Raw genomic sequence first — 144,179 nt, 5'->3', positions numbered from 1 at the left:
AATCCCTTCCTGTTCTTTAGCTTCTGCTTGACTCCCTCTAACGTGACTGTTACACTATTGCATTCAGGCTGCACGATAAAAGGGATGAAGTGCATTGTGTCGGATAGAGCACGGCTGTAAATCCCTGCCAATTTGAAGTCGACACAGATTGAATTCTATCATGGCTCTTCTTCAGATGGCTTGCCGACTACCTTTTACATTTGCCAGGGATGAGACGCGATGTAGTTTAAGTAACTAAAGTGAAAAGGTGCACGGTATTGTCTTAGGGCATTAGGGGCTGAGGTTTGGGTCTGTAGGACCCAGAAATGCACGTGAATGCAATGAGGGAGCCCATCTCCTCACTAGACAGCAAAGTGACAGCAAAGTCTGATACAATCCCCCTGTGTCTGAAGTATTGCTGCACATCCCCTCACTGTTCCTGTGTGGGTTGCAGGGGGGAGTGGTGTTAGTGAAGGTTTTCAGGTGAAGATGTTAATCTAGGTCATAATCTAACCCAGTTCCTGTTTTCTTGCATAGCCCCACAAATAAACACAGAATTGGGCATTAAACGCATCAGTGGCATAGAATCATAGAATCATAGAATAGTTCGGGTTGGAAAGGACCTCAAGATCATCCAGTTCCAACCCCCCTGCCATGGACAGGGACACCTCACACTAAACCATCCAACACAAGGCTTCATCCAACCTGGCCTTGAACACTGCCAGTGATGGAGCACTCACAACCTCCCTGGGCAACCCATTCCAGTGCCTCACCACCCTAACAGGAAAGAATTTCCTCCTTAGATCCAATCTAAACTTCCCCTGTTTAAGTTTTAACCCGTTACCCCTTGTCCTGTCACTACAGTCCCTGACGAAGAGTCCCTCCCCAGGTCCCTATAGGCCCCCTTCAGATACAGGAAGGCTGCTATGAGGTCCCCACGCAGCCTTCTCTTCTCCAGGCTGAACAGCCCCAACTTCCTCAGCCTGTCTTCATACGGGAGGGGCTCCAGTCCCCTGATCATCCTCGTGGCCTCCTCTGGACTTGTTCCAGCAGTTCCATGTCCTTTTTATGTTGAGGACACCAGAACTGCACACAATACTGAGGAGATGGTAAATCAGGGATGAGGACTGCCTGAGGGTCTCCTGTGCTGGCTTTGTGACAGTGACTTTGCTGTGTGAGAAACCTCCTGAGATAGGACTCAGGCCAACATCTTCCTGATTTTGGGCATCTTGGGACTACAAAACGTCCCCACAACCTGACCTGTCCTCCTCCAAACCTGGGGGCAGCAATGTTCATCCCTGCTGGTGGGGATGGAGGGTTTCCAGGGGTCTGAGGACTTCTTCAATGGCATCACTTATCCTATGCCGTCCATGGCCAATACCAGGCTCTCAAAGCTCGCACACCAAGCAGCAGGAGTGAGGAGGGGTGTGATACCAGGACACCGAAGTCTCAGGGCTTTTCTTTCTCACTTGGACACATTTTCTCTTCCCCATGTGTCGGTTTCTAGCATCCAGAGGATGACTTGCTGCAATGTGCATAGAAATACTGTGTTTTAAAACTACCCATGTGGTGTCACAAAGATGGCATCCCTTGTGACACCCAGTGTCACTCTTTTCCCTTCCCTTGAAGCTTGTTGTCCCACAAGGTTTTGTTTCCTGATCCACCATCTTCTCTTTCCGCTGCTTTCCTCACCATCCCTGTGCTGAGCTATTGATTTTTTGCCTTGCTCATTTTGTAGATTTGGGGAAGGGGGAGGGACATCTCAAGGGATGAATTGGCCATATGTCTCTGCCTTGGCTTCTGCATCCCTTACTCGAGGTCTCCATTGCATCCTTGTCCCTATTGCAATTTTTCTGCCAGATGCCATTTTTACCCTCCTCACATGTCCCAGGAGAGTGGTTATTTATGGCTGGTGGAACAAAACCAAATGAGACAAGCTGGTTTCCAGCCTCCAGGAGGATATCCATCAGTGGGGGCTTTAGAGAAAGCCTTTTGTTTAATGATGGGATCATTCATGTTCTCTTCAGTCTCTGGCCCCTTCTGGCCTCCCCTTGCATCATATCAGTGAGAAGGCCAGGAGATACTTCATCCTCTGTTAGTGACTGATGGTTTACTCAAACCATTTCTACATGTTCTGTTCCTATTCCTGCTGGTGCAAACCCTTCTTCATTGCTAAGAATACTTAATACTTGGAAGGAGAGAGCAAAGGGTCGTCCACTTCGCTTTCAGTTTGGGAATGGTGAATACCACTCTACAAATATGTTTGCAAAAGGACACAAGGTCTCCCTGATTTCTATCGTTCCCCTCCTATATACTCAGGATTTGCTTTTGCTAAAAAGCAAAATTAAGACCCTGAAGGTTTCACTGAAGGAGCATGAGAATATTTAGCAAATCCTTCCTATTTACTCTGTTTCTGTTAGAGCGCATGCCTCAAACAGGGTTTTTTTTATTCCCAGAACCCAGACAGCACTGTCTGGAAACACATCCTGAAGTAGACTGAAGTTTGTCCTCTGTGGCTCTGCCCCTGGTACAGCATCTACCAGGGAGAACGTGCAGCTAAAAACCATCTTTAAGTAGGTCCCTGCACAGAACTGAATCCAAGACCTCTCACTCTCGTGCAGGCCTTGTTTATTAGGGTCTGGTGGTTAGGAGGGAGAGGAACAGGTATTTCCTTGTCTGCACTTTTCACAGCCGGAAAAATGACCCATGCTGGATGGAGCAAGGACATTCGGTTTCTCCGAGGCACTGACATCTACGTGGTGATATGAGGCACCAGAGTTGGAAAAGCACTGCTTTAGTGGGGGGAAAAGCCTGTGAGCTCAGACTGTGCAATAACTCCCCTGGCCCTGAGCCCCAGGAACCCTTTTCCAGCTCTGCTTTGCATTTTGTGAATTGTTTCTAGAAATGACCCGTTTTCATGGGCATGTCGCTGCGTGATGGATGGCTGAGGACCATCGGGGAGGATATCTGTCTCCACTGCGGCTCTGTGAGTCAGCTACCCCATGTCTGCCTGATACTTTTCTGCCTTAAAAGCCTTAATATTCTCCACTCAGCTCACCTTCCTGCTCTTTCCTGGTCTCCAGATCCATTAGTCTGTCTGGGCTGGTACCCATTAAACTGCTGAACATGGGCTACTCGGAGCAATCTTATCAGTGCTGCAGCTATTAAAGGCAAAAATAGTAAGAAACCCAGTCACCAGTGCGGGCAGTCTGGCACTTGGATTAAGAGAGAAGTTTTGTGAGGGCTTGTTGTTGGTTATGGAGAAGCACAGAAGCTGCTGTGGGCAATATTTCATTGCCATAACAGTGATGATGAATCGTTTGCTAATGAGAAATAGCAGTATTCCTGGATCCTACTGTCACTGGAAACCTTGACTTTCCAGTGCAAATGGTCTCTTTGCCACCTCCAGAATACAGGGAGGCTTGTGGAGTTGAGGGAATACTGCTACCTTACACCCACAAGTGGGGAAACTGAGGCACAGGGTATGAAAACTGCTCAGGCAGTCTGTGATACAAGCATCGCCTAAGGCAAGTAGATCCACACATATGCTGGGAAGATCATCCTTGTCTGAGATGCATTTTATACTGGCACATGTTTGTCTTATTGTCCTGTACAATTTACAAGGATTTCCAGGGTGTTTGTCCTGCTGCTGATAATGGTATTGAAAGAAAAACCCCAAAGCCCTGAACCCTTGGGACCACTTCTTTGTTAGTGCCCTGGCTGGGATGTGTTATACTCAGAGGAGGTTTGGGGTCTGTTTGGGATGGATTGACCACAGCCAGGGCATATCAGCTGCTCGTGCTGCCTGCCCTACTTTGCACAGTCAGCACAACTCTTGTTTCACAGTGTCAATGAGGTTGCAGGCAGGAACTAGATGGAGAGGTCTTGGTTTCATGTGCCTTAAACAAGAAAATGATACCGAGCCCACCATGATTAGGGGGATGCTTGTACAGCTCAGCACAAGCAGAGCCCAGCGAGGTTTCCTGGGCTGAGGGCACTGATACTGGAATTGCAAGTGATGGGAAGGCAGCGTGGAATCAGCCTTTTATGCTCAATTTTCACCCATGTCCTGAAGCTTACACTCAAGATCCAGCTCGATAGGTTGAGCCCTGAGTCTTCTGTGCCACCTTACTGCTGTTTGGATGCAGATTTATCTTAGATTAGAAGCCACCTTTTCTTAACTGTATTTCTGTGCTTACTTGCTGGGATCATCTGTTGGAGAGAAACCTTTCAGAAAGGGATATCTTTATGTTGTGTGAAAGAGAGAATCTTGGTTCATGTCCCTCTGAAGGCAAGAAAAGCAGTTTTAAAATCCTAACTCCACCTCTGGATAAAGTACAAAGACAACTATCCTGGAGCGCAGCTCTTTTACCAACTTCTGCCTCTGGAAATTGCTTTCTCAGGTCAGTTTGCTCTCAGTTCATCAAGTAAAGTGTGGAAAAGTGGCCAAGGGTTTTATTGGCACATCTAAGTCATAAAGAAAACAAGAGAATTAGAGAAACTATTCACCCTTTTAACTCATGCTGGCCAAACATTTAAATGTGCACTTGGCCTTTAGCTGGGAGTGCTTTACCAATACGCTAATGGAGTGTTGAAATGAAGATGTTGGACAATAGGCGTGCTCCTGGCTTCAAAAGCTCCCAGGTAAGAATTTGCTCACTTGGTGACATCCCATCCATCAGAGGTGCTGAGGGTTTTGTCACAGTTCCCAGGAACAAGACAAACGGTCTCATAAATCAGAAAAGTTGGAGCCAAGGCATGGGATCTGGCTGCGTTTATTGTAAAACCAGGGGTCACACGCTGAAAAACTCTGGTTTCTGCTGCCTCAGGTTAATTTAAGGCAGTTAATTCTCATTTTGGAGGGGAAGAAATCTGTTCAGTGGATTGAAGGGACTGGGGAATTTCCCCCCCTGCTGTTTGGCGTGTGCACATGATTTAGTTATTTCACACTTGGCCTTTGGGAATTACTGGTATAAATCCCTTTGCGTATGGAAATGCATAACCCTTGAAGCCTGAGATACCAGTTTCCCTGGCTGCCCAGATGGTGGGTGAGTTACCCCTTGGCTGGCTGGATACCTTCTTTCACAGCGTATAGCCATAGCCCTAAGAGACTCTTACTGGAAAGGATGCTAATTGCTGTAATTGTTTAGCTCTTATTGTTTTTAAGCATAGGGCTCTTTTGGTATTCAGCGTTTTCCATAAACCCCTGCAAAGGGGCTGCTTACAGCTAATGGGCTGCTAAAAGCCCTCCCCACCAGTCAGAAAAAGAGTTTTGGAAGATGCTCGAAGGGCTGTGGGATCAGATGTGTTTAGCGAACCCGGGACTGGATTTCCAGGTGCTTAAACCCCACCATTAAAGCAAATTCTCAGGCGCGACCAGTCCGAATCCAGCATGAAAATTAGCTGGTAGCTGGGAAGCCTTAATGAAGGCTGGAAGTCTGCCTAAAAGGGCTCCTGTTTGGTGAGTGGGTCTGGGGCTTTTAATTGCTGCTCATTCAAGACCTTTGGAGAGTTTGCATTTGAATGCATGTGAGACCTGGGAACTTTCCTGTGGAACAGAAGTCGTCACATTTTTCGGATTCAGAGCAGCCCAGGGTTTCATCCAGCCCATTTGTAATCCCTTCATTTAGATGGAATGAAGCGTTTCCTTCTGATAAGGTCAAGGCATGAAAATATGAATATATTAAAATACGTGTCAAAATGAAGGTAATCAAAAGGAGAACTGGAGCAAACACTGTTGAGATAGTTCACTCATTCCCCCCCATCCCACTATAAATCTCAGTGCTGTGGACATATCCTTACGAAATGTTTTTATGGGAAAACTCTGCTTTGCTACTAGATAGCTACCCTGACCAAAATAAATAATAAAATTTTGATCAATTCTTGATCAAAACCCCTAACACTACCATCAATCCCAGCCCTGCATCCAGGCTCACTGGCTGAGGATGCTCTGGCACTGCTGTTGCTGCTGGTGTGACTTAGAGGTCTCTGGTGAGCTTAAGGTTTGTGCTGGGGGATGCACATGGAGATACTGAGATCTGATCCCTAATGTTCCCCTGGCATCTCCAGAAGGATCTACTGGCATCCTTAGACACCATCCCTGCATTTGTGTTTGCTGTCCTCTCCCCTGCAGGGCAAGAAAGTCATTCAAGATGAAGGAATGGAATTGCAAATTAACACTGAAAATTGATCCAGGCTATAATCATCTTATAGTATTTTAATTGTGGGTCTCTCCCTGCTGATTCCATGGCAGTCAATCATTCCCTGTGGAGTCAGCCACCTCTTCTTTTTCCACTTTGCCCCTCTTGGTTTGCATTCAATCTATAAGCATTTCCTAGCAGAACATGAACACTGTGTCCTGTTTCATGTGTGCTCCCAAGCTGCTGTTTCCCCATCAGCACCAGCGTTTCCGTTTTCCACCATGGAGGGGGATCCGTAAAACTTGACTCATGAAGGGAAAGAGATGGTGGATAGGTGAAGGGAAAGATGGATGCCCCCTTCCCTGAAAAACAAAGAAATATGGGCAGCAAGTGAAAGAGATTGAAAGCAGCTATCAATCGGGCACTGCTCCAGCTTTAAGAGCTGTTGAAACAACATAATAAAAGGCAATAAACGAGGGATTTATGACCTACCTGCTGGAAATAGCTTGCTGCATCTATTGTGTGGGGTGAACACAGTGTGCAAGGCTGGGGGGGGGATTGGTGCCTGCCTGCCTGTTGCGCACGTGTGGCCGAGCACATGCCCATGGCGCTGCCATCCAGTTTTTCACCCTCCTCTGAACCCCTGCACTGATGGGGTTTGGCATTCTGTGTCTTAAAGACTTGGTTTTGTTCAGTTTTTTGTGTCTTAAAGACTTGGTTTCGTACAGTTTGACTCAAAAGCCCAAGACAATTTGTTGCGATCGATGGCAGCAGGCTGGAATTTTAAGGGCCAGGTATTTTACCACTGGGGCTGGACCCTCGAGCTAAATCTTGAAGGCAGAGAAGGGGAAAACGTACAATCCTGCCTACGGCGGCGTTGGGAAAGGCTTGTAAACTGCTGGCATGTATTTAAATTGCAGGAAAATCACAGGGGGAGAATAAATCTACAAAACCAAAACCAAACCAAGAAGAAGAAAGCGTGCGACTGAACATGGAGATTCCCAGTGACTTCTTCAAGGCTGAGATTGCCCTTTTATATGGGAAACAACCACCCGTCCTGCCCAAAACCCACAGAGGGCTGCAGACATTAGCACATAAGCATAGTCAGGCAGCATGTGTCTGGTGCAGGATCTGGGCTGTTGTGCCAGTGGTTCGAGGACCACTGACATAGGAGACCTACAGCGTAGGGGATACAAAGGGATTCAATGGCTGGAAGATGGTCCTTTGGGCATGGGGAATGAGCATCCACCCTAGAAGCACACTTGTGAGTGAAAGCATCCTGTCTTTCCCAGTCCTGAATGTGGAGCTGGGTGCTGCTCTGCTTCATTTTACAGCCCTGATGCAAAGTCTTCCCTTGGCATTAGTTTTCCTCTCTTTCTTTGAGTTGTAACCTCCTGCCTGTCATTCCAGCTTTCCGGCCAGGAGTTACACACTTTTGTTTTGCAAAGCACAGTAAATCTTAATGGTGACATGAGAAGCTCTGGCATATCTGATGCTGTTTGTTCTTTTGGAGGAAGGTGGGGAGAAAAGCGAGCGGGGTTGAGAAGGGTAAATCAATCCACTTTAGAAACAGAGAGATGCAGCATGGCACAATGCCGTAATCCAATGGAGCCAGCGTGTGCCGGAGAGACAGATCTGGGGCAGAGAGAGGAGGGGTTGCAGTAATCCTCCATCCCTCTGAAATCCCCAGCATGGAACAAAGCTCTTGTTAGCACATAAGGATGGGGGAGTGGTAGCAATAAGCTGAATAAACACCCTTAAATTCAGCTGTAATAAAGTGATGGGAACCTGCACTGGAGCGCTTCCATAAACACTTGGGGACAAGGTTGTTCTAATTATAAAAGCCCAATCAAAGGGACCAGCAGGCATGAAACTGTGGATTAATTCAGTTGCTTGAATGTTTGTGGCAGAGTGGCAGTAACTTCCTTCTCCGTCACACTGTCCTGAAAGGTTTTGGATGCTCTTTATCTGGCCATGCTTTGGACTCCTGCTAACAAAAGGAGAAAGGAGCACAAAGACCAGAAGGAGAAATGGTTTCAGTGTGCTTGCCCTGTGCAAGGTTATGGACTATGCGCATCCATTCCCCTCCGTTTCACTCCTTCCTACCTCAAAATAGTTCCTATCTCCATAAATGCAGTGAAAGGGAAAGAAGAGTTAAATTTTTGAGAGCTGAAAACTACCAGGAAAGGATCTGGAGCCCTCAAAAGGAAAACCCAGCAATTTCCCTGCATTGCAAATTCAAGGGTCAGGTCCTCCCTAAGCCATGTCTCTGTTGGAAAGTATTTAAGATTGATTAATAATAGCGCATGCCTTCTGCTCTGATTGTTGTAATTTTAGGTTTGGTTTTCTAAACCTTCTCTTGCAGACTTGAAATGTTAAAAGCTTCCTTCTTCATAAGAAGCATAAAGAAATGGCATGATGGCAGTGGTTAGAAACTACAAGAACATCCCCCTTTTCTCCCCTGATTATGAGAGTTTCAAAAAGATCCTCAGATCTGTCAGTAGTCTTTGAAAAGATGCTTTAGAAATAGGAGTGAGGAGCTGATTCAGACCTGTTGATACCTAATGTTTGGAGAAAGCCCTGCTGATGGCTATTGGAAAACATCCTCCTTGTTCTCCTGGAGGAGTTTCCCACCAGGTCATAGAATAGTTAGGGTTGGAAAGGACCTTAAGATCATCCAGTTCCAGCCCCCCTGCCATAGGCAGGGACACCTCACACTAAACCATCTCACCCAAGGCTTCGTCCAACCTGGCCTTGAACACTGCCAGGGATGGAGCACTCACAACCTCCCTGGGTAACCCATTCCAGTGCCTCACCACCCTCACAGGAAAGAATTTCCTCCTTAGATCCAATCTAAACTTCCCCTGTTTAGGTTTTAACCCGTTACCCCTTGTCCTGTCACTACAGTCCCTGACGAAGAGTCCCTCCCCAGCATCCCTATAGGCCCCATTCAGCTACTGGAAGGCTGCTGTGAGGTCCATCTTTCTGCTTCCAGTTTCCCTCAGTGTTTCCTCCTCTGGGGACTTCTCTCCTTTCAATCTTCCACTTCACATGCAAACCCAAACCCAAACCCATCTCCTGTCCCAACCATTTCTCCCAGCCCAATTTTGAGGCAAGAATGCGGAATTAATAGGAATGCTTTACAAACAGGCATTCAGAGGGGAGAATGTGCCTATTTATCTCTTAATACAGTGCCTTAAAAAAAGAGTCTTTCTTTAATTGCATTTGGAATCTATTCTAACGATTTACCCAGGAGAGTGTTAGAGATGTCAAGGCTTTTTCATTAGTAATATATCCCCAAACAGAATCTTTGTTAGGATAGGTTAAGGCAGTAAATAGACCATTAATTTACAGGAACATAATTAGTAGCTTGCAGTTAGTCATGAAAATAGTCGGATTTCTTTTGGCGTTATTCAATGGCAAGATTTAAAACAAATAGACAAGCAGCAGGTCAAAAACCACCCAGGCCAAAAAGCAGCAAAAGGTATTGATTGAAGTTGCAACAATAACCTTAACTCTGCTCCAGTGCCCCAAGCAAGAGAATTTATGCAAGCAAAATACATTCTCCAAGTGGTAAATAATGAACACAGAAAACAGTACCTATTTTGAGCAAATATCAATACATGGCTGTAAAATAGCTTGTTGTAAGGGCTGTGCGTATCCCACATATAAATTCGCCAGTGGTATAGCATAGAACCATAGAGTAGTTAGGACTGGAAAGGACCTTAAGATCATCTTGGTCCTATCCCTTGCCATGGGCAGGGATGCCCCTACTAGACCATGTTGCCCAAGGCTTTATCCAGCCTGGCCTTGAACACTGCCAGGGATGGAGCATTTATATGAGGCACTTCTTTTCCTAAGGGATTGTTGGTAATATTCAGATTTAATGGAAGTATTTGATTAGTTATTATTTATATAATTGACATGTTTCTGTTTGACACCTTGTCATCATTTTGGTGAGAGGAACTGAAATCAAACAATTTGTATGGTCAAGGTCCTTTACTTTAGATTCTCAGAAATAGGGAAAAGAAAGTTCTAATACTAAAATACTTCTCAATTCAAAGTTACCTTTTATTATTCTTAATTTTAGATTACTAACATGAAAAAAAAAAACACAAAACCTTCATTTGACTTCAGACTGAGTGAAAAACTCATTTGATGAAGGTTTTTTATATCTCCTTAGCAGACAGGTTGGTTTCACACGGTTCAGAAATAGGCTTTGCGCCAATTGTAGCTTTTTGGGGCATATTACTGCAACTGGCAAAGCACAAAGGAATTTTCAGGGGTCAGGAGCTGTGCTCATAGGACAGTGCCTATAAATCACAGGCATTGCTCAACAGGTGAAATAACAATGTATATCAGACAGCGGTTAATGTTGCACTTCTAAATGATAGTGAATGATCAAACTAAAATAAAAGGAACAGTAATAAGGTTATTGTGTGCTGGACCAAGAAGAGCAAAGTTCAGCTGCATCATGAGATGAATGGATTATTGCTTCCCAAACCAGACCTTTTTGTAGCAGCTGAAGTAGAAACAGAACAAATAAAGTCTCGTTGAAAAGAAGGTAACAAAAGCCATTTAATTTCTTATATTAACTCCTCTTACTTGTTTGTTACTGCTGGTAATGTCGAGGTGCTGTAGAGGCGAGTAGGAAATACTGAGGTTTCTTTATGGGAGTTTTGCCAGGAACATTCTCTTTTACATAGATAAATTATGGGGGTTTCTCAAAGTTGGAAAAAAATCTGCCAGAACAATTCCTAGAAAAAATGTCCGGGGAAACTAAATATTCATAGAAATAGAATAACTTCCCCATTATTTTCTTGAATTGCTCTTTCAATGACATTTAAGAGGAGCCCAAACTTAATCTTTGCTTGTTAAGGCTTGTAACTTCACACTTTGCTATTGAATGAGACCAAAAGCATAACATCGGAACTGGGGAAACTGAGGCAGCGAGTGATTTCTTGTTAGCTGAAGGCTGCAGAAGGAGACAGCACTATCAGAGCTCCAGGTCCCTGATGGCATCATCTGCCAATGACTCCCTATGGGACCAGAGACCCCCAGGCAGCATCCCTCGATGGAGATAGGGGGATGCGAATTCTGGCTCTGCTTTCCTGCCTTTGTTACCTCTAATCCAGACAGGTTGACAGCAGGACAGACTCCTACTGGGACAGTGCCACAGCTTGACCCTGCAGATGGTAAGGATCTTGCAAAGCGTCTGTGTTGTAAAGCTCTGCTGCAGGGTGGAGAATTTTAATAAGGACAGGAAAAAATAGCGAGAGACAGGGAGAAAGGGATACATTGCACAGAACCTGACCTTATTTCCTCAGAGTGTGCGACTAAATCACACAGCTAAAAATAGGTAAGTGATTTGCTTTGATGCTGTAGGATTTTGCTGACACCACTTTTGTTACACATATAAATATAGAGATTTAATATAATATTTCCCTTACTGCAGTGTCTTCTATTAAGGCAGCGCTGAAGTCCCGGGAGTTGCTCGCTCCGTCAGCTGCTTTAAGCTGTGAGCTACAAGCACAGGCTTCTTGGCTCTGCAACTAAAATGCTGCTGGCCTTAGGGACTGTAGTGATAGGACAAGGGGTAACGGGTTCAAACTTAAACAGGGGAAGTTTAGATTGGATATAAAGATGAAATTCTTTGTTGTAAAGGTGGTGAGGCACTGGAATGGGTTACCCAGGGAGGTTGTGAGTGCTCCATCCCTGGCAGTGTTCAAGGCCAGGTTGGACAGAGCCTTGGGTGAGATGGTTTAGTGTGAGGTGTCCCTGCCTATGGCAGGGGGGTTGGAACTGGATGATCTTGAGGTCCTTTCCAACCCTAACTATTCTATGATTCTAAATGTCCTCCAGGAGGGATGTTTGGCGTCCAGCATTGTCCATTCCTGGTTCTCAGTCACTCCAAAACCAGTGGGAAATTCCAGAGTTATTTGTTAGGAGTGACTGCTTTGGGAAGTTTTGGTCCTGGTCTCCTGCATCTTTATAATGGGGAGAACAAAACCAGTCTGCTTCAAGGGGGGTCTCAGACATGGGGACAGCAGTGAAATGCCCAGGGTGAGCACTAATGAGGGGAGATTTAGGTTGGCTCTTCTCTGTGAGGGTGCTGATGTGCTGGCACAGGGTGCCCAGAGGAACTGTGGCTGCCCTATCCCTGGCAGTGCTCAAGGCCAGGTTGGACACAGGGGCTTGGAGCAAGCTGCTCCAGTGGAAAGGGTCCCTGCCCGTGGCAGGGGTTGGAACTGGATAAGGTTTAGACTCATAAAATCATAGAATAGTTCGGGTTGGAAAGGACCTCAAGATCACCCAGTTCCAACCCCCCTGCCATGGGCAGGGACACCTCACACCAAACCATCTCACCCAAGGCTTCATCCAACCTGGCCTTGAACACTGCCAGGGATGGAGCACTCACAGCCTCCCTGGGCAACCCATTCCAGTGCCTCAACACCCTAACAGGAAAGAACTTCCTCGTCATGTCCAATCTAAAATTGAAAGGGTCCCTTCAACCCAAACCATTCTGGTATGAGTAAGAGGAAGTCAGTCACCAGTGGTGCACCCCAGCGGCTGGTGCTGGGGCCAGCTTTGTTTCACATCATCAGTGGCCATGACAATGACACAGAGAACACCTCAGGAAAGATGCAGGCAATACAACACTGTAAGGAGTGGTGGACAGCAGATGGTTGTGGCACCATTCAGAGGGACCTTGACAGCCTGGAGAAACAAAGGCCTGGACTCTGCTGTGAGCCCCTTGTAGGGTTTTAGCTGGCTCTGCCCATATCTGAATGTGTTTTCCCTTCTGTGACCAAGCTGCAAGTGTTGGCTCTGCAGCATCTGAGGCTTGAAGTGTGCAAATGGAGAGAATTATTGAATATCAAACATTTATTCTGTTGCATAAACCTCTTGTCTTTGTTTCCTGAGGAGCCTATGAACGCATGCCTCCAGACAGGACTGTCCAGGAGCAGGAGAAAAGAGATGGGATCTGCTTGAAGTCAGAGCTGAGCGTATCACCAGTGCCCATCTTCTTCACTTCCCTCCATGCTTTCCCTTTCGTTCATTCCCCACTTTTCCTTTTATTAAATAAACTTTCCACTTGCACACAGAGGAGCCAGACTCTGGGTGGATGCCAAGGGTTGGCTTTAGATGGGGAAACTGAGGAAATAACCGTGCTCTGAGGATGCTGGTTTCCCAGGCTCGACGCAGGAATACCCGAGGGGATGCTGCTGCTCTCCCACATCTCCTCCTGACTCCTCACCTTTGGGAAAGAGCAGCGCATGCTGGGGTGAGCGGTGCTCCTTGCAGAGAGCAGTGTAAACACAGCTCCAGCTGGGAGATGGCACAGAGGGGACATAACCCCGCTCCTGACAGCTTCCGTTGTGCTGAAACAATTCCTTGCGCTGGACCGAGTTTATCTCCCAGTCATTGGATTTACACCCGGGATCCCCTCAGCCTGGCAAATCTGCCACCGCAGCACCGGGGTAGCGCTTATCCCTGTCCCTTTGCACTGCTGGGGGTTCTCCCTGCACTGCTCCGCCCGGACGCGACTCTGCCCGTGCTCTGTCTGTTTGGCTCAGGGGGACTCTTAGCAACCATCAAACGTGCAATTAACCCCCCCTCTCCTACTTCAAGCTGCCTCATCAGGCTCCCCAGCGATGCAAACCTTACAGCTGCCGTGTGTGCTGTTTCCAGCCCGCAGCTGCAAGGAAAAACCAGTGCTTAAAACCAGAGCTCTTCCCTCCTGGCTGCATCCAGCTTGTGCCCACCATGTGCCGCGGGAGAAGATGCCTCTTGCATCCCCTCCTCTGCCACCAGCATCCCCATCGCTGTTCCAGCGAGCATCTCGCTGCATCCTGGTGCTGAGCAGTTACGAAAGCACTACATTAATTTTCTTAGAGCCTTTCGGTCAAGCAGCTGAAAGCCTTTTAGAGACTTTAATTGAGCCTCGGAGTTAATGAAGCCTCACTAACGTGCCTGCCGGATAAAGGAGCGCTGATTATCCCCTGTTTTACAGAGGTTGTGCGGAACCTGGGTGGGTTGGGTTAAGGTTGTTTTCCCCTTCAAAACAAATCATGAAGCGCAAAATGGCCTGTCTTCTCCAGAGCAATATTTCCAGAGGGTTTATGGAATATAGCTCTCCCCAGCCCATGATTTCCTAAGGAAATTGCAAGCAAACTTTGGGATTGAAATTAATCTTCAGCCTCTGCAGGAATCTGTCCTGCAAACAAGCATCTACCTCCGTGGAAAGCAGCAGCATCCCAAGAGGAGGGATGTCTGTGCTCAGAGGGTCCTGGCCAGCCTCTCAGAGCTGCCAAGTCCAAATAGGACTAAAAAGACTTCCAAAACCATGTAGTAAACTGATGGAACCTTGTCCAGAAGATGCATGTAGGTGAGGGCCTGATCCTGTAAAGTGTCACAGTGGTGGTGAAGATCCCTTCTCCCTTCACCATCTACATGTAATATCCCAGTACCTATAGCCAGGCCCATGTTTATCTGCCCAGTTGGAGCCCTGGTCAGATACAAACTCCCTGTGTTTTTCTGCTCCCTGGGGCTTTGCTGACAAAATTCCTCTTTCCAGTCCTGCAGCCCTTGTGCCCACATCTGCTATGCGTGGGGTAATGGGAATTGCAGCTGCCCAGCATCTTTTAGGTGGGAGCCCATTGTAGATGTGAGCTACAAGCAGAGGCTTCTTGGCTCTGCGATAAAAATGCTGCTGGCCTTTGGGAAAACGCATGAGAAATGTCCTCCAGGAGGGATATTTGGCATCCAGCATTGTCCATTCCTGGTTCTCAGTCACTCCAAAGCCAGTGGGAAATTCCAGGGTTATTTGTTAGGAGTGACTGCTTTGGGAAGTTTTGGTCCTGGTCTCCTGCATCTTTATAATGAGGAAGACAAAACCAGTCTGCCTCTGGGGGTGTTGAACATGGGGACAGCAGTGAAATGCCCAGGGTAAGCACTAAAGAGGGGAGATTTAGGTTGGATCTAAGGCAGAAGCTCTTCCCTGTGAGGGTGCTGAGGCGCTGGCACAGGGTGACCAGAGAAGCTGTGGCTGCCCCATCCCTGGCAGTGCTCAAGGCCAGGTTGGACACAGGGGCTTGGAGCAAGCTGCTCTAGCAGAAGGTGTCCCTGCCTGTGGCAGGGGGTTGGAACTGGATGAGCTTTAATGTCCCTTCAACCCAAACTATGTATTTACATCCATGTAAATATATATCTATTTCATATATATTAAATAGATATTATAGATATAAAATATAATGTATATATTATGCGTATATATAAAATCAAGGCCCATGATGCTGTCCCATCGCCCCAGGAGCTGCATCCCCCCTTCCCTCAGCGTACCCCCCCTTTACTGAGCCGAGTCCGAGGGGGGAGTCCGGCTGCCGCTGCCCGCGGCGCTGTGCCCTCGGGCCCCGCTGTGAGCAGCGCGCGGCAGGGGGCGCACCAGCTCCACGGGAGCGACGGAAGCGGGGTCCCCGCACCAGGGCCTCTGCGGTACCCGGGTTCGAGTCCCCCCGAGGCCAGCGGAGGTCGGGGTGTCCTTATCCCGGAGGAGATGCTCGGTGTCCTGAGCCGGACAGCGCTGCTGGGGGCTATTCCCGCTAAATGTGTGCTCTGGGAAACCATCCCTGCGCTGTCAGCCAGCATCCTGCTGCGGAAACAGGAAAACCTCCTGGAGCAAGCGTTAAACTCCAGAGTCCAGCACATTCCAACCCCCCAAAAAACCTTATTTGCCCTTGTTTTCCTCCTGTCTATGCAGCATCTGCACACAGGATCACTGCGTGCATCTGGGAATGCCTTTCCTTTTTTCCCTGTTTTCTGGTGCTGTTACACACTGTTCAATCTTCAACTTCAGAAGAGCTGCAGGGAATTTGCCAGGACCCCTGCCGCAGGGATTGCACTGCAGCTAAATATAGAAACGGGATTTTGGATGGAACACAGCCTTGGGTGCACTTTGGCACAAGTCTCAGTGTTTTCCTCGCAGCGCTGGCTCTGTGTGGAGTAGAATATTCCCAGGAATAGATGTGGATGGCACTTGGGGCTCGTGTTTTGAGGCGCGCAGGGTAAGTTTGCACATCAGTGTGCGAGGAGTTCGCAAGTAGAATGGAGCTGAGCACTGATTTTATGTCCTGTGAAATTCCCAGGGCTTGTTTAATTCCAAAATAGAATAAAACTCTTCTCTGTTATTCTTTATTTTTTTTCTCCATAAAACCAGAATAATCTGGAGAGAAATATTTGCATTTAGGACGATTATCAGCAGCGCTGAACTGCTTCGGCTTTGGTAGCTGACAAGCTCGCTCTGACACTTCCATCTTGACTTTTAGAGTCTTTTACAAGTGCTAACGTGTTAAGAGTCCAGAAAAGAAAGCCAAAGTAAATGGCAAAGTAGAACTGTATGAAAGCAACGCAGGGTAAGTGGGATTGTCAGACTCCTGTCAGCCACTTTGCATTCACTGAAGAGCATCAACTGCCTCAAAAAGCTTCTGTGGAGCAACTTTTGACCCAGCTGTGCTCAGATTTTCATTTGTGATGGGAAGAGCAGCAGGCACGTGTCCTTTTCAGGTCACGATGAATTGTAATTTATAATCTAACTTCTAAATTGAGGTATATTTATAAGTTAATATTCACATATAAACGTGAATGTACTTATAGATTAATTTATAGCTTAATTCTCTCAGCTGCTCAGTGATGCTTTAACAGCCAGCATGCCTGTGGGGTATCCTGCAGGGCAGTTCTGTGGCTTCATTGACTTCAATGAAGACAGCAATGCTGGATCAAGTGGAGAAGTGGGGAGCAAGCGGGTGCAAGGGGGATGTGGGGATACTCTGAGGCTTCATTGTGTAAAGTAAGGAGTTAGAGGAGCCCATGCTCAGCCCTGGTTCTTTCCTCCAGGTACATCGCGTGTCTCATGGCAGGTACAGTGATGCCATTAGGCAAATAAGTCGGTCTGAGACATGCAGATAAGGCTGCAAAGGGGCTGTCTGAGCCTTCCCAAGGAGCTGCTCTTTGAAGGAGTTTTGAGGCACTGGTGCTGCTGGCAAGAGATATGAAGGACCTTGAAAATCAACCAAATGAAGTCCTGTCCCCTCATACCCATAAGCTTAATTTTATCAAGAAAGTTTCTTGTGCCTGAGGGCAGTAATAACCATTCCCTGCAGGATGCACATCATAGAATGACAGAGTGGTTTGGGTTGGAAGGGACCTTAAAGCTCCTGCAGTTCCAACCCCCTGCCATGGGCAGGGACACCTTCCATTGGAGCAGCTTGCTCCAAGCCCCTGTGTCTAACCTGGCCTTGAACACTGCCAGGGATGGGGCAGCCACAGCTTCTTTGGGCACCCTGTGCCTCAGCACCCTCACAGGGAAGAGCTTCTGCCTTAAATCCAACCTAAATCTCCCCTCTGTCAGTTTAAATTCTGTGATTCTATGATTCCTTTTTCACTAAATTCTCTGCTTTTCACCTCACAATGCCGTTAATTCACAGGGAGGCTGCCGCTGGCTCCCTGGGGAGGGCTGATGGGGACCTCAATGCCATCACCAGCAGCCACCCCACTGATCGCATGGCGACGTCCCTGGGACTGCAACTGCCTCCTCAATCCTCATTTCTCTGCTTTCTCTTCCGTACTTCTTGTGCTCAAAAAGCCTGTGACCCAGCTGAACTCACCGGGGCTTTGATACTGAGAAACCTGGAACTGAGCACTTCACCCATCCCCTGAGTTTCCCGAGTAGGGAAAATGAGCTCAAACTGACTAAAACTGCCAAGGATTCGTGTGTTGCAAGCTGCAAATGAGGAGGCAGGATGAGGAGGGAGCAGCTAAAATCTGGGCTGAGAAGGGAGGCTGGGGTTTGCTGAGCTTCTGTGGCACGAAGACGACTTCCTGCAGTGACTCAGCCTGCCAAGAACTTTTTCGCTTGCGTGCCTTGGTTTTCACATTGCTGTGCTTTTCCTAAGCTCCTTCACAGCCAACAGGACCAAGGAAACGGGAGGGCTGTGCTGGTTTCAGGCTTCCTCAGAATTAATTGAGCACTCCTGAAATAAGCTACAGGCTTGGTAGTGTATTTTCAGCTCTTCCAGGATAAGTAACATGGGGCCTGATTAGGAGGAATGGCTGAGAAAGGCTCAGCGTTTCTGGTGCGAAATGCAGGCTCCCAGGTCCAAAGCTTGGAGGGGGCTCTTCCTGATTCAAAGACTTCTTTTGTTGGAAGAGGTTTCCTGCGTCGAGGGTTATATTTGTGTTAAAGGAGAAGAGAGAAGGAGGGAGCAGAACAGGCAAGAAGCTCTGGAGGGAGATGTTCACTTGGCGCATGAGAACCTGCTTCAGATCCTTGGTCTTAATTAGAGGAGGGGAAATGAATCTGGATCTCTCACAACCCAGCGTACCCCACTTTATCACAATACACTGGGTTGGGAGCATGGATAACCCTCCCTTAAGTGTTACAAGAAAATTAAAACAGTCTCATTATGTTCCACACTGGAAATAAATATTGTTATTAATAATAATATTATTACTTTATGCATCTCTCACAAGAGAAACAGTTTCCTTCCAACTGTAGTCCAAGGCTTCTTTTGCTGGGGAAAGATGGGGAATCTCAGGGTCATCCCAGCCTCAGCTCGTGATGTTTTCCTGTTCCCTTGAGCCTGTTGTGGTCTGTGCTTGGTGCTGGGTCCTTCATCTCAGCCCACGCTGCAGGACAGGCTGAGCTGCTCACACATTCCCTTTGCTTCCACGGCTAGAAAGAGCCCCTAAACGTCCTTGACCTACCTCGAGCAGGGGGTTATGAGGCATAATTAATTTCAGTTTCAAACGAGCTTTGAGTTCCCAAGGAGAAAAATGTTCAAGAAATGCAAATCATGATTAATCATTATTATTATTATTCCTATAAATCCCCACTTCAGCTTGGCTGGAAAACAGAGGTTATTTAGCGATGCCTATGAAGGTAGGGAGGATTGAGCGGCCTGACTCTCCCTTTAGCCCATGGGGCTGCAGTCAGCCTGTGGAGTTACACCCGCTTAGCATCAGTGCCTGTGGGAAGAGAATCAGACCCCACAGTCGCTTTGCTCTGTGCTAATGGATAGCACTAAATTGCTGCTAGTGTATCTCCCTGAAGCATGCAAGAGACAGTTCAGAACTCGCTGTTCCTCCCTGTCTCCCTTGTGGAGGGCTTGGAAGGTTTAATTCAATCATATTCCTAAATGGAAAATAACAGAGCAATGAGGAAAAAACACCACAGGATGTCTGTGGAAAGAAGTTTGTCTTCGGCGAGTTTTGATCTGGATCCTAAAAGAGAGAGACAAACCCCTGTGATTGACACCCTTGTTCCGCACAAGGTGCCTTGGAGGAAGCTTTCAGAGCTAAAGGTTTCCTTTGCTGGAGGGGGTGCGGGGAAAGTCCAGGTTTCACAGCTTTTTGTTCTGTTTTGTTTGTGCTTTCCTCTCTGCTGTGTAAAGATGTGAGACCCTCTGAAGTTTTCTTTCCTTGCAGAGAGCAGCCCACCTCAGCAGCAAAACAAGGATTAACAAATCAGTGCTCTTCTCTCTCCTGACCGCTGACTCCCCTCTCAGAAAGATGCTCCTACCCCAGAGAAAGACGCTCCCTTCCCCTGGGACACCCCAAAGCACCCAAAGCCTGCTCAGCCCCCCTTGAGGGGTGTATGAGCCTGGAATGTGAAGGAAGGATGAGTCCAGATCACTCTCCCGAGGTCTCAAGGAGCCCTCATGCTGCATCCCTGGATGCTTCTCCTCACTCCTGCACCCTGGGATACTCCTCCAAACACCAGCTTTGTGCAGGTGCTGAGAGATTTTTATTGCTATTCCCCCACATGTCTGCTTGAAACCACAGGCACTTTGCCTTTTGTTATAAATCAGAGATGTCTCGTTTCAGTGATGACAACACTTCCCTGGCTGGGTACATCGCACTTTGCTAAATACCCTGTCTCTGGCTGGAGTTTTCACCTTGGGATGGTTTTATTCCATTCCATTACATGTTATAGCAGGAGCAGTAGAAACCTTCCTTTTCCCTTGCCACCAAGCACTGGCTCCGAGGGGGAGAAGGGAGGGATGCTTAGCTGGAAGCTCACCCTGTTCATATATCAGGGAGCAAACGCCGCCGACAAACAGCGAGATTCATTTTGGTGCCAGGCGACCATAAATTTATTTGCTTGTTAATGCAGCTTCTCCCAGTTCATGTTTTCCCTAACTAGGAGCATCAAAATGTCAACCTGTCCTCAGGGGTATATCAGCCTCCTGAACTGAAGTCAGTAACGAGATTAGAGTCCATGCTGTTCAGAAGTGCTGTCTCTCTCCTGCGTGTGCTCTCTCAGTCACTTGCACTCACTTTGGTATTATCTGGGCTTTTTTCCTCCCACTGATGTATTTTTTCCCTTCCTCTCAATTCTTCTTCTCCTCAGCTCCCAATGAAACAAACGTGAGCTGACACACACACAGAGTGTCACCTCCCTTGTCCCCATTTGTCATCTCTCCCCTGCTCCTTCTGCAGGCTGCCCAGCTGGGGGACAAGGATGGCTCCTGTTTGGCTCATGCTCTCCATGGAGTATCTGGCTTTCCCCTGGTGAACCCCTTCAATAAGATATAAGAAATAAGACAAAGGGATGCTTGAAATGGAGTAAATATGGAGACATTCAAGCCCAGGCTGAGTGTGTTTCTGAGCAACGTGATCTAGTCGAAGGTGTCCCTGCTCATTGCTGGGGTTTGGACTGGATGACCCTTGAAGGTCCCTTCCAACCCAAACTATTCTATGATTCTATGCAAATATCTGGTAGCTGGGAGAAGGGCAGGTCTGTGGCTGGAGGGAGATGCAGGGAGAAGAAGACATCCCCACCCAAATGGATGCAGTCTGTGGTACTTTAACATCATGAGCACTGGGAGGAGGTCTGGATGGAGAGACTGTTCACAAAGAGAACAATCAGCCACTGTGATGGATTCCCTATTTTAAGATTCATCTGGATGCTAGGCTATCTAGTCTAGGTCATGATTTGCTAAGAAAGGTTGTACCAGATGATCTTTGAGGTCCATTCCAACCTGGCGTTCTACTATATCTATACCTTAACATTTGCAGTATTCACTCTTCCTCAGTATCTACAAAGTCACCTTGGGTACATCTGCTGAGACAGATTCAGTAAGCAACCAGCAAACCAGTGCCCTTTGGAGGCATTGCCCTTTGCAGACAGTGGGGACACAGACTCCAGGCCCTGAACATGGGACTCAGGAATAGAATGTAGCTAAGAAGTTATTAAACTCTTCTAGAAGCAGAACCACAAAAACATTCTTTTTCCTAAGAATTTATTTTCCTGACTTTTTAATAAAATCTTTGACCTTCCAGGATGAAGGAATGAAAGTTTTTTTCCCCTTAGAAATCTAAAAATAGCTTGACATTTTTCATGGAAGAAGGTGTCTTCCATCCAGATCTCATTTGGTCTCATACCTGCGAAGCACACTCATACCACTAATTCTTTGCTTTTCTATGCATGAAATTCCCCATGAAATGAGGGAATTAGGAAATTAACTGTCTCGAGAACTCAGCTTGACTTGGCTCACTCTAATAAGATGAAGGCACACGGTAGGCACCTACATATGTATTTAAAGACTATCTGTACAGTGCAGCTGGGCTCAGACCTGAAGAACTCTTATGCTGCATCTCTTACTTCTCTAACTCCTCCCTGAGCAGCAGATCTGATGAAAGAGGACATGTATCACAAGAACTCCTCTTTGTAAACCCAAATCTCGGGCTTGGAAAAGCGGCACAGCCCAGGCATTAGCATATTAGAGCAGGATCCAGCATTCCCCACTGACTGTGCTCTGGAGATTGAGGTTTGGTGTCTGGTCCCAAGGCAATACATGGCTGTTATAGCTCCTCACCAAGTGGAAGCTGAATTTGCTGCTGCATTAGGATTTCTGGCCTCTTTTCAAGCTCTACCAGTGATGCGCATTGTCCTGGATGAGCCTTTAGCATTTCCCCATGCCTTTGTTTCCTCTTGCTCCTCCCTGTCTGTTGAAGCTGTAATCTCCCCTGGACAGATGGGATCTCTGCCCAACACCTGGCAAAAGCCGGCCCTTAATTCCCAATCTTGTCCCACTATCCCATATTGTTTTCCTTCCTTTTGAATCTCCAAAAGATCCTGACCCCAGTGGGGTATCCCACCCCATCCTGCCTTCCTTAAACACGGCTGGTGCCTCTGGCCACCACACACCATCCCCTTCCTAATCCCTGGGCTTGCCAGCTCTAAAGTCAATATCATTTGAAGAGGTGACATTAAAGTAACCTTGGCAACAGTGCGTATATATTCAATGGTGATTTTGGCCATCACCATCACCTTAGGAGCATCGTCTGCCTTTCTTCAAGTTTATAACTGGAAACTACGTAAGACACAAGAAAGGTCTTCTGCACTGAGGTTTGGAGGGAGGAGGATAAAGAAAACAGATGCTGCATCTAAGCTGGGATTTCCCTGAGTAAATAAATTACAAAATTACATTAAAGCATCTTTTTTAGTTGCATATAAAAGCTAGGAAATGAATGTCTCCTCCATAATTGCTGCAGAGGGCTTAAACCAGCCATTTCTATTTGCAGTTACTTATTTCAATAAACTTTTATTTATTTCCATTTGAGTCAATGTTCCTGTTCATGAATACTTTGAGGGATTCAGAGCACTGTCCAAAACTAATGCTGATTTTCACTAGGGGAAAACCACATTCCCCCTCAGTCTAGACTGATATCCCTCCCTCCATGCCCATGGGAAAGCAGCAAGATGACTATAATAAACATTTTCAGATGCAATTGCTTTAGCTCAAGCACAGAATTAACTCTCTGATAGCTTTTAAGGAAACAAGTGAACAAGCAAACAAAATCCCCATCTCTTTCCATAGGACGTTATCCGAGTTGTCCTTTCTCCCCTCTTTTCTAGTGAAAACATGTCATTTGTGGATGTAGCCATACGCTCTGTGTTTCAATTGAACCCAGGTCATGCGGCTTACTTAACTAAATTAAGGAATGGAGGAAATCACTTGAACGCCTTGTTCTTAAAGCTCAAAGCCAGGAAATGAGAAGGCCTCACTGCTCATTTTAGTTCTTATCAATAAGAACTTGCTCTTTCAGAGTTTTCAGAGGGAAAGAGTTTGGCCTGGCAAGGAATCAGCTCAGTCAGGGATGTGAGGGAGACCCAGTTTAGATTCCTGCTGTGAATCACGCGGGGGATATTACCTAGCTGCCCTTATCCTAAAAAGTTTCTGCTGAGGTTTGAGCTGTAATTCCACTTTGAGAACATTCAGTCTGAAACCTGAAACATGTCTGCAGAAAAAGCTCAGTTTAATACATTTCTCAATAAATAAAAGTAATTACAGACTGACCTACTTGATGATTCAGGCTGTGCTGTGAAATGCTGGACCCGTGAACTTAGTGCTTCCCTTCAGACTTGTTATACAAACACCACTTAATGCAGGAAACTTCCCCTACCCATGACAACCCCTTTTCTCCCTTCCTTGTTTTAAATCATTACTGCTGGGGGTTGAGTTGAATTGGATCTAAATGCCCCTTCAGAGCCCCAGTGATGATTCAGAGTTAGGAAAAGTCTATTTTGCTAAACTGCCTTATCCCATGGGAGGCACTTCAGTACCGAGAAGCTAAATGTATGATTCAATTCCCATCAGCCAGCTGAGCTGCATAACTGACTCTGCCTAGTTTTAGCCCATTGCCACTACAGAGCAGCTCTTGTTAGCTCTAGCCACCTTCTCAGCTTTCCTTGTCAATTAAGCTAATGCATTTCACTTTGCAAGAGAGCAGGATTACCAGCAAGCAACTATCTCATGGAGGATGGTAACTTGATGGCTTCAAAGAATATACCCCAATTTTGTGGCTTTTGATGGAAGGTTGATTGGTTTTGTGTGGTGGAGACCCGGTTTTGGGCTTGGGAAGTGCAACTTGCTCAGGAGCAATCGGATGGGAAAGTGTTGAGCGATGGGGCTCCGTGTCTCCATCAGTGGGGAGCTATTCTGTGTGCTTTTGGGGTTTTTTTTAAGGAGATGGTGCACAACTGCTCCTGCTTTTGCTGGCTGTGGTGAGGCTGAGGCTCACTGCCTGCTGCCAGGGAGTGGAGGGGTGCAGGAGGAGCAGGGGCTGCTGGAGTGAGCTTGGTCCATATGTCCGCAGGCATCCTGGAGACCGGTGCAATATGGAGCAGTTCAGTGTTTGATGAATGTTGTCATTAGTGTTCGTGGCACTTACGGGCTTCCATTTATCCTGAGCAATAGTGATTTATGTGCGGGGCATATATCCAGGTAAAAAGTAGTTTAAAAACTAGGGAAAGGCCTCTCAAAGAGCTTTAGCCTCTTCCCCTCCTCTCCTTCCCCATAAACTAATCACTTCTCTCCTCACCTCCCCAATTCTGCAACAGCAGTTCCTCCATTTGAGAAGACATTTTATCCCTAAAAAAGTGGCTTTTAAAGGTTGCTGGTATTTCTCCTTTTCCTCAGCCTGCTTCTCCATCTTTCCACCCTGCTAAAGATGCATCTTTCAAAGCTGCTCATGCCAGGGTGATGGTGCCAGGCTGTGCTTGCAAAGGGAAATGCCCATCAGAATGAGCTCAGAAACCTCACTGACACAGCCTGGCACAGGAGGGAAAAAGAAGTGAGGAGCAGGTCTGATTGTTTGGTAAAAGCCCAGGATTTCAGTCCTCCATAGCCCCAGTTAGGTATTCGTTGAGCAAAAAGAAAACTCAAACCACTAGATTCGTTATGACACTAGGAAAAGTTGGCTTACCTACTTTTATTATATAGGAATAACATTTTGAAGAGGCAAACTGATAAATGCCAGGCATTCAAAACCAAAGTCCTTATTGAACCCAAGTGCCTCCCCCCCCCCCCCCCCCCCCCGCCTTCTTTATGTTCCATTTTAAGAAAAATGGACCATTTTTGTCCTGATTTGGATGGGGAAGCTGATCTCAATCTTTCTTAGAATGGGAGCTCGGCTTTCTGATGAGCTCTGCCTGCGTATGGACTCCCCAGTCAGCAGTTTAATGCCATTGCATTCATTTACACCAGTGTAAATCAGGAGTAATTGTCCTGAAATCAATGTCACCATGATTGACCAGATTTTCGGAAGAGCTCGGCTCCCAGCGAAGCCCCTGCCACACATGGCCAGATGTATTTATTTATTTCATTTAAAGAGCTCTGTGGATACCTAGCCCCTGTGAAATTGGGCGCTGAGCGACAATATTGAATGCTGATTGCAGCTTGTCAGAAAATGAGGGAGGGGAGAAAAAGCAATATTTGCAAAATGCTTTGAAAAAGAGAGGTTTTTTTTTTTTTCTTCTTTGCCTTTTTAAGGAGTATTCTGTTTTCCCCAGTCAACTTCCATCCTCCTCCCCCTTTCCAAGATCGTGTGCGCACTTCCTGCTTGCTATTCCTGATTCTCTCTAACTGGGAGATTGCATCTCAGCACAAAATGTGTGTGAGACCCCACGGACTGAGGAGGCTGCAGGAAAAGGAGAATCATAGAGTTGTAGAATAGTAAGGGTTGGAAAGGACCCTAAGATCATCCAGTTCCAATCCCCTGCCATGGGCAGGGACACCTCACACTAGACCAGGTCACCCAAGGCTCTGTCCAACCTGGCCTTGAACACTGCCAGGGATGGAGCCTTCACAGCTTCTTTGGGCAACCTGTGCCAGCGCCTCAGCACCCTCACAGTAAGGAAAGGTGATGTGTTGCCCCATAGTGCTACTAGGATAACAGTTGTGAACCTTTCTGCCTAGCCCAAGGTTGGATGAAGTCTTGAGACACACTAGTGTATTGCTCCCTTAAAGGTTTTGAGCTTGTTTTCCTCAAAGCAGTCATCAGGGGTCGCTCTGTGCCAGAAGAAGGTTGGGGATGGACCCTGAGATCAACATGGTCATGTTCCAACCGCAGGGCCGGGGGAAGGAAGACCTTTAAGGTCTTACAACCCAAACCATTCTATGATTCTATGTGCTTTGCCCAAATGTGCCATGGTTGGATTCCCTTTCGCAGCTTTAAATCATCCTTAGGTGTTGCCCTTGAAGCTTGCTCCACACCAAGCAACAAGAGGATGAGCTTGGGGACAGCCACCAAAGGGAGATGTGGGGCAGGACCCATCAGTTTGGCCTCCTGCTTCCAGAGTGCTCTTTACTGCAAGCTGGCCTTGCTGCCGCCTCACTTGCCAGTGCTGTGGCATTCCCATGCTGGCTGCATGAAGCAGCATCTTGCTTATAGCTTTGTGTGTGCAGAAGGACTGAGGGGCTGCCCTGAGTGAGAAAGGTAATAACTGCTTCTTTGCTCCCTTGCTATTTCCCCCCTCTCCCTTTCTCTTTGGCTTGTGAATGGATGGTAAACACCTCCGCGATTCAGGTTTTCTGGGTGAGGACATGCAGCGAGCAGGCGGGGGAACGGGGCCGAGGGCAGCATCCTCCAGGAAGGAGGCCGATGTGTGTGTGTGTGTGTTGAACCACATGTTCTCATTTTGATTCACATTGAATATGAAAGGCAAGCAGAAACCCAATTAGTAACCTCTGAACTAGCCCCGTGTTATCTCTGGGAACACATGCCATCTGCCAACTCCTCCGCCACCCCACGGCCCTCTCCCTCTTCCCAGCTAAATGAAACAGGTTTCTGGGCTGGAGACACCACACAGGGACCAATGTTTAATAAAACAAACCATAACCACCTCCCAGGAGCCCAGTTCTGCCCCCAGCCCGTGGTTATCTGCAGCCTCCTCTCTTCTCCTCAGTCTTTACACTTTGCTTCCTCATCCTACTTTCAGCTTCCTTACCCCTGTAAGGGTTGAGAGTAACTCAGCACCAGTGAGGAGATCTGACTGCTGATGGCTGGGCTGACAAGGCTCAGGTCATGCCATGGGCAGCTCTCAGCACTTTGCTGTATGCTGTGGTCAGAGAAAGCTGCCTCCAGACACAAAGAGGGAGATTTCAAGGGAGAATGAAGCAAGAAAACCCGTGTAGTTCTGGCATCCGAGCTTGAAGGATCTGGGCACTGCTGTGATGAAACCCAGTGACAAGGGACAGGCAGAGTTGGTCACAAACACGCTGCTGACATGAACTGGCAAGAGAAGGCTTTTTCACCAGTGCTGACCTTGCTTTTGGGGTGCGTGCTGTCACCGGGCTGTTTGCATGGATGATATTCTGTATAGCACAAATACGGCAGCCGTTATAGGTGTCTGTGTGCAGGTTGTCCTCCCTGGTGTGACATGGTAAAAAAGGGAGAAGGTGGAAACAACACAACCTGGCTGCAGTGACCTGGGTGCTGCAAATGTCTGGAGGTCCCCACCAGCCCCTGGTTGAGCTCCAGGTTTGCATCCTGCTCTTAGACGCCCAGCGCGTGGATGGAGCAGTTGGTGGCATCAACAGCTCATCCACCCCTGGGAGGAGAGCGAGAACAAGAAGGCTTCTTCCACCATGCTGCCTGCTGGGACACTGGGAAGGACACACAGCCCAGTGCATCCCTTCCCACGGATGGCCGAGGTTTGGCCGTGCTGCCTTTCTTCCCAACAGCCTGGATAATTGTGTGTTTACAGTCAAATTGACAGATGGGAGTTTCAGTGTTTCACAGAGGCAGATGGTATCAGAGGAGGGTGGGAAAAGTCTGGCAAGGAAATGCCAACCGGCTCTCCTTGTGCCAAAGCTGTAACATATGCCTGCCTTATGCAGAGCAACCCCGTTTTCCTCCAGAAAAGTTCAGGGAAATAGAGCTGTGAATCAATAACCCGGGTCTCCTGTCAAATACTGCACGTGCCGATGGTCTCTGTCTTTCCCAGCTAAAGAGAAGCCTCTATGTGAGCACAGGAAAGGGAAAGGCATTTCAAATCTGGCCCCTGGCCCCGGCTTGTGCACTGGGACCAGGCGGAGTCGCAATGGTGTTGACCCCTTGATAGGTTTGGGATGGCTAATGGCAGTCCTTGAAGTCTTTTTGTCTCTCTTTCGTCCTTTTGCTTGTGACCCCAGCTCTGGAGCAAGGATCCTGAATCCCTCAGGTGTAGGTTTTTCCTGTAACAAGTGGGGAAGAGAAAAGAGGGAAAGTTGCCTCTGCATGGAGTCAGCTTCAGAGCATTGGGAGTTGGCTGCTTAAAGGAGAGAGAAAGCAGGATTGCTTGTGATGGGGTTTGGGGTCCTGCTCCTGTACCCTCCTGCTGTTGCTGAAGGGGTTGGGCTGTGTCAAGGAGCCCATGAACACACTGCATTTGTAGCTATAGCCTCTACTCAATTTGTACACCTATAGATTTCCTTCTTTACTCCCCAAGTGGCCACTACCATCCCCTCTTCTTCCTCCTGTCCTTACCCTTGTAAGGTGAAAATCCCCATGTCCTCTGGCAGAGGTTCAGGGATGCTTTTCCATTCCATATTATGCACTAGCTTATATGAGGGATGACAGCTTAAGTACCAGTGTAGCCATTTCCAGGTCATGGTTGGAGCTAAGCATCACGCAAAGGACATTTTGCATAGCATCCTTCAAATCCGAATTGTTGGGCCCACCTTGCCACCAAAAAGGTAGTAAAGGAAGTTAGAAACCTTACTGGGGGTATAGACATCAACCTCAGCTCCTTAAAGCCACAAAGGAAGATTCATGAGCCCTGAATGACCAGGACTGGGTTTTAAATCTCCTCTGAAAGCTGTTTTTCTCCACTGTGGCTGCTGGCTGAGAGACTCCAGGTTTTCAGGATCTTTCCAGGTTTTCAATATCTTCTTCAAAGCCCCTGATATTAAGTTGTCAACAAGGAGGCTGTCAATGAGGAGGACTCCACGTTTATGAGGAAGAATGGTAGATTTGGGAATTATCAGGCTGCTCAAACAGAAGGTAGATCATAGAAAGAGGTGGATATTTCTCTATTAGGGATATTTCTCTATTAGGGACAGACCAGACTCCCCAGCAGTCATGGCTGCATACAGGGGGAATGATGGGCACGATAAGTGCCAGGGCTTCCAGCCTGATCCTGCATCATGCAGGGGAAGCAGAATGAGGTGCTGGGTTCTCTGAGTGCCTACCAAGTCCAAGGGGGAGATGGTGTCTCTACGGCCGGTACTGAAGCTTTTCAAGGCAGTCACAGATAGTTTAAGCTTAATGCTGAATCCTTCAATGGGGAGTTCAAGGATGCATGGTGTAGAAGGAAAATTGAGGCGAGTTAAGTGATAGCTGCCAAGGAAGGGGAGCCAGCAGCTGGGTAATCAAAGAGTTAAGGCATTGCATCTCCATTGGGACCATTCCCTATAGGCTGTGCTGAAAGCCTGGGGTTTATTACCCAGCTTCTAGGATGCTGCCAAGTTTCTGCATCCCATGTAGGTGACAGGCATTTGAAACAGAGAAAAATGGCCAACCTGAGCCTGCCCCTTCCTCTCACAAAGTACAATTAATGGCAGTGAGATGAATCTCCTCTGCTGATGCATCACATGCAGCGAGGAGGCTGAGATCCTTTCTGTCACAGATCTGGACCACAGATCTAATGCAGGATGTGCAGAGGTCCTGAGTGCTGGTAGCTTTGGAGGTGGGAGGCGAGCAGCATGAGGATGCTGTTGCGGGTTTGCTCTTCCTTTCTTTCCCTCTTCCCCATTTCTATTTGGAGGAGTTCACGTGGGAGCGCCAGCCCTTGGGTTGGGGACACAGTGTTCTTGGATGCTGCGAACATCCAAGTTTTGATACATATATATATATATATATAGTTTTTATATATGTCTAAAGAAGCAAACTCTTTACCAATGCATCTCAAAAAGTGGTTCAGAAATACAGTATGCAAACACAGCCTCCAGTGTAAGACTCACAGTTACAGCAGCAGTTTTTAGAACACAAAATCCAGACAAGCTACTGCATGAAATGCTAAGAAACTGAAGCACAGTGATCTCTGGGGAGCAGCCAAGTGTCCTTGTCCTTTCTTCGCATGGGGAGGCAGGTCTTGCAAGCAATGACAAGCTGAAACCTCATTTCCAAGCCTCTAGTTGCGGACATGGGGTTTTAACAAAGAGCGAGCATCAGGATCCCCTCTGCGGAGGGAAGCAAAGCTCAGCCCGTTCCTGCAGAGTCCCCCTTGGCGCAGGATGGGACGGAGGGTGGGATTCATCACCATGGACAGCCTAAAACGCTGTTACGGCTTTCAATAGAGCATCTCAAACAAACAGATGCTGGTCTCTCTGAGGGGCAGCAACCCTGCAGCATCACCTGCTGCCCGTGCTCCTACCTTACAGCAAATTCCCTCAGGCATTTTAGCTGCCCTTAGGCACTAATCACAGCTTCTGAGACTCGAAGCTGTTGTACAGTGCCTGGCAGTGCAGGCAAGCAGTGCTTATTCTGCACAGAAGGAGCTGGGGCTCTAAAGAGCAAGGATACAGGCAGGAGCAGGGTGGGGTTGGAGGAGATCAGGAGGTCTTTAGATCACACTCAAGTTATAAGGCCACATTCATCCTTGACGAAACTCTGCTGCAGTCAGTGCTGAATAACACCCTTGACTGATGGCCATTCTCAGTGGTGGGGAGATGGAAATCTCTCTGCTAAATAGCTATAGCCCAATCACTTCTGCCTCCCTGGCTGCTTTTGGCATCCTTTCCTTACAACAGCTCCAGTGTGGGCATCATGCTGGGCCAACTGGGAAGGGTGACTGCCCAGAAACAGTGATGCTTGTTCACATTAGTTATTAGAGCAGCAGCAGCCCTAACTTTGCTGGGGATGCCATGTGCATCCCATGCTGGAGCAGCATGGGTGGGAAGCCCAGAGGCAGAAGCCCCCAGTGCCAGTGGCTGTGGGTGCCAGGGCACGTCCCCATGGGGCAGCAAGTGTCTCTGCTCAGCTTATGGGTCCAAAGCCCTGTTCCCCCACAGCCCCAGTGATGGATCTGTCAGTCTGATCTGCTGCTACCCCTTCTGTTGTCTGTCCTTTCACCTCCATTTCACCTCTGGCTTTGCCTCCCCCTTTATTCTGCTTTCATTATCTTTATCTTGTAAGGCCCTATTACCTGTTTTTATCCACAAAAGGCATCTAATCTCTGTCAGCACCTGATGTTTGACTGGACGTGGATAGAACACAACAGCTCTATTTTTGTTATATCTTATTTTAATGTGAGATTTTAAACCGCTCTTCAGCTCTTGGGATCCCTCTTGCTCCTTCTTTAACTTTCCAGCGATGCTTTTGCAACTCCTTTCTTGCAGGATGAGGATGAAGGACCAGATTGTCTATGTACTGATCACATTCCTGTCTGTTGGTCCGAGTAAGTGTCAGCCCTCTGAGTCTGGGTTAGCTAAGCAAGGGGCTGCAGAGGTGGCTAAGCACATTACATCTGGAGGGAGGAGATGGCGAGGGATAGAGCACTGTCTAAAACTAGTAGTCCTTGCTACTCAGTGACCTTGGAGAAGGCACATGCATTTCTCCTTCAGTGCTTTGGGAACAGGAACAGTGTCTCATTACCTACGTACATATAAATACATCATTTAGCACAGTGGTGGGCGTCTTTACTGCTATTATAGTAACAACCTGTCTCCCCACCTCCTATCTCCATCTGAGAAGCAAGAAGTGTTTCTCTGTCTGGGTATGAGTAGCGGGATGGGGTTTGCTGCTGGATTTTGGTCTGATAAAGGACTCAGATTTCCCCTGCCTTTAGCAGAGACATCCCTAATGTATAACCCAGGGAAAAGGGACCTCCTGCTCATGTCTTGTTCCTAGCACCAAGTGGTTCCTCAGTTTCCCCGTGTATAAAATTATATTGATCTGCTATCAAAGTTGTTCAGGACAGATTGACCTTGGGTCTTCAGAGCTGCTCCATAGGACCCAAGCAACTGCCCTCTCTACTTCTGACCCCACAGGGAATGCAGCAAAGTGAGAATGGGACCAAAAGATGCTGGAGCCCCTGTTCATGGCTGCAGCTGCAGCAGCTGCCAGGAAACCAGGCGGGAGTAAATCTGCCACCACCGGAGGTGAAGGGTGCATGAGAGAAGAATGCTATTGCTCCTTCCCCAGAAATGGTGAAGAAAGGGAAGACATGGAAAATGCATTTAGTGATTCCCAACAGCTGGAAGTGGAGTTCTGTACAGCATACAGCACGGGGGCTGTGAAGGAGAGTGGAGAGAGGAGATAGAAAGGATCTGAAATCAGTGGGGTGACTGAGCCTGATTTGATTGACCAGGAAACCTTTCCCTGGACTGAATGCACCGGCTCTGACAAACAGAAACGCTGCCCTGATGCATGTAGGACTGAGAGGTCCATCTGTTGGGAGTGCTGGAAACACCAAGATGCAGGAAGAGTGAGCAAAGAGGGAAGGAAGGACAAATACGTGAGCTGAGGAGGTGGGCAGGCAGGCCCTGCTGTGAAGGAAGGTTAAAGTCATATTGATCTGTACAAGGAAAACATATTCTCGCTGCTTCTCGTCCTCTTTTCAGATGATCCTGCATCAAATAAAAAGAAGAGCTGTTTTCCAAGCCTGGCTTTAAAGATCTTTCCAATGATATAGCAGATAAACAGCCGCTTGCTGACAGTGAAGGTGCCAAAGTGATTTTGTGATGATATACGCTGGGCTGGGAGGGAGGAGAGAGAGGAGAGGTTGCTGAACACGATAAAATGTGGAGGAAGGTGACGGGCAGGGCTGAACCAAGGACATCAGGCTGGTGGGAGATGTGGCAGCTCAGAGCAAGGCGAGCACTGGGTGGATGAGTGGTTGGGGAGGGAATGGTCAGTGTCAGGGCTTGGATCTGGATTAAAGAGGGGATAGGCATTCAGGCTGCTGTGCCTTTGAAAGGTTAGTTATTTAGGAGCTTCCTGAGTAGTCATCAGGCACCCTTAAAAATAACCAGGACCCCAGTGCATTGCTGTTGGCCTGGTTCCCATCACATATTGGAAGAAGACTGATTATTTGGCTGGAAGTTCACCCCTGAGGAGGCAAAATCGCATTGTTATTCATGGCTCTGCTGCTTTTCAGGCACTTGTCATCCAGCCAGAGGGGGAATCAACGCAAGAGGTGTGTGGGCACCTGCTCACAGTGATGGAGGACAGTAGCAACACTGCCCATACCCCATGGGGAGTGGAGTAGATGCTCCTCTGAAGACAAGAGTTGCTTTAACATCACTCCAATCCCAGTCTCTGGGAATAGAAGATGCTTCTGATGGAGCCTGGAGCATCATGGCTCAACACCAAATCAAGCAGCCCATCAGAAATCCAGCTGCATGATGTCGCCCAGACGATGGCTTTCATTTAGCTGGTTTCTAACTGCAGCTCAGTGTCAAACAGACAAGGGAAAGTGTCAGGAAAAGGAAAAACTTTCAGCAGAAAAGTGGAAGAAGGTGGAATGATTCCAAAGTAAAGTGCAAGAGCTCAGGCAATGACAAAGTTTAAAGAACATTTGTGGTCCAAGATTTAGGGTCACTGCTAAAGAATTAAAAGCATTCATGAAAGCTCCTCTGAAGAGAGAGAGTGACCTCTCTGCTCTACACTTCTGGCTGGTTCTCCAAGGAAATCCCAGTCCTGTGGAGATTACAGAAGTATTCAAAGCTCTGTCCCAGAGAGAAAACAGGGTTTTTACTCAGCTCCGGTCCAAGCCAGGATCCTCAGCTGAGCACAAACATCTTCATTTTAGGAACAGACACAAAGCATGTTCCAAACCTTGTACGACCTGCAGTTTTGGAGTGTTTTATTCCTTGTGTAATACGCAAGTGCTGGGTGTAGGGGAAATAGGACAGGCACAGGTCTGAATCCCCATCCCATGACCAGAGGACAGGGCTGCACCTCTACAGTGTGGCTTGTTCCCAGGACTGGTGTGGTATGAAATGAAGTTGTGAGAAGCACATTAGGAGCAAAGGACGGGGTTTCTGTGGGGTCCTGCACTCCATCATAAGCCCTACATTTTCCTAATCCATTTAGGCTATTCCCTTCCGCATCCCTTGCCTCAGCACTCCCAGGTGTTTGATGGAGCTGTGTGCTTCTCCCCATACAGCACTGAGCTATTTCCATGAAAGGCTGTGTATAACTGTGAAGTATTATTATTGCACACCTTTTGGAAAGTGCCTTGAGACGGCTTGGAATGATAAGGTGTTATAAGGCGGAGAAGTTGTGCAGAGATAAATTCACTGTGAAATGTGTTTTGCTAGAGACATTTATGTAGCATATCATCTTATCAAGGAACTTTGCCCAAGAAACAAATTCTCATGCCTGTATAAAGAGACTATAATTGAACTGTTGACTCACAGTTGTGGGAAAAGACAAAGTGGGGGGAAATTTCCAGGGCCTTTAGGACCCCAAGGAGGAATATAATTAAGAAAGACATAATTGGAAACCTGAAGCAAGCCCATCCACTGCAAGTGAGTGCTGCAGCAGCAAGCCAGAAGAGCTGGGCTGAGGCTAAGTTACAAGGCAGATGGCTGAGGATTTGTAGGTCAGTAGCTCTTGGATCTGCTGGGCCATGATGTGGTCAGGGTACCATATGCATGAAGGGCAAATAAGATGGGATAGCCAAGCAAGCCATGCACTCTGCTTACCTCGGATCCCTCACAAACAGGACAAACTCATGCAGTTTTCACATGTTCTCAACAAGACAGTGAGTCCCAGGCTCCTCTGGGACATGGGGCCAGTATAAGCTTTGCTTATTTGAGATTACACAGCCAAGAAGGAAGCAAAGTTCATGAGCAATACTTAATGGACTTTAACTCTGTCCTTATTTTGGGTTAGCCCATGCTTGGTCCTGCCATCTTTTGCAATAGATACGGTTTATAAACTGATTTTCCTCCTTGATGATGATCCTTATGAGCCTCATATTTTTTTCCCTGTCATTGGGATAAAGAAATCTTGAAAGGAATTATAAGAATTCAGGTGGGAAAACCTTCTGTTTATCTAACTCCCAGCTTATGGTTTAATGGTTAAGGCATAGCCTTCAGATGGAGGAAGTGCTATGCTGTGGATTGCTTACACTGGGCTTCTTGTGGTTGGTACCCGAGCTCACCAGGTTAGCCATCAGCAAACCACTGTGATCAGTTGTACCACTGCACCCTAAGCCAGAAGAGGTGGCAGAGAAGATGTGTTTCCTGCTCAGCTGAGGCCGTGCACCAGTGTTGCAGCAGCTGATGTCTATTTTCCTTAAACTCTACAGACAGCGTCTTCAGAACTTAATTTGATTTTGATTGATTTTTTGAAACTTGAAACACTTCTAAACTAATTTTCAGTATATTACTCTTGTCAACTCTTAAAGATTTTGTCAGGAAGAATTTGCTGAACAGACACAGTAATTTCGTTGCTCATTTTGGCAGATCACCCCCAAAGAGGAAAGTGGGGAGGAGGGGGTGTTATTACAGCTGCAGTTATTAGAATATACACTGCAATTACTCGGCTCCGATTTATGGGGTATTTCAGAGCGGTTTTGGAGAGCAGCCACTAGGAGCTCCAGGTGTATGTGTGTGTGAGAAGCTAAAACCTCACCATTGGGTTGTCATTCCACTCAGCTTTGAGGGGAGTCCACTTCAAAGGTTGGGTTCTAAGATCAAACTTCAGGTCCATCTCACTCTGGCTGCATCACCAGGCAGTAGGAGAGCAGCACTGTCTAGGTCTAAGCTCTGCGCAAGGGCTAAGGAAAAGAGCTTGTAACACTGCAACACCGCTATCTGGGGACTCCTGAAAATGTCATCCTCACTGCTGCTAACCAAGTGTGAAATGCTACCAAGTGACTTAGTTGTTTCCCCACGTGTGGATGGCAACACGGACAAGAAGTCAAGGTGAAATGGGACACAGTCTATAGGGAGAAATGAGGAAGAGGTTGTTACATGGGAAATCTTTCCACTATAAAAATGCTGAGTGATGTCATATTCAATGAGGTAAATTAACACGGTTTTGAGGGTCTGGGTTAGTTTTCTGGTAGATTAAAGAGCTGAGCTGGCTCATTGTACAGTCTTGTGAGCTCCAGAGCTAAACCAAGGCATGTGCACAGCCAGGACAGAGAAAGGATGTCCAGAACAGCACGCAAAGGGGGTTATGACCATTTGGTTTTGATGCCAATGAGTTGTTTGTGCAGCTCAACTTTCTTTATGAACCCTGTCCGTGGAGAAGCATCAGAGACATCACCTTACTGAAAGGCAGCCGCTTCTGGGGTAGAACCCGACAGCTCTCTACCCACGGGCCATTTGTACAACCAGGAGATGTAAAACATCTCACTGCTGTCCCTGACAGGATAATTAGGTTTTCTTTCACCCTTTCTATATATGGATGTTCTCCTCTGTTTATAAGCTTAATTGCACAGCAGAGACAGAGGCAAAAACCTGATACATCCAGTGACCTCCATGACATGGGCTGCATTAGTACGTGTGTGCTCTGCTCTGTGGTGGTTGCTGGTAACTCACATTGTCTCCTGTGTCTAGTGCACCATAGGAGCTGTATCTCTTAGGCTCTTTTAGGATGGTGATATTAAAAATCCATCACTGAGAAGCTAGAGAGGAACAGCATTGGGGATATAAACCAGCATGGTCATTGCAGGCACGGGTATTACATGAAGTGAGGATTGTAACTCAGTGCTGGAACTCTGGGTGGGCACAAGCGGTGGCTGTGTTGCAGCAATCCCCGTTTGACAGAGCACTAAATGAAGGTGGCTTTTCAGGGATGCTTATTCCCCCTGGATGTCTCAGTGCAACCTTTACATCCTCCAGCCTGTTGCTTTTTGAGCTGGGAGGTTTAACTCTTAACCTTATGTCTCTTGTGCTTTCCAGATTACCCTCCCCAGCAGGTGTCTAGGGAGATATTTGTGTTACAGAAATGGTCACAATCTCTCCAACCACTAAGCTCATGTTTTTTTATCATCAACAGCCTTGTTGCCTCCTGCCTGCCATTGTTTTGCTTTATTCTCTCTCAGTGAAAGACTTTTCAATCACACACTCGTATACACTGATTGGCTTGGACCATTCATGCAAACTGGAATCTGGAAAATTGCAGTGTCCTTTTCCTATTAAAAACAAAGGAAAATGAAAGACTTCTCTTTCTTTGCCTTTTTCCCTTTTGAAATATCAAATGGGATGGGGAAGATGCACAGTAAGGGGCTTCCTACCATCTGGGCTGGAAGATCGGCTCAGTGCTGCTGTCTTCACTCTTCCATCACTTGCATTTCTCATCAATTACCATGGAGCTGGTCGATATCGAAATGAAAGTGCCAGGGATTGACAGCAGAGTCACTGGATAGTGTTCTGTATGAATGACATTTCCCCATTTTCATACAATCATAGAATTGGACTGGTTTGGGTTGGAAGGGACCTTAAAGCTCCTCCAGTTCCAGCCCCCTACCACGGGCATGGACCCCTTCCACTGGAGCAGCTTGCTCCAAGCCCCTGTGTCCAACCTGGCCTTGAGCACTGCCAGGGATGGGGCAGCCACAGCTTTTCTGAGCAGGGAGAATGAGTTGGGTTCTGGGGTAGGCAGGGAGGCATGGAAGCTGGGAAGAGATGCATACTAAGATGTTTGCCTTATCAGAGAACTTCATGGAACATGCAATGTAACAAACTACCCCAGGTATCACTGATGTGCTCTTGTGGACACATTGTGCTGCTAACAGAGTATTTCTCCTAGCAGTTTGCAAGCCCTCTAGTGGGGTTTGCTGATTTGTGTTACTTGAAAGCTGTCACAACCAGCCAGAGCAGATAAATCTATGTCAATAGATTGGGCATTGTGAGTTGAGTTAGTAAACACAGGTATTTAAAGTGCATCTGTGCTCGTGTAGGTTCATTTTTACTGCATAAAGGGTGAAGGCACCGTGCCTGTCTGTAGTTTTACATCTTGCAGTTTGTTGACTCCCTAATTTCTTCCCCAAGGGACACATAGACCCTGCATAGCAGATGTGAGCTCTGTCGCAACAGACGTGATCTCTGTAGTTACCACTCATGGATCCATTAGCAAAAATAATGGAGGGGCTTCCAGGATTCCCAAACTCCAGACTGAAAACCACCGGACACAGATTTATAGGGACATCACTCTCCTGTGGCAGTGTCTTCACAGAGAGGTGAAATGGGGGGAATTACGGGGCCAAGGGCAGCTCTGAAGCAGCAAGGCTCCGCCTCTCGTGGGCATGTCCAGGTGGGCTTTGCAGTGATGGTCCCACAGCTTAGCATAATTTGGACCCTAAAGCTACAGAACATACAGTTGCTTCCTATATGCTGCTTCCCCAACAAAGGGAACTGAAATTTAAGTGGAATATTTTCAGGACAGAAGCTGGAATTTCTTTTTCTCTAAACCCATCTTTACAGAGCAAGGCCAAGATGTTCCCATTAAAAAACCATAAACATTTAAAATCTGTTTGAAATTAAAAAAATTACATATAAAATGTGCAGGGCTGTCAGAAACAAAGGTACAAAAGCATTTGTCAGGCTTTTCCTAACAACACAAACCCAACTGCAGCAAGAACACCGGCCTCATTCAGCCTTGCTTTCCACACCGAGTGCACTGCCAATACATAGTTTCTGACTCAGCTGTTTTCAACGCTCCTACAAGGCACTGGTTCCTAACGTTTCATCTATTTCATTGGGAAGTCAGAACTTCAATCCAGTAATGTTGATCCTTAGAAACCAACCAGCAGACCCCTCTGTGCTCAGTGCTCTATGAAGTGAGACCAGAACTCCAGCCCCAGTTAAACAATTCAATGCCAGTTCTCAACTCCCCCCGTGTCTTTGCAGAGCTGAGCCATCTCGCTGCTCTTAGCAGGGGCACCAAATGACATACACCTATCTTGCCCATATTAAATGACAGCTCATGACCCAAATATCTGTTATTAGTCCCTTACCTGCTGCTTATTACCTGGTGCTATTGGCAATGGAAGGAAGGGATTTTGTTTTAAACACAAGGATATTTTCATCCTTGGCATTATTATGCTGACCTCACCGGAGCTGGAGCCACTTGGAACTTGTGCTGCTTTGAAGCTGATGGTTTGCTTGGCCTCCCTCCTGCCTGCTCATCCTGTGTCCCCAGTGAGGGCTCCTCCAGCATATGCTACTTCCCAGCAGGATGCCTGCACAATGTAATTATTCCAAGCCTTCTCCTCCAGTGCTTAGTTTTCCATTGTTCTTTATTTTGCTTCCAAGGGCCCACTTCCTCTCTGTTTTGTTTTGTTTTCTCTTCTCAAGACATCGGGTGTATAAAATGATTCCATCTCATCCCTAGGCTGCATTTGAAGGATATTGCCTATTTGCAGAATTCTCAGCTGTGTTTATGCTCCAGGCACCAAACTTCTCTTTCCCTTGGAAAAGAGGGAGCAAATCCTCCCTTTGCCTCCTGCCCTGCAGAGCCTCTGGCTCAGGGACACATTGTTCTAAATAACCATTAACCTCCAAAATGTGGTTCACTTTCTATTGCAGTGACAGATCCTTCTCTCCATCATTTCTGCACTCTTATCTGTGTTCCTGCTTGTTACAAACACACCTATACACAAGTCCTTGTGAGTGTGCACTGATGAGGGCAAACAAGTTCACTGTGAGAGGGGAGGTGCTTTGTGGGCCACAGAAAGTAAGAACATGTTGATTGTGGCCACCAGACTGCTCCCAGTCAAAGTCCTTGTCCCATTGGAATGGGAGAGGATGGAAATATATAACCTCTCCGGGCAGACCGCATGTAGGCAAAAAGCTGCAGGTTGGCTCTCTATGATTCAAAGGGTGAGATAAATTGTTTAAGGATATCTGGAACTGTTATTTCAGGGATCTATGAGGGTCTATGGGAAAGTCTCTGCTACTGGAACATCCTGCACATGAATTTCTGTTACCCAGACGTGTGTAGTTTAGTTGCTGTTCTCCTTCCCTAGGGAAACCTGCACTGTCCCTGCCCCTACAGAGCATCAGTACCTATTGGGTTTAGCTACTATATTTGTCCATGGACATGGATGTGTCCCAGTGGATGTGAGGGTGCTTTGTTCCCTGGCTGACTGTTGATGAGAGACGTGGCGCATGTGGCTTTCCACTGTTGCATCAGTACACAGTGAAGAGTGCGAATCCCTCAGGATCACACCAGAGCAAGAAGACCCAGTTCCAACTGGGTGTTTATCTGAGGTTAAACCAACCCATACTGGTGGATGCTGGATCAGTTAACTGGTAGCCTGGAAGGTCATCAGGAGCTAAGTGACCTTCCCCTCTGCTCCCTGGGATACCCGCAGGCTCTGGAGCAAACCTATCCCCTGTGTTCGTTTGCTCCCTGAGGATGGCAGGCAGCCATCACAGCGCTCCAAGCAGATCCCAGCCGCTCACATTAATTCTCTCTCACATCTTGAGAGGCGTATGACAGCAGCAAACCCTCTGAGTGAATCCTAGCCCTCTATTAATTCACTTCCAGGTCCAGCTCTCTAATCTGCTGTCATCTGAAAGTGATACTAATGCCAGGTTTCCATATCCAGCATCCTGCTGTGTCTCCCACTGCAGTCAGAGTCACGCTGGGAGAGATCAGCTCTGCTTGAGGAGGGTAAACCAAGTGCTTGATTTCAAACAGCATCAAGTCAAGATATATGTGGTGGGGGAAAAGGGAGGAAGCAAAGGAATGAATGGTGAGGAACATATTCCCTTGAAGGGGTGAGTGGAGAAGAACACATATGGGCTTATTTCTATCTATCCCCAGTCTGTCCATCTTTGCTGCGCACACTTCACCGCTCCAGTTGTCACAGTTCTCTCTTGCAAGACCAGTTTCCCTGCCCCACTTGAACCTAATTAGGCTCTTTGCACTGCAAAGATAGTCTAATAACCCCAACCTATAGGACTGTCCCTATGCTGAGGAGTAAGGATGAGGCTGCTTGCTGCAAAGCTTAGTGTGTTATCACCGGCCAAGCCAGTTTCGTGCTCAAATGCCCACAATGCTGCAAGGCACAGGACTTGCCCGGGAGGTGTAAGGTCCAGTTCACCATGAAAGCAACAGGTAGTGGATGGGTTAGGGTGGGTTCTCCAGCTCTTTCCTTATTTAACAGCTTCTGTCAACCAAACCTCCTTCCCGTTCATCATGTACTGCCCATCCAGGCAAGGGGGAGGAAGGTGAATGCTTATTTAATTCGGCACTGCAAGAAAAGGATAAAGATACCTCAACTCAGACATGATGTTTCCTTCAGAAGGTTCCTGAAATATTTTACTGGCCAGCAATGCTGTGATATTTTTGTGAAGGTCAGTAAAAAATACTTAAGAAAGCCAAGGAAAAACATCTGTAACGAGCAACAGTCACTTCTAAAAAGAGCAGGAAGGAGCTTTCAACAGATCCGGAGTGATTTGTACTAATGCCTGCTTTGGGCTGTTTTTTCCCCCATGTGTTTTATTTATTGTGTATCTGAGGTACCTTCTGAAACCTAATTTCCTGAGGTATTTTTCCCAGCACTTTCGGAGAATCAAGCTCTTGAAGGGGATTGGGAAATCTCAGTATAATATCCTCCAAACCCTCTTGTCATTTCTGACAGTGCTGGCTGCAGACAAGCAAGGTGAAGCACTGAGTCAGGAACAAGACTTGTGCTCCCAAAGGGTCTGTCAAACAAAGACTGCAGATCTCTGCTGAGTGGATGTGGAACAACTCCTTCCCTTTGCCATGACTTGGCAATTCCCAGCACAACTGAATGGGAAATGTGGCTGTGTGTGAGCTTCAGTGGACGGCTCATCTTACACCAAGGTCCGAGGGCTTGGTGTAAGCCGTTGGCAGAAGGATGCTGTGCGGGGTCTGGGCAGCAAGAGGGGCTGAGGTTAAGTCTTCAGCTCCTCATGGATGTGGACATGGCATGTAACTTCCTTTACATTCATCCATATTTCAGGAGAAAATGGGAACCTGCAGGATAAGAGCAATAAAAAAAAACAAACAGTGGGGAGATAATATCTTACCTGTCCAGAGTCATCATAGAGGAATTCGGTGGAGGAGCTGAACCCCATGGCAGGGGAGTTGGAACTGGATGATCCTTAAGGTGCTTTCCAACCCAAACCAGTTCTATGCTGCCTGTGACTTCAATTCCTGAAGTGCTCCGGACCTGAGCCTGCCAGCACCCATTCCTAGAGGGAACCTCCTGCAATCCTCCATGAGAGCAGTCTGCAGTGTGGAAACTGCCTGTCCCTGCTGGATGTTTATGGCAGCATGGCTCTCTCCACTGGCTGGTACCTTATGCTGTGCCATTTCATTTGCCCTACGTTCCTTTTGCTAAATGCTAGGAAATCAGTACTTACCAAGTGCTGGCCCAGAATTTATTTGACTTTAATTTCCCTCTATGACCCCGTCTGCTAATCTCTATTGCACAGATAAAGAGAGGTAACCCAGGCACCATTACCCGTGATGTGGAGAGTTTTCTGCAATTCAATTATAATCTCTTTTTTTCCCCTTGAGCAATAAAATCTCTCTGTCTCTCTCTCTTTCCCTTCCTTTAAACTGGTTCTCATAATTCTCCCTCTCCTGCTCTCAAGATGAGGTTAGGCACTTCTCTGATGTCTTCTTGGCTGGCGTGTTTGTGGAAGTCAAAGCAGTTAGCATGGGAGCAGAAGGTTCAGCAACGTGCACGTGTTGTTTAATGCATTGCTGGGAAATGGGCAGGTGAGACACATGAAGTGAATGGAATCGATTAGCACATGGAAAGGATGCTCAGTTCTGCACAGACATCTCTTTCTGGGTGGTTTTCAACCTTTCTTCCCCTAGAAATGCCAGCATGATGAGTAGCAAAGTTGCTGCTGAATTGATGGTTTAATTTGACTTCTTTTTCCTCTTGCCTTTAGAGGCATTTTGAGGAAAGCATCCATTTGCAACCATGCTGCCCTTGCGAAAGGCTGTGCTCATTTGTCTGCAGCTTCTTTGGAAGGTGAGTAATTCTCAATGTATTTTTCTTGGGCACCACTTAGCCTGGAAAGAAGATCTTTCATGTAAGCTTGTAACCTTTAGGACAGCAATGCTCTCAATGCATCATCAATACATATATTGTCTTTCTCACATGGTGATTATTTGCAATTGTGTAACAACTTTGATTTCAAAGTTTGGGCCCCAGGAAAAAGTATTTCCCTATTTCTTCCTTTTTTGATTACAAAGTTTCTAAGTTTTTTTCACTTTTTTTATAAGTTTCTTTTTTTTTTTTTTTTTTTTTTTTTGGTCATTTATTGGTTTAATTTGACTTAAATTTAAACCATAAAGGGCAGAAGATGAGCAACAATGACAAAAGTAGATCGCTGAGTAATAGTGAAGCTGGCCTTAGAAAGGACATCAAAATAACTGACTTCTGGATTTTATTACTAATAAGAACAGTCGTTGTTAGAACAGATCATCAGTACTGGAGATAGCAACTAGACCTCCATAGAACAGCCTGCTTAAGTCTCTATTTATGATGAAAAATGCTCTGCCCATTAGCAAACATTGATTTCACCCAAACTCAACAAGGCAATTAATGACTGACTGGAGGTGGGGTCAAACCCATATCCCCGGGTTCAAGCTAAGTCTCTCAGAAGTCCATCTGAATGGCTGCTGCATGTCTCAGTTGCACATTATAGGGGTCTGGGTCAAAGGCCAGTCTCTATGTGACTCCAGACTTGTGGAAATATAGTCTGGATCCAGCAAGTCCTATTGCATACGTAAGAAGACAGATGGTGGTTGAGCTTGCCTTCTTCTGGTAAGATGAAATGATTTATCTCTAAGTTAACTCTATTAAAACCCCCTTTGAGGGCAGTCTGAAACACAGGCACCCTGTCAGTGACCACTTACAGAGACCAGGCTGTTTGTATTTTCCAATGGGTATGCCTAGTAATAAAATGCATGTGTATTTCTGCAGCTGTCCTACAAGTCTGCTTTTTAAAGCAGCAACTCCTTACTGTACACAGCACAAAACACCCATAAATTGATCCCTATCCTCTCAGCATTTCATCCGATTTCATTGTAGGGTTAACTTCTTTGCCACAAGATTGGCCTATAGTATTTATTTCTTCAGTGTTACTATGAGGTTTTCCTCAGCACAAGCAACAAAACAACGACTTGCTGTGCATTCTCAGGGTATTTTAATGGTCCTATCTCCATATCTGTTACAGTTTACAATAGAGAAGAGCTCTGACTGGCATATGGTTGTCAGCCAAGAGAAAACTACGCGACTAGGAAGCAGATCAATGTTGACATTGTGGAGGCACCTCTGGAAAGAATTAATCGAGTCTGATCTTTGCACACCCTCTCAGTATGGATTTTCACTAGACATGGTGCTGTTCCCACACAAAGAATGTCCAAGGTGCTCTCCTCAAGGTCAACCCATTGAAGTTGATGAACGCTACATAGATTGCAGGCTTCTTTGAGCACAGACCTTGTTTGTCTCAGTACTGCAGTAGCATCTTCCACTGGAGCTACGGCATCTCGGCAGGCCACTGGTACTTAGACTAGGTGTGGAAGTTTAAAAGAGCCTTTGAATGTATGGGAAGTGGCTGTGTGGAAGGAGAAGGATTGGGGTTTGAACTTGCGAATAAATCATAGAATCATAGAATAGTTTGGGTTGGAAAGCACCTTAAGATCACCCAGTTCCAACCACCTGCCATGGGCAGGGATGCTTCACACTAGACCATGTTACTCAAGGCTCCACCCAACCTGGCCTTGAACACTGCCAGGGATGGAGCATTCACCACTTCTTTGGCCAACCCTTTCAGTGACTCAGCACCCTCACAGTAAAGAACTTCTTCCTTATATCCAATCTGAACTTCCCCTGTTTCAGTTTCAACCCATCACCCTTTGTCCTATTGCTACAGTCTCCTAGGAACAATGAATTCTTCTTTTAATCAGGGGATGAAGGGAAACACCGGGTTCAACTGTAATTCAGGTCCAAGAGGTAAACTTGAACACCCAGTAGATAACCTGAGCTAAGATCAAGGTTGCCCTCATCTCCTCAGCTGGTTAATTCAGGCTAGCCATGCTGTTCCATGACTTGTCAACATTTATTTTGGCTGGTAGCACAGATATGTGTATGTCTGCAGCTCCATTGCTCCTAAAGGTAAAATCAAGATCTTCATTAGTGTTTGTTATTAGTAGCTGTTAGTTGTAATGGAGCTTAATGATATGTCCACAGTGGAGCACAGAACAGTCATATTCCTTAGGCAGAACTTAAACCACTCTAAAAGGGGAAGGCACAATGTATCATATTTTACATATGTTGTATTTCAAGACAATACCAGAATAAGCATCACGGGCTTGGGATGTAAGAGGTAATCTTATTAATTAACAAAACTAAAACTATCTAGTAAACAGGTTCTGAATTTGTTATAAATAATTAGTCACCACAACATTTTCTTAATGGTCTATTAAATGACTTGGGGTGGAAATCTCAGCAGCTGACATGTGAATATCTAAAACAAAACCCTCTCTTTTCCAAATAAATAATAGTCTAATTAATATCGAAAAGAACAGCCTGCTTTCACTATTTCTTGTGTCTTTAAGAACAGAAGAGGCTTATAAAAGAAACCTATCCAGCATGTGCTGATTGCTGCCAGAAACCAGTTCTTCAAGAACTGTCACTGAGAGTCATTAATTATCTGCAGGTCCCATTTGCTCTGAATCAGTGGCAAACTTTGTGAGGTTTGGGATGGTTTTAATTAATGTGTGAATATGAGATGTAATATGCTTCTTGTTTGAACAATTGTCCTGGCACAACCCTGGAATTAAAGGATTGTGGGAAAAAAAGAAAGTAAATGGGATGTTGAACCCATCTGAGGGAGGAACATGGGAGTTGTGTGGGCTCACACCATGCTCCCCTGCTCCTACAGCCTGAATCTCATGCTGGGACTGCACACACAGCTACACAATGCAGAGGCTTGCTGAGGACACCACGCAGATAGACAAGGACAGCTTCTCTTTTAGATGAGTGGATACGAAGATGCAATGCACATTTTTGTGAACTAATGAGATGAGTAGCTTCCATTTCAAATCTAGTCAAGATGTTTAGAGTTTTTTCCTTTGTTATTTTAACACGAGCTGCTTCTTCTCCCTTTTTCCTTTTCCTTTTTTTTCCTTTTTGCTTTACGCTTTTCTCCTTTTTCTGTTTCCCTTTTCCTTTTTCTATTTTCCTTTTTTCTCTTTTCCTTTTTCTATTTTCCTTTTTCTCTTTTCCTTTTTCTTTTTTCCTTTTTCTCTTTTCCCTTTCTTTTTTTAATGCTTCACTGACATAATTAAACCCTAAATGCATTGGACCAGTGAGAAGGACAACCAGAAAATCAAAGTAACATAGACCAGGCTACTTCCACTGTACAGACTGAATAAACAGTCCAAGGACACGTGCCTATGAACAGATCTCTCAGTGGTGATTTTATACTCCAAGCTCTGTCCTAATACAGCTACCTGGCCTTCAGATGGAAGTTATCTTATTTCTGGCCAGTTCAAGCAGACATAAAGGAATTTGGGTCTTCCATGTCACTGGTTTTAATGGGTGGGGTATCTTATCTCTCTCAAACAAGGCATATACTGCTGTTCCAAGCAGAATTTGCTCTGTATTTAACAGGCATAAGCTGCACAGTGGAACAGACAGCAAGTGCTGAGCAGTGCTTAGCATTTAGAGAGACAGATCAGGAGGGTGTTGAGTCCATCAGAGCTGTTCTTTTACACTGGCGCAGCTATGCTGTCAGGGAAGCAGGTTTTTAATTCAGAGTTCCTTTGCCTTCATGGTGAGGAAAGGAAAACCGTGTTTGGGTGTTTGCCTTTGATTTCACAAGGACCACGCTTTCACTCATAATTTCACTCCAAAGAGTAATATTGCTCTGCTCCAGTAGGATGCTGGCTCCTATTTAACTTTCAGACCTTGTCTTCAGCTGCCACATTCTCATGAATATACTGGTGCCATCTGAATGCTCACGAATAAGGGATAACATGACTATGCATAGCAGATGAGTCAAAAACCCAGAGCTTTTGCTTATGGTATTTTTTGTTGTTACATTCGCACCCTGCCAGCTGTTGATCTTTCTAATGTGCCGTTTAGCAGTCAGGCTTTGTTCCCTCTTGCTTAATGAACTATGTGAGAAATCACAGGCCAGCGGCTGGTTTTAAAGCTAGTAGTGATGGTCCGTAAAGAAGAAATCCCCTGGACCACTAGAGCTGGAGACCTAGCAGCGTGGTTGCCAAAGATGATAGAGAGAAAAAGGTGATGGAACAGTTCTTGTTTCACCCTTGATGTACTTATACCTCTTGGATATCAGTGTTGAAGTTAAATCATGAGAGTTATTGCACATGCTGTGGGACTGAAAAGGATTTGTGGTCTTGTAAAACAGATCACTCTTCCCCCAGAAAACCTTGTATCCCAGTAAACATCACCTAATGGTGAGCATATGGCAGAGCACAAGCACATGGACGTGCTCTCCACACGCTCTTGTAGATGATCCTTAACTATAGTGCCTGATGAACACGGCTTCGGGTCCAGGAAAGGTGTTTTAGGTTTGAAAACCACCTTGCTTACTGATGTCTTGGAGAACGGGCAGTGTGAGCTGCCTTCAGCCCTGCATGCAAACGTGCCCATGAGGGGATTCATGGAAAGTCAACATGAGTCTGTACCATTACCTGCAGGGAGTGCTCACTGAGTAGGGGTGGCTGGGTATGTGCTGGATGATGTCTTTCCCTCTGGTAGGCAGCTACAGCTTTGCAGCAGCCGGCAGCTTGCTGCCAGCAGACTGCCTCATTCTCATTCAAGAGCTGAAGCCGAGGATGCTGCCAGCTCACTCCTGTTGCAGGGGCTTCAGGAAGAGATGCGTTTCCCCTGAAGCCCTTTCTCAAACATGTTAGCCCTCTGTTTTGTGGAGCCAGCTCGCTCCATCCTCTGCCTCCTGCTTCTTCTTTTGTTGGCTTTGGGATTTCTTGTGGACCCTCCGCTCCCCCTTCCAAGCACCTCTTGGTTATTAAAATGCAGCTCAGGATAGTTCACTTTGCCTGGTACATTATCATTCCTCGTTAGAGACCCCTCCAGGGCCTGTGATATGCCTGCACCGACTTTATAATTACAAAGTCAATTTCTAAACAGACATTTGCAAATAAGTCAATTTAAATACCGAGATTTGCAAACAATAATTAAGCAGTAGCTTCTTTTTTAATATCTCTATATATAATTAATGCCCATGGGCTTTCCATTTTACCTTGCGACTGTGTAGCTTGCAATTGTTTGTTGAGCTGAACCATTCTCAGAAAGCAAATCAAATCACTGATGGGTTTTAAAGCTGTTTTAAGAGAACACCCTACCTCCCCCTACCTCATTCCATCCCAGCTCCATGAGCCATTTCCTAGGCAGTCCCCAGTCCACCCAGCAGCTATAGAGAGCAGCTGAGCTGGGTTTTTTTCCCCTTCAGCATAAGGACGGTGACCTGATCTGCCAAAATCTATTCAACACCACAACAGACTGGAGAAGACTGTGTTAAAGAAGCTGAGCAATAAAAGTAGTCTGCAAGAATGAGGGGAAATGCGTTCTGGGAGAGGAGATGAGCATAGTCTATCTGGGGTTTCCTCCAGGGATATGCAGTGAGAGGGCTCACGCTGTGAGCAGTGTTAAGAGAGGAGCAAATGGGTCCAGGAGAAGGAGGAATCTCTCCTTTCCTTTGAGACAGGTCCTCACATTATTCCATGTCACTGTGTCGTGAGACCATGGGAAGATGAGGCATGAATAGCTGAACTCAGACATGGAAGAGTGAAACAGAGGGTTGCATTTCCCGTTAGGAGGCTCCCTGGTTTCCATCCTGATGCTCTCCATAGTGGCTGCAGCAATGTCCCTTGGTAAGCCTTGTTATTTCCAAGCCTATTCCCAGCTCTCAAGAGCAAGCTTACCCATTCTTCCCACTCCCTCTTTTCTCTGGATCTCCTCTGTGTCTCTATGTGTTTTTTAATCTATCTAATGCCCTTGATAAGATCTCAGCTTCTCTCTGGCCCTCATTGATTTCTTGTTTTCCCTACAGCACGATGCTGCTGCATCTGCGGACAGAGCTTCCCTCACAAGCAACTTGGATATTCTACAGCCCAGCCCATCCAGGTCTCTCTTCTAAGCTTCTATCCTCTCATGCCACTTGATCTACGTTGCTTTCAGCTTTGTTTTGCCACAGATTGCTTTTCACAGCCTGCCTTTCTTCCAGTCCTCACATCAGGAGATTTTTCGCTTTGTCTTCTCTCCATCCCACTTGATCCTGTGCTGATGATTTCCTGCCCTGTCCTCTCAGAGTTGTCTCAACAGGTAATAGGTGTGTGGTCATAGCACCATGATTCCTCAGGGGAATTTTGGATAGCAACAGACCTCCACATAGTCCTGCCTAGGAAACAGTAAGAAAAGGCTTAGAAAGAGTGAAAACGCTTTGCATGTGTGTTGTGGTGCATTAAAGATGGATTGCACTTGTGCTCGGTGATTTCAAAGGGCTTACTCATTATTTTTGTGTTGGTTCCACATTTTTGAGCGTGTTCATATCTTAGCTCATCAGAGTTTATCCAGCTGGGGCCAAAAATATCCCTGGCATAATGAGTTCGTTCATCCAAGCCCAAAACCTTCATTTCCCAATTCAAATACATATCCACCATCAGCGTATTTGAAGAGAATGTGGTCCTCGGTATCATTTTGGGTGACGTTGCTGAATTCAGGCTTCCTTGCACCCTGGCACTCTGCATCCAATGGCTATAAATAAGAGCAACAATTATACATCCTTTCTTTTCCCTTTTTATGGGTGTGCAAGGACAATAACTTAAAGCACTTGCTGCTATTCAGCACAAAAACAAATAACAGAACATCTTCAGCTGTGATGCATTTCAACAGCATAACTTAGACATGACACTGTTGTATTAAGTTATAAATATCTATCACTTGACAATGCCAGGGAAAAGGAGTATTAAGAGAAAAGGAAAAAAAAAAGCCCAAACCCTGACTTGTGGTTGCTATAGCAATTAACAATGGGCGTCCTTCTTCGGGAGCCAGAGATGCTGATGCAGCTAAAAGAAACGTTTGTGTATGGCCATGGTGGGGACGGTGACAGATTAGGGAGTAGTGGCCTTGAGCCTTGGTGTAATCCAATTCTAAATAAATCATAAATCTAAGTGCAGACTGGCAAGCTGGAGGGAATATCAATGTGAGGAGGGTGAGAGCAGGGTAGTTTTAGTTTTGGATAGGGGCAGAGGTGAGGAGGGAGGAATAGTAGGATGGGTGTGCAAATCCAGATGGAGAGGGCTGTGAGGCGTATTTTTTGGCAAAGGACACAGCTAGCCTACAATCACAGCCTCTCACTGGTCCCTTATGGGATTCCTTCCTGTAGGAGCACTTGTATCCTCTAAGCACCATGGTCCTCTTCGTTTCAGGGCTGATTATAAGCCTTAAAGCTAAAGGAAGGAGAAGAGATGTGTTAAGGGAGTTCATAGGTTCCTTTCCATCATGGGATGTAGCCTGTGTAACCCATCACCTTTCACCTTAGGCCAGTCTAAGCTGCTACCAGGTTTGTGAGTCCTCTGGGCCCAGGCCTTGATGGAATCATGCCAGGATCCCCATGGGAGCTCTTGCTGTCACACAACGCAGAGCAGGACCACACACTTTGTGCTTACTGTGGGGCTAAAGAAAAACCTCTGTCCTGTGGAAAATATAACAAACAAGGCTAACAGTGATCCCGTGTCTTCAATCCCGACATGTGGATTCAGCCTTGGTATGGAGTGGAAAATAAAAATGAAGACAGCTCAGTCAACAGCATGTCTCAGAAATTAATGAGCCCCTTTGCCTCCAACACCTGATAATTACATCTTTCAATTAGATGAACTCTCTCCCTGTCCAAGTTCTTATAAATTAACTTCAAGTGATACATCTTCGTGGGCTGCCAAAGCTTCCTTATGCCAAAATCTGTGCAAGCTTCCAGGTCCTTGCAATGATGGAGAATTATAGGCCCAGATGAAACTAGAGGATTTAGTCCAGCCCAGCTCCTAGGTTGCTGCCACAAGCAGAGTCCATGGCTCTGGCTCAGCACCTCGTCTCCCTGTGAAATGAAGGAGAACAAAAGAGTTTAGAAGCCAGCGTGGGAATGACATGTATGGAGATGTTTAAGTCTCATCATTTGCTTGGGCTTCTCACTGCAAAGTCTGGGACTTCTTTGACTCAAAACACAGCTTTTCCGTGCCTGCTTAAAGATGAGGACCTTCAGCAAGTGGTGGAGTGATGGACTCCACTTTCAGGGGGGGAATTTGTGCCATTATAGACAAATGGTTATAGCAAAAAAGACACTTGCTAGGGAGGAGAGACCCCTGTCACTGTGCTGAGGCCTATTTCCATACTCTGCAATTACAGCTTGGGTACAGAGGTGCACTGAGTTATGTGTTCAATTTTGTGATGAGATCACGTGTGCTCAGAGGTGGGGAAGACAGATGAGTTTCCCTCTCCTCCTCCACTCAGACGTGTCCTACAGTATTTCTAAGGCTCCCAGTACCTGTTTCATCACTTTCAGCCTGGAGAAAGTCCATGCATAAAGTGGGTTCTCTTGGTCTAATTCACTTTGCTGCACGCACAAAGACATGCTGAGTGCAGGGAGAGGGACCGCAGATAGAGATCCCACCCCAGCAGGCTGAATGTTACAAACCCAGACAACTGCTCCTTTCTCTCTCTGCTCTCACCTTTCCTTAAGTAACCGAGTGCAATCAGTGCAGTCTAAAGCCGGGTTTTCATAACCTAGCAATAAATCCAACCAGCTTTCCTCAAGCACAGCAGGCAGGTGATACAATCACCTAATTCAGCCCCGACTCACTGGCCAATGGCTAGGAGCACTGAGGATGTATTCCCTCTCAAACGCACCCAGGCTTTTATTCCTGCTTGTGCAGATGCACGCCATTTCAGTTAAGGCAATTAGCAGTGACCAAGGGCAACTGCAAAGCTCCAATTAAGCCAGCACAAAAGCTAACATGATCTACAGCGTCGTGGAGCAGGTTGGAACATGTATCCCTGACAGCAGCTATCTGCCAGATTAAAGGGTTTATACATTCTCTGTTGTCCCCTTCCAGACCTGCAATCTCTCCTCTTTCAATTGCCCAAATGCTAATCTCCAGTCTTTGTATCTTCTCATTAATTTACCCCATGATAGGGGCCTCAGGGGAAGATCCTAGCTTTTCTCCTGTCTTTCTGTCCTATTTAAACTGTAGCCTGCAGCCACAGTGCCACAGTGCCACTGTGCCCTATTCCCCTTCATTTCCTTAGGGATAACCTCTGAGTGTGATTTAGGCTTTGGTGACCTTTTCTTAGCTGTGACTGGTGCGCGTTTGCTGTTTGCTCTGGCAGGCTGTGACAGAAAGGAATGGGAACAGGCTGCAGAAGAGCAGTCAGGGAGGAAACTGGTCCTTTGCTCAGGCACAGTGATTTCCTGCTGGGATGATTTGGGATGGGTCCTACTTTAGGGGATGTGTGTGTGGAAGGGGCTGCCTTAAGCCCTCCAGTAGAGATCCATGACTGTGGGGGGAGAAGGGATTGCTCTTGGTAAGATGTGCTCTGGGTTTCTACACCTGTGAAAAGTGGGAAGCTCCTTTGCCTGGAGCCTGAGCCTGGGATTGCTTTCAGATGGTAGTTGAGATTCTGCTAGTAAATATACAACACATATGTGTATGTTGAGCTCGACCATTTAGGGTTGAGAGACATAGTGGGGATAGGTACCAGCAGTGTCTGAGCTCTGACTTTGACTAGTATTGTCTCAGACCACCTGGATGTAGGCAAGGCACTCCCAGCTCCTTCTCAGTGATTTGACCCATGTGTTTGGACTCCATCCCATCCATACTTCATATCTGGCAGCTCTGAAACACTCCAGACAAGCTGTTGCTTGCAGCTTAAAAAACGCTTGTATTGGGATTTGTCATTAGCAGGACATTGCGTCAAAGCAAGGGCAGAGACTGGCACAGATTTCCTCTTTCAAGCAGAGACTGTGGAAGGAGGGAGAGCTAATGACAGGGAACCTGTCTGAGGAAGGGGGAAGACTATGGGGACATGACTGCACCTGGGTGTCACAGCCATTGGTTCACATCTGGCAGAGACTGGTAATGAGTTACAGTGATTGGCCCCTGGCAGCAGTTCAGTGGCCTGAGCTAAATGGTCAGGTCAGATCCTGATGCAGTTTCACTTTGGTTCTTACTTGGACCCCTACTTATATAGCAAAAGCCACTACTACATTTAGTGCTAACTGGTGTCCTCCTTAGCAGCTAAGGCTGAAAAGCCACTTGTTGAACAGGCCCAAGCAGTGAACTCATTTCCTTAAAGGTGGGTGCTCCAATTCAGGGTTGATAGGCAGCTGGGGTAAGGCATTTGCCACCTGCTTGGAGGATATGTAGGAATTTCAAGGCTAGAGCCCAGAAACCCTCCACATATTCTCTTAAAAAGAACATCCTTTTTTTTAGGTATGGTTGTGAAAGGAGAAAATTAGAGCATGTATTTAACGCAGAGAAATGCCCTTCTGTAGCTTTTGCACCTTTTAGCTGTGCTTAGCTTTCCCTTACTGTACCAGGTTCTCTTGTGTGTTAGCACTGAGGATAAAACCCATGAAATCCCTTTCTTGATGTTTTTACTTTGTCCCAAATAACGCAGACAAAGCGGCTGTCACGAGCTGCTAGAATGGAAATTAATTTTAAAAGCATCATCATTTATCATTTTTATAGTAAAAAAAAAAAAAAAAAGAGAAAAGAGCAACTACTGAGATTGGAGCAATTGTAGCAGCAGCTTCCTGCACAGGAATTGGCAGAAGGTACTCGCAAAAGGGTAATGATATTAAAGCACTCAAAGAAATTCCAGGCAAAAACCCCAAGGCTCTACTGCAAGTAAACTGCACTGGAGCTTTTACTTGTGGTGTGGGACTTGCCTCTCACAGTTTGAACCACCCAGAAATCAGCATTGACAATATGGCAGGGGGGTTGGAAGGTGGTCTTCAGGTCCTTTCCAACCCGAACTATGATTCTATGATGGCTATATGATCTATTTTGGGAGTCAACTGAAAGAGACAGGTATGTTTAGAGGGCAACTCTCTGTATCAACATGTGGTGTCTGAAATAGATGGAATGGGTATTTTCTTTCATGAGAGGCGGAAGGATGGTTTCTACAGAAATGCTTTGATTTGCAACATTAGTAATGGTAGTATTGATGTTATTGGTAAATGCAGCTATTCCTGATTGAAATAGGGATCAATTCAAGAGCAATGTGGGTCCAACCTAACAAGTGTGTCAAAGACATACCAGAGGCTCCAGCTGGGCATGGTTTAGACAACATAACCGTGAGGTGGAAGAACAAACACCCACCAACATATGTGCACTGTCTGCAGGGATTAGGAGCAGCCCATGGGTCACTTTGTTCTGCCACAAGTGGCCACTGGCAGAGACGATGCTGTGAGTTGGAGCTGTTTTATCTCTCACTTAGCCAGGAGCCTCATTTCATGTCTGATCTAGACTGCCATTCTAGAGGAGCTCATTAAATGGAGCATAACACATCTTCTTCTTCCTTTACTTGCTTACTCTTTTCCCCCTGTGTGGAACGAGTTAAAGGCCCCTCATTTCTCATCCATTCTTTCTATTAGAATCTTATCTCATTCCAGTCCTCCCCCTCCTCTCACACACTCCTCCTTTCCTCACACACATCTACTTGCTCCCTCCAGGAAGCCAGCTAATTATTTCCTGAATGCCCCCAGTGTTATTTTGCCTTGAGAACCTCTCCTGCTGGGACTTCTCACACGCTTATGATTCTCTGTGTGACAAAAGGTTTCTCAGTTTAGCTTTGAATGGGTATTTCTTTAATTTCGACATTTAGTCCTTTTGCCTCATCATCTGCACTTGGGCTGAGAATAGAAACTTCACTTGACATTATCTAAACCATTATCAATTAAATCCCTTCTTAACTGCCCTTTTTTTTGCCTTAAGCTGTGTAAGTTTGGGGGTTTTTCCTCTCCTTCTTCATTCCTGCATACCTTTCATTTGTAGATAAAGCCCTTAGCCCTTCTGAATTAACTTTCTAAATGCAACACACTTCTGGGGTTTCTTTTTTCCTTATTTTTTATTTATTTTTTTTAAATACCGCTGCATTGATCAGACAAGAACACAAGATTCCAGTTTATTCCACACCTGAACTTTGAACTTGTGCAGACATCAGTATATTTGCTGTGTGTAATAGAGGTTCTCCAGTTGGGCACGGAGGTTGTGCTGGCGCTGAGTCAGCAGGAGAGTAGCATCAGTCAACAGATGAGTCCTGTGGCTCTAAGTTACCTACAGGCACACATGGAGTGTTGAATCTGTACAGAGGCAAAGAAACCCAGCAGCGCTATGCTCCTCTGTACAGAGAAATCAAAGCAGGCACTTGTCCATAGCCCCTGTGCTAGAGCAGTTTTGACCCGGACTGGTGAATGATGATGCAGGAGTTTACCCAGATAATTTCAGATGGTTTTTCATGTATTCTCTGGGATGCTGTGACTGCATCAGAGGTTATATGAAGATAACAAAGAAAAGCAAAGATATATCCAGTATGCCTTCACTCACTATTCAGCAGCCTGTACCACCACTGCACTAACATCAAGATTACTCCTCTCTACATGAAAGAGAGGAGTAATAACACACATTACATATTACATATATATATTACATCTATATATTACATCTGTATATAGCACAGAATGTGAGGGATGTAATTGTCTAAGTAAGACCAAATATGATCCTGCACAGTGGACTGTAGTGGGGAATGCTTGGTGTAATCATGAAACATGGGCCAGCCAGTCATGACAGCTATAGCTCCAACATAGCACATCCCAGTTCACAGTGAAAGCATCCAGCTCATAGTGCAGAGCTGGTGTGGGTGGAGGAATGCCAGAGGTAATGCAGATTGAGTGATTAAGATCATAAATGCCTCTAGCAAGGTGTCTCTAAGGGGAAAATATTGGGGGTGAAACAGTGACAAAAATACACAGAAACCAGGATCTATTAATTCTTACGGAACAATCTGTCTCTTTGACCTTTTGTAGGGTATTTTCCCCCCACTGGAATAGAACCCATGCAGAATTACAGTCCTATGAGTAAAAGACATCCAGGTCACATTGTTCTGACCCACACATGCTTGTGACAAGTGGACGCATGCCAAGTTAAAAGCAGAAGCTACTGAGATTTAACCTAATCATAATAATTCTGCAACAGTTCATAACCAAACACAGAGAGGTTCGAAAGTACCAGGAATTTATGACCTGGAACTTCTTTAAACATGAACCAGCCCCACATTTGTAGAACCAAAGGAGTTGAGAAAATGCAGGTAAGCAGCTGAAATCCAAACCTGCTGCTCTCTGGAAGTTTGTCTTTTGGAGATGGCACGAGAAGGAACATTAATCGGTTGCTATTTCACCTCTTTTCTTTGTTGTATCAGCTGCTAATTCAAGGCCTGTGGCCATGTCATAACCACTTTTATCGAGCTGCTTCAAACCCAAGTCCCAGTGAACCCTTTTGTCATTCAAGCAATGAAGGAGGCTGCCTCCCAGCTCGGCAAAGGCTGCTCAATGTAGCCTCAGAGCACCCTGAAATCTATCAGCGCTAATTAGGGCCTGTTTAAAGGCTCCCAGGCTGCCTTTACTGGTTTGAAATGCATAGTGGCATGTGAAAGCCCTTATGCTTGGCTCCTGACAGGAGCAAAAGCAAACAACAGGCCCTGCTGTGACCTCCATTTATGAGACTCATTTACTGCACTGAAGGCATCAACGTCTTGGAAATCAAAAGGGCAAATTAGTTTTGAACTCCGGCTGGTTAAGATGGACTTCTCACTGGGACAGTGCTCCTGCCCACCTGGCTAAATGTTCCCTTAATCTTGGTATCTGTGGAGTTTCTTCAGGGAGGTTGGGTAGATGGTAGATGGAAGTTTGGATCTGGGAGTAGGGAGGTAGCACACTGCAGCACTTCTCCAGTTGCCCCTGGTCTCTGACACCAGGTAGGTGCCAGCTGCCAGGTAACTAAACCACACAGCACTTTGTGTAACTAGTATTAATAGTTTTCTTTAAGTAAAAGCAGAATCTTGTGCTCTGACCCACCATTGCACTGCCTTTTTCATCACAATGCGAGAGCTCCGTCCAGTGATGCTGTAAGCGATGTGTTCCATGCCTCCTCCCATGATGCATGCTCATCCCCATAAACCCAGCTTATCGCTGTCCTTAGGGGAAGAAGGGTTCTCTAATTCATCCCTCTTCTCAGCTGCACAGGAGCCCAAGACCATCTGTCTATTTTCAGTCAAGTCTACCCAAATTCCCTGCCCAGTAGGCATGAAACCACCAGAGGATCCTTTCCTCCCAAAGTTCAGCCCAGCCATAATTGCTCCCCATGTAAGCCAGCTATTGGAAAATGTGGGTGGAGAATTGGGAGCTTTAGCAAACAAAACTGACAGCATCTTGCCCAGGAATAATAATATGTTTAATTTGTCACCCGTGGGATCTTTTAGTCCTTATGGCAGAAATACCAGCGAAATTCTTCCTCTTCCCCATCTGCCCCACTGCCATCCGTTCTTTTCTCTGCCTTTCTCTCTTAATCTTCCTGAGACTCAAGTGCCTATCTCATTAGGAGATATTTATATTTTCCATTCCACTGGCATATGGTTCTGTGAGCCTTCTCCAGTCTTTCAAGGGGAATCTGAGTTTATTGAATGCTTCTATCCTCTTGCAGCTCTGTGTCTGAATCCCAGCATTGGATGCTATGAGGTCCTGCCTATCCCCTGGGACCTCTATCCTGGGGACCCACAGTTCACTCCAGCAGTGCCAATGGGGAGAGGCAGTGAAGACATTAGGACATTTAGTGTAGCTCATCCTTTCTCTTGCTTACCAGCAAGCTGGTGGCTGGACAGCCCCATATCTGCTTGAGAAAAAAAGCGGGTATTTACCATTAATAAAGGTAGCCAAATATAGCCATACTTGACCTGGAAGGGAATATGGGAAGGAAGGGTACCAAGAGGAACCAGAAGCTGAAAGATAAGCAGAGCAGAAAGGTTTTCCTCTTTGATACCGCAGTGTGAATGTTTTAAGCTATTACTCGTCTTTAATTCCACCTGAAACAGCACAGCACTGCTACATCCAGAGATGCTCTGGGGCTGTGCAGCAATGTCACCCTCAGTTTGTGGCTAAGAGGCGAGGGAACCTCACCCAGACCTCACAGTAAATGAATGTAATGTACCAAATCTGTTAGAAACCCAGACTTCCCAGTTTCCAGAATGGTCAAGCAGCTCTTTTATTGCCTGGCCAAAGGGACCACAAGCTGTGAGACCCCTGAGCTCTCTTTGTCCTCCTAGGGTTTGATATGGACAATGGCAGTGATGCTATGTAATCATGGTCACAACTAGGACTACCTGTACCAGGTATCAGATTGAATCCAGACCCCTCTAGACCACTCTGAACTCCTGCTTTTCAGCAGCTGGCAGAAGCACCCTGGAAGGTGGTGATGCTGTTTCTAAGGTTGTACACAGGACAGAAAGAGCTCAGGTTTTGGAGAAGACTCTTGCCACTGAGAATCAGAGCACGGAAGCTGATGAGATGAATTGATTTCATATCTGTGAATAACATCTCTGTAAATACTACCAGATGCTCCCATAAACCCTGCTGACATGGCAGCGAGGTTAGGGGATCTACCTCTCCCCATCACTTCTGTTCCTAGCCTAAGTCCAGAGGCCAAACCAAACCTTGGGTCCCCCCATGCTCTTTCAGGCCCCTCTCAGCTCACAGGCAGGATCATTGCTGTTGCACACATGTGGTAGCATCACCAGCAAGCTCTGTTGTGCACACATGATGAATTATAACACAGACCCCAAACTGCCTCCCGCAAGCTATCCGCTCCTGCATCAAGACCTGACCTAAGCCATGAGGGAAGCAGGAGTGAAGCAGATGGCAGCCTGGCAGAGTGATTAAAGCCCTGGATAACTGTTGTAATGAATTGCCACCCAGCAGATTAAATATTGCAATAGTCAGCCCTATTCTATACTGTCAGTAATCCCAGCCTTATTTACAACACTGGGGAAATGCCGTGCTCTTCCCTCTGCTGCACTTTGTCAGTGCAGGCTGAATTACAAGTCAGGATGGAAAAGAGACCTGTGGGTTTGGTCTGTCACCCAGAGTAGGAGTCGCTGGGTACCACAGCTTAGGTAAACACCTTGCAGGAGGAACCAGTGAAGGAGATGGGCAATAGCTGAGCTTCTGACTCATAGGGATATATGTGTGTCCTGTTCAGATTTAGACCTGAACACAGGTATATACATAGCTCTTGTTCCCCTCTTCCCTTTCACCCCATTCAATACCTCCAGCTAACCCTTCATGTGCAAGACCTGCTTCGCAAGTGCAAAATCAAAACTTTCCCTTGCTGTCCCCCTTCTCTCACCCCTTTGCTCTTTACTGGGATATTGGCAGAGAAGCTGACTTGGATTTGCTCTGTTAACAGAACTCCTGTCAGTATATTTTATACAGTTGCAGGTTTAACAAGCACAAGAGGAGCTCTGTGAGCACTGGTGCCAAACACTGCTACATCCATCACCCATATGGTGGAGGCTACGCCAGAGTTGTGGTGCTTTCTCTTGTGTCACTTCTACTTCTTTCAAGCATTCCCACCTGCAGGGCTGGCAACCACCTTTCCATCTTTTCCCAGTGCCTTGGAGGATGCTGGGGAGGAGGTGAATGTGTTGCTTCTATCAGGAGGTGAGCAAGTCCTCGCTGTGCTCTGCTTCTATTTGCAGGCAGTTACCTGCTTGCCTCATCCCTGTAGAGGGATAAGGAGTTTTGAAGACGCAAGAACCACTGAGTTACGGTTTCTTGGTGTCTAATAAGGCATAAGCTCCAGCTGAAGCTTTCAGGCCTTTTAACAGACTGCTGTTGCTGAGGAATCTCTAAGCAAGGCTTGACATAGGTGTAATGGGCTTTGAAGGTATCCTTTAGCCTGGAATCTGGGGAGAAACTTTACCTTAGGGCATCTTGCTGGCAGAACTCAGTGTCTAAAAGCAGAAGTGGCTGGAAGTGAAAAACAGAACCAGGATTTTCATCCAGGATTTCTTAGAGAGAAATATGTGCTGTTCTCTGTGAGGTTCATACAGAAGGAGTACAGCCTGTCCAGATTTACACATGCAGAGGGACAAGCACGTAATCCAGGTCTTGTTCACCTGTGTTACCCAGGAGGGTCTGGTGAGCACATTGGGGTTTCTGGCTGATCCCCAGACCCACCAAGGCTACAGCACCTCTTCCAATGGACCAAGACCTGGAGAAAAGGCCATGCAGCATCCCTTCCTTTGGGATTATTTTTAGAGCAACCTTCCCAACTAAATGCTTCTCAAACCTGATGCTTTTCTTCAAAACCTCCGGGTGCCAACAAAAGCATTGGGAGTTTTTTGGCTGCGAGCAAGCCCAGAAAGCCTAGATGGTTGTTTTGAGACCAGCTGTGCTGCTTTTCCATTCACTCATAACTGTTGTGAACAGTGAGACCGGCTGCAGAATACAGGAACCAGTGTCCATTCCCTGCACTTCAGCTGCATGTCCAGCAAAACCTTGGGAATATTTCCATGCCGTGGTTATTTATATTTGCCACTGGTTCTGAACTTGTGTGTGTTGCTGCTAATACCCCATTCCTAAACTGTACTTTACATGGGCATCATTTGCATTGTTGAACAGCTGTTAACCTCTCTCAACTGCTTGCCTACCATATTGCATAGATAATAATAGCTAATCCATATTAATTATAAATACACAAATCGCCTCCTAAATCAGGCAAAGTTTTGTGAGCAATACAAACCAATGGGTGCCAAGAACCGTTAGCGGTACGCCTGACACCTCATCCTCTGGCTGTCATGTCATGAATAAAGAAGAGCCCACAGCACAAGTTAAGGCTGGCAATCTGAGCTTTAATAGCCTGCAGCCACTGCCATTAACCCTCCGGCTATGATTTCATCACATCTCACAAGCTAAACGGTGCTGGGTCAGTAAGAAACCTCTATGGAGAGACTGCTGCAGGAAGTGGGACTGCAATTATTAGTCACTACCTGGTGTTTGTCGGCAGCGGATCTACGCTGGACTAACCCCACCTTGTGGTGCTGATGGGCGCCGGCTGACCTGGTTTGGAAGAAAACAGATTTCCATCCTCTTTTGGTTTGAAGCCCACTAAAGCTTTGCCTGCTGGAGGTGGAAGTCTCGAATAAGCCACTTTCAGTTGGCTCACTTTGCTCTATTGGTTTTGTCAGAAACAGCCTATGGATGCTCCAGCTTCTGTGATCCAGGCTGGAAATTTCTGATAGAAAACCATCTATCCATGTGTGGTCATTCACTCTCTTTCACCTCCTTATTAAGGAATTAAGTGTTGCTCCTGTATTTGGCTACTGACTGTCTTCTCCCCAGCCTCCCCTTCACAAGTTCAGATGGGCATGTTGTTTCTTTCCTCCTCTGTGCTATAACACCATGCAAAACAGCCGTCAAAAAGGTCTTGGGTTTCTTTCTAGAGGTGGCTGCATTTCCATGCAATGGCTGGAAACTTTTTAGGGCAGTTTCTGCTTTTTTTTGGGGGAAAACATCTGAAAAATAAAAGTAACATTAATGGCAAAATATCTGAAAAGCAACAACAACATAAATGGCAAAATTCTCAGCTTTTCTTTTTTTTTGCAGAGTTAAGGGATAATATGAGGACTCTGTACTGCTTCCCCTCCAGGCATATCAGTATAAATGCCAATGAGATCTTACCTGCAGGTAAACCAGTATACTTGTGAAGTCTCCTGCACAAAGAGGGCTCTGATTGGAAAAACAGCTTCGTCACAATAATTCTTAAGCTGGGGATAGCAATTTTGATTTTCATGATGGCTAAAAATGACCATATTTGCCCTTTCCCCTGCAAATTATGATGCCTTTTTCTTAACAGCATTGATTTCCTTTAACATTTCAAGCCAAAAAAAGAGAAGAGTAATTTCTGGAGAGTCGAGCCACTGAAAAACCCTAATAGTTTGCAATACAGATGATCGCAGGACTGAGGGCTCATTCATACAGATTTCATTTCATTCTCGATGCCCATTCTTACAGGTTTCAAGAGGCAGATTATCAAGCAGAAAGAAACCATCACTGATACTGAGAAAACGTTTAGGATTTAGACAATTCAGCCCAGATTTGTACTAAAGAACCCCAAACCCAGGCTTGCTGTGTAGGTATAAATATTAGCAGTATAATGCAACTTCAGTGTCTCCACAGGCATGAGGACGGGGATGGGAACTGCAGGTTGTCTCAGACCCTGATGCGGACTGCAGTTTTAAACCGCTCTAATGGAGATTTTTAGCTATTAAATCCTGACTTTTCCTTCACCCCATGCACACACGTGGAAGGTACAAGGCACAGAATTCATTTGGAAATAATGCATTACACAGAGCCTCTACGGCTCCATCCTGAAATGAGATCTGCGTATGTGAGTGCTCTTTGCCTCTGCTTTTCTTCCCCTCATACTAAAAAAACACTGAAGGAAAACTCAGCAGAGCCTTCTTTGCTGCTCCTGGTCAGTTGAAGCTCTTCTCCCTGTGAGCCTGAACCCTGGATTAAGGCTCTGGAGGGAACACAGGAATGATGCTGCACACCAAATTGAAGTAGTTCCCTATGAAAGCTGTTGGGCAAGGAACAGATTCATTAAACAGAGGGAAATCTATAGGTGGGATTTGAAAACTAGATCAGGAGGATCTCTAGGAAATATGCAGTAAGGAACAATCTTACCTTGGGAAAAAGGGGAGGAAAAAGGATCTAGTTATATTCTGGTGCTGGTTCCTGCTTTATGTGTGCAATAATGAACGGGAGACACGTTCTCTAACAGCTCTTCAGCCTCTCCCTGCTTCTCCCAGAGCTCTGCGCAAGAAAACCCAGGGTGGTGACTGGGTTTGGTGCTGTTTTTTCCTCCTTAAAACCGACTGTGACTCCTGTGTGCCTTGTTTGGGGGCCAGTAGAGGGAGACAAGCCTCTGAGCTTAATTCCTGCCTGTTTTCTCCAAGTTGTCAGGTTCTTTTTCTTTCTTCCTCCTTCTGCATTATTATTATTGGGGTTGAAATTTTGTTTTCATGAAAAAGAGCTTTAAATGACCCTCACCTTGATGGTACCGAGAGGATTAGATCTCAAATGTTACGGGGAGGTTTGGGTGAGTGAACACATGGCAACAATCCTCCCGTGGCGATAATGCAAGGAGCAAATTGGCCCAGGTAGGGGCTCTGAATGCGACCGCTTCTGAGTTTTCTGTGTAAGGAAGCCTCTCCTGCATCCGTGCATATGTATAGGCTTACCAGAAGCCTGGGTCTGATGGCAGATGCACAGGCATCAAGTTCCTCAGGATCTGGTGTAAAACTGCCAATTGGATCCTTAAAACATCATTTCTTCCCGGCTCACAGCAGCTATAGCATAACCAGGGGACAAATGGGAAGCTGTGAAGATTGCTGGGAGATGGCAATCACTACAAGGGGATAACCCTGGGGAGGGGTGGGATGTCTGGCCCAGTTTCAACCCAAAGCTATCTGTTCCTATTCCTTACTTTTTCTTTCCTGTTCTTCTAAGGAAGTGTGTGTGTGGGAGGGGGTGGTGGTGGTGGTGGAATAGAAACACACAGCATTGTGTGCATGGGTGTTGTATGGCTTTTGCAGTGCCATATGGAAGTGACTTGTCTGCAAGGACATGCAGGCAGTGCTAAAAGCAGCATGTCCCATGACAGAGAAGGTGTTTTGCAGCATGAGCAAGCTTGTGGTGGGGAAGCAGAGCTGGTTGTCAGTGCCCAGTATGTCCCAAAGGGCCTTCTCTGAGTTTTGCTCTGGGTGGCCACATGCAGCTGGAAGCCCCTGAGTGTATGTGGGATGTGCATCCTCTGCATCTCCATGCACAAATCATAAAATCAAAGAATGATAGAATGGTCTGGGTTGGAAAGGACCTTAAGATCATCCAGTTTCAACCCCCTGCATGGGTAGGGACACCTCACCCTAGACTATGTTGCCCAGGGCTCTGTCCAGCCTTCAGCATCTTCAGATGAAACCCTTTCAGAGCATGTGACGGTGGCAACCACAACAGTTTTATGTGTGTGTGTGTGCATGTGAAGTCCCTTTGAGTCCCTGTTCATTTGAGCTGGGGAGCAGCAGCTTTCAGATTGGGTATCACACATGGGTTTTGACTGTGTCGCCTCCAAGTCCTCAGCAGAAATTTGAGCAGATAAGGCTGGGTAGCAGCTGGGAGTCCAACACAAGCAGGGACAACAAAGGATGAAAGGCACCAAGCAAATGAAACAAGCTTTTGAAGTCCTTGCAGAAACAGCCTTTCACTATATTTAGTGAACCTCCGACTCCGGCAGAACAAAACTGTCATCACTGGAGGGAAAAGAGGAGAAGTTGCCCTGAATGAAAATAATTCAGAGAACAGCACAGAGAAAGAGAAAGTGGGAATGCAGGGTGGAGAGGACAACACCTTACAGCATCTCTGTGCCTGTCACCCACTAAAATCAGCCTGTGTTTCCTCATCCCCTTTGGGGGTGTTAGATCTGCTGGCTGGGTGCACCTGCGAGCTCTGGGGAGCATGAACCTGTCACCTATAGTGGCATATGGCCCCTATAGACTTCCCTGCAGCTCTGAGGCGCTTTACACTCACATAGCTTTGGCCTCTGAGGATGCTGTCCTCACCCTGCTGCTTCTGGAAAGGGAGTGAGAGTAGAAGAGGGTTGCTTGGGAGATCCTGCCAGGGATATGCTTCAGCAGGATAAAATCCAGCATTGGTTTGGCTGCTTTAAAGGGTGCAAATTTGATGAGAACCTGGGCAAATGCCTACTTCATCTTCTTCTCCTCTTCAGGGGTGTTTGCACAGCAGCCTTGAGGGTTTCTGCCACCTGTGAACATTGTATTATCAATTACCCTCATTAGAGGTTGGCACCTGCTTGACACCAAGTATTTTTCAGTAATATTTAACCTTTTTCTTGCCAGGCCCTGGAGCCAATGCTCACAGAAGCTTTCCTCTAAGAGACAGCAAAACAGGAAAGAACAGAAAGGAGAGGAAAAAGGCACACAAGGTTAATGCCGGTTTGATTGGTGGCTGGCTGCAGAGTCTGAAGGTTGCTCTCCATCAGTGCGCGCACAGCAAGGACCTGTGTTTGCATGGGAGGTATTAAGCACAAAGGAGGTGGTCAAGCCCTCACCTTGTGGATTTAATCACTTCTGTGCCTGAGTGCCATGCAGGGGCTTGGCAGCCACATCTCCCTCCTTTCAGCACGCAGCAGCTCACCTGCTTAATATCACTTGTGGCGTGATACGCAGAATGAGGTAGGAGTAGCATAGATAAGCATGTAACCATAAGATTAGATTTGTTTCCCACAAGCATGCAGACAGGCAGCTTCAATCATGCCAGTGTCTGCAGAGAGTTAAAACAAAAAGGGCAGCAACATTGTCAAAGGCAGCTCGTTTTGAAATAGCTAATAATGACAATAAGACTTTCAATTTATCTATAATCTTTTCAGTAACAGATATCATTGTACTATCCTGCCACCTCCCACACATTAATGGGTTTATCTGTACAAGCCCACTATGATTGGGAAGGATTATCCTCCCTCCTGACAGATGGGGAGGGAAGGCTTTGGGAAAGGTAAGATCACACATTGCAACCGCAGCCAGACAGGAAAGGAAGACCTGGGAGCTCTGAGTCAACAACATGACTCCGAGTTTCTCAATGCTTTCCAGGTCAAACACTGCTTACTCGAAGCACAACCATTTTGCTGCCTCTCCTCAGCTGCAAAGAGGAGTAAAAAATCTACCCCTGATAAGCTCATAGCGATGCGCAGCGAGGATGAGTTTGTGTTTGTGAATGTGTTTGCTTGTGTGTGTATGCATTTGGAGAGGCTGACGAAGATTACTCTGGAGCATTAGGCTGTTTTCTCTGGTTTAGATTGTAATCATATTTTCCTCACTTTCGGAGGCCCCTGACTGTTTATTGTGCCCCTCCTGGGGGTTGTGACGTTCTGAAAGGGAAAACTGATCCGATGTGTGCATTGCACAGGGAAGAGAACCTGTTCCTAAGGGCCATGGGATGCTTTAGAAGAGAAAGAGGCATTTTTGAACACTTTCACAAGGTATTTAAGGGCTCTCCTATGTTGGCCACACACGTTGCAGAGCAAAGCCTGAACTTAAGCCCTGGCATCTTGAGAAGCTGCTTGTATTTGCCACACTGCTGTTGACTTGGGTACATAGGGTGCATTGCACAGGGAAGAGAAGCTGTTCCTAAGGGCCATGGGCTGCTTTAGAGCAGAAAGAGACATTTTTTAACACTTTCTCAGGATATTTGAGGCCTCTGCTATGTTGGCCATGTATTTTGTGGAGCAAAGTCTAAACTTAAGCCCTGACATCTCAGGAAGCTGCTTGTATTTGCTTGTCTTGGGTACATAGGATGCAGCCCTGGAAAGACATACAGACCTCTGAAAAATATCTGTTCAGGAAGAGGTTTTCCACAGCATCTATAAAACATTCATGACACCTCCATTGTGCTGTAAATCCTTAGCAGGAGTTGATAACAGTGCATGAATTTTTAATGTAACATTTATAAATGGTTATTAAAACTATCCTTAAAGTAAAGTGTCAGTTTATTTTTAATTAACTGTTGGCTATTTAAGCTCCTGGTGGCTCCAGGGCAGATCAACAGTCTAACAAGTTAATATTCCATGTTAACCCTTCATATGTTGCCTCTTTGGACGAGGAGGATGAAGATGCATATACAGGATCAACAATGAGATCCTCACTCACTGAAGAGAAATGTCATAATTTCATGGAATGGGCTTTCTTATTGCTCTGTTTAAGACAGTTTAGAAGCTGTGGAAGGATTTATTTCCTGCATATTGAACAGATACAGATGAATAGCAGAGCTGGGTGATTCTTCTTAGGAAAAAAACCTACCTATTTTCATAGCACTGGTGAGAAGAAATTTCTATTGAAGTCAATGAACTTGGGTCAAACACTTTGCATTGCACCATCTGCAGTCTCAAGCAACCCCCATATGAAGAGCAGCAGCACTCAGAGATTTGTGAATACAGGTTCAGTTGCAAATGACTTAAATTGACTGTGCAGTTTAAGATTTGGCATTGTGAGACCTGGAACAGTTTACATAGCAAAAAGTGTGCTGCTCGGAGGGCTTCATCCTCAAGAGCAGCTTGGAAAGTGTGAGGAGGGAGCTGATGGCAAGTTTTTATAGAATCATAGAATGGTTTGGGTTGGAAAGGACCTTAAGATCATTCAGTTCCAACCCCCTGCCATAGGAAGGGACATCTCGCACTAGACCATGTTATCCAAGGCTCTGTCCAACCTGCCCTTGAACACTGCCAGGGATAGAGCATTTACCACTTCCTTGGGCACCCTGTGCCAGCACCTCAGCACCCTCACAGTAAGGAACTTCTTCCTTATATCTAACCTGAACTTCCCCTGCTCCAGTTTGAACCCACCACCCCTTGTCCTATCACTACCGTCCCTGATGAGGAGTCCCTCTTCAGCATCCTTGTAGCCCCTTTCAGACACTGGAAGCTGCTATGAGGTCTCCATGCAGCTTCTCTTCTGCAGGCTGAGCAGCCCTGACTTTCTCAGCCTGTTTTCACACAGGAGGTGCTCCAGCCCCCTAATTATTATTAATTTTTAATTATTTCATATAATTTATATTACTTAACTGAGCATTTTTTAAGGTTTCAAATTAAATTATTCTTCAGCATGTGACACAAGCTTTTCATTTGTTGTTGTCATCGAAATTAGTGACAGATTTTACAGATATTATGTCTTCTGTAGTGGTTGATCTAATCCATGGGAAGGCTCCTGTGTTCTTCTTTGAAAATGAAGGTCAAGCCAATGCATCCCCACAAAGCAGATTGGCTTCAGTGTCATTAACATGCAAAAAAAGGTTCAGTTCATAGCAGTTTTGTCACTTAAATGACAAGTTCTAGCCCCGATCTGCAGCACAGAGACATTGATGGGGGCACCAGAGGAATTTGGGCTGTTGTGCTCCTGAACAGCGAAGTCCTGGTGCATCTCTTTGCTTCCTTTCCCTGCTCAGCTCAGTTATACTCAAGGCTTTTGGGGGGAAAGAGCCAAAGTCTCTCTCTAGGTGGGAATTCATGAAGCTGAACTTTGCATTGCTGGTGTCCCTCGAGCCACCAGCAAAAGGTCGGTGCTTCCAGACACAGCTTCAGAGCTTGTTTCTCTTGGATTTATCAAGATCTGCACCTGGGTGGTACCAGGATTAGGTCCCAAAACCTGGAGAGGGTTGATATCCCATGCTTTGGCTCCGCTTCCCATGTGGAGAAACTGGGCTCCCCCTTCATACCCTGCTTGCTTCGTAAAGCCCATTCTGATCATCACTGCTCAGTGCCATCTATCACTAGCAACTAACCCCTGCAACATGCCTGTTGATTGAAGGCTAAATCTCCCTGGGCAAATAATTGTTATTTAAAATCATATTTTCTTTTCCTTTCTAGGTGCTCCTTTCCCACATGATCAGCCTGAGCTTTGGGAAAGCGTGAACTTCAGATCTTTGGAGCATGTAAAGCAACAAGGCATCAAGGCAGCAGTGACACAGGCAGCAATATCCTTCAGTAAATGCCGTTCAATGCAGCAGAGCATCTTAGCGATTAAAGGAGCCTTGGAAATGTCATTGCCCTGACCAAATGAAATCATTTGTATCTTCTGTCACTGGAATCAAATCCTCTTTCTTTCTTTATATATATATATATATATATATATATAATTAACTTGCGACTGTGGGAAGGTGGGAGCAAGGATGGAGGTTGGGAAGGGAATTTCATGGGTATTCCAGCTGCAGTATGGAAATGATGGTTGGGTAATTGTGCTCTCTAAATGAACTTGACTCGATGGTTGGTGTCAGGTTTTGTTAAGTGCCCTGGGCCAATGGAGACTAATTAGGAATGCATTAAATATTAAAGCTCTCTGACACTGGGGCATTGACAGTGACAGAAGAAAAGAAATCCCATAACCTAATCTGCACCCAACAGGAGTAATTTATGTTCCCTTCTTTTAACAAAGAAAAATCCAATTATTTGGCCTGCTGGAAAAATGTATTTAAAGGAAAAGTTAATTTAGAAGGGGGGAAAAGTATATATGAAAAAATAACACAGATGCTGTCAACACAGACTGTGAATGTCAGTTCCCCTGAAGTTTTGACTTGGTTGATTGCTTTCATTTATGAACAGGGAGAGTATTTCCCTGTTATGAGGCTGTTGGCTGATTTTGCCACCCCAGAAGCAAAGGGAAGATTGTACTTTCCCTCCTCCGTGGCTTAAGTCAGCTGGATGCATCCAGAGACCGTCCACAGGGGATGCTTGTGGCTATGCAGCAACTGTTTGGATTGTGCATTGAAGGTTTGGGGTGCTGGCATGGTATCTCTGAGCTGTAAGGGGAGCACTGCAGTGTGCATGCTGCAGAATGGGTGTGCTTATGCAGGGCACTTTGGAGGTGAAGCATGTACAAAGCTTTCAGAAAGTCTAGCAATTAAATTCTATTCCCATCTCTCTAACAGAAACCAGCTTTAACATCTCCACCTCCACACTTTGCTGTGCCTACCAGTTTCCAGGGCAATTTTGTCTGACCTTTAGTTAAATGTCCTGCTCTACCAGGCAGCTCATTTCTGCTGGTCTGTCTACTTATGCAATCTAATCAAATCCAGAATGGAATATAATCAGCCTCATCTTGTAACAGCAACTTGCACAAATACCCGTCTCACTGTCTGCCACCCTGTCTATACGTCTATCTAATCTCATCTGCCAGCCTGATGCTGCCACTGGAGGTTTTAGCAGTTGACTGCCAGATTTGGAGGAAATTGCTGGTGGGATATCCAAGCCCCTAGACCCTAAGTAGAGTGATGGGTGGGAAACCAAAGGTGGTTAAAGCACATGTTGTCCACCCTGCGGATGCACAGAGCATCCGTCTCTGCAGCATGCAGGGGTGTGTATGGTACCTGGTCACATGTGTGTACACAAACACAACTGGTGCCTTTTGCTAGTCTCTTGTCCTCAGTTCCAACCCTCCCCCCCCCCGCCCCCCCCCCCGCCCCCTATTTCCAACAACAACAACAAAAAAGCCCATTTATTTATGAAATTACCAGAAGCCCATTTTCTAAAGGAACTTGGTTGCCATGGGTTACCTGATGCTTATCTGCCACCGGTGTTATTTTGCTAACTGCAGCCATTACAGCGAGAGCCTAAAGAAGCAAAGCTGGGATAGCTGAACACTGCCTGCCATCCATGGAATAGCAGAGAATGTGTTCCTGAGGGGAGCTGGAAACCAGCTTCTCCAGGGCCTCGAGTTCCTTGTGCCGCTGGGCTTCAGAGTCTATCAGCAGCACATCTCTGCAGCAGGCTGGTGCTGAATACAAACTTACTTTGCAATGGGAGCAGAGAGGACTGAGCTGGGGAAGGGAAGGCAGGTGGAGCATCTGAGATGCCCAAGAATGAATTTAGGGGGGTTTGTTCAGATAGTAGGAATGCTCTGAAATGGGCAGGGAACTTGGGTAGGAAAATCCGCTGTACAGACCAGTGCTGTGACTGTGCTGCAATTGGTATTCATGTGGTAATTCCAAGCAACACTGGTGAAGAGAGGAGAAACTTCACTGAAGAATATTCTAGGAAGAGTATTCCTCTTCAGTGCAGGAAGAGCACTGAAGAAATCCAGCCTTGGGGTCTGGGGGAGGAGGTAGAGAGGGAATGTCTGTGGCCTTGTGATTGGCAAATAGGCGATGCATTGATATCCTTCATTTGAGCATCTTCTGGGGGTTCCTTATCTGTGCAGACCCATATCCTTAGGGAATCCCTGATGCTGAGCCTGTCCCTTACCTCCCTGCTGCCCTATACACCAGCAGGACTTCTGGAGCTGATCAACAAGACAGAGCTATTGATTAGCCCTGTTTCCCCTCATTCCCTTGCAAACCTATTCCTTTGTCCCATGCCTTCAGTACTGTGAGTCCCCACATCCCTTTTTTCTCTCTGGTCTATCCCAGCATTGGGAATTTCTGAGCCTACTCGGTCCTGCAGCCCTCCTTACCTGCGACAATTGCAGCCTCTCCATCAGCACAGACAAGAGTCCTTTGGTGCTACAATAATGAGCGAAAAAGAAGCTAAAAACAATACTTTACATTTCAAATAACTCCTGACACATCCCTTGTCTTTCTCTAACAGAATGACAAGTGACTTTATCTTGAAAGAGAAGGCAGCCTCCTAGAGCTGTCTACATTGTCAGGGAAAAGGATCTGTAAATCCTCTGACTGCCTCTGTCACTGCTCGACTTCTCCATCCTTTTTCATTTCTCTCTTCCGCTAAAGTCCCTTTTTGTGCTATTTCCCAAAGTGCTGCACTTCCTTTGGATGTTTTCAGCCCAAAAGAAAACTCCCTCTCATCTAAAAGTAGGAGGAAAAGGAAACCCTCCCTGCCCAGAATGAATTAACACGGTGCTGGTTCCCGCATCGGGATCTTGTATAGGACGTAAATTTGAAAAATAGCCAGGTCTTTATCACTTGTTCAAATAAGAGGGGGAAAAGGATGTTAACGAGAGAAAAAAGACACACAGAGGCCCGGGAAGGAAGATTTGTTCAATGCTAGAATAAGTAAAATATTTACTAATGAGAGGCGGAAGAAAAACTCATTTAAAATGTTTAAAATAGTTGTGTAAGGGCTTTTCTTGCAGTTCATGCCTCCATTGGTTTTCATTCCATATTTCAATATTTGCCAAGCTTCCCAGCAAAAGATTTACCTCAAGTGCGTACAAATTACCTGGCATTTGGCTAAGGACAATATGTCTAATTATGGCTCTAAAGACCTGAAATATTTTCGACTTAAGCTAAAAGTCAAACTTGAAAAGGAAAAACCCAGAGTGAAATTAATAATCCTTTTAGAATTCATCCCCATAATCATTGCTGGACCAAACACCTCTGTGCGAGAGATTAAAAGAAGGGAAATGAGAGATCGGGGAAGAACAAGAGAGAGAAGAATTGGATTTTTGATGTTACACCCTGATTTTACCCTTGCTGAAGACACAGGGAACGTCTTGTTTAATTGTCTGGATTTGGGTTGTGTCCATCCTATCCGATGGGAAATATGTAACCCTTTGCCACTATGCTTCACCCCTTGGGCTCCCCATCACACACACTGTTTGCTGCTTCATGTGTGTCCCCTGGCTCATACAAAACACTCCTGCTCTGCCATTCCGGGTGCAGCCTGGCTGTTGGAGTGCCCGAGCCCAACCGTCCATCCACCCTGTACACCGATAATGAGGTTCAGCCCATGGTTACAAATAGCTATTCACTCCTGTAGCTCCTTGTCACTGCTTTTCCTCAGCCTGAATAAGTAATGAAACTCAACTGAGCATATTAATTATTTTCCCCTGGAGGGCAGGAGAATGAGGAAAAGTAACAGCATCTCCAGAGGGTTGCAGAGCTCCAGCAATTCGCCTGCAGTTTAGAGGGCAGAGTGACCCATCTTCAGGAAGAGGCAGAGGTTGCAGGTGTGCTAATTTCATGGAGAAGAAAGGCATTGCCAAATAGAGAACAGATGGCTCCAGTCACTAGTTATTTATTTCTATAATTAGCCGCAAGCTGGGATCTCAGACCTTAAAGAAATTGGCGATTCCTCTGAAATTCCTTCTTGCATCAGGCAGGGCGGAAGCATGCATGACACAGGCTGGGCTACAGCGATGGATGTACCCAGCTGGGGCACATGCTGCTTTTGGCTCCTTAAGCAATTGCAGTGTGCTAAAGAATGGTTTAGGCACTTCTCTCTTGGTGGAGCCCAGATGAACATCAAGGACAGTTTAGTCTTGTTATATAGGAAAACATTTAAGTGTGAGCTAAATTCCTCTCTGTTATCACCTTGTGTTGCTTTCTTCCTGTCACTCTGGTTATTTCCCCAGCTTGTCCTCTTCTGATCTCACTGTTTCTTCTTTTAAACTTTCTTTCTATTCCTTTTCTTACGTTACATCCTGTCAGGGCCACACTCAGACTCCTTTTAAGCTGGGGATAACATGATCAAGAGCAACGACGACTCATACTGGCAGCAAGGAAGTAGGAGTCAGACCATGAGTGTTTAATGAAGGGTGAGTGCCGGCTTCTGCTTTGACAACGTGATGTGTGTTATTGCAGTCCCCGTTATCTGGCCTCGCAGAACGTGGGTTTGCTAACTCCCAGTCATATCGTTAAGCCTATCTGTTCTCAAAGGTAGGATCAACAGAGCAGGGGGGGAATATTTTATTTCCTTCTGGAAGCATCAGGTAGGAGAAGTGTTTGCCAGCCCATCTAGGCATGTTTAGTCTATTTCTTTTTATAGATGATAGTTGCTAAGCTAGAGCTGTAAGTAAATGCAGGCCTGCAAGAGTCTACGTAGGTAAATAGTTTGCTGGATTTGTTATAAATGTGCCAAAAGCATCTCGTGTCAATACTTTTTAATGACAGGGGATAGTCAATAAATAACGAAAGAATAACAGAACAGCTTCATCTATGAAAAACTTGTGCTTTTGACTTTAAAAAGACACGTGCTTTGTTTTTGTTTGAATTGCTCCATACAGACAAATAGAAGAATGCATTTTTCAGCTATTTAACAACAACAAACCAACTCCAGACAGCATCAGAAGCACTCAAACTTCAACCTGAAAAAAACTATCTGCCTCTATTGCAAAGTATTTAATGAAATCCAATCAAATCTCAGCTGGAAGAACACAGAAAGGTGGCTTTGGGCATAAATCAGACATGGAATTAATTTTGTGCTTTATTACATGCCTTAAAAATAAAAAGAGGGCACCCTAGTCCTGGGAGTGCTGAACAGATTGAAGTGATGCCAGCCCGAGTTTAGTCAACCAAGACTGGTTTGAAATCAATATGTATCCTACTGGTGATAAATATGCCCAAAAAAGCATTGATGGTGGTGAAGTCTTTTGTCCTTATCCTTATTCCCAGAGTGGGAAAATAGATGTGTGCCATGGGTAATACATAAGGGACCAGAAGGTAACAAAGACTATGGAGGTGGGGGTGTCTGGGGTTTCCTTGGAGTCGCCAAGAAATGAGAAGCATTTTATTAGGCACATCTTAAAAATAAGCAGTCCTGTAACCCATAGGAATGACTGCAGTGGGTCAGATTTCTATCCCACCACCATGGACTTCTGATGGAGATGCCAAAACCTGTTGTAAAGGTAGAGATGCAACCTGGGCCCAGTTAAAATGTCACGCTGGTTTTCCCTAGGCTCCAAATTGAAAGCACGTTTTACTTTGGAAATTTCCATTGCAACCAGTTCCAATTTTGGAAAAATAAGAAAAATCCAAATCAAAACAAACAAAGAAACAAAATATTTTGGTGTGATTTATGGAATTTCCCTGAATAGTTTTCATAGATGTTCAGTGTTAAACACCTACTTTAGTGATGCTCTCCATGCTGGGTTGTAGAAGTATCAGCTTGCTGCAAGAATAGGGATAACAGAATTGCAAAGAGCATATCCAAAATTACCCCAGAGTCCCATAATGAGCCTGAAATACCAGGAATCAAAAGTACAAGAGGAATTCTTCTCCACAGAGCCCAAGTGCTAAAGCAGAAGGGTCCAGCTTACAGGTTTTTATGAGGCAGCATTTAGTGTGTCATAAGTAAAATATGTTTAGTGTTTTGTTGAATTGTTTTCAAGCAAGGCACTTAATAAATGGAACTATTTGACCCACGGTTCTATTTTTAATCAGCCTTTTACTGGCCAAATACATACATTGCATGTTGAGTTTTAACACAAGCAAACAATGTTTCAATGTTTCCCAATGTAAGTTTTCCCCTTGGGAAACTGCATTTTCCTTTTGTGTGTTTCCAATTCATCTCAATGGGAAGTGCCTGAATAACTCTGTAACACATAGAGAACTGAAGGTAAAGAAAAAGAAGTGAAGCTTGAATGCCATTTGGCCAAAGCCCAGGATTAGGCTAGGATTATATAGGTGAGCGTGGAGTGATGCAAACCCTCTTAAGTGAGGCCTAATGATTCACAAATGACACGAAATGCATAGGTTGAGTCATTTGTGTCCCAAGTTCAGACAGCGAGGGATTTGAAAAGTGTAGGGAAAGAATTATTGGCCTAATAAGAAAAGGCACCAAAATCAGTTCTGTTTTACTCAGTATAAGCCTGGAGGACCTGCACAAGAGGTAGGCAAAGCTCTCAGCCCTGGAGGTGACTTGGTGTGAAGACAGTTGAGGTGGTGGTTGGGCTCCCATGGATGTGTGGGATTGGAGATGGGTGTTCTCTGTGGGATGGAGACTGTAGGGTACCTTCCTGGGAAGGGAGCAGGGAACAGGGAATCAGTACAGAAGGTGATTTAAAGGTAAAATCTCTTTTGAGACTGACATTGTCTTTGGGATCTTTAGCTGGGCTTTAAGGCATGGATGCATACATTTTGCTCCAAGAGAAAAGGGCTATGGCATATCCCCACTGCATGAGGGGCAGGGACTAAAGACCATGCACAAGCATCATTTTCTCTCCTTTTCTCTCCTTTCTCTCCTGCTATTGAAATCTGCACATTTTAAATTAATTTTCTGAGACAAGGAGAAGATGCTGCCTTAGCTTTGTCCTTGTGAACAGCAGATCTTGCCTTGATTGAAGCATTATTTTCATAGCCTGAATATGCAGGTTCAAGTCATTCTTTTGACAGGTGAAATACTTAACAGAAGCTCCCAGTCAATCTCTCCCCCTCTCTACTCTGCCCTCTAACTGTGCCCTGCTGCTGTCTCTGCTTCTGCCTTACCAGGAGGTCATAGCTGCTTACCTGCCAGAAGACAGCACCCCCGGCTCTGGGCATAAGTGATGAAACCCTGGGCAGGTAGAGAAGGGTATGGGGAAACTCCTTTCTAGTTGCCCCATGAGAGAGGCAGCAAGGACAGAGCAATGCCAGGTATAAGTCACCAACAGTTCCTTAACACTTCCTCCTGCCAGTGCTGCCAAGAGCAAGCTCTGCAAACACCAGTGCCACAGGGGCCTCTCTGAGCCCCATCCCAAAAACACCCTCTAAACACAAAGGGAAAACAGGAAAAGAAAACATCCGTGACCTCCTTATTCATAGGCAAGGCACAGAAGCCTTGTAAGTAACACAAAGATGTTATTTACTGAGAATAAAACTTTGTTTGCCGGTTAATACTTGAGGCGGTGAGAGGGACCCTGCTCTGAAGTTGCTTGTCCAGTGCCACAGAGCCAATCTGCTCTTGTGGGGTGAAATGTAAAGGACAAGACCAATATGTCACCAATATAACTGCCATGAAATCAGAGCTCTCCAAATTACTTCAGGCAAGACCTGGAGATGTGACATCAGCCTTGTCACCTGCTTTAGCCCAAGACAAATCAGCTGGAGGTAAGACCAAGGTCATCATTTGTCTTAGCTAGGCTGAGCTACACAAACATCTAACCCTGCTCCATCATTCTGCCACCCTTTGATAAGCAAATCTACCAGCACTAAAGCTAATGTGACAGTGGCATGGAAGAACACTGTTATCTTCTCATCAGCAGATGACAACCACAAATACCTTGGCCTGAAAGTCTCGCCTGCTGTCACCAGGGGTGAACATCAGCGTGCTTCACAAATAATCTGATTTAGGTGGATAACAGGACTTGAATGTGGGAGGTAAAACTCAGTTATGAACAGCATAGGAATTTCTCACCTGAATGCAACGCTGGTACAGCAAAACCATACAAACTTGCTTTCTCTGCTAGCACATCTGATGTGGTTGAGACAGAGAGTGAACAGGTCAGCAGGCAGGTTCCTATGCAACAGATACATTAATCATTAATGGGGTATTAGTATTTGAAGTCCCCAGATCTTCCTCTAACATGTAAAATAATCCTTCCTGCCATGGATGGCTTGTTTCAGCAAGTAATCCACTCATCCTCTGCTGTAATCACAACAGGTATAACTTCCGCAGGGACTTTTCAGTGTCAACATATTTTGGACTGCGATGTCTTTGAGACAGAGAGACTTCTTTTTTCTCTGTTTGTGTATCTCTCAGGTAGTTTCGGGAGGGATGGATGACTTTTAGAAATACCATGTAATGAGTAACTGCAGTTAGTCACTCCTCCATCCTTCTCTCTCCCTGGAGTATTCAATGTCCTTGTGCCTCTCGCAGACACATTTAAAAGAACAATTTTTCTTGTGACAAGTAAGGCAAGAAGTGTGAGTTTGTGTCTGACAGGTTCAGGGAGAAGCTCGCAATGAGGCAATTAGACAAGGAAAGTGCTGATTAGAAGCACTGCCACCCATAGCAAGGAAAGAAACAATTTCAAGTAGCAGGAAGAAAAGGGAGGGGATGAAAAATAGATATAATGAAGAGTTTATAAAGCAGCAGGTTGTAATAAGAACTTTGTGACTGACAAGGTCTGATACCAGGCCCTAGGGCTGCTCAAGCCTCTGGAGGTACCTGGGCCTGGTTACCTACATCTCCTCATTCTCATGCTGTAGTTGCCAGTCACCAGCTCCTTGGAGAGCTCCCCTCTCTTGACCAGACCAAATGGATTTCTCTAGACCTGTCCATCCCTCCCTCTGGCAGGAGCAGCACAACTTCTCAGCTTGTTGGATACCTGCGGTCCAAGCAAGCCAACGATGCTCACTTTTCACACAGCAGAGATGCTCTTTGGGGCATTGCTGGAAAGTCAAGAAAGAAAGGCACTTTATGCAGATCCACACCGTGCCTGTTTGACTGCCTTGGCCTGGGCAAGAAGAAACCCGTGGCCTTCCTGTCACTGTGGCCATCAGCTACGCTGCAAGAGGTTGTCAAAGAGCAGAGAGGAGCCACTGAGACACGGCAGACTGCTGGGGCGTGCAGGCAGCGCTGCCCCAGACATGCTGATTCCAAAGAAGGCTTTTTAAGGGTTCTTGCAGACCCTGTAATTCCCCCTCAGCTGATGATGGAGGGAGAGAAATAACACAGCCCAAACCTTCCCTGAATCACTGCTTTTAAACTGTGTTTCATCCACTTTTGTGTTTCCAGTAATTTTGTGCAGCCTCACATAGCTGTGACATGAGCCTTAGTGTAACCATTCCAGGGAGCATACAAAGGGCTGCAGACCACCCAGATCAGATATATGTATAACTGGATCAGTCTCACAGGGTGCTGACAACAAGCAGTAAAATATTAACAACAGCACAGTAATAATAACATCATAAACCACATTCATCTCTAGGACTGTCACTGCACAGGGAGCCTGGCTGCAGCAGATTTCAGTGGATGCTTGCTTCAGGTGCAGGCTCCTCATCTCCATGTTAAGGGGGTGGCTATAGCGTGATCTTCATGACCTTTGATGGGGCATTAGGCAAAAGGCTCTGTGCTCACTGTGTATAAAGCAATACAGCATCCAACTTAATATTCATTGCACGACATTCATCCTTTTGCTATGAAACGTTCCCAATCTTTGCTAACTCCGTCTGAGGAGGTGAATCCACACTACCTGCATACGGACCATAAGGGGGCGAATTCGGGTGCTTAGAGCAACAGGCAGGCAGCAACCAGCAACACACAGTGGCTGTTTTAAGGACACCAAGTGAGCTCTGCCTCTTCTGGAATTTAGGTGAACGGACTGTAATTACCCAAATATTTATGGCTACTCTTTATTGTATGAGTCACTGAGGGCTTGTGAGGGGGCAGACAATTTCCATTTTGTTTAGGGCAGAAATATCCCTGGAGACCAGGCTGATCTATGGAGCTGCTGTATCAAACCCTCCTAGGAAAGGGAAGGGGAAAAAAAAGATAATGCATTTATTAGTCAGCTCACATTGGACTGTTCTGTGTAGAAAAGGAGAGATCTCAACTGAAAAATGCTTTTAAAACTGCAATTCCATAAGCATCTGTCTCATTTCAAGTACGGCTGGGGCCTTTCTGTCTCACGAAAGGGAAGGAGAGGGTGAATTCAAATGATCTATAGCTCTGGAGTGCTGAAGGGAAAAAAAAAGTCATTTCCAAACAGCACAGCATCCCTGCAGTCGGTGACCAGGCACAGATAACCCCCTCTGGGGAGCCACGCTTCCCCCCCAACACTCAAGTCCTTCCCCAAATGACTTGCTCTGCTGTCCCTCTGCTCTCCCTGAGGCTGGGATCAAAACTGCAAGAAGGAACCAGAAAAGCAACAATCATTCTTGAACATCAGGCAAATGGTGCTAGAGACGTATAACTAGTAAAGGAGAAGGTAAAGGAGAAGGTGGGTGAGTGATGCTAGTCACCACCAGCCTCCTGTTTGTTGCATTTTAGCTCACAGCCACTTGCCCCCTAAGTGCCATGGTTTCTGCAGGACTCCCTGACCCACACAGCAGGTGTGGGGAGCTGTGCTGGATCGCAGTATCAGCAGGGCAATGGAGGAGGTGGGGCACAGGGCCTGGAAATGCTCCTTCCCACCCTGCTGTCTGCAGCCCCTGGAACAGTGCTGGGTGATGCTGGATGCTGGGTGAGAGGTGCAGCCCTCCAGTGCCGTGTCCACCCTGGACCTCATGGCTCCTGTGTCTGTTAATCTGGGGAAAGGAAGGGAATGAGGGAAAACACAGGAGCCAAAGAGGAGGCAGGAGCAGAAACTGTCCTGAAAATTCCTCATTGTCCTTTGGTTCATCACAGCAGCCTAGAGGCTTTGTCCGAAATAAGTCTTGCCAGCAGCACCCATAGAGAAACAGTCACTCTGATCTGCTGGTATTGATGGTAGGGAGGACAGTCCCATTTCACAGCTCTTGGTGCATTGCTGAGCTTGTCCTGAAGTGAGTTTGGCTGGAGAGCAGGATCCATCTAACCATGGGTGCAACCAAAGCTCATTACTGGCTCATTTACCTGCACAGGAGCATCCCCAGGCCCAGGCTGTGATTTCTTATTGCTGCTGTCCCCAGCCCTGACCAGCATTCAGCAGGGCAGGGCTGGAAATAGAGTGAATGGGACACACTATAAGCGAGGCACTGTGGGTCTGGCACTGTTGAATCGCAGGATCAACATGAGAGGGAAATAGAGAATAAAGAGCAGTAAATGAGCTGGATTAGAGGAGCTGTTTTACACAGCCCTTCATTTAATCCTTTGCTTTCCTTTCATTGTTTAATTGGTTTAGCTCTTGTACTTTTAATGCTGCAGGCAGAGAGAGCCAACCTCCTCCTTGCCTTTCCTTTTCCTGCCTTTCCTCTCTTCTCTTTGCATCTCACTATCTAATCCTATTTCTCTCTTTCTCTCTCTATTTCTGCCCCTATCCCTTGTTCTCATTCTCTCCTCCAGCTTCTTTCTGACTCTCTCTCCAGGCCCCATATTACTCAAGCAGCTTTTGTTAGCGCTGTCAACTGCATCAGCGTGTAAGTGAAATTGTACTGTAAGTGAAGTTAAAAGTATTTCTATGCTGGGATATTTAATCATTTGAATCCTTGATAGGAGCAGCTCTTTTTATTTTCACTAGCTATAAATCCAGGCTCTATCTAATCTCTGATCTTGACGAGGAGAGAATTAACCAACTGAGTGTGTGACTAGAAAGGAGAAGGCTGGAGAGAAGGGACCACTTTATCTAAGTGTGGAGTGGAGTAGCATAGGAATAAGGCAAGGAGCTGTTCCCAGCTTCCTGCCATTCTTCTCACTGCCTTTCCCTGAGTCTACCTTTGTTCCCTCTCCCCAGACGCTCCAGCAGATTGAAAATGCCATTTTCCATTTGCAGTTCTTTCTTTTCCCCGTTCCTTGATTAACCCAGCCTGTGGTAGTGGGCAGGAGATGTATTTCAGACCTAAGAGCCCTGAATCTTCATCCATCTCCAGCTTGTGCTAGGCTGGATTGGACTGGCTCCTGGTGTGGATGGTAGCTGTGGGCTAAACCCTACCTCAAAGGAACCTGTGCTAAGTCTGGATCTCAAGGTAACTCTTCCTGTGGTCTGCTACAGGAGCAGTCTATACAAATGGAGCCAGTAATTGTTCCTCTTCTCTTCATCTCGGTCTACTCAGAACAGGTAAGAGCCTCAATAGAGTGTTATATCTCCAAACCACAGTGCCAAATGCCTGTCTTCAGATACACTGTCAGGACTCCCCCTGGTGCACGGGAGCCATCTGACTGCTATAATTAAAGACTTTATATGGATGAAGGTATCAGAGTCATATCGCAGCATCTTTCCTTCCTTAACCTCTTGTTTTTCCTCCAGGTATGTGGGATGTAGACAACACTACAGCTTATTCCCTTCTCCATAATTCTGTTGCTTGTATCCAGCGCATCTCTATCAGCTAAGGATTATAATGGAATTATAATCCTTATAATAATAAGGATTATAATCAGAAATGTGCTAATTTGGGACTTTCTTATTTTTCCCCTTAGAATATACTGATTTGGTGAAAGAGAAGCATTCTGCTGAGATGTGCTAGTTGCAATGAAGCCCTTGACTTCGTGACCATGGTCATCTCTGGAAACTTTCCTGCTGGGTTACAGGGATACAGGTTTTGAAGTAAATGGGCAGATCCATAAGTCTGTTTGGAAGGAGTGAATTTCAGTGGCAGGGGCAGGATTGCATGGAGGTTTGGTGAAAGAATGAAGTATTTCCTCTTACCTATGGCTGAGTTGGGCCACCAAGCGAAGTAGTAGCCAATGGCACGGATCAAGGAAGGGGACAGTGCGGAAAGGGGTGGGAAGCCTGTGCTGGGTTTTCGTACATTGCTTGAGTTTTACCAACATTTTAAGCTCCTCTTAAACCCCCCCCCCCCCAGTCTCAGAACTCTATGCGGAGAACTGCAGTCTGATTACACAGAGCATATTGGCATCAATATTCACCTTGAGCATTTGAAGGATGACAAGGATCATAGAATCATAGAACAGTGTGGGTTGGGAGGGACCCTCAAAGGTCATGTAGTTCCAACCCCCTGCGATGATCAGGAACACTTTCAACTAGATGTTCAATCCAGTTCCTTGCAAGAACAGCCAGGCCACCATTTCCCCTCCTCTCTTTCACTTCCAATTCACCAGCACTTCTGTTTTAGTTCCATGTCCTGCTTGTTTGCAAAGTCATCACAAGAAATAAAACTTGCCGAAGAAACACAGCAACTCTGATGTGTTGGGGGTTAGGTTCCCCCTCCGCTTTCAAGAGGTGCAGGGAATCATGCATGCTGCTGGGCAGTGCGCTGTAGAAGTGGACCATCAGTCACTGTCACCAGGCGGTGGGGGAAGATGCAAGGGGGATGTGAGTTTGCACAGAGTACTCATTGCACAGTGAGATTCACACAGCTGTTCTGCTCCCAATGTAAATATAGACAGCCCCATTCATCACCAGCCTTACTTTCTCAGCACACGTCCAGGGCAGAGGGATGATTTAGTGCCTGCAGCTGGAACAAGCACTATGTTCCTTTAAAACAGCAACAGTTGAAAATTGGGGATGTTTTGCATGTGTGTTTTGTGATTCTGGGGAGGAGAGGAGGCGATGTGGGAAGCTCTCAGCTGCTGAAGGGCTGAGGGCTTACAGGGAATCATTAACCTGCTCTGTTTTCCACCTCTCCACCCTCCATTCACAGGGATCTACATGACAGTAACACTATGGTCATGGAGCAGGGTTGCCCCAAGCTGCTTGCAATCTATATGGTGAAATGTAACAGAAGAACCTTACAGATGAAGTGGCAGGAAGAAGAAGAACCAGCATAGATGGAAATGATGAACAGGCATGGAAAGATCCATTGAAATTGAGGAGTGAGGGACAATGGTCCCATCAATGAGCTGTGTGAACAATGGTGGACACCTTCGCAAGGAGCCTTGCAGACCTGCCATCAAGCAACGAGGCTTCCTTCTATCGATGAAACTGATGGGCTCCACCTCAGTGTTCCCTGCCAAGGGGTTCACTTTCATGACAGCAGAGATGTCATCAGCCTAAGAGATAGGAACATGGAACCTGGGTTACTGGGGGTCTGGAGTGCTGGCTGCAGAGGTGTTGGGAGCTCAGGGCTGGGCAGAGCTTGCAGAAGTGGCATGGACAGTGGAACCCTTCTATATGGCACATGAAGTTCTGTCACCATGCTAACTGAGCGAGGGAGGAAGGTTGTGTCCTCTGAGCATCAAGAAGCTGGAAATGCTGGAGGTCCGAGCCCACTGGTTACAATAAATACATACTGAGTTTCCTCCATCACCAAGCTGCTCCTACCCCTTGACATCTCCCCAGGGAGCGAATCCACCCACCTTTGGTGGATGTAGCCTCCCATCCTTACCCTGCAGCTGCAGACAGCAGATGTAGAGAATGGAAAAGGGGCAGCCCTTTCCCTGCAGCAGCTCAGACTCACTCCTGCCACACACTGTCAGCCGTGCTCACTATCCCTGTCCATGGCTGGCTTTCACTTCTGTCCATCTTGCAGTCACACTTCCAGTCTGTGTGTGTGGTTCGCTCAGTCTGTACTAATTATGCCCTTGACATAAGCAGTAGAACTGCTTGTGTCTATAACAGCATGGAGGTGAAGGAGGTTAATTAACTCGGAGGAAGGAAGCTGAGTGTCCCTACACAACACCCCCTTCCATATGCATTAGTTTTGAAGCCTGAAGACACTGTTTAACCAAACACAGCCCACGACTTAGTAACTTTGTTGTTTCCTGTCTTTCTCCCTTATATTGTTAATGCTGCCTAGGATGGATGGCACTAAAGCTAAAGAAAAAACTCACAGAAACAATGGTCTCTCTACAGCAAGAAACTCACACATAAAACTGCTCTCCTGGGAAGGGATTCTATAGTTTCTATGTGCCTCAGTTGTGACCCACTGAAGAGTTTCACCCTGTATTTCTGTAGGAATGTTATACTCTTCCCTCCCTCTCCCACCCATTTTAGTCACAATTCCATGTTATCACTTGAAAACTTCAGAATGTTTTCATTGATGTTCTTCAGATGTGTACTGGGTGAGAACCACCTCTTTGTAAGGTAGGAGACAGCATCCTGAGTGTCTCTGGCTTCCTATGAAAGCAGCACCCATAGGACTGAGTAACTATTCTGTACATACCCATTCAGTTGTTGACTTTCTTGAGATTCAGCCTTATACAGGTGACTTTTTTCAGGTTAGGGTACATTTTAGATGGTGTCACTTGCTTAGTGTATTTTAGTAATACACTAAGTGTATTAGATGTAATTTGCAGGTGCTCATTAGAAATAGAAATGGGAGGAAGGACAGCAAAAATAATCATATGATAAAACTATTGCCATTGATTCTACAGAGGACAGAGCCTCATTCACAAGATAAGCCACCTTTTCCCATGGAGTGCAGGTAGGGTGCTCCAGTGAAACAAGTACTGGAATGCTTTCCTGGCTGCTCTGGCTGGATGTGAGCCTCACTGCACCCACTATGATTGGATTTGCTGTACAAGATGCCCATCTGTTACCCTCAGCTTGCTGGGTTCCACCTCTCCAGTGCTCCCAGACTGCATCAGCACCCTCTTGGGCTGTCCTTCACTTGCATGAGCCACAGATGTGGATCTCCCACATTTGCCTTCGACTTGCTGGCCAGGAGCAAGGCCCTATTGCATGGAGTCACAGTGCAGAGCCAGCACACTGCAGGGACCTGCCTTGGAGCTGCACTTGGTGCACAGGAGATTTCACTAGCAGAGTCCATTCTAAATATGCATCACTCAGGGGATTCCTTCAGTCAAATGGGACCCGATGCAGCTAAAGGCATCACTTTCATGTGATGGTGTGATCACATACACAAATATGTCTGGGTCAAGCCACATGTGTGGTTCTTGGAGACTAAATCTGAGAGGTAGTGGCTTGGTTTTCTGTGAACACACAACCTTGAGAGACTCTGTCCTTCTTCCTCCTCACCCCTCTCCACAGCCACCCCCCTTCAACACACTTTATCTCTCAGTTGTAAATCCTTCACAGCAAGCCTGCTGTCTTTCTGTTTGCACAGCACCTTGTGCAGTGGATCTTACAGGTGCTGCTGGAATATAAACAGCAATATAGGTTTAATTATAAACCCTGCCAGGAGATGGACAGCACAAGCCCAGAGCTTTGTGTCTCAATCAAGTGACTCCATAGGGGCCACCTTCTCCATGCAGCCCCACTTCAGTGTGTATTGGGCAGCTGGTAAGAGAGGCTAGTTATGCTCCTTTCTTTCCATTCTCCATAATTATAGGTCTCCCAGGAAAACTGGCCTGCGAATGGAAATTTTATAAAGGTTTTAAAAGATTTTATTAGAAAGGATTTGGTTCCTGTGCAATTATTAGTTTAACAAGGCACTTTGCTCACCTTCTGCACTAGAACTGTTATTGATCACACTGCGAAAGGAAGACCTAGTTATCTGGAGTGCAGCACACTGTCTCTATATTTATACATAATAGGTATGCCAGCATATATTTATATGTAGGCACTGAAAAGGTCCTGAATGTGTGCACAGATGTGTCTAGCTCTAGATATGCACACATGCACACAACCCATGGGTGGGAAAAGCTAATAGGTACTAGCTACATAGGTGTGCTGTCCTGTCAAAGTGTATTAATCTTATTCAAATAGCCAAAGCTATCCCTGTTGTATCTCTTTCCCCATCCATTAAGTGCCTGATGCTCCCAGCACCGCATCTTTCCCCTCTGGATGGCAGCCTGGTACAAGCAGTCCATCTCAAAGGCTCTGACTCGTGGCTGCACCAAGCACCTGCATGGTAAAGGCAAGAGGGGAAAAAAGTATCTTAGGAAAGAGAAGATAACAATCACAGCTGTTTGCTGATGTCAAACCAGCTCCATTTGCGCAGCAGCGGGACTGGTCCAGGTAGGCTACGTGTGCACTGTGTCCCTTCTGATACAAAAACTGGAAAGATGGAAGGGGCAAAATGCTATTAAACCCACTGGGATGCGCTTTTGCAGAGCAGGGAAGGAAAAGCTGCAGCCCTCTCCCCTCCTCAGGTTAATCACCCTTTCCAGAGTTATCCCATTCCCAGATCAGGAGGCATAGGCAGGTTTAATTTTGCACCTCCCTGGTCCTGCTGCAGTGCAAAGACTAAGAAGAGTATGACATGTACAGCAATCTCAGCAAATAGAGAGGAAAACACAATGGAGAACAGCAAAGTGAAGCTGCCGGTGCCCTGATACACAGACAAATTCTTGATCTAAGCTAAATATACAGGTTTTCTGCCTTCAACTTGAATACGTGCTGATGTGGTTGCCTAAATAAAGAGGCTTCCCCATGCCAGGGTCACAAAACAGGATCCCCTGGGCTTTCCTGTGCCGGATCAGAGTCAGCTCCTGCCCCTTGTTAAGTCTGTAGCTTGGATGCTTCATGATGTGCACACAGCTCATGAGGTCCATGGGGAGCTATAGCACCCCAATAACCACAATTGACAGGGAACGGGTTTGATTTCAACCAACTGATAGGAAAGCTTTTTTTCTTTCGCATTTTCACCAGTACAAGATTCCCCCTTGGGTGTCTCTGGGTCTCTGTTTTGCTTTATGGGATGTTAATCAGGATGTACAAGCACCCTTCATATTTCTTTTAGCAGCGCAGGAGACCTTTCAAATTCATGACATTTTTGGGCTGAAAACTGCAGTTAAACCTGACTGTAAGACCCAGCAACACGTCATGAGAAATGAGGAAGGAGGCAGCACTTTGCACAGCAAATCCATTGCCATCCATTTGCATGGCAGCAGGGTTTTTGCTTTAAACCCATGTGCCTTTCCCTCCCTGCGCTCACACACCTCTCCTGCAGCAAATGACTCAGTGTGTTTACAGAGAAGGAAAGCTAATAGAAACCAGGCAGAATTCGGGCCTCTCTGGGACTGCTTTACACACTGACAAAATCATTCTTTCCTCTCCACGTTAAATATTCATGACACTAAGGTTTTTAGATACAAAGGTACATTTTGTTTCTAAATGTGTTGTTTCAGAATAGGCTTCTTGGCGCAGGAGTTCTCTTTTCCACCCCCCGTCAGAGGAAGAATAAAATCCGAAGGGTGTGTGCCCCAAAAGTAATGCAGTCTGACTTCATTTCGATCATGTCTCTTTTGGGGGTTGTTTTGATCTGGGAGCAATTTTACCATGATATTTATGGCCTGAAGTGCTATTTGTACAAAGCTGGGCTTTTGTGTACACGTGAGTGTGTGTCCCTTCTACAAATAACACATCAACAGCTCCATGATTCGCAGCCTGTAGTTAAGCCCATAAAACAAGATGCTTTAACAAAAGCCCCGTATATTACTGCCATTCTGAATATTTGTAATTTTGAGACAATATTTACATAGACTGTTGAGGCTAAGCTCCTGGGCCTACTGAGACATCACAGGCAGCTGAAAGCACAGCGCGTGTGCCGCAGTTTAGTGCTAAAGCAAGGAAAGGAAGGCAAAAAAAGCCAAAAAATACAAGCAAGAAGAGGCTTATGCATTAATAGACACATAAAGCCAACAGCAGAGAGAGAATCAGGTGGAAAATCACATTGGATAAAGCAATGCTGGAAGAGAACTAGATTGGGAGTGGAGCTTCCAGAGAGGTGTCTGGAAGTGGGGCATCATCTGTGTGCATCTCGCCACCTATTTATTGCAAACTAAAAGCTAGGTTTTTCAAAGACCTCAACTCCAGAGCTGAGATTTAATCAATTTTTCCCTCATGAAGCTGTCAATAAGATTTAAAAAACAAAAGCTCCAGAAATCTGGTTTTCTATTAGGATTTTTTTGTTGTTGATTCTGTTCTTGTTGTTTAAAAGCACAGCAATGTTACAAGTTCACGTTGGTTTAATTCGCTGGAATTGATCTGTGTGTACACCGTGAACAAATTGAGTTACTACAAAAACCTGGGAAAAATGTCCATAGTTCCCCTTCTGTTTTTAAATAAGAAATCTGTGTGGAAATATAGCTGTGGCTTAGGAATGTTGGCTGAATCACAGTGGTGCATGCCATGTGCCAGACTACATATGGTCTTATCTCACCCATCCCCTGGCAAAGGAGCTGATCCATGCAAATAAGGGTTAAGTCATTAGCAATGCCAGTAGGATGGGGTGCCATTGATCCTCCTTGTCCTCTCCTGCATGGATGGTGAGATGCTTACACAACCACCTAGAAGCCTCCTGAGATCTTAAAAGCCACCACTGATTGCTGTTTCCCTTGATCATGTTGAGCCATTCACACAATGAGTCGGACCAGAGGGTACCTCCTCAGCCACCCAGAGCTGTGCTATACCACTCACAAATCACAGCTCTCCACTAAGTACTGTTCCAAGGGGTTTGGCCCTTCTGCTGACTCTCCTGCTTTCCTTTGTGCCGGTTTGTAGTTTTTGTGACATTGTTTTGGTGGTATCTATCTCACACATTCAGTGCACATTTAGTACATGGAGCCAAGAATGTAGCTTTAGGGTGTGGAAACAGAAGTGTGGAGGGAATGGATGTTAATCTGAACACCTTCAGAACCAGGTTAACCAGGAGCTAGGTCTAAGCAAAACATTTAAGTAAGGTAGTGGAAGAGTCTCAAATTACTGTCCATTGGGAAGAATCCACCAAATTGCTGGGTATGAGAGATCATCATGATCCATACCACAGAAACCACAATCAAATTAGCACTAATTGGAAACTGTAGCTGAGAGACCAAAGACTGAATGGGCCATGAAGACTGAACTCCACGTTCTCCTTGGGGTTCTCAGATCAGTACTAAAATCACTCCCGTTAAAAAGAGAATAACTATACTCTCCAAGCTCTTACACATCTTAAAATCTGATTCAGTCACATCACACTCCCATACAGGAACAGTGGTTCATCAATATTATGCATTTGCAATGTGGTGGAAAGCCTTAGTCTGAAGCCAGTAGATGCTGTACAAAGTCTTGGTTTCTTTCAACGTAAGCTCACAACCCACATATAAAACCAAGTGCACCTCACATTAGCAATGGGCTTTTTTTATGGTTTCCATCAAATGTGGTTTAAAGCAAAATGTCCCCAATGAGTAAGGCTACAAAAAGAGTTTCCTAGCTTCCAGTACATGTCTGACCTCCTCTTCATAGTCCCCAAGCTTATAAAAGGAGGGTATGACCCCTATTAAAGAGACACCATTCCAGAGACGAAAGACTTCTGAGGACATAGCTATTTGATTTAAGCTGACTTCCTGCTCTATCTAGTCCACACCATTTTACTGTGTTATTTATTGGCAGTAAACCACTATCCAGGGTCTGAGGTATACCTTTCATGAGGCTTTGAGTCTTGGTGTGATTTCCACCCACACATACCCTTGTTGAAAGCCTCATTGAATATTTTCTTTCAGTGGGCTGAAAAAAAGTGGATCTTACTCCTCCTTTGACTTTCTCTGGCTTTCTCTTCTAACCCTTCATTCCTTGTGTGCCTTCTCCTGAGACAACAAGGAGGTTGGCCATTTACCAGTCTGGATTTGCTCCCTGTGACTATGCTTACATACCAAAATCTACAGTTTCACTTGCTTCATGTTTCAGATCTACCATGTAGGAGACCATATCACCTCTAATGTTCACAGCTTCCATGGCTCTCATCCCAGACTACCTAGTAAATCTTTTCCTTAATGCCAACTAATCTCAAGCCTCAGAAGAGATTTCCAGACCTGTTTCTTTTCTTCCTTGCCTTCATGAAAGGCTGGTTCTGCAGTGCCACCACACATGTTTCCTTTGAATACTCTGCTGGTATTCTCATGTGCTGGGAAGTGCCTCTATATACTAATGTTAGGGCTGCTAAGCTGCAGGTTACTCCCATGAACATCATTGATGGGTCCATTTCCAGAGGGAAAAGCAGTAGATCTATTGTAACTTACAGAGATAGAAATGAAACTGGCTTCTGGATGAGGAAGTTTTTACCATAAGGGGGACTCAAGACAAAATGGACTCATTACTGCTTTCACCCAGAGCTAGGTATTAAAAGAATTTAACTGGTTTAGTGCAATTGGCCTCTTTCGTTATGTATACGGGCTTCATGATGGACGAGTCGTTAAAAAATAAATACAGAAGTAATGATGGTAGCAATCACAGAAAGCAATTTTCACATATAATAAAGAGTCTCCTGGATGAGTACAGCCTGTGCTACGCTATTGATTTCTTCCTTTCTTTATTGCGCTTCACTCCTCTCAGTTCACTGAAGCCCCAACCCTAGTGCTGCCTAGACTGCCAGCCAACAGCTCTGACAAGCAGCCATGAATTATTAACATGCAGGAGACCTTTAATTGGATGAGCTGCAATTAATAATTCATTGGAGGTGCTTGCAGAGAGAAGGAGGGAGGGAAGGTGAGGGAGATGCGGTGGCTGAGAATTGGACCTATGGTACAGGAGCAAGTGGGAACCTGAGATGTTCCAGCTGGAGCCCCTGGAGTGATTACTGTGTGCCTGGCAGCAAGAAGAATGAGGAGCAGCTAGCAGAGACCTGCCTAGGAATGAGAGAGGCTTTTGGAAGAGTGACCTACCATCTGCAGGTGGTGTTCCCAGCACACCATGCCCAGAGCTTGCCACATGAGGAGCCCACAGTAGGGTCGAGGGCTCAGCAGTGAGCCCATCTCCCACCTGTGTCCTCGGTGCTCTTTGAAACAGCCCTGGCATCTCATCCCAGTTGTGGTTGCCCTCCCTGTGAATGATCCAGAAGCAGAGTGGGGTGGGCATGTGGGAGCAAAGCCTCTGTGCTCATCATACCACCACTCTCTGCTTCCAAGGCTCCAACAACAAATTAATATTACTCGGCCATGCAGAGTCTTGCTGGCTTCCAGCTGACAGGCAAGGCCACATATCATTAATGTTAATTAATATTTACATTACAGTTGTGCCTGGAGGGCTCAATTCAGCTCTCTATTGTGTGATGCGTCCTACAAACATATTGAAGACCAGGTCCCCTTTCGCGCTCCTGAGTCCACAAACGTATATAGAGACACGTTCCTCTGCCTAGAAACAGCCTTTTTCTTTTGCTTTTCATAACTTGTATTTTTTATGGCTTCACTAAAAGAGGCTGGATGGCTATTAAAGAAAAAAAAAAAATGAAGAAAAGAAAATAGGAAAAACAAAGCAAGATTTAGTGCTTGTAGAAGAGGCAGGAACAACAATTTCATACCAATTGCTTTGCCATGCCCCTAACTTGGGATAAAAGAGGCATAACAGTCCTGGCATACGAAGCCCACTAATGTATTTGAGACATGGGCAAGTTACTAGGTCATTTAGCCTTCCTTACTATACATTGCTGAGTTTCCAGCTATTGTCCCCTTTCTGACCCTAGGAACAGAAGGTGTGTGACTGAAGCTTGTCTTCTAAAAACACATCCCATGCCTTCATGATTTCAATATGTCAAAAGACTGGAAAACCTGCTAGATCATTTGTGGAGAATGAGATTCTTTTTGTCCTCTAGGACTCGTTAACAGGCTGTGCATGGCTGAATAGGGAGAGCTGATTTTGGGGAAAGCACACACTGAAATTTGTCCCAGTTTCCCCATGTTACTGAAGTTGTGGGGATAATCAGCATCAACAGTGGCCGTTCCACTTTTGCACCAGTTCTGCTCAGTGCTTTGGTGCTGTGCTTTTCCTCCCGTCAAAAAGGCAAAGCTCGTTTGTGGCGTCAATTTTTCTCTCCAGGAATCAACTTGGGACTTCTCTCCTCCGTCTTTGCCACGCCACTATTGCTTCATCCAATCTCTGCACCTTCCCCATACTCTCTTGTGTCTTTAATTAACCTATATTGTACCTCCAAGCACAGGCTGGAAGCCAGAGTAATAAGTAATTTGCATAGTCTTGTGAGTATAGATATGCTCTAAATCTCAAATCTCCTTCCACTCCTGGCTTCCTCTGTGAAATAGAGGTAAGCATGGCAACATCTGTATTCTGGCTCCATTAACAAGTTGGGCAGGTAGGGCCAAGCTTTCACCTCTCCCATCTGCTACCGGGATGTAACAAGGCTTTGATTCACTGAAGGACTTGTTCTTCAATGAAAAACACCTGAAAGTTCGTGCATCTATGAGGAGTCTTAAAAATAAACAGGGATTTAAATCATTTTCTGACCTAAAAGGTAAACAAATGCATGGCCCTGCCAGGCTTTTAGGATCAGGCCAGGCAGAGATTTCTTATCCATCCCAAATGGGGTAAGTAATAATACAGGTTTTATTTTATAAGCTGCTCCCAAGCGTAGGCCAGCCTGTACTATATGAATACAAGACGTAAGAAGCACCTTGCTTTTGCATTGCCTCTGATTTTCGTATTTCTTCTTTTTTCATAGTAGAATTACTGACCATACAGATGAACAATTTTGTTAGAAAATCTCCACTATCTTTAGATTTTTTCCAATGATTTTTTGAATATCTAATCCCACAAACCTTATCAAGTGGAAACATGCCCAAAAGTTGGAATGAGAGTTTGAGAATAAGGAATTTGAGACCAAAAGAATCTAACCCCCTTATGTCTCAGTTTCCCCCGTCCTTCAAGTGCTTGAAGTAAGTCAGCTCCCTTCTTCACAGTGGGAGTTTGAGTCTTAATGAAGAGGTTCCACGCACTGCAAATGAAAGCTGCTATATGGCCACTCGGAGCATTAATGTTATTATAGGAGTACCATGGGGACCCATAAGGAATCGAGTACCATCTTTAAGAGAGAGATGTGGAGTCTCTTTGCTTCTGCAGGTTAACAGCTGACCTTTTAATGCTGCACGTGCACAGTTTGATACGGTGCTAATGTGTTCATCATTAAATATGGTAAACACAGAAAGAGGCTGGTAGAAAATGAGGTTCTTTTAGAGCTGACCCAATGTTTATTTCTTGTGTTTGACTAACTCCTTTCTTTCTTTGTGGGAAGCAGGCTCAGGCTCTGCAAGGCTGGGTTAAGGATTCCCCTGAGCTAAAAGTGTGGCCACACAAACCTTTTATTCCTGTGTAAAAGCTAATTACAAATTCCTTGCCTCTGGCTGCCCTTGTGTTGTGGCTTCTCACCCCCTCACCTCTGCATTTATCTGGGGGTGATGCTGCAAATCACATCATGAGATAATCTATGTTTAAAAACAGCCAGAGACCTTCCACTCATCTCCTGCTTCACAATTTCAGGAAAGGTACCCTTTTAATAAGGATGCTGCCCATGCACAGCGTGGATCTAAGCACCAGCACACTTAGCACCTCTCTAAAGTCCTGCTCACCTCCTGTTCTGCTCCTGGTATGGAAATCTGCTCAGGTAAAGAAGATTTCTTGACATGTTTGTGTGCAGAAAAGGAGCAAGGTATGTTAGTACACAGACTGATGGACATTTTCCCCATCCATACACAATGTTGTTATTCCTCAACAGCTTATGGCTATGGGGGATGCACTAGGAGATAAAGATGAGTTTTCCTCTGGGTGACAGCATACAGGATCTATTCCTGCTATCATAAGATATGAGATATAATGAATGGGTCTAGCATGGCTGATCCATCACTGGCCAGAGTGTGGCACTGTCTCTGGGGCATCAGTCAGTCTAACACAGGTGAGCTTGAGTGGCTCAAGGTTCTGTTGATGCCCGTTTAGACAGACTTCATCAGTTATGTTTAGCTTATGAACGGGATTCCCAGTACTGTCCAAAGAAGATAAGGCAAATTGACCTTGAGACAAAAGCTGTGTTCCTTGAATCGCAAGTTCAAGGTGACAGACATGCCAAAATACATCTGTGCTCCCTTGCAACTAGAACTAAGCAAGGCATGACGAAAGCTGCAGCAATTACTGGACAGAGAGAGGGAGAGACAGAGAAAGAAGCCAAAACCTTCCAGACAGATACCTTTCCCTTTCACGAACTGCAGACACCAGTAAAGAAAGGGACCTATGGGAGAGGTCTCCCACCCCATTGTAAAGAACAGCAGGAAGCAGAGTCTACAGATTACACATGCTGCTCTAAGCAGCTTTAACTGAGATAAGTCAAGTGGAACAAATCCCTTAAGGAAAGCCATTTGTCTCAGCTCTGATCTAGGTGTCCCATTATCTAAGGTCCAACTACCTTGCTTCCCACCTCAGGACAGCACTTCCAAAGGGAAGAGGTCCCAAAGCACTCCCTGGAAATGGAGTGGGAATTGCACATATACTTGTATACAAGGAAGAAGTTTCAGCAGCTCATTGTAATGCTGAATATGGAAAAGATATACATGAAAAATAATCCCATCCAGTGGTGCTTCTGCAGCAGAAACAGAGTTCATTTCTCTCCAGCTCTGGGGAACGAAATGTATTCAGCTCACACAGGCCACTTCAGCATCTTTTCTTTTGGGTTTTTTTTTTTATCTTTCCAACGTAGGAGAACAAATTCAGCAATGAGATTCTGTTTCTGTTTCCTACATGTGGAATAATTGAATTTGCATCTCACTCCATAGTCGGATCTGCTGTTTGAAGAGGAATGTATCAATTGGACATGAGCCCAACGCGTTCTGCTCTGCAAATAAGGCAGTTTGCAAAAAAACAAGGCATAATCTCTCACCCAGGCAATAATCACAGGAAAATCATCCCTCACTGACAGCTCTCTTCAGGGCTTGATTCATATCCTTGCTGGTGAAAGAGCATGAGGGAGGGAGCATGACGGGAGCAGATTTCTGGTATCTCCTTGCGGCAACCTTCATCAGAAAAGATGCGGGTTCTTGATGTGGGATGGAATGTTACCACTGCAGTCATCACTGGCAGAGAGCTCTGATGTTCTGCAGGCAGGTTTCACAACAAGAGATTGTAAACCTGTAGACTCGAGACCTTTCCAAAGCCTGCTGAAACCATGGGAAACATTCCTGAGGACTTTCATCCTCTTCCTGTGAGGACTGTAGTTACAGGACAAGGGTATTAGGTTTAAACTGAAACACAGGAAGTTCAGGTTGGTTATAAGGATGAAGTTCTTTACTGTGAGGGTGGTGAGACAGTGGCACAGGGTGCCCAAAGAGGTGGCAAATGCTCCATCCCTGGCAGTGTCCAAGGCCAGGCTGGACAGAGCCTTGGGTGACATGGTCTAGTGTGAGGTGTCCCTGCCCATGGCAGGGTGTTGGAGCTGTGTGACCTTAAGGTCCTTTCCAATCCTAACCATTCTATGCTTCTATGATTTAATGGAGAAGGGTTTTCAGGGGCAAATACAGGTCTTGTTTTCAGGGTGTTTGTTACCCGCAACAGAACTGGGTGCTCAGCACTCCACTTGCTAAATCATTCAGAAACATCCATCCCTTTCAGCTTGGTTTGGCTGGATGGATATCCCTCACTTCCCTGATCATCGAGTCTGCTCGGATAGCTTTCAAGAAACAGCCTCTCTGTCACTGCCTTCCTTGCCTGTAAGTAGTGTAATTCCTTTGCCTTCTCCACATCCAGCATTTGCACTCTGGTATTCCCTGCCTGAGACAATCACTTTAACCATTTTCAGAAACCAATGTCCTTTTTGAATCTTAGCCGCTATTCTGATGTCCAGAAGAAGGAAAAGAAAACACATCAGGCAAAAGGAGCAGAAGATGGAAAAATGTTGGGATCTGGCATGGCTGGGAATGAATAGAAGTTTAATTCAATTAATCAGAGAGTCAAACTGTACCTGCCCCAGTACATCTCAAACTCTTCAGATTAAATACCTTATTTTAAGTGGAAATTAATTGAGTTTGTCAAATGGTTCCTACTGCATTAAACACACTCCAGGTCAGGAAAAGAGCAGAAATAAAGACAATACCATTTTTTATAATTGAGAGGCTTTTAGTGGAGCTGAAGCTTTTGATTTTTCTCTCCCTAATGCCCTTTCCATAGAAGCCTTCTATTGAAAAGCATCTCACGGGGGAAAGGTTTGATTTGGTTATCCCCGGGGAGCTCACACACGCAGCCACAGTGATTCCCTGGTCCAACACATTTCCATCAGCCCAGCATACTCTCTCACTTTCCCATCAGGTGCCATTCCCTGCCTAAAGATAGAAGGACATGTGTCGTGGTTTAAACCCAACCACAAACCTCGTCCACTCACTCCCCCCCTTCTTGCCCTCCCCCTGCTTCTGGAGGGACGGAGAGGAGAATCAAAAAGAATGCAACTCCCACGGGTTGAGATAAGAACAGCCCAGTAACTAAGGTATAACACAAATCACTACTGCTACCACCAATGATAATAATGCTAAAGGAAATAACAAGAGGAAAGAATACAACACCTTAACACCAGCCGACCAATAACTCGCCCCCACTCCCCCCAGCCGAGCACCGACCAATACCTCCTCCAACCCGGCAGTCCCTCTACCCCTTCCGGCTCCCTCTAAGTTACATCCTGGGCATGACGTGCTGTGGTATGGAATACCTCTTTGGCTAGTTTGGGTCAGGTGTCCTGTCTCTGCTTCCTCCCGGCCTCCCCTCCTCCCTGGCAGAGCATGAGGCTCAGAAAATCCTTGGCCAGACCAAACATTCGAGCAGCAACTGAAAACATCGGCGTTATCACCACTGCTCCAAGGCCAAAAGATCAAAACACAGCACTGTACTAGCTCCTAAGAAGGAGAAAAATGACTGCTGCTGCTCAAAACCAGGACAACATGTTTCTCCAGACAGAGGTGTGCCAAATAAAAGGATAATTATCTTCCAACCCATCTTATGTTGCTGGTCACGGACCCTATGGGAGGTCTTTCAGACCAGAGGGCTCAGCTTATGGAAGTGTTGCTGTCTCTTTTCAGTTTAGCAAAAACCTTCTCTAACTCTTTAAGTCAGCTCAGCTACCAAATAACTGGGTCCAGTGTACTCCACTGGGTGGAGAGTAGCAGGCAGCTGGGACATCAACCCCTCCCATGGCACATCTAGAGCCCTAAAAAGCCATATCAGTGTGCTTGGGTGGAATCACACACAGGTCCAGAGCTGAGATGGTGAAGAGCTTTCTAGTCTGATACGTGCGAAAGGAGAGAGGGCTTGGGAAGGAGAGCTGGTAGGATATGGAGAAAGGACCCTCTCTGATGAATTTGGCATAAGATTTCTGCTTGACATCTGTTGGAAGCATCACCAAGGATGCCTGTGGGTATATGGGGGCAACATGAACATTGCATGAGCACACAAAGCCAGTGAAAGAGGATTTATCATTACTCTCACACTGGAGTTCTCTGTCTCATGCTTCCTTCCTCATGTGCTCTTGCACACTTATTTTTCCCTCTCCTTCCCCGCTCTCTGTTTCCCTACCGCTGTTTCCTTTACATACCTGAGCTGAATCTAATGAAGATGCATAAAAACCGCTTCCATTCCACGAAATGCAATCCATCAACACACACTTCATATATATTGTGCAGAAATGAATCCATTTCAGTCGGGAAGGCTGATAAATCAATTTAAGTGGAAGACTTTTGACAGTTTAATTCAAATTAAGTCCACTTCTTTCAATTAAAGGGTAGCTGGAGGGGTGGTGGCAGGAAACAAACAGCATTGCTAGAACAAAAACTGCATTTTTCTCTCAGTCTGAAGCCATCTGTGGACCATTTGTCTTAAAGCAGGGACAGAATGATGCTAATTAGCGCACAATCAGTGACCAGTGAATTACTTTGATTTTGAAGCCTAATCCTTTTTTTGGGCCACATTCCTGCCTACCTTTGAATGAACCACAACAGTGTTGGGAATATTTGAAGATGAATGGTGAGGAGGAGGTGGAAGAGGTGGCCAAGGTCTTTCTGCATTCAAGAGTGGTATTTGCTGCAATGCCTCTGAAGCTCTCTGGGTGTCAAGTACCTTAGAACAAGTACAGTAAAATGACCTTTGAAAAAGCCTGTTCCCATGTTAGACCACACCATGTGCCTAAAAGACACATTCCATGGGTCAAACTTCCATGTAGCTTTTGTTTGGCTCACAGGAAGAGTTGGTACAGACAATAACTAGTGCATGCTAACTCTTTAATTACCCACATGGCTCCCCGTCCACTACCATAGACAAGCATGCAAGCAGAGTTTGTTTGGATATTCAGTCTGGTTTATGGCATGTTCCTGCAAAACATCAACTTTCCTTGTCCATGCAGAAGAGCTGCTTGCTGACAGTTCAGATCTATGAGTTCAAGCTGGTGAAATGTGGACATTCAGCTGATGGGAGTAGATTTAGCCAAGTTACCTGTTCTGTTCAGTGAAACTTAGTGAATCAGTTCAGAATTCCCAGGGTTGTGGGTTAAAAGAGATGTCGAATACCAGATGTTTTAACACCTGAGAAAGCTGTGTTTTAGTGATTATTGAGCAATACATTGAACAAGTGAATGACAGACCTGGAAAGCAGCATCTGCTTTTTCACTTTCTAACATATTTTCTCAGCCAAACTGAGGTTTTCAAGTTCATGGTGCAAAATGTAACTGAATTCCATCCAAGTTTGCAGACTCACTAATGCTTTCAATGTTCAGATTGGCAAAAACCTCCCAATTCTTTCTTTTTTTCCAACAGTTTTACAAAACTGTGTCCTTGTCACTGACAGATGGAAAAACAAAGACTTTGCAATTAGAAGGATGAAGTAATTCATGGGATTTTGGGAGGGTTTTCTGCTACTTTCTTGCTCAGAGATGGTGAACAGCACAGAAAATAGGCTTTTTCTTTTCCTTTTGACAGACAGATCTCTTTGAAAAAGTAGGAATCCTTTGTGCAGGTAGCAGAAGTTGAGTCCATGAAGAACAGCTAGTGCTAGAGTAAAAAACCTAGCTTGTTTTACTAAGCAATTGAGTAGATGCAGCAGCTTTAACAGATAGAATTGAACTTACAGAATCCCAGACAGGTTTGGGTTGGAAAGGACCTTAAGATCATCCAGTTCCAACCCCCTGTCATGGGCAGGGACGCCTCACACCAGACCATGCTACCCAAGGCTCCATTCAACATGGCCTTGAGCACTTTGCTTCCTTGTTACCAGCTGATTGGTACCCAGCTAATACAGGCCTCAAACCAAAGCTTTTCATTTCTGCTTGTATAAGAACAAAGGATGGAATGTGGGGAGGCAAAGTGTCTTAGTGCAAAACAGCTACGGCAGCAAGAGGTTTTCCCTGGGCAGTGGCTGCCCTGTAAAACTCATGAGTTAAGCAAATCCCATCGGTGCTTCTGAATGTTGGATGGCAACTTTATAAAACCTGATTCTACCAGCCGCCAAGGGAACAAGAGCAGGAGAAAACAAGAGGATGTCTGTAATGTTTGTGATATAGCGCTTTTCCCCACCTTTCTTCCCCTTCTAAAACTAGGTTGTTTGCAAAATAGACCTTGTTTTCACTGGAACTGTTTGCATTTTTCTTGTCTCTGTGTGTGTGGAGGGGAAATAGGTGATCAAAGCATGGTAATTTAAACCATTTCCCAGAAAGGAAAACAAAGAAACAACTAAAGTGAGTCCTTGGTAAAGAACTGCTTTAAGAAAATGAAAAGCTGGCTTGGAGCACCAGAAGTCAGAGAAGATGCTGCAAGAGTGGATAAGAGAGCAACATGAAAAAGAACAGAGAGACTTCTGGCCCATGGGCAAAGTCTTTATTTCCCTGCTCGTCTGTCTTTCATCCCCTTTCAGCGCTGCTCTGGCAGCCTAGGGTGGATGCAAAGATGCTGAGTGCCTGCCAGAGATTACAAATCATGAACAGGTCAGAGGGCTTCACATCCTGACCCTTGGAGAAGAACCAGTCTTTACAGCTTCGCCTTCACTTCCAAACCTCTGCAGCACGTCCCCAGCCTGGATTTGCCATACCTTTCTCAGATGAATTTATAGCCCTATAAATAGTGAATCATTGTGTATAATAAAGAGCAGAACAGATTTGAATGGTATCCAATTTAATAATTACTTGAGTAACTCAATCATTTTCAGATATGTGGTTTTGGTGTCTTACAGACCTTGAAGACCTGCTTTTTACTGCTCTGTTACTAAACCAGTCCTTCACAGACCCTGCACACACCTCATCTGCATCTCAAATCTTTGGAATGAATGTGATTTGGAGTGTTTGTGTGAGCCTGGACTTGGAGAAGGATGCACACAGGACTTGTACCTGCACTTCCCCACGTTTGAGGACCTCTCCTCAGGCCAATGATGAGAAATGGTTGCCTCTGCACTCCAATAAATGATGAATTTAAACCCTTCAGTTGGCAATGGTTAAAACCAAGAAGCCTACCTCCCAGATGAAACTCTGCAGTGTTTCTTGATGGGCATAGAAAATAGGCCCCCTCTAGCATGTATTCCATCAGATTTTAACAAGGCTGTGCTGACCTATGGATCCACAGCAGCTGCAGATGCAAGCAAGATTTGATGGTTATTTTGCCCTATCTCAAAGGTGCACAGCACTCAGATCCCAGTGGGGTATCCTCAGTGGTGCAGGTGAGTTCTTTTACTTGCTGGCAAAGTTTCAACCCTGCAGCAAATCTGACTTCAGGATGAGCAAGTGAAGGAGATTATTAGACCCAACATGGTCTTTTCAGAAGTCTTCCTGTCCCTGAATAAAACAGGATTGTGAGGACTGTGTAAATCAAGCTGTTTCCATGACCCCAGAAGTGCAGCATTAGTACTCAGGCCACTGGGCATTAGGGAACACACCCATCACATCCTTTAACCTAAGGACAGGGAAGGATGCTGAGCCATCTCTGAAAGCCTGGGACAAGTGAGGCAGCCCCACCACCTGCGTGAGAGCACCCCTCACACCTGCACCACACTTTGCAGTGCAAATTCCAGTTTCTCATCACAGGACTGTCGAAATTTGCTCTGTCTTGAAATTCATCATGCAAGATGTTAGCTTTAGAATGAGGCTGGGGACATGGTTATTCACAGCAGCTTGCAGCCTGCCCAGGGGCATCACCGGAGAAGGGCAATTTCCCCTTTGAAGGCTCACTTTGTTGGTGCAGAATTCACACCTGCACTGGGATCTCTGCAGCTGAATGATAATTATTTAAATACTCATATTTTTAATCATCAACTGACAGAGGTTAAAAAGTGAGTCACTGAAGACAAATGGGCTTCCATTCTTTTTTAGCATCAAGTTAAACCGCAGATTTGGGTGGGTTAAATGCTTGTTTCCAGTGGTCTGGGCTGGTTTGACACAGATATTTCTGTAACCCAAGAAGCAAACCTCAGCCTTCTCACAATTTACCTTTAGGTATGTATGAAGACAGGCTGAGAAAGTTGGGGCTGTTCAGCCTGGAGAAGAGAAGGCTGCGTGGAGACCTCAGAGCAGCCTGCCAATATCTGAAGGGGGCTACAAGGATGCTTCATCAGTGACTGCAGCAATAGGACAAGGGGCGATGGGTTCAAACTGGAACAGGGAAAGTTCAGGTTGGATCTAAGGAAGAAGTTCTTTACTGTGAGGCTGGTGAGCCACTGGAATGGGTTGCCCAAAGAGGTTTTGAATGCTCCATCCGTGGCAGTGTTCAAGGCCCGGTTGGACAGAGCCTTGGGAGACATGGTCTAGTGTGAGGCATCCCTGCCATGGCAGGGGGGTTGGAACTGGATGATCTTAAGGTCCTTTCCAACCCTAAGTATTCTATGATTCTGTGATTCTATGAAACCTTTAGGTTCCTAGTGCTTCTTCTTATAGCAAGGGCATGCTGCCAGTGTCCCTGTAACTCACCCCCTTCTGTTTTTAAATAGATATATCATCACTTTTTATTCTATAATACACACTTATATTTAAGGTGAATAAATTTCAAAGAGTTTTTTTTCTTCTGGAAAAATGTTGTTTTCTGTATTTATCTATGTGGTTTATTGAGGCCCAGTGTGTGATAAATGGCCAAGTGGCTCTTATCTGTGCATGGATCTTTCTGAAGCAGGAATGAGCTGTGTGATAGTAGTATCTGGTATCTGTTGTGAATACAATCAAAGGATGCTGGCTTAGATCTTTGTATTAAATCTCTGATCTTTAGAAACTATAAGTTTTAATAAAAATTGAATCAGAAGGAAAAAACCTACTACAATTACATGATTTGTGTGACTGAGCATCAGGAAGAGTTTATTTAGAACATAGACTTAAATCTTCTTCTAGATCTGGGAAAAGCACATGCATAACTTAAAACCTTCGAGTCATCACCTTGCAGCCAGCCTTGAAAGCCACTGGAATAAACCATGAAGTCCTTCTGCTCCTCTGAAGCTCAAGGACATTGGGACTTGGCCTTTCATGCTTGCATAGTCACACTGAATTCAGGGCAAATGATGTGCCCATAAGGACAGTCTTAGCAAACAAATGGAGGTATTAGCACCAAAAAGAAGTTTGGATACTCAGAGCTTGCATAGGCATTAATTGATGTCTGTGGTGTTTTTAGGGTAGTTGAAGATGTGGCTTAAGTGCTCAGGACTTTTTCTATGGTGGTCTGCCCGGTGAGAGGGTATTTTAGTCAGTTTTACATCATATAAGAGCTCCATTGGTCTTCAAAGCGACCCCACATGGGCGTGCAGTGTAAATCAAGGCAGGAGCATGGGTTATCAGTACGTTCACTGAGCTATTTCACCTTGTCAAAGATACGTTGGGCACCTGTAGGGCCAGGCGTGGTGGGAGGCAGTGATGGTGGAGGTGGGAAGAGGGCTTTCCATAGGGAATATTTTTCACAGCGTAAGGACTTTTGTGAAAATTAATGTGAAACATTAAAAATGTTCCATTTTAAAAGGGAATTCATTTTTTAGGCACAATGAGACACTTCAGGTGGTGTGGCAGTGTTGAGTAATGCACATCAGAGTTATTTAACTTCATCTCATGCCTCACTATTCCCCAGGGGCACCCATTAATCAGCGTTACTAGGCAGTTTGTCATGTCCTTTTGCTTAAATAATATCCATACCAAAATACAAGTAATGCATGCACCTGCAAGTCAGTGGGAGATCTGCCTGTGTCAGGACAGAAGGATCTGTGCTGGAGGACATAGGGAAGATGAAGGACTCCAGTTGTCTTCCATGGGCTTTAGAACAGATAGTTTGAGTTAGCATGTGTACTACAATGTGAATATCTACCAACCACCACTAAACTGGAAATCATTCTGGACAATAAAGCTATAGATAAGGAAGATGCAATCACGGTCTGCAGATACCACATTGCTATTGGGTACAAACCCCAACTTTTCTGCCAGATGAGGAGGGATTTCAGATGTGTGTGTTAGGTGTAGTTGCATTTCATGTGGGACAACAGCAATACACTCTCCCTGCCTGCCCATATAGCCAAAACAGCCATGAGGATACTAGTTCTTGGGCAGATCATTCATTTCAGATTTTGTTCTCATCTATCTGCTGACAAGGGTGCAAACTCACACTCTTGTGTGCTGAGGAGTTTGTGAGATGAATATGTACCTGCTGGAAGCCTGAATAGTCAGTATGATACACCAGCAACTGAGAACATCTTTGATTTTATGAATGAACTCATATGGGGGTTGGGATAAGATGATCTTAAGGTCCTTTCCAACCCTAAATATTCTATGATTCTAATACTAACAAGAACTCATGCATTTCACCAGGGAAAAAAAGAGCAATAATTGCTACCTGTCATGCCTTAAAGATGACATCAGGAATTCCCCATCCCTAAGGATCGTGGGGGCATCTCTCTTGTCTAATTACACACCCCCACAGTGTGCTCCAGAGATCCCAGCTTGCCAGAGCACAGAGCCAGCAGATCTATACCCAGCTTCCTTTCTTGTTTGTCAGCTGCGCGTTTAAACTGGCTACCTGAAGGTTAAATCAAACCTGTAAATCACCTCATTTCCCTACCTCCCCCAGCTAAAGCATTTCCTCTAACTTGTTAAGCAAAACACAGACAGCATGGCCTTCCATTCCTGCAGAACTCGCTGGCCTTCTGATGCCTGAAATAACAAGCAGACCTGTCAAAAATGACCTTCTTTCTTTCAACAACATCTCTCTTTTTTTACCAACCCCCTCCCCTCCAGGTAGGCAGTGGGGGAGGAAAGAAAACTGTAAAGATCAAGTCACAGCTGCATGTGGTACCTAATTAAACAAGTGTAAGAAAGCAGAGAAAGGTCAGGTTGTCAAAAATCATTGCTGTATCTTTACTGGATTGTATTTAGAGACTGATAGCAGCAAAGAAAATAACTCAATAAAGTGAATGAGACCGGAATAACAAACTGACTCCAGGGACAGGCTCGTTTTGAAGCGCAAAAGGCTAAGGCAGCAAGATTTATGTATATATATATATGTATGTATCTGTATGTGTGTATATACATGCAGAGAGACACAAATTGAAGGGAAACAAGTGCTGGAAATGAAAGAAAAGGTGTTTGCAAAGAGTAAAGTAAAGAGGCAACATTAGTGTGGGAAAGGAGATGGAATAGGAGAAGTTCAAACAGGAAATGTGGCAGAAATTAGAGGCTGAAAATACAGAGGCACAAGGAGATAAAAGGAGAAGAAACTGAGAAAATAAATTGAGGACTGGATAGGAAGGGGAAAAGTGTAAGAAAACAGAAAACACGATCACAAAGAAAGAGGAAGAAGCCAACATTGTGAGGCCAGGAGGTGATGCATACACGTTGTTGAAGTGCTCTAATTACCTCCTGTGGTTGTCTGTGCCTTGTAGGAATCATCCCCTCTTGCAGCACCTGAGGTGTGATGGGGACATGGCCATTTCCTCTGTGCTTTGAGAGTGCTGGGGAACTTCTGGAGTAATCAGCCCATACAGACAAAGTCTCTTTCCTCCTGCTTTGCCTTTCCTGCTGTCTTCTCACTGTTGTCCCTTCCTTACCAAACTACCCAGGGTGAGATGTGCTGGTGCAGGAAGGATCCTGGTGAATCCTGGGCTTGTGTCTCACTGACTGTCTTGACGTGCATCCCTGCAGACATCTAGGGCCAGGCTGGATGTGGTTCTGGGCAACCTGATCTTGATGAAGATGTCCTTGCTTATTGCAGGGGGGTTGGATTAGATGACCTTTAAAAGGTCCCTTCCAACACAAACTATTCTACGAGTCTATGCGGTCTTTGCGTATCGGTAGGGCGGGTCAGTGCCACTGCTTTGGAGAGGAATATTAGGAAAGGAAAAGGGAAAAAGGGAAGAAAATGTGGAGGAGGAACAGAAAACCAAACAAATCTCTCACTCCACTGTATTTCTTGGTGATATGGCTTAATAGCAGTCTAAACAAGATAGCAAAATCTGATAGGTTTTGAATGCTTTTTGTTATTAAACACATCTCTTCATTTGTTCTGCCAGGGATGGGCTGCAACCATTTGCTCCTGCTAGTTATATCTGCCTTCCTATGACACCATTTGAATCTTTTATAAAGTCTGCTCTGATAGCATCTGGACAAAGCTGTATAGGAGGTAAAGGGGAGGAGAAGAAGATTCTCCTCCTTTTGACAGATAAGATGAATTTTCCTCTTCTATTCCCCCATAAGCAACCTGGAAAAAAGATACACATGGTGCCTTGCATTTAACAAATTGAGAACGCATTTAAACAGTGTACCACTGCAAGTATAATTGCAATTTGTTGTAATTTCTCCTCCAAATTCCACCCTGACACAGTTGATTTATTTTGCAAATCAGTGCATCTGGAGCGTGTGCCATGTCACATTATGGGCCTTTGATACAGAACCTTTGTTTTATAACAGGGAAAATAATTAGCTTTCGGACAAGCTTGAGCTGTGATGTCAGAAGCCATCCATGGCTCCTGAAAGAAGTTATTAGTGCTGATCTAATGAAGGCTCCTTGGCAAAGCTCTGCCTCTTTCCTAATTTGTCTCTCTGGGATTTTAGCAAAATTAAAACAAAAATGAGTTAAGTGTAAAAAACAACCTCCATTTATTTATATATTAAAAAAAGATCTGTATTTGGACAGCATAAATCTCAGTTTTAACGCTGCTAAGAGCTACAGGCAGCTGAGAAAGAAACAAAACAAAAGGCAATACTTTGTTCCAGTGTAAACCCCACTTCCTTCCGAGCAGAAAAACATTTGGGCATTTGTTTTAATTAACTTTTTCCCTCCCTCCTCCTTGAAATTCATAGCACTCGTTGGCAAGCCTGGAAATGATCCATCATTACAGGTGTCAGCTTCCCTTCAAGTGGCGTCAGCAGAGCCCTCCTCCAGTGTTATGTTCTCTGGGAGGACTGATCCTTTTCGTGCTGTCACTCTGGCACCAGGAGTAATTGCACTGAAGGCAAAGCTGTTTCTCCCCTATGAAGTGAGAATATGCCCAGGGAGAATCAGACCCTGTCGCTTCCAAGTCCCTAAAGTGATTGTACTGCGCGATGGTAAATATTATGGGAAGATATGGAGTGGGATGAATTAAAAGCGCCTGGCTGGATCTATGAAGGGTTTGATTTCACCCAGGAGGAATGAATGAACACAGATCACTCTGAGTCTTGAATGTCCGAGGCATAATCTAATTTCTCAATGTAGTCAACCAGTTGAAATTTGCAAAGTATGGACTCTATTGGGAATCTGGCTGAGCTGTGTCTGATTAGCGTGTGCAACTGTTCAGTGGCAGGGTTTTGTGAGCATTTAGTCTCTGCTTTAAACAGAATCATCACCAGCTGGTTATTTTTTACTGTTATTAGGTTAGAAAATAGCACTGAGGTATACAACAGTAATCATGAAGCTGTGATGCCAGGGAAAAAATAATCACGTTAAATTGACCTTCATGAATAAAGAGTGAGGTTCCATTTCGCCTCATTTCTGTTCATTTTAAAACCAGCATTAGCTTTTCTGGCACATAGTTTTTCATTGTTTGCTGAGCATGGCTCGATTAGAATGATTCACTGTCTTTAATATTAGTGATTATGGTCCATTTCAATTACACAATGTGTTGTAGTTTGTTGAATTACTCTCCTGCCATCTCTCCGTTGACTTCCTTTGGAGGAAGCAAAAAGAGAGAAAGATTTAGATGCTGAAAAGCAGGATCTGGGGAAATGATGCCCATTTCCCTAAACAGAATCTCAGCAGACAAGCAGCAACGTCTGCAGCCTGTGCTTAACATTTAAATAGTCTCAAACCCAGATTAAGTTACGTTCTCCAACCACCACTTGAGATCCTGTTGGTCACCTGTCTGTTGGGTGTATTTTAATGGAGAAAGCAAGCAAGGCAATGAATGAAGTGTGCTCTGAGCATCCAGCTTGCATCAAGGTAGGATTTCAGAGATTCATACAAGCGAAAGACTAAGGATTGTTCCTTTATGTTGTGGATGTCTGTCGAACCATGGACTTCAGAGCAGATGGCACTGGGCATTGCAGCCCTGGCAGAAGCAGTCAGCCCATTGCCCAACTAACCTAGTGAGGAGCTGGTCTTGCTGGAGCAGAGGGTTCTGCTGCCTTCCGCACTGGGATGGTGAATCCTCATGGAAGGTGCATGCCTACTCTTGGATAGGTGATGGGGCTAAAAGGCCAAGAGGAAAGGGGTTATACAAGTTGACTGCCTTCCTGCATTGATAAAGGGGACCTCCACACTGCTCCACTCCATCCATGAATCATGGGTGACCCATGGACGGCTCCAGCTCACCCCTCTGTCTGACTGATCCTGGCTGCTAGACTGAGAGTGTTTCAGAAGCTTTTGCAAAATATAACTGGGATATGAAGAGAATACAGCTTGGACTTTCAAAACTGCTCTTCGCTTCAGTTTCACCATTGAGCTTCCAGAAATATGGAGTGATGTGTGAACACGGGATTTGGCATATTACGGATTTTAATAGAGAGCGATGGAGCAATAGGGAGAGCTGGATGCTAGCGAAGTTACAAGAACTCAGAAGATAAAGGTGAATAACTGACCTATATATTTAGGTCACTGACCACCTAAACCCTGCAGCATGAGGTGTCTCTGTAGATCAAATTCAGAACCTTTTTCATTAAAAGATGCTATTATCCCTCTAGTATTTCACCATTCTTTACCTATAGAGCTATTTCCAATCAAAATCAGAACTGCGTCCTTCATGAGATTAAATGAGCAAGGCTCCACTGAAACTGGTAACTACAAAAAAGGCTTCCTTTCTTCAGGGTGAAATCTGTTGCATTTAAAACATCATTACAGAGTACTTGTTACTCATTCAAGCATAAGAATTTGAGTGACAGGGAAAAACATGCCCTCTTCATGTAACATCCTTCTTTTCACCTTTTGATTTGGTTACACTTTCTCACTTGCCAAGGAAATTGCATGTGTGTGGAGGAAAGGAGGAAGGGATTTGACACGTTTAATGGACATTTGTAAGGGCTGCAAAGCACTTATTATAGTAGTAAATGAATTAACTAATTATAAGTGACCATTAAATTGTGGCTGCACTCCGAGAAGAAACCCTATAAAATTAACTCAGTTTTATTCCACTGATCTGCTCTCTTGACCAAACCATGTTCCCAACTCTGTTGATGTAAATTACTCTGGCTTGGTGAACTTAATCTCCTTGTTCTTTGGGGTATCCAAGAGCCCAGTGTGGCCACTTTCCACAGTGAAAACAAGGTGGTTGCTCTCTTAATAACACACAGCCAAGGAAGCTGTGGTAAAGGGCTGGAGATAGCCTGTCTTTTTAATCAGCAGGTACGTTATCAGTTAGGTTCTAGCTGTAAAAGTTTAATTACTGAGGATGATGAAAGAGGCAGGAGAGACACAGTTCAGTGAGCACATTCCAGATGGAGGATGCAGCACTGGACCTAAGGGGAAAAACAATGATGCCGTTAGCTTGAAAACTGTGTCCAAAGACTAAGTAGGAAGAGCTTATGACATCAGGTATCCCTGGCATCTTTCTTTAGTTATCACGCTTCGTTATTGCAAGTAGTTATACCTTGTTGAGACTAGAGCTCTAAACCAGCTATAGATTAGAAAGAAAGCAGAAACTGATGGCTCTTAGGTATTTAGAAAGGTTTGAATATGGAACTGTTGCAACTAATACAACTAATAGAGTGAGTTGATTGCTGAAGCCAGGGAAAGAACTCCATGTGCTGACAGCCATAGTAAGATTACTAGCCTTTGATGCTATGTATCAAAGCTGTAGTAATAAACACATCCTCCTGTGTTTCCTCCTCTCTCTACTTTGCTCTCATGGGCTGCAGATCATACAGAAATCTACTGCTGAATAAGAATAACATGGTATGGTGGCTGAAATAAAGTAAGGGGTTGGGCATGGAGTGGAGAGATGCTTTTGCAGAACCCTTTTCCCTTTGGAGCTTTGCTGCTGTTTCCAACAAGCCTGGCAGAGCCTTGCTTACACAGGATGTCTGTAGGTGCAGCTCTCACAATATAAGCATCTGGGCTTAGCTATACCACTCTTCCTCCATGAATATAAACTGAAATGAGGTGATAAAAATCATTAGAGAAGCATATTCTAAAAATACCCTTAAAAATGACAAAATATGTAAAGAACAACAGGGCCAGAACAGAAAGTGAATACTTTTATCTGAGACAAAGATTATGTGAGCAGCAGGGAGAAATCATAAGAAACAGAGAAATTAGGAATGGGCATCAGTAAAAATTGGTTTCAAATGAGTCCTTCAGTTAAATAGCATAATAGACAAACCCATGGTTCTGACTAGAAGCATCTTGCTATGTCCCCGTTTTTGGCCAAATCCCTGTAAAGCATATTCCCAGTTGCTTGAATGGGAATGGTGCAAGTGCTACTGATGGATGGTGTTTTGTATGATTAGGAAAAGGGTCTCTAATGTAGAGCTCATGTTTGGTAGTGGGATGTGTGTCTGCTACAACACTGAAGTAATTTCCTTCAAGCAGGATTGTCTGTTCAGAGACAAAAATAAAGAGGACATCAGTGAGGGGAGGGAAATGGCCACCATCTCTGATTGAAATCTATTTTCATCTCATGAAAAATATCTTAATTTTCACTTATATTCCATGGCTGTAGCTAAGGGCCATTAAAACTAATAAAAGTAAATCATTTGTGACAGATCTTAGAAAACAGTTTCTGCAATGCACCGCACTCTCAAATGCTCATTAGAAATAGTGGTTTTCTTTTCGGAAGAATGCTTGCTGAATGCTTAAAACGTGTTGCCTCCAACTTTTGACAACCAGCACAGGCTACGAGAAGCTTTGAAGCAAATGTTTGACATAAAAAAGATGGTCTGATGTGATATCAAATAAGATTGGGGAGGCAGCATCAAAGCTGAAAGCATTTGGATGAAATGCAGTTGGAGGAAAGAAAATCAACACTTTCATTTCTGGTTTTACATTTTCTGGCATCGGTATAAACAACTGATTTGCATTTGCTGAGGACACCAGATCCAATTCTTAACAAATTGTCATTAAACAGAGCCTTCTCCCCCAAATCCTTCTGGACAGCATAGGACAAGGGCAGAAAAAAATTGCTGCTTGCACAGTGATGGTCCCCAGGAAGACAAGTGAGTATTTGTGATAGGGGGACAACACGTGTTTTCCTCATCCAACCTCCATTCTGGATGAAAACCAAGGATATCCCATCATAACACAGTCTCTTGGTCCATTCTGAACAAAATCCTTGCTGGAAGACAGCACGGGTTGAAAAATACCCTCAATCCACTGTAGAGAACAAGTATGTCAAACATCTTGGCTTAACTCCTTAGAGGGTTAGTGAAATAAATGTTTCATTTATTTCACATGGTATTTTTGTTTAATACACTTTGAAGTATCTTGTACATTGATCTAAGTAGAACACTGTGATCTTAACCTCTAGAACAGAGGTGAACCACTGTCAATAAAACCTGGATTACCTGAAATACCCCTGAACTGTGTGAGCAAGGTTTCACATAGTGGTTCTCCTAAAGGGAAAGTCAACTAGCTGGAGTAAACCCCATGAAAACCAGATCCTGTCCAAATATCTCTGTAGACAGGAAGGTGCAAGCACAGGGTTCAAAATGTGATATTCAGGCAGATGTGTCCTGGAAAGGTGCTCCTCAGCTACTGATTTCTGGTTCTAATTTGCTCAGACGCTGCTCAGACACTTGGATATGGCTCGGGAGAAGAACTCCAGATGGTCTTTTATTTAGCCACTATACTAATGTTTTAAAGGAGAGTTTAGAGTTGGTTCCTAATTTTGGATTCATGAGAAAAGTGCAGTATGGTTATCAATGGAAAAGTTACAGGAACAGTTGTATAAATGCAGAGAAGAGTCTTCTATATACTAGCCTAGTCAGACACTAGGTTGGCAGCCTCCTGCAGTTGCAATATGAATCAATTTACCTTGTGTTTTAAGTTGCAGTTATTCCACTTCAGCTATGCTCTGCACAGAGCAAATAATGCAGCTAAGCATATTCGGAGCCCTGCATCTTATGTTTCCATCCATATTTTATTCCTTCTGTCTCTCCTTTGGCCCACAGTCTCTCCCCATCACTCGATCAGTTTTCATGGTCATTCAAGTCGTAGGGGTGATTTGTTCAGGTAAAATGGCAAATTGAAATGGAACGGGTGCTGGATACAACCTCATCCGCTTTTTCTATGTTGTCAAAGTGCCGTGGATGTTCATTTTTTCATGGTCATGAGTTGAAATAAATTAAACTTCCCAGAGGCGAAACTTTCTCTAAGATCAAATTGGAATATATTGATTAGGCTCTTTGAGGGCTGATGGATTGGACTCTTATGCTTTATAAACACATTTACCAACACGCTCTCAGAAACAGTTGCTTAGCACTAGGCAAACTGATGGTGTTTATTTAAAACTGTGACAGTGGCGTACACCTGTAGCCCTCATCGTGGCCAATAAAGTCTCACTTCCTGATTGATGGAGACAAGTTGAGCTGTCTGGCTGCCTGACTCCTAGGACTGGTCCCAAAGGTTGCTAGGCTGATGGAGTCCAGCATAATGCATCAATGTCAGTAAAACAACTTAGCATGTCATTGAGAAGATCTGATCAGCAAGCACCCAGGAGGGAGGATGAAAGCAGTAAAGTGGAAGAATTTTTGAGTGCTTATGATAGCAAAGGGGACAGGGAGTCCCAAAGCAAGGCGAGTTTTGAAAGAGCATGTATACTAATAGCTTTAGATGCATGACACGAGAGATGAATGAATGCATTTACTGGCCAAAAACATCCAGATACAAGAGTCCCAGAAAGCAAAGCTTGGATGTAACTCACTCATATGAATAGCTGGGAATAGAATCATGGATTTCACACGATTAGAGAGAAAGGCAGAATTGAGAGTTACATCCCATCAGCCAGGTCCAAGTCATGAGCAATGCACAATCCAGAACGACCTCAGCCTGCCTCTCATTTTCAAGTCTCAGTCTGCAGCTCTGATTTAGGAATTGTCTTCAGAATAACAGATAGAAGAGAAACATAAGGAGAGGTTGGCAAGGAAGGACAAAGATATGGAGGTAAGAACTGTGAACTGGAACTTCACCAGATGGAATGAAGATTTAGACACTAGATTTGTAGAGTCTGTGTCAGGAAGTCTAATAGTCCAAGAAAAAAATTAGGTTTCTAGTTTCTTCTGAGAAATAAAAAAAAATAAAAATAAAAATGCAGGCTTTTTAACATAAAAATGTGGTCTATTGCTGTATCAGAAAGAAGAAGACTCACAGTAGAAACCTTTACATGAAAGAAGACATCTTTCTCCCATCACTCTCTAAAGGTATCTGTAGCGTTTCCAATCTCAGTTGCTAGTCAGAACCAGAAAGAGTGGGTGGCACTTGAGCACTTTTCTTCCAGACTCTCATTGAATCTGCGTGGATTAGACCATGTGGGATGCCAACCTGCTCAGGCATGTCTCGGTGACATCTCACAGGCTGTTTTATGCCATAGCCCAGAGCAGCGTAGGAGAGAGCGTTAAGGGAACATAAGTCAAAGAGGAGAATTTTGTCTTCAGGTTTCTGCCTACAAACAACTTGACAGGGTGTGTGCTTTCCAATAGGGAATAAGCAACCACACAGAGATAGTGACATACATAATTTCCCCCAGTTCATCTTGGGTAACAACCAGGATTTGTGGTCTGCTTAGGTATTTTTTGGCTGCCAGGCAGTGTGCAGATATACTGTGTAAGTGTACATGGAGCTATTCTCTGAATTATCAAGGCACAAGGAGCCAATGAGGAAGAGTTTCAGCAGGTCAGCATCTTCCACACAGTCTAACGAAGTGTTCTTTACTGCGTTATGGTCTGAAGTGCTTCATTTCAGTCTAGCTTAAAATGACTCAAAGCCATACATTTTTCACCAACCCTCTTTATAGACTGTCTCCCTAAATCATACATTTTGCTCTTTAAAGTTTGCACCATCTTCCTCAGAGACTATTTCCCAGTCTAATAGCTTCGGAGACGACTTCTCAGCCTAACAGACTTTTTGCTCTTTTATTCCTGTAAGTTGGCCTAAATTTTCCCTTCGCTTAATTCAACCCAATTATTTCCAGTGATACCCACTGGAGCACCCTTAACATTTTCTTTTTGCTTTATGGTGTTTTAGCTCTTCAAAGGCTTGCAGACATTTGTCCTAATGGAGAGCGGATAGAGAGTTATCTGACATGTCGGGGAGGAGAGGTTGCTCTGTTCCGATTCCATTACAGCAGGAAACATGCTGGATATCAAAGAGAAATTTATGTAATGTATTCCTGCATTGTTCACAATACAGCATCATGTTTTATGCAAGCAGAAGGAGCGTGAGGAGAGAGGGGAAGAAAACTCCGTTTAACTGGCAGTGAAATGACAATAAAACAACAAATAGGGAAACCGGCAGGAGATAAACCTTCACTTTTATGGGCAGATTCCTCAGTCCCTACCATGAGTGGAGGGCCACTGAGCACATCTGAGGTTGCAAGGAGGAAGAGAGTGATGCTGGGAGAAAGCAAAGGCTCTGGGATGGATTTGGGGTTACACACAGCTCGGAGCTGTGCGAGGATCCAGCCCCAAGCCATACATCTGGCGCAGGGACTGGGACCAGAAGGATCCCTTGCATTGCATCCTTGTCCAGCTCTCAGTGATAACCTGGGCAAGGTTGAGAAGAGGCCAGATGATATGTACAAGCACATACAAATGCTGTGCAAGATGTGGCATTTGGTTGTAGCAGTTTTGTCCTGGTATTTCTGTTCGCAGGCATAAACTAGAAGCAGAACATTGCCTGTAGAAGTGAGAACTGCATACTTTTGGCTCCCAGGCTGTACTTGTCACCTTCCCACTGCTTTCCTCTTGTCCTGCTCAAAAATCATTTGGTCATCAAAAAGAGAAAATTCAGATATTTTTGTCTGAAGGCTAGGATCCATTTTCAGCGCGCTCAAACAGACATCTCCACATCTGAATGAAGTCAGAAGTGTTTACTCTCCAGGAAAGTGATGAAGTTTTGGGGGAGGCTGGGCTGTTGGTTGCATCATTGCTTTTCAAGCGAACTCTGATCACTGGTGACAGAGTGAAAGGATGAAGCAACAGATACAAAGATATCGAGCACAGTAGGACCAAAGAGGTGATAGTCACGCTCATAGGGAGACATTTGATTTGCTCTTTTGGGTCAACAGATCACCTTCAGTTCATCGTGTTCCCAGTCTACAGGGGCAATTAGATGTTAGTCCTCTCTATTAAAAGGCTGTTAATCTGATGGCCTAAGTACTAATATTCGCTTAAATCAAACCCTTGTGAAGTTTTTACTTTGATGCAGGACTTTAAAGACTGAACTAAAAATTCACAGGGTGAGAAGGTGACTCAGTTTAGGGAACCTACCATGAGATCTAATTCCTTTTATTACTTTTTTTGTTGTTGAAAGAAGTACACACACACACATATATAAATAAGTGAACAGACTTTCAGAGACAAAAGAACATTTCCATTTTGCAGCAATGATCACAATGTAAAAGGCTCCATCGCCATGGAAACGGCCCTAAGCCTCATCTAATGGTGATTTTCCAAAGAAGTCCTTGAAACATCTTTTGTTTCTTGCTTTGAAGTCAAAAGAAATGGTTGAGTGCCAAGAAGAGGGCCATCAGCTCCAGATCTCCAACCACAGACCTGGACTCAGCTCTGAAGGCAACTCGCTTTCTCTGTACACTGCCCAAGGCTCACTTCACATAACTGCCACACGAAAGTTAGCAGGAGGAGGAAAGCAAGAGGTAAACAGGAAAAAATATATACATAGATATATCAAACACAGGCGGCTTGTGGAGAAAAATTCCCTCAACAAGTGGCAAACACTAGATTTCCATTCCCCAGACAGGATCCTCTGCTGAGAGCTGTTACTTTAACAAACAAAGAGGCTGAGAAGTGAGTGGTTACTGGCTTTCCATGCTGAGCCCACTTCTCCCTCATGGCAGGGACACTTGCACTGCCACGGCAGCACCTTTGGTGTGCCTGATATAGGAATTATTGACCTAGATAGGAGTGATGGAGAGGGGGAAAGGGAAGAGGGAAGGAAAAGGAGACACCATAGAGTATGAAGGTTTCCACTGCTAATGGAGTTTCCCACTGCAGGGGGACTCACTTAGGGATTTGAGCGAATGGTTTTAAAAGCTGAAGGGGATTGCAACTGCACCCTCAGGGAGAACAAGCAGCTTGCCAGGTAAGCAGGAAATGCCTTCAGAAATGTGCCCAAATCCCCTCTTTACTGCCATTATATTGATCCAACACTTGGTCATGTCCTGTAAGCCTTGTCATGGATCACAGCGCCAGAGTGGGGGAAGAAAACCCATGATCGGTGGGACAATAAGGCGGAAGATGGTGGCCTGAGCTCTTCAACACTGGTGACCTGAGGTAAGGACTCTTGGACTGGAAAAATGAGAGTACCAAAAAGGATGAAAAGCGAAGGCGTGCTCGCTTGTTCTGGAGGACAAAGATGAAGAGAGAACAATGTGCATGGGCAAGAATGACTATCAGCTCCTACTCATACTCATGCTGTGGTCTGGACACTACCAAATACCCTGACCCTTTCCTCCATATAAGATCACAGGAGGAGGTGCAGGATAGTGTGATATAGCCACATTAAGCCTATCAAATACAGTACTATTGTTAATGTTAGGGAGTATTTCCTGGTGCTGCATGTATAGGAACAACTGGAACCAAATGGAAACAGCTCACCTACACTAAAAATAAGCCCCCATGAGCCCAGCTTTACAGGGCTCTATAGAAATGGCAGACTGCTATAAAAAAAAGTGACCTAGGCTCTATTTTCACTTTCTCTGAGAAGCAATTTCTCAGCAAGGCTGTAGGATTGAAAGCTCTGATGCCTGAGAGAGCTGGAGAAGCCTCTGCAAATAGTGACTGGGACTAGCGTGTTTCAGTCTTGACCTCTTGGAGTTAGTTGGAAGTAAGCAAAGAACTTGCTTTCTGTGACTTAGTCACTTTCCCTCTGCTAAAGCAGAAATTGCCTTCAAAGGAGCTGGATGAGAAGTGGATGCCCTTTCCAGGCAATACCAGTGTAAGACTCTCATCAGCTCCCATCAACCTGTTCTTGTCTTCAGCTGGCTTTGAACCAGTGGCCTGGAGGTGAAAGACTTTCTGTTTCATTGCTGACCCCCTGAGACCTGCAGGCATCCCTCCAGTCTCCTGAGGTCATGTGATTTGCCCTTTTCAATTACTAAAATAACTATCTGTCTCCTTTCTCATCTGTTCCCTTCTCCTGGTTTATTTCCTAGTGGAAATTAATTTTCCTTTAGACATTCGAGTGCAAAGGATCATGACCTGAGACGATTGTCGCTAATAACCTCTTCTAAACCAGCTCTTAGTAAAGTGAGAGCTTTTGCTTTATTAGTATGTTATTTTTCCTCCCTTTAAAACAAGTTTTATTTAGGGAAGCGTATTGTCTAAAACCCCATGAAGAACAGTAAGATAAGCTCTTACAGATACACTAGTGTATAATATACTGTATATATATACTTTATATATGTATGCTTTTTATACATATAAAGTTTATTTATAGAATGTAGCTATGCACACGATGGTTTCTTTCTTAGCAAGTTCTGACATCCTCAAATTCAAATAGTCATTACCCCTCTGATGCTTGGAAAAGTGCAAAAGATCTTCATCCATTAAATAAATCCCTGTCGCCAACTCTGGGCTCAGACCTGTGAAAGCTTTGTCCTTCAAGAAACAAGGACTCCAAGTCTCAGAGCCAGCACTTCAGTAGCAACTTTACATGGACCAAATAATAACAATAATAACAGTAATACAGAAATAAAAGATGGTAAAAGTGCAAAGCAGCAGGGATCCTACAGGCAGCTCCCAGGATGCTTTTCTTTCAAAGAAGGGAACAGATGCAAGAGGCACCCATATGAAAGTGTATGCTGGTACCACCGTTTTTCATTAACAGAACATGAACATTCTCCACCTGTGACTTGGGATGCAGGGAACAGGCTTTTGCATTGCATCCATCCTTGAGATAAAATCTCGCATGTACCGTTCTGAAGTCTTCAAACGCTTGGCAGGAAGTCCTGGCCCTTTCACTTCACAGGGAGAACAGACCGTTTGCCAAGAAAAGGATTCAGTACTGGATAAACATTAAACAAATACTTCAGGGAGCTTTATTTTGTTTGTGATACATCTTTAGATTTTGCATTTGAACTCTTTGTGGAGGATTACACTTTTGATGTGCTTGCCCCTTCTCCTCTCCCTCCTCCTCCCCCCCAGTATCTCAGGTAGCGGCTGTAAGTGAGGAAGACAAGCTCAGCTTGATGGGGAAGTTACAGGAGGTTTCAATCCTCAAGCACTTCCCTTGGAGCACCGTGGGTAGCTGAGTGACCTTCATTCCCAGCAGGAAGGATGTACTAACCCCAGTCCTCCAGAAACACCTCAGACCTGCTATTTCACTTTCTCATAAGGAAGGGTTGAAGGGTCAAACAAAAGCTTAGCATGTGCTTACCATGACCCATGGCAATGCTGAAGCATCCCTTGCTCATTTCCCAGACATTCCCACGTTCAAATTGCATTGTATCAAAACTTCAAACAGCCCTAAATAAACCATATTCCTCTGATTGCTCTATGACTGACCTGGCTCCTCATCTCTAAAGGTCTGTGTCCTAACATCAGGTGTGTGAGAGAAGGGTTAACTTTCTTAAACAACCTGGGTGGGTGTCTGCACAGGGGCAACTATATCGGAGTACTGAGAACACATAGCATGCGACAGTGAGAAGGAAGAGCTAAGCCCATCTGTGTCTTAGGCTGTACTAGGCAGCATGGTTCAGCACTGGGAGGAGGCAAACCAACAATGCTGTGGGGTAAAGGTAGCGTCAGGGGTGAGGAGTATTCCTTAAGGAAGTAAGATCATCTGTTTCCTTATTTTTCTGTTTCTCTGTTTATTTGCCTCAGCATCAAATTCCAGCCAGTTGGATGGAAAGGCAGAGTCACCAAACATGCATACCCAGCAGCTGTGTGACAAAGCAGCAGACGGATAGAGAAGTGTTAGAAAAAGGTTTACACTTTTAAGGAGGAGTAATTGCGACTCTTGGACATCAGAGACTCTGTACTGGCTCCCATACTCGAGATGCAAGTCCATAGGAAGACCAGCCTTATAAATGCTTATTATTCAGGGTTCTGGTTTCTAATGCAGGACCTGTGTTTCTGACATGGAGGTTGTTTCTCCTAGCTGTGGAGGATATTCTGAGGCCTCTTACCAGTTGTGCCCGAAAGAGCACAGCTGCCTGTGGGGCTGTTTGTTATTCACATCACATTTGCCAAAAGCCCAGGCAGCAGTAGGGGGAAGATGGACATGAATAGAGAGTGTGAGAAAGGAGGAAAATAGAAGTACTAATGCATGTTCAGCTGGCGAGGGGTTTTTGTAGGTGTTCTGTTCCCTCTCACCTTGATGCCTCATTTCACCTGCTTGCTGCCACAGGCGATTGGACAGCGTGGTAGTGCTCCATGGGAAACAATGAACAAGAAATTACAATAACAAAGTATGTCAGCAGCTTCCAGGCTCCGAGCAGCTGTAGGATCTTTGGCAGCTGCTAACGCTCCCATCGACACAGGGGAAAGGAGATGCTGTACAAAAGGTGCTCTTCTTGCTGCCCTTGACCAGGGAAAGAGCTCGAAACCAGTAATAGTTAGGCTTGTCTGTCTCGGGATGTGCCCTCTCTGGTTCAGTTTTCAAACCTCCCTATGTTCTTTGGCTGAGCACGAAGCAGGAGGATTGTGCAAGCAGCGTGTGTGCTGCTCTGCAGGGATTTCAGAGAGAAGGGAATTGCAGCATCTGCACCCCAACCAAGTGCATGCGATGGGTCTGGAGTTCAGCTACTCTTGAAGTAACTGACATTCACACCCTTGCATCACTTAGGAAAAGAAGTTAGCACCCTTCTGCAGGCAAAGCTCTGATGCTAACAGAGCACCAGGACACCCAGCTCCAAGCTAAGGTGAATCAGTGTAGCTCCAGGGAACGGTTGGGTCCTGCCTATTTACATCTGCTACGCACCTTGTTTCTCCATTTTTAGCTATTTTTCTGTTCTGAGAAATGGGAGATGAATAAGCTCGGATCTATCTCAGCCCTTCGTCTTCCTTGTCATTATGGTGATAAACGTTTTCCACACCGTCTGTCTTCATCTTCACAAGTGATAGAGCAATGCTACCTCCCTCCATGGGAGACCAGCCTTTTGCTCAGTCATTTCCTCTTTCCCTTCCCTCTCTGGTGGCTAACTGAAGCACATCTCTTCCACCTCTACTTTGATTTCCTGCCATAGCCCACCTCCTCTCGATAATCATTATTAGCAGGGGTAGATCACTTCGGAGACCGTGGATTTCTGGAATGTGAGAAGTCAGTCTTACAACATGAAGCTGCTTCTGAGATCTCTGTCTTCTTTTCCACTCTCTAGAAATCTTTGTTCTTTCCGAAAGTGGGTTGCCTTCCAAGCAACAAACACATCATGATCCCAAGAGTACTTGGTACTGTTGGGCAATAGGACATCTCTGGCTGCAGTTCAAAGGGGGTCACCACAAATATTCAGATCTTTAGCATCTCCTGGCACCATTTCCTTCCCTGGACGTGCAGGATCTTTCTCAGTGCAGCTAGAACACCATGCTAGCATGCAATTTGCCTGTCTCAGGAAATAGAATCAGATAGACACCAAGGAGAGCATAGGTGTTAATGCTGCCGTAAGCACCTACCACCACCCAGAGGGTTTTGGAGCCTGCCCACTCCCATGGCACCAAGGGTTTGTGTTAGATGATTGGAATCTGGGACTTAGGTTTGGTTGTAGAAGTGTGTTAAAGTGACAGCAGGAATACCTCTAATCACTCATTTGAGCACTTTAAGACACCTCTGTAGAGATGGATTAGAAGAAGGACCCTTATAATGAAGGAAGCTATATCCCACCGGGGCAAACTGACACAGAATCCTGCAGAGGCTCACATTTCAGATGCGTTAGTTTTGATCTCTGTAGGAAGTTTGTAAAATCAAACCCGCAGGAACCATGCTTCATCTGCAAAGGTAAAACGAACATCTCTGTCGCCTAACATAAAATCTGAACTAACTCCCATTGGGAATCTTTCGGTTGCTTTTGATAGGATTCAGAGCAAGCTGTCATTTAGCATTGTATTAATTCAGAAGTGGTGCTCTTTGGGACCAATCCTGCTGCTCTTCCTCAGAGAAGTCTCCCATTAAGGTAATTGGGCCTTTTAGTCATCATTTCTAAAGGCAATGGAATAACAGGTATAAGAGAACATCTAGGCGTCCCCATCTGGAAAGAGGAAAGGTAATGGATTTACATACTTCCGTGACATCAAAGCCTGACCCAAGGCTCACTTGGGTAAACAGAAAGATTCCTGTTTATTCCAGTGGGCTCTGAGTCAAACTGAAAGGATTAATTTAATCATACCTGACATTAGCTGTCTAATACCTGGTCAGCTTAGATCCACACCGAGCAGCTGGACTCCTTCTATTAAAGCAGCTGCAAAGATGGGCACATCTGGGACAATTCTTCTGATTCATCTTGAACATGTAGCATCAAGTGGGATGAAATATCCAGCCCTCTCCCCTGGTTATAGAAAGAGTTTAATGTCTTATACTAAGTACCTAACTTTTAGGTGGACTAAAACTGATGAGATCAATGCCACCTAAAAAAGTTCAATGAGACCCTTGACAGTGCAGCAGAAAGCCCATTGACATCCAAAGAGCTTTTTGACAGGAGAAGAACTAATAAATGCAGAATTCTTTATGATTTCTTTTTCTTTAGAAAGAGCATTGCTATTTCTGCAGCTCTAACCACAGCCTTGGTTTAATAAGACACGCTAATGTGTTATGACTTCTGGGAGATCTAGAGTGAACCCATGTTGATAACAGGCTTAGCCTCAGAAATGATAAATCACAAGGGGGAGAAGAGATATGAAAATTCTTTTCAGGCCTAGCAAATGAAAAGAAGATGTGATTGTAGAATATGTTTGGGATGGATGAGTGGGGTTCCTATAATCAATCATCTCAAATAAACCGTTTTACTTAGCATCTGTTTGAAGGCAGACAATCAGGCTGGGTATATGTTTTCCCCATGTAAAAATGCTTACAGAGTCTTATAGCTGAATTTCTTTATCTTATTTTGTATGAACTTTCATTTTATAGCATGTGACTCCCTGACAGACTTCGGAGAGGTTTTAAGCATGATATCCAAACCAGAAAGTAGTGCTTGTTGTATTTTACTAATTGAGCAAACAGACTTGTTCAAAAGCAAGTGAGACGTGTGTGGTAGAACAACACAAATAAAACCCAGCACTTATCATATATCCTGTCTAGCATCCTAGCCACAGAAGCAGCTTCCCTGTACTAGCTCCCTAGATGGCTTTTCTTAGCCTCATAAACTACATTGAGTGTCCTACTTAAGGATGGGTTTTGAAAGGAAATTCCTCAATTTGGTAAACTTCTAATACTGGAGGGTGATTATTGCTGTTTCACTTTGAGTTAATGCCTTCCAGTAAATAATCAGCCAAGCAACAAAATCCCATCACATTATTTTTATGGTCCCAGAATCACAGGGCAGGAACGAGCTGCTGGAGTTTGTCTTATCCTTGTGACAAGGCAGAAGCAGTCACACTTGTGTCATTTCTGATGTTTGACAAACCCATTCTTAGCTTTCCATGCTCCCCTCCAAACAGTTCATTCCAGCCTCTCTATCCTTACTACGAGAAAGCAAATAGCTCCCTTATGGGAATGCTGGGGTTTTAGCTACCCATAAGAACATGGAGATAGTATATCCCCTTCCTCTCTGTAACAACCTTATCTGCATGCCAGAACTACTATAATGCTGCACCCCCTTTCATATTCAGGCATGGCTTACTCAGTCTTTACATATAAGATGGGCTTTAGCAGACTGCTAGCCAGTGTCATTGCTCTGTGCTGGAGCATCTTCCAACTGGAAACCCTTCTCAGAGCTGGATACCCCTCCAGCTGAGGTCCCCCCACAGGTAACTGCAGTAGATGACTGCTTTGTGTCTCATCAGCCATATGCATCCCTATATAGTCTATCATCGTGTTTGGAGAGTCCTGTTTGGCTTCTAATAAGCAGAAACACCCAGGTTCCTTCCTGGGGAACTTCTGCTTTTCTGATTTTCCCCATGCATTTGTGCATTTGAGTAATACAGCGCTGTACCTTGCACTTCTCCCTATACTAACCTGCTGCACATACTTCTTAGACCATATCTCCTCCATGTCAAGCTAATTTTATATGCCTATTCTGTGCTTTTATGCATGCACAGTCTCACTTGTGTATTAAACCACTGGACTCCATTCCCTCATATCAGTGATGAAACCATAGAGCAGAACTGCAGCCAGGACCTGTTTCTTCAGTTCCCTGAATCCTCCTGCTTCAGGACAGACAGCCACTCAGAAGGCAGGTAAAATACCCATTGGCACTGCATCTAAACTGTTTTCAGGCTTCCTATTTTGCTTCCAAGAACCTTTCCTGGAAAAGCCCTCAACACCCCTACTGACATCAGGATACACCACCTCTCCTGGGCTTTCTTTATCCGGAAGACCTGTTGTTCCCCCACAGAGGAAAATGAGATTGACTTTCAACTGACTTGTGCATGACAAATCCATGATGGATGTTACTGATTTCCTTGCTTGCTCCTAAGTGAGTTTGCATTGTTTATTTGACTGGATGTGTCCCTTGGACATGTGAGCATCACTGTCTCTGCAAGGTGTGCTGGAGTTATGATCTCTAAAGGTCCACCAAGCACATTCCCAGGGTATGGGTGAGGAGAAGCAGCATATTGGACTGCTTTGACAGGATGGGCAAGTGGCTTAGGCATGTAAACCCATCTCAAAGTCATACCTACCCTACTCAGGATACTATGCACAGTACTATGCTTGTGCTTCTAACAATTAATGTACATTTCGCCCCCCATCAATGAGTCTAACTGTCTTTTCGTCTCATTTCAGCTACCAGTTGGATACACAGCTACAAGTGATGCACAGGATCAGGCACAGGGGTGGAAAGAGCTGCCACAGTTCCCTTGCATTTTATGAAATTCTCAGCCTGATACAACAGCATTCCTCCTTCATTGCTCTGCACAACTGAATCCCCATCCTTTTCTTCTTTTTTTCTCTCTTCTTGCTCATTAATGCTGCAACCACTTGCTTTTAATACATATATATATGAGGAATAGATAGGTGTGTATTCCTCATAATCCCTGCCATGCACACTGCTGTCAGAAAGACTCACCAGAGCCATCTTTATTTTGTGCCAAGGAGTCTTTGCTCATCTACAGGCCTGGAAAGCTCTCACAGTCGTTTTGTAGAGTGCCTGTGTTTTTCCTCTGCACTTTCTCTCCCTGAGGAATCATCAGTTTCTGGCAAGCCTCAGGCTTCTTTATCTGCTTTTAAGCACTGGGCAGAATCTGGAAGTGCCTGGAAAATTCAGCCTTGCTAAAGGGCCGATGCAGGGTCACTCGAAACAGTTGGGGCTTTCCGACAGGAGTGCCCCCCATCCAAGGATAAGCATGAATGCAATGGCACTGCCCCCGTGTGATTTCACTCGTGCTTATGGTCACCCTGATTCTGGAGCCCCTCTGTTGATTAGAAGCTGCTAAATGGAGCTCTGTGTGTGCACATGTAGTTTTCTTCCCCATTCAAGTTCATTCACTGTCCTAGCTGTAACTTCACACCCCGTAGCTTCACAGTTCACAGCCCCAACCCCAGGTCATTTTACTTGCTGTGTTTGTTCACATTTAGCACAAACCCTGCACTCAGCTACACGTCAGGAGTGTGAATTCTCTTATTAATAGATACCCAGGGCCTGACCTTGCTCAGTCCTGAGACAGTCATCACCCCAGTGGAAAGGAGGAGTGAAAAGCTGCCAGGAAGCTCCACAAGATGTTGCTGAAGGGTCCCACACGCAGCTCTGAAGGTGACTTTTTGCTCCCCATGTTTCACTCAAGATACCCCTTTTCCCTGGCCATATGATGCTGTTGTGGACACCACGCAGACCCCCATCCCCTCGCTCCTCCACACTGATTGCTGCCCTGCTTGTCTCTGCATACAAACAACAAATGTCTGCTTTCTTTGCAAGTACAAGCATTTCCATGTGTCATCGACATTTTCTCATTGTAAACATATGTAAAATCAACCTTATGAAGTGCACAAAACAGGCGCAAATCTGATCACAAGACCTGATTAAAGAGTTGCATGAAAGAAGAGCATATATTGTATGCAAAGAGGAAAAGCAGCTCCTTATTCAGTGTTCGTACCGAACAGAGATTTTTGTCTGACATCTCTGCAGTCTCCTGTTTTCTTTTGTGCAACAAAAAGGGCAATATAATCATATCCTGGAAATACTTATTAATTTTCAACGGAATCAAAGTTTTCCCAGGCTTCAAGTCCAGCAAGAATTGGCTCCACATTAGTAGTGAACAGGAAAATCATCAATGAAACAGAAGGGTGGTAAATTTAAAATTGCTATGATTTGCATTTATATAAAAATGGATTTATACACATAGAAGTGAGTATTAAAGATGGGAGTGAGTAAGATTCAGATAAGAAATGGATTTATGAGAACAGAAGAAGCTCTTCAGCAGCCAACCCTCCCCACAGTCTTCAAACAGATTTATTGAAGGGCACAAACCAGTTTCTCACTAACAGGGATCTCGAGAGACTGTTATTCCATGTCTTATTCCATAAGCATCTCTGAGGATTTGCTACCCTGCTCCTGCTGTTGAGGTCCTTCCCTGACCCTGATCTTGATGTGGGGTCCAGAGGAAGGACACTGCAATGCCCTGACACGAGCAGGGCTCTGCTTTGCTATCTATGCTCTACATGCCTCTTCCTCCTCAGCTTTGAGAGCTTGAAATGGGGAGTTACCCCCAGCAGAAATACCACTACTGAAGCACCAGAGCGGATGGATGCTGTGATACAGAAGTCAGATTTTCTTTGTTGGCAGACCCTGGCATCTTCTTTTCTTCTACAAAGTGAAGCTGACTCCTTCCCTCTTTAGGATCACTGAAACCCACCCTTTTGCCAAGTGGGGGCTCACCCCTGCAGTGGGTGGCAGGGCTAGCATCTTGGCTGTGTTCAGGCTTGCTGGTGCTGCATAGACAGTGAGCTGAAAAGCACCACAGGGGGCCCAGCCACACTGCAAAGGCTTCAGCCGCACGCTTTATGGAGTACAGCTACAGCTACAGAGTCAGTTCCTCCCAACAGCTTCAAATTAGGCTCAGGCTTATTCTACTTCTCCTTCTCTTTCACTCCAAAGACTATGGCTGCTTTAGCAGAAAGACCTTTCTCATTGCCCTCTCACTAAGACATGTGGGTATTGAGATCCCACCCAGGATAAGTCTCTTCTGCAGGCTCTGTGCAGCACTTTGTGAGCTGTTAGGAGAAGATGGCAGTTCTGGGGATGCTCCAGCTTTTTTCAGGTGTCATAAGACACAACCAATCCAGAAGTAGCAAAAGACGGGAAAATATGGGCCAGCTTCCTTCCTTTATGTTGTACAGTTTAGGTAAAGGTTTCTTGGACTCTGCTAACAGTTTGGGCACCACATTTAAAGGATTGATAATTAACATTCCTTAAAATGCTGTACTATGGAAATCAATCTTCCCTGTGAGGGTGGTGAGGGGCTGGCACAGGGTGACCAAAGAAGCTGGCGCTGCCCCTTTATTTCTTTCCCTATCTGTGATTTTTTCCACATTTACTCTAATAACTAAATCTATCTGCTGTATTTACAAGGCATCTGACACCTCGGTATCTAAGTGCTGTTACTAAATTGCCCATTGTACAAGGCAAGTACAGAGACAAATTGAGTGCTGGATCCCAAACAGTCTACGACATCTACTGAGATGTTCCAGGCTTTATTTCACCATGTATATCACTGCCAAGCATTAAAAGCTGTAATAAAGGGCGAAGGGAGAGGGAGCCAGGACCCTGCTGGGCAGGACGGTGGAGTGGGAAGGAGCTGCACTCAGTTCCCATGTGGTGGCATCCCAGCTCCTCCAGCATCCCCCTGCTACGTAGCCCTCCAGCCCCCTGGCTGGTGCAGTGTGTATAGATGGTGAAGAGAAAAGATCTCACTGTTTAAAGTCACTTATTTTTCTCTCAGAAGAAGCCAATCTCAAGGTTATATCTGTTTAGCAGTCTTGTTCTTCAAGGTATACCAGAGCAGAAAATGTTTCCATCTCACTGCAAGTGTGCTTACACATGAAACTATCAGCTTGGCTTTGGCAGAACCATCTAGAGCTTGTCCAGCACATGTTCCCAAATATTAAGATAATAAATAAGTGGAAAAAAGGAACTAATTCCAGAAAGCAATGTCAAATCCAGCTCCCCGGGAGGAAAACAGACTTGTCCCACGTGAGTGCCATAGACGGCAGCAGGGCCAAGGCTTCAGCTTCAGTGGGTTTTTTACCTTCAATAATTTTGGCTGCCAGATGTAAGTTATCTCAAGAAGTCATTTCCAGGTGACAGCCCAGTCCTGGGTCTGCTGCCGAGCTTTGCTCTGGGACTCCTTGCAGGCAGAGAGGAAAAATCTCCACTGGATAACAGGATCACCACTGCTCTGGTCACCGTTTCTAGGACTGGATCAGATTTGTAGCCTGTCAAAAGGATGATGAAGAAACCGATGCACACAGCAGCCAGGCCAGATTCAATGCTTCCTTTAAGGCAATGGGACTTATTCATATTCAGTGGCAATTTATGTGGGATTTCTCAACACAACCTGCAGTTCCAATCATGAGAAACCCAGAATCTTGATAGCTTACTGTTCAAAGCATGTAGGGGTTTTGTGGGGAAGGGAAATACATCATAGTTACAGCATCAGGCCAGTGCCCTTTTCAGTATACCCAGCACAACAAAGCAGAAGGGTGGCTGGATTTTTGTATCTTCAATAAATAAACCTTTCTGATCCTTCAGGCAGAGTCTACAACTCTGCAATGCATTCCTGTGAGCTGTTGTTTTACCGTAAATATCCTTTGCTATATTAAATCATACATCACTTCCCAGTGTAGCTAATTTTCCATTCACTTTGACACTTGTGGGCAATATCCTCGTGCCCTGATGTCCCATAAAGCACCCAAGCAGCATCCCTCAGTCGCGTCTCATTTGAATAGTCCCAGTCGCTCTGGGTGAGCATCTTAGTGCAAGAAAGGCAAATGAAATATTTACTTTTTGTTTTAACATGCCGGTAGTGAAAAGATATTGATGTGCTGAGGCTGGGACATTAAAATCAAAATGATGTTGGGAATAAAAAGCCAGGCATAAATTAGCACTGTTTACTTCATCTATGTTTTAAGAGAGTTTGCATTATCCCGGTGCCATATAACATGCCAAGGGTATTTGGGGGAATCTGCAGCACTGTATTTCAAGAAAGCTTTTGAGCCAAGATGACATTATGAAAGGCCACAGCAGAATTAATGAATGGCCACCAAAAAGCCTTTGCCAAGGGATGACTGTGAAGATGCCATGTGAGAAAGTGGAAAGAAGGAAAGCAGTTCCTGATGGACTGTCAAGGCAAAAGGATAAAGACCGGCAAGAAAGGAAATGCGGTTCATGCTTCTCCTCTGCTGACATCCTTCAGCTGCTCATTTTCCCTGTAACACAGTCTTACTGTTTGCATTGTTCTACCATCTTGCAGACCTTGTACTTGGCCTGACACAAAGATGTTCAAGGCTTTGGGGTGTCTGCATCCATCCTAAATAGGGTATATTATCCACATTTTTTGGTTAATCATTCAGTCCAGATGTACAAGGTTGTAGAACATAAGCCAGCCAATAGTAGCAGTTAATGACACTCTCTGTCTTCCAGCTATGCTCCTTTATCCATGGTCTAAATCAGTTGCCACAGAGGGCGTCATCCTTATTTAATTCTCAGAAACATAGGGACAAAAAGGTGAAAGGAATCTCTTGTGTCATCAAATCCAATTCTCTGCCATCTCAGACCATCACATATATAACCCCAATCTGAAACACATCGAACAACAACTTACAGGCAGCTTGATTTCTGTCCCCTTTCTGTTATTGGAAGAGTTACTCCACTTATAATACTTCTTTCAGTATTTGGTCCACCTGTGACATTTCATATCCAAGAAGTACTGTGGTACTGGTGTTGCTTAACCTAAATAACTTTTCACTCTCCTGTGTTTTTATACCTCTCCTATTTTACTCTGAGAACGCAATCACATTTGCTTTCTGGTTCACTGAATTCCCTCACTCCTCAATACCTAGGAGGAAACATAAGAAACATGACTGGAAAAGTGATTTCCCCTTATTTTTTATTGAAAACATACATGTGTCCATGGGGAAGACTGGAAAGTCTCCATTTCATAGTTGTTCTTTCAAGATAATGAAGGTGATATACTGACAGGGAGGAATAAGGATTTGTGCTGGAAGTCTGCAGTTCATACCAGGTCTTAGGCACCCTCTGTAGTACAAACCACACACACACACAGAGTAAAAAACCACCTATGCCCAAACCTCAGTATACAATGGCAAGAAAAGGGGAAGAAGTGAAAAAACCTCACCCAAAATCAAGCAATTCACAAAGCATAAGACAGCACGGAAGCATTCATGCTTAGTATGACAGACGGAGGAACAAGACCTGATCAAAGAGCGCTCATTTCTACAGATGCACCTTTTGAAGTTAAAGAGGGGCTGCTGTAGTTAATGGACCTACTCGCACACGTAAAGACTACTGGATGAGACCATCTATTTTCTATAGGTCACTGGGACCAGACACAAATTCAGAAGGAATGAGAGAGCAAAGAAGTGGAGCTATTAGCACAAAACCTGTCACTTTTTTCATTAAAATCAGAACTCGTGCCAGAGGGCTGAAAAGTGGCCAGTGCTGTATCCATCTTTAAATAAAGGTGTGAAAGGAGATGAAGGAATTAAAGGCTGGCTTGCCTTCCTTCGACCGAAGAAAAGAGAAGAGAAAACCCATTGAAGACAAGGTTACAATGCCCCCAGATGCTTGGGACAAACGAGAGTGTAGGCTGTCACAGTAAATCATCGTGCTTCTCCATCTATTTTAATGCATTTCAAAATGGTAACAAAAATAATGGATGCTTCTGAAGAAGCAGAGGGGATTTATTTAGGTTTTCAAAAGAGTTTTTGGAGAAAAGCCCTCACAAGGAGCTATTAAGGAAAGCTTAGTGGGTTACCTTGAGGTAAGAGGTAAAAGTTCTGTCATGGACTGAAAACAAGCTATGACATAAAAATCAAAGAGCTGTAATAAAAAGTCCAATTCTCAGCATGGGAAGAGGTTAATAGTGGGAGGTGCTCTTGGGACTGCTCCTAGGACAAGCACTGTTACAGATATGTATTAACAGCCTGAGGATGGGGTGGTGTAAAGAAAAAGGGCAGCATTTCCCCCCTCTTTCATCTTCTTCTTTAGGCCACTTGGGTCTGAGAAGATGACAAGAAATTAATTGAAGACAGACCTCAGAGGAGGATGTAGGTGAGCAAATAAAATCCTGCTGAGGCCTTTGCACACAGAACATGCTTTGGGAAGCACAACTGAAACTATTCATATACAAACAAATCATAGCCTCTTGGGGATAAGAGAAGAAGTAGCGCAGGATGTGTTCAGTGCACAGTGGTCATTGAAGACCTGAATTAAATACAAAGCTGTTTGGAGAGATGTTTCATTTCATTCCTTGTTTTCTACATCAGCTGCATGGTTTTGCCCTGGCAAACATGATCAGTTGGGAGCAGCAGCTTAAGGAAAGCATTGCAGAAATAGATAGGAACCAAAGGAGGTAAGGAAAGGAATGAGGATTTCTGCAGATAAGGGTGGGTTTCTTGTCATACATAGCGAAAAGGTGATACCAAGGTGTCACCATCCTGCAGGGGCATCTAGGTAGTGGAAGTGCAAGAGAAAGCAAAGGGAAAGGACTGAATAGTGGTCTTGAGGGTTGTGTTTTGTTTATGCTGAAGCAAATAGGCTGAAATCTCAGAGCTGAACTGTGTGCGCGTGTACCTGGAGTTCAACAACCAAGAATAAAAGATATCCAGGTCAATCAGCTGCTCTGTTTGCCCTTTTCAGCATTAAATGGAGAAAAGGTCACTTGAACAAATTAAGAAGCAAACAGAGTAAATAAAGGAAACAATTTCTCTCTTTAAACATAACTAACCTGTGCCATTTCCAGCTGCTTGTTTGCTTTGAGGCAAATAACAACAAGAGCTTCCTGAATTTCTCTGTGAAGAAAGCCTGGGCAGTAATGACAAGTTTAAAGCTCACAAGTGCTTAAATAAAGTCATCTCTCATTGTGTGAACTCTGTACCCACAGCATGGAAATGGGACAATGCTTTCCTTAAAAAGGACACATCTAAGCCTGGAGACTTGCGATAGAGGGGAAATTGGGAAGGAAATTGCCCAGGTGATTCAAAGAGATGAAGTACCTGGAGTAGCGCTTCTGCACACAGCTAAAATTGTCCTGTAGCTAAGTGCAGTGGCCTGATATAACCCCATCATTCTCTGACCCCCATCCTAACTTCCCCTATATGCTCCAGAACACCTTAACTTTGGGTATTGTCATGAGGGGTATATAGCCATGAAGGAGTATTTGTTATATGAGCTTTTAGAATTAACTTATCAACCAAGTGATTTAAAGTCTTCCCAAGCCTATAGGAGACACTGGTATGCCAGGAGCCCAAAGCAGTCAGAAGTCAGATCCCAGAGGTTATTTTAAATCTTTGTTTGCAGAAAGCTTCCAAGCTCATGCTGGAGAAAGCACAAATCAATTAACCCAATCCTGATCTCCCATGGACTCAAACAGGAATGAGAGGAGGATTACACTAACAACAAAGCTATGAGAATCAGGCCCGATATATGAAATACGCACCAGTTGCCATGGCAGACTCTGTCCTGTTTTATCACACAGGCTGTCGGGGCATAGTGTATTGATTGTAGATACCAGTGCAATAAGCTTGCTACAGTTATAAACTCACAAGAGGACACAAGAGGATCATGGTTTTCTATTTGTGAGAAGGATGCAAATCCATTTGAATTCTCATCTGAACAGGTCTGATGGGATAGACCCCTCTGCTCATATAAATGGGTGCTGCTTTATGACTCATATCAAAACCTGGCCCTGGGGACTGTTACTTGATTTCCGCTGTGGCAGGAGTGTGTCTGTGTAATTTTAAATGCTGTCAGTTGAATTCCAGGTGACAGCCTGTTCTCTCCAGCATCAGATGCCAGAGATTCTAAAAACCTCAGCCAAAATGTGGGATTGCTGCACAGGAGTTATAATGAAGTGAGATACTGATCCCAAAACAGCCACACTTCCACGAGGTTATCTCAGTCCTAGGAGAACCCTGAACACAAACCAGGCTTGGGCATCAGTGGGCATCTACATCTTGATGTAGCTTGCCAAAACATAAACACACCCCACAGGCACAGATTAAGGCACTATTGGCATCTGATTTGGCACAGTTGGAGTGGCTCCATGTGAAACAAGCTTGACAGGGATGCTTACTGAAAAGAGGTGATGCTGAATGCCTCAGAACCCATCACTGCCAGGGTTGCTCATGCTGCGCAGCCCTTCTCCATGGGAATCCCAGTTCTCCCAGCTCCCTATCCCTCCTCCACAGTTTTAGTCTGCTGTGGGAAATGTCTCAAGAGCTCTGCTTGGCAGGATGACCCATGCCTGATAGCTGCTGTCAAAGTCAGGCTCTTCCTCTGTTTTCTTGTGTGTAAGGGGAAAGGAAAGAATCAGCAGGGAAATGTCAGCAGCTACTCGTAGCTTTGGCTACGTTAGCTGTTATCTCACCATGATAAGCAGGTGGACAGGGGGTGAAAAAACCTCTCGTTCTCCAAGTGAACGTCCTTGCCTCTTTGCCACAGCACCTTCTCCTGCGCGTTTCGTGCTGTCAAAGTCTGACACAGTCCCTTCTGCAAGCAGCCAAGCTGGCTCTTCCCGCGGGCAGCATCTTCCTCAAGGGTACGCACTGTGCTGAGGGCAGGGACCCAGGAGCTCTCAGAAGGAGATGCTCTAAGGGCATCCTTCCACAGCAAAGGCAGAAGTGTGGTGTGCCTCAGGATATGTTAGCTCAACTTGAAGTGTTATAAGTGAGGTGTCAGTGTGGGGTTTTATTAGGATTCAATATTGGATATTCTTTCCCTGCTGCTATAATGCAGCTTTTGACACAGACAGGATGAAGTTCCACTCACTCCTCCCTCTTAAACTTGCTGTCCTCCTTCTTCACACTATCTCTGCTATAGCACATGAGCACTCTCTGTGCACCATCAGGATCCAAGTCACCCTTTCAGCAAGGATAGTGTGCAAGAGAGTCAACAGGGCACTGTTACCTGCTTTTTAGACACTAATGGTGGATGAGTTTCTGCACATTTGTAGCCTGGATCAGAGAGAATTTCTCTCTTTCCAACTTCTTCCACAAAAATCCCCAAGCTTTTTGCAAATATTAAAGGCTGTATTCTTAGCTTCTTACTCATGATGAGCAATACTTCATTCGATGTGATTGCACTCAAGTCGATGGGATTACTCATGAAAGAAATGCTACTGACTGTAAGTGCAGATATCCCAATACGATTGATTAATTCTGCTTTACAGCATATTTGTGAGGCTTAACAGATGGGAATATTGACATTAGAAGTTCATGTGATTGGCTCAAGGTCAGCAAGTGACAGGGCTGGGAACTCAGCCAAAGCCTTGATTTCTTTTCCCTCTCATTTCAGTCACGAGATCAAAGATTTAAAATGTAGAAACCAGCAACTCAGGAACTCTTCAGTCTGCAAAAAGGAGCTGTCAGCTTGAAGGAAGAGCCCCTCACATGGCAGTGAAGACAACCAATGTGAGGATGTGGAGGAAGTGGAGAAAATACTCTGAGGAGATGGGAAGAGGGAGGAAGGAAAGTCAGATGCTGATTTTTAACTTCTTTCAACACCAGCACTTGAATAAAGGCTGAAATCATGCTTAGGATGATGATCAGGGTACTGCATTCTGTTGTTTGCTCGCTTAACAACTGCATTCTAGAAGCAATGTAGTGTTTTAAAAGCCTCTAAAGGGACTGAGAAAATCCTCTTTGCTCTTATCTGGAGACATCACATTATCATGTTTGACTCTTTTAGACTGAAAAGAGATACCCTGAAGGGACAAACCCCTGTACGAGTCTGGGCTAACTTCCTGTTGTGGAGGTCTATACAAACCTCAGGCTTCCCTACGATCGTGTACTTCTAAGGTAGAGGCTTCCTATGGTATCTTTGGTTCAGGAAGGCATCACTTTCCCATGCTTGCTCCCTCATCTCTCACCTTCCCCTCTTCATTTCTTGCTTCTACTAGGATAAAGATCTAATCTCTCAAACAGCGCTTTCCTTTCTACCCCTCGAAGGCTTTCTTGCACTTACATTGACGCTCCAGCCTTCACTTGCATTCTACAATGTCACCATCTGAAATGTTGCTCCAGCTCTATGGCACCTGCTCAAACACCTGCTCTGGGGGAAGCAGCCAAATAATTAGCACCATTTTTCTAATGACCAATTTGTAGCTGATGAGGCAAAGCAAACAGGAGGGATGGTGGCCATGAGCCCTCGTGGAGTACTGACTGCAGGACTTGTCCCTATGGCTGAATCACCCGTTCATCTCTAATTCACCTGGTAAGACCTTCATCCTCCCTGCGCAAGACTTGGAAGCTCCCTTGCTCCCACCGTGTGCCAGGCTTTATGCTTGTCTCCGGTGGCACAAGGGCCAGGCTGTCATTTCACTATGAGGCAGTGAACAGAAGGATCCAAATGTAGCTCCGAAGAATCCTCAATCTGGCATTAATCACCTGCTTGGAGATGCCGGCAGGCAGTGACATTTTCTGAGTGGCACGTAACCAGACATCTGCTGAACGATCCAGCAGCTCTATCCAAAGGGAGGAGGATGCCTTTTTGTCTCCTCCCTGTAGGAAATGAAAGGTCATGGCAGTCCCAGGGAAGCAGGAAAAGAAAGGTTATCCATGGAGCCAGAGTCCCTGGGCAGCAAGAGGTCATTTCATGGGGAGCCCAGTACGTCTGTGTGCACCGCTCACTGTGCACGGATGTAAATCAGTGTCACCCCTGAAGCTGATGGGAGAGTCAGATTTAAGTGAAGAAGTAAATAACTTTCCTGTAGGAAGCAAATAGATTAAATCACTTGGACCAGACTGAGACCAGGAAGGAAGCTGTATTGTGACAAAACTCACCTGGAGCAGGCACCTCCATTCCTGTGCTTCTTGGGAGGGATTCTGAAATGACCTCTCCTCTGTTCTGTCAAATGCAAAATATGAATCTAATCGAACTCTGGATCTGAGCCAGCATAGTAATGTACCTGTTTCTGCAAAATACATTTCTCTGAAATATAACACTGATCAAAGAATAAAATAAGAATAGGCAGACAGATTTTCTATTGGAAAATGCTGATTTATTGAACCCAGGATGTTTAATAAGGATACATCGATTTCTTACAAAAATGTGAGGACTTTCAGTAAGTTACAAGATGCACTGAGGGACAAAACAAGAAGCCAAATTTAACTCCTTAGTGTTGTATAAACTGAACTTGAGGAATAATACTTAAATTACTGTTCTGAGGTTTAAAAAATGTTGATTTTTCATTTCAAACACTGCACCTCACTGCAAACCAGTAAACTTCTGATCACATCAACCTTCAGCACTTCTGTAGTCTCTTCAGCTGAAGACATAGAAAGCTTCTTACCCAGGAAAAAACCCTATACAACATCATTATAAATGCTCGTTGAAAGGCTGCTGTTGCTTTAGAGGTACTGCTACTGTGCAGGTTCCTTAAGATAAAAGTGGCGGTGGCATGTATCGACATGAAGCCTTTCCATCCTTGGGCTTTGCTCAAAACCAACATAAAATATCAACTGACCTGACCCCCTTGTTAATGAAGACTGCTTCATATCACCTCCTGGTTTTATATCGTCCAAACTTAGGTTTGATTTTTAAGGGACATTCTTCTTTATCTTTCCTAAATCACTTTCACATAAAGATCATGCCAAATGTCAGCCCCAGCCAAAAAAAAAAACCCTTTTTTATTGGTAGGGTTTGTGGATTTCTATCACTCTTGCTCTGTTGAACTGATCAGATTGGATACGATAGGGCCAAGATTTCTCTTTCAGCTCATTCAGTGCACCACTGGGGACAGGAGCATAAGGGTCAGGATGCAGAGTGTGCCAAATGAAAGCTGTTGCCTCTAGAATGGCCTGAGATGCTTGGTGGAACTCTAACAACATCTAGAAAAGATTATGGGCAGAAGAGGGGAGATGGTCCAAGAGCTGGTGACGACACCATGTCAAGCAGTTGGGCACAAAAGGAAGGGTGACAAATGGCTTTATCCATTGCAAATTGCAGGAGAAGTTTGAGGATCTGGGAGGTTATAAAAGAAGTTCAAATTTCACTGGTGCAACAGCATTACCAGTTCTTGTTCTTGGGAGCAGTGCAAGCATTTCCCTGGTAGATACAGTTGGTCAAGTCTTTGATGTTGTCTCTCACAGCAAATGAAGAGTCAGGTGACATTTAAAGCAAGATGAACCACCACAAACACGCAAGAATGGAACTTCATATTCCCACCCATAAGAAATATATGCATAAGTGTGTGCATATATAGCTGTATATATATAAATATATGTATGAATCAGAGAGGTGAAAACCTTGGATAGATTTCAGACTCCTGGCTGCTTTCCAGCAATACTTTAGAAATACAGTACTAAATTTACATTGGTTTCAGTAATTCAAGCCTAGAATTTCCCCCTGGAGATCCCATCTGCTCCTCACTTACATGAATCCCCCAAACTGGGAAACAACAGTGCAGACATCATATTAAATCACTGGTTTTATCATACCCATTCAGTTTTTATCCTGGATTTGATGATCTGCAAGGATAGAATGCTGCATCATTTGCTTCATCAAACAACGTGGCATGCAGGAATGCAGGTAGCGCAGAGGTGTTCAGCTCCAGGGCTGGTTGCTGGAGGATGCAACCCCTCTAAGCTCTTAACTGCTGTGTTTGTGGGAGCTGGCACACTGGGATCTCTCCCTGATAGCCAGGCATTAGCAAATTAGCCATCTGGGAACAGGAGAGGAATTAGCTTGGAAGTTTTTGTGGAAGTTGGTGAAAAAGAATTTCACTGGTGAAAAAGAAGAGCATCAGAAATGACACATGGGCAGCATCTCACAGATACTGGAGAAACAGGAGGCCAAGGTGAATGTATAAATGTATGAGCTTAGGTGACAGGAGCTCGTTCATGCTCCACACAGTGGCTTACAGACTCTTTTTAAATAATTATGCATTTTTCCCCTTGAATATTACAGGGGATCCAAAAACATTTTCTAAACACTATTTGCATTTAAGCAGGACAGGGATGCACGGGGTGGTGGAGATGGAAACTACTGCACCTTCCTCTTCTCTGCAAAACAGAGCTGCATCCGAACCTAACCACCAAAACAGGGTGGGTGGAAGGAATAGGAATATCTCTTAAAATCCTACCCCAAAAGGCCCTTTCTTATGCACCAGGCGGCTAGAAGAAGGTTGCAGGGATGAGAGGAAACATCTGTAGGAACAATAATCCCTTCCCTGGGCTCAAGGGGGCATCTGTGATCTGCAGCAGCGGCTGTGCCGATGGTCACTGCTTCAGCTGGTGTCACTGCTTCTGTTCGTACCTGCGTCTCCCTGACAGAGAGAGGAAAAGGAATTTATGCTCCAGGAAAGGCTTTACCTGAGGAGAAAGGACACAGATCCCTTCCTGTGGGTGCCCACAGCTCCACTGTTTTATAGTCCAGTGCTCCGATAGCTCCACAGGGCTGACAAAGGGCCACCTTATCTGACTGTAAAGGAGCAATAGCAGTTTCTTCCAGCTTCTGGCTCTCTGATATCTGGATTCCTCACTTCAGCCCAGAACCCACCAATGCTAATGGCTGGTGGCCTTTTCCTCATGACTTATCTAGCGGGATTTGTCCTGGGCACAGCTGTAGGGCTTATCCAGAGAAGCCTCCTCCTGCACAGCAGCGCTAAGGGGCACGGACCAAGGCTGGTCCAGAGGATTTAGACCATGCTCTTCAAGAACAGTTGGTTTTGCAGTTAACCCATATACCCATATCCCATTAATAGAACCTGACCGAGGCTGTGAAGCTTTCAGGTGGCTTTTGCTCCTGCGAAAGATGCAGCAATTCTATCAAGCCCTGTTTGTCTTCTGCAGAGGGACAGGTGAGGAGAGGAAGGCCCTCTCCTCCTCTTCCCTTCTGAAGCACTCATACAGGATAAAATTAAACAAGAGAGAACAGTTGGAGAGCAGCAGCTGGGAAGGGCTCAGCTGCACATTTGGGTCATTGCAGACAAATTCTTGCTTCAACCGACATCAAGCCCTTTTCCACCCAGACACAGCAGCAAATCTGAGGAGGGCAGGAGAAGACCGGGTGAGTGGCAATGGTACAGGGCTGCAGGCATCCTCTCCTCGAACCTGTCCCCATCATGGAAACCTGCATCGCCTCCATGGCCAGGCTGCCAGTAAATTTTGGCGCAATAGTTTTCTAGTTCAAAGGACTTCCATCACTCCAGTATTATCACAGACATTCTAGCCATAAAATCTCTGCAGCACAGCTCAATGTCCCAAACACTCCCATTTTACAGGTGGAAATCTGATGCGTAGAGTGTAATTCAATGTAATGGGCAAAAGAAGGATTTTTATCCATGTGAAAGTCCTGGACATTATCCCAGCTCTGAATCTTCCCTTCCCCATCTCAGAAGTGATCAGTAGATCCTGCCCTCCTGAATGGAGCATTCACCTTGTTCAGGTGACAGCTACCAAAGGGAGACAAAACAGGGAGCCTGAGTGCTTTGTAAATCACAGTAAAGGAGAAACAGGTCACAGAAATCCCACCCCCAATTGCCATAACACACTTTGGTACAATTATTTCTCTGTGTATGCAAATATATTTCCCTTGCCATATCTATTAGTAAAATCCATAACATTGCCAGACATAATCCAAAGGCACAATAATTAGAAATACAATATTAATAGAGGTGATGTATATGAAGAGCATAAAGTGCCTACACGTGAGTCCAGCTCTGTTCCCTGTCCTACCTACTGTTGATGTCTGACCTTGACCAAGTTGGTTAACGTCTCCATGTCTTCAATAAAACCTGTCTCGTAAAATCTGGATAATAGCACTAAACTTATCTACATCAGATGAAGGTTTTGATGTTTAATCAATAAAGATTTGTAAAAAGCTCTGAGATCCTCTTAAAACAAGGCTATGTCCACAAAAGCTTGCAACATTATCCAAGACTAATGAGTGAGAGGAGGTACAAGCTGCCCCATTGACATGTCAGTGCTGGAAGTGCAGTGTTGAAGCACATCAGTGCTGGGGCAGCCTTGGCCATGCCGTAAGGAAGGAGAACATGTTTGGGTTACAAAGGTCTCATATGGAAGTGGCTGTCAAGCTGCAAGCGCAAGGCAAGGGCTTCTACCTCTGACAGGTAGGATCAGCTGCTTCTAATTTCAGAGTCACAAAAGCCTGTTTATTTCTGACTTCCCATTCCACCCCTCCTTTTCCTTTTTCCTTTTTTTTTCCTTTCTCTTTTCCCCTTTCTCTTTCTTTTTCCCCTTTCCCCTTCTCTTTCCCTTTCCTTTTCCTTCTTTTCCCCCCTCAGGCTCTGGCCATTTGCTGTTGCCTATTAGGATGGAAGGAATTATCTCTTTAGCAGCCCAATAACATTCAAGCGCCAAATCTTGATGCAGTGCTGGGTGATCAATATAATAGGATGTATATAATAATGTATTGATATTGTGTTTACCCAAGCACATTTTGAGAGCTATCCCTAACTTTTTAACTTTGGAAATAACAAGAAGCAGAAAAAATGGAAGCCCTTTCAGATCTCAGATCTAAGCAGAAAAAAGAGTGTCAGCAGAGGGAAGAAAAAGCCTGTTCTCATGGTGTCTCTTGTCTGAGCAGAATTAGGAGATCTCTGGGAGATACCATCCTGCTGAGAGCAATTTTAGCTTGTTCTGAGATACTCTGCTGAATTTAGAGCACAAGGAGCACCTGACAAGATAATCAGAATTAAACTTAATCTTCCAACCCTTCCTTTGAGATGCACGTATCACCTATATCTCTGTGTCACCCCTGGAAAGGCCACGGTCACTGCTCAGTCATCTTCACTGGACTGATCTTCAGTTAGGTTCCCTCAGCTCCTTTGGTTCAGGAATGGTGAGCTTTATTCTGCAGTATTTAACTCCAATGTGTTCTTGGAGGGGTTGGGAGTAGGCAGGGGGTGTCCTCTTGTTCTTCAAACAGACGAGTCCTAGGTCTGTGTAACCTTGCTGCCTGCAGCCCAGTAAGCTCTGCACACTTTAATTCCCAAAGATGAGCTGAGGATTCGCATGTTACTTACTGAGGTATTACGTGGAATTTTAATAGGCCTTTAACAGGACTCCTGTGAGTTCAACAGCTGATCCAAACAAGATCTCCGCTCCAAGGCCTAATCCCATTACAGCCTAAAAGGATCTCCTTCAGAGAAATTGTTTTCTCTTCAGGCGGTGCTGCAAAGAAAGAAGAAGAAAGAGATGGACAGAAATAAGAGAATGAGAGGCAAGTTTAAAGCATAAGTTATCTGGAAAGAGAAGAGTGATGCTAATGCAGGCGGAAAATGTTAAGGAAAAAGTACACAGCTTTTTTTAATGTCACTAGTTAGCACTTTATGTCAAAATCCCCTCATTTTAACAATCACTACAACTGAGTGAATAATTTAAAAGGAATAATTAATTCCAAAACCGTGGCATACTGATGCATATCCACATATTGTCTGAAGAGATCACAAAGTTCTCCAGATTTCATGTTATTCAGCTCTATTTGCCAGTTCCTGCAGCTGACAATTCTTTGCTTCCAGATACTTTAAGGCTTAACCCATGAAAGGAAATAATTTATTCTAAGCACAAAGTTCTTTTGTTTGTCTACAAACCCTCCCAAATAAATCATTATTTCAACAACCACTCAAGTGATGCCACTGCACAGTCACGAGTGTCTCATAAGTACCCTAGTCCAGAGGTTAAATATGTGAGTTCTGTGTGAGTACATGCACACACTTACTTGCCCACATGCACTTCGCATTTCTGGCTCCTGTTTATTGAACCCTATAGACATGAACAGAGCAACTGCATTTCTCACCCACAGAGCTCCCAAACCCAGCCAAGTATTTGGACAAAATTGGCCACTGCTGATGGCACAAGTATAAATATGCATTAGGAAATGTCAATGAGCAGGCAGGAGTCATCTGTGTCCATGCACGTTGGTTCTTTGTGGTTCTTAGCCAACCTGACGAAACCAGTGCAGCATCAGAGCAGACATTCAGAGCAGATGAACATATGCCTTTCCCACATTTCCAAGGGCTGAGGAGCCGGGAGCTTTGCTCTGATGATCAGGCCAGTTGTCCAGTAGGCAGTCCAGACAGCCTGGACTTGTAATGAAAATTAAGGCATTCCATTAAAAAGAAAGAACAGTAATAATAGACCTGAACCCATAGGAAAAGTCTTGGATCTGGATAAAAATTCACATATGGCTTAGGTTTGGTCTGTAAGTGATGCAATGCACCCCTAACAACCACAGGTTGCATCACTCCCCTACCATGAATAAGCAAACGGCATCCACAGCCCATTGCTTCTCTGAACCAGCCTTCCTGGGTGGTGCAGCTCCAGCACATCAGAGCTGGCCTTTCCCTGGCATTTAAAACTAGGGAAATGTACAGGTCACAGGCTGAAAACTATTAAGAAACAATTGCTTCCACTGATCTGGTTGGTTCCCTGCATGGCCCGAGTGAACACACTTCACCTCCTGTGGGGTGGAGGTAATTAGCCCTGGTGAATTAGACCCTCAATTGCTGTTCTGGAGACACTTGGTGGGCCTAAAATACTTATATATGTATCAATTAATTCAGTAATTGAGGACTTATTTCTCACACAATTCTCCTGTCCTGCTTTTTTGCCATCCCTGCAATATGTTTCAATTTCCAACCCTTCACTAAATTAACATTTATGGAAGCATTTCCACTTCTTTTCTGCGTCATGGCCAATTGCCTTCAGAGCCCTTTTTCGTGTGGGTTGCTGAACATGATTGCATTTGCACTGGGGGGAAATATTCCATGGGAGTGTGCTTACCCAAAGGTTTAGGGCCCTTTCTCTTTTATTTAGTGGCTGTCTGCATTCCAGGTCCATGAGGTCCACAGGTCACCTCACATGATGAGTCCCACCTTCTGCTTTCGTCTCCGCAGACACAAAATCACCAAAGGCTTCTACTTTATGCATCTGCAAGGTGGCAGCAGGACCTCTCGTTTACTCTGTGGTGAAGTGCCTTGGTCACCTTAAACAGGGATCTGTCACCTTAGACAGGGATGTAAGAGCTGTGGAAAGCAGAAGATGCTCTGGGACGGCACTGAAGGATGAGAGACTCAAAACACTTCAAGCTTGGAAAGGTCCCCATGAAAGCACACTCCCCGTTTGCAGCCTTGTAGTATGGTCCCAGTCTCCAGCATTGGATGGGTCATATGAGGGATAAAAAGCTGTACAAAAAGCTTTGACAAAAGCTCTGGCTGCCTGCACAGCTCAGCACTGTAGAAATTAGACCTGAAAACATGAAGGGGTCATCTAAGGCAGTATCGCCTCTACCTCCATCATGCCTGACAGATATTCATTCATGGAAAGCCCACCAATGAAGAAGGCCATTTCATTCTCCCTGTACCCGTGGTCTGACTGCAAGCTGGAAATGGGCATTAGAAGGCATGAGAAATGTCCCCTTCACTTATAAGTGCATTTGCTAATCTTAGGATACAGTTAAAACTCCCTTAGGAATCATTCCGTGTATTCACTGATTAAAATAAACTGGGATATCATGGTTGGATTTATTAACCCATTCATGAATCTGTGAGTGAAGGCTTAGCCTTAAGGGAGCAACAGCCAAACTGTGTGCATTTGTCCAGATTTCTGCCTACAGCATGAAACTTGCACCCCCATCAGATGAACCCGACTGAAGTGATTCAGGTTTTATAACTCCTCTGTATTCTTGGTGAAAGATGAGCTGAAATGTTCACTGGTGTCATGAGAGAGATGATTTCATTTGGCAGGGAGTAGACGAAGAGAAAGTGAAAGATTCAGGAGGCTGTGAATTGAGCAGCAGATGGGCTTTTCATTAAGAGGAGCTCCAAAACCTAATGAAATCGGTCAGAGCCTTTTTTCCTGGCTTTGGTGGACTTTGGAGGAGGACCTGATTTAGGCACCTAACTGCAGGGATACAATTACATCCCTTGATCTTGGTGGTGGATGTTAACAAGCACTTCCGTCACCCTCGCAGGTGCTGACAGAGATTTGGGCATCATTTCTGAGTCAATTTTTTGTTCTGAGATTGGCTTGAGCTTTGAACTCCAGCCTCGGGGCAATGCATAGAGATAATGGATTTCCCTTCATCTGATATATAGATATCTCTGCTCATTTATTTGCTGCTGTGGTATTTGGTTGCTGCATTGTCCAACCATAATGTTTACAGATTGCAGCTGTACTGTACATGACCAAAAAGATACTGTCTAAGGCTGTTTGGGAGCGTTACTATGATCCGTGGGCTTTATTTGGTTGTGCTGGAGCTAAAACCAGCTGTAAAACCAGCCTAGCTTCCTAAATAACCACATTTAAATATAACCGAATTTTAGGAAGTGCAGAAAAAGCTCCATCATTGTCATATCATTCCCACTGGCATTTCTGAATAAAAATGGATTTACACTTTCAGCTTTGAAACCCGAGCTTATAACAGGAAAAAAGCAAGCAGGGACGAAGGTCAGCATTGATGTGAAATGCAAAGCACCATATATCTTGATCATCTCTAACCTGTTTCCCCACCCACTGCAGGTTTTATACTGATAGTGGTGGAGATCTTGACTTTTCAATCCCAATATTTATGTCTTCAGAAGAATTTCCTGGAAACACAGAAGCAATTTCCCTGCTATCCGAATTCAGATCCCACGTGACTTTTTCACATCTTCACATCCTGAAGCCTCCAAGTAAAATCCTGGGAGAACAACAACAGCCACTCTGGAGAAGATGTCGGCCATCTGAATGGAGGAGGATGGAAGGTAACAGGAGAGCAAGGCTGAAAACAGACTTAGGTGTCCCTGTTGCTGCAAGCAAACAATGTGCTGGGTCAGAAACATGGAGCTGTGCTATATATTCATAAAAGCCACAACCATCATGAAGTCTAGACTTGATTCTTTCCAACTTGCCCAAAGACTGGAAAACAAAGCACAGATAAAACCACAGCAACACATTGACTGGTTGGTGTAAGAATATTGTTTGAAAGGTAAATCAGCAATTGCAACAGAGAGGAGTAGTCCGTTGTCCCTCCTGTACACCCATGCACGAAGAAGAGAAAGAAAAGAAAAAGAAAACAAGGAAAAGGCCATAAAATATCCCCAAACTGCCAACACATTCCACTATGAATAATTTTTTGCCTGAAGTTAGCACAAGTTGGATATTCACTGTGTGTCATCACCTCCCCATCAGCCCTTCCTCTGTCTGGCATAATATCTCAGGGCCTAGGGACGAGGAGTGACACGTCCCAACAGCTGTTGTATTGATTTGAATTCTAAGTCAAGCTCTCCATTACATACCTGATTCTACTGTAATATTAATTACAAAGTCTCCCTCTGCTCTGGCTCTGCTGTGCCATTTGTTATCAAAATGCAGCCATGCAAGTGACTGTCACCTCAAATCCATTTTTCATTAACACAAGTGACCAGTCCTATGTTGAGCATCTCTGGGTTCTGGACGCCATTCGTTAAGCACTGTCTGGTAGATCGTAAATCACTGTAGTGTTACAAGAATTCCTCCACCGAGCAGCAGGGAGCTAATCTGTGTCTGCAGGTTTTTAATTGAGTAAAACAAATGACGACGAAACCCTCTTTAGATACACTCAAGCCCTTTCCATTGGATTAAAATGAGCTGAAACTTTTCCCTTTGGGACTGTGTGCTGGCTAGTGAGGGAGGGTGAGATCAGCTAAGAAGGGGCACGTTGCAATAATCCTCTTTCTTTCCATCATCTCTGCCTGTTCAAAGGAGCAGCAGATGGTTAGGGATTGAGTAGGAACAGTACTGAGAAACTTAACAGACATCTCTGAGGACACAGTCCTCGTTGGCACTGAGCTCCAGTAAGATCCACATGATGGGTCCCTTTCATGCTTCGCCTGAGAGTCCTTGTTCCCACTG

The sequence above is a fragment of the Lathamus discolor genome, chromosome 15 (assembly GCF_037157495.1).
Source record: "Lathamus discolor isolate bLatDis1 chromosome 15, bLatDis1.hap1, whole genome shotgun sequence".
NCBI classification, from domain to species: Eukaryota; Metazoa; Chordata; class Aves; order Psittaciformes; family Psittacidae; genus Lathamus; species Lathamus discolor.
Note: the sequence above shows the minus strand (reverse complement) of the source record.